The 130,000-nt window shown below is 44.6% G+C and overlaps 4 protein-coding genes and 1 long non-coding RNA gene across 9 annotated transcripts in view; 3 read left to right on the top strand and 2 right to left on the bottom strand.

Moving 5' to 3' along the window:
* Nucleotides 1–4,639, bottom strand: part of LOC124005474 (RNA polymerase II-associated factor 1 homolog) — a 5,101-nt gene extending 462 nt beyond the window's left edge. Inside the window, exons 1-14 of the mRNA XM_046314775.1 lie at nucleotides 4,319–4,639; nucleotides 4,052–4,081; nucleotides 3,703–3,795; nucleotides 3,421–3,542; nucleotides 3,235–3,301; nucleotides 3,027–3,128; nucleotides 2,808–2,913; nucleotides 2,265–2,333; nucleotides 1,955–2,058; nucleotides 1,724–1,840; nucleotides 1,363–1,491; nucleotides 1,044–1,149; nucleotides 769–850; nucleotides 1–655 (exon numbers count right to left, since the gene is read on the bottom strand). The exon at nucleotides 1–655 is cut by the window's left edge and continues 462 nt beyond it. Coding sequence (XP_046170731.1) covers nucleotides 252–655; nucleotides 769–850; nucleotides 1,044–1,149; nucleotides 1,363–1,491; nucleotides 1,724–1,840; nucleotides 1,955–2,058; nucleotides 2,265–2,333; nucleotides 2,808–2,913; nucleotides 3,027–3,128; nucleotides 3,235–3,301; nucleotides 3,421–3,542; nucleotides 3,703–3,795; nucleotides 4,052–4,081; nucleotides 4,319–4,368 — 1,581 coding nt within the window. The 5' untranslated portion in view covers nucleotides 4,369–4,639 and the 3' untranslated portion in view covers nucleotides 1–251. The remainder of the gene's footprint in view (nucleotides 656–768; nucleotides 851–1,043; nucleotides 1,150–1,362; nucleotides 1,492–1,723; nucleotides 1,841–1,954; nucleotides 2,059–2,264; nucleotides 2,334–2,807; nucleotides 2,914–3,026; nucleotides 3,129–3,234; nucleotides 3,302–3,420; nucleotides 3,543–3,702; nucleotides 3,796–4,051; nucleotides 4,082–4,318) is intronic.
* A 5,389-nt stretch (nucleotides 4,640–10,028) lies between these two features.
* Nucleotides 10,029–42,895, bottom strand: LOC124004823 (serine/threonine-protein kinase TAO1-like). The gene is made up of 20 exons (XM_046313635.1): nucleotides 42,346–42,895; nucleotides 28,937–29,193; nucleotides 28,763–28,834; nucleotides 27,568–27,669; nucleotides 27,419–27,464; nucleotides 27,223–27,319; nucleotides 26,978–27,091; nucleotides 26,732–26,823; nucleotides 24,788–24,881; nucleotides 24,583–24,664; nucleotides 24,230–24,400; nucleotides 23,546–23,746; nucleotides 23,238–23,378; nucleotides 21,467–21,703; nucleotides 21,189–21,317; nucleotides 20,148–20,351; nucleotides 19,632–19,871; nucleotides 17,691–17,903; nucleotides 16,674–16,856; nucleotides 10,029–15,700 (listed from the first exon to the last, which is right to left on the bottom strand). The coding sequence occupies exons 2-20, from the start codon at nucleotides 29,066–29,068 to the stop codon at nucleotides 15,170–15,172; spliced, it is 3,081 nt and encodes a 1,026-aa protein (XP_046169591.1). The 5' UTR covers nucleotides 29,069–29,193; nucleotides 42,346–42,895; the 3' UTR covers nucleotides 10,029–15,169.
* Nucleotides 42,896–44,892: 1,997 nt separating this feature from the next.
* Nucleotides 44,893–75,331, top strand: LOC124006294 (pre-rRNA-processing protein TSR1 homolog). Its single transcript, XM_046316223.1, is given in 16 exon segments — nucleotides 44,893–45,076; nucleotides 48,531–48,634; nucleotides 48,931–49,159; nucleotides 49,578–49,712; nucleotides 60,664–61,115; nucleotides 63,074–63,218; nucleotides 63,413–63,594; nucleotides 69,504–69,715; nucleotides 70,521–70,560; nucleotides 70,562–70,681; nucleotides 70,768–70,878; nucleotides 73,963–74,095; nucleotides 74,258–74,374; nucleotides 74,522–74,662; nucleotides 74,841–74,915; nucleotides 75,033–75,331. Coding segments are annotated over 16 exon segments (2,493 nt in total). The 5' UTR covers nucleotides 44,893–44,958; the 3' UTR covers nucleotides 75,212–75,331.
* A 13,350-nt stretch (nucleotides 75,332–88,681) lies between these two features.
* LOC124005002 (hypermethylated in cancer 1 protein-like) lies at nucleotides 88,682–100,569 on the top strand. 4 transcript variants are annotated; one of them, XM_046313819.1, is made up of 2 exons: nucleotides 88,682–88,872; nucleotides 97,147–100,569. In XM_046313819.1, exons 1-2 carry the CDS (start codon nucleotides 88,813–88,815, stop codon nucleotides 99,370–99,372), a joined length of 2,286 nt encoding a protein of 761 aa, XP_046169775.1. In that variant the 5' UTR covers nucleotides 88,682–88,812; the 3' UTR covers nucleotides 99,373–100,569. The 4 variants fall into 4 exon arrangements, with proteins under 4 accessions (XP_046169775.1, XP_046169777.1, XP_046169776.1 ...); XM_046313821.1 differs by having other exon boundaries at nucleotides 88,738–88,872; nucleotides 97,163–100,569; XM_046313820.1 differs by lacking the exon at nucleotides 88,682–88,872 and adding an exon at nucleotides 91,143–91,430 and having other exon boundaries at nucleotides 97,163–100,569.
* Nucleotides 100,570–105,524: 4,955 nt separating this feature from the next.
* Nucleotides 105,525–107,822, top strand: LOC124005001. 2 transcript variants are annotated; one of them, XR_006833548.1, is made up of 3 exons: nucleotides 105,525–107,351; nucleotides 107,470–107,694; nucleotides 107,785–107,822. It is a non-coding gene; the product is annotated as an uncharacterized LOC124005001 (long non-coding RNA). The 2 variants fall into 2 exon arrangements; XR_006833547.1 differs by having other exon boundaries at nucleotides 105,526–107,396.
* The last annotated feature ends 22,178 nt before the right edge of the window (nucleotides 107,823–130,000 follow it).

Below are 130,000 nucleotides of genomic sequence, written 5' to 3'. Positions count from 1 at the left end.
CAGCTATATCTATGAACAAAGGTCTGACAGATTTGAGTGACATTTACAGGTACCCAAAAGCCTTGTAGAAGTCCCTTAGAGGTTGTCTCTCCTAAAAAAGTAGCAAACTAACATTCAACAGGAATGAGTTGCTAGCCTGGGAGTCAGTCTGTAAAAACAAGGCTGTTCTGAGGGTGGGTCTTGTCAGCGTGGGCTGGCTGGAGCTCGAGGGTGAGGCATGGTGTGCTGGCGTTGTCACAGTAAGAAGGCTCTTATTCACTGTCACTGCCGTCGCTGGAGTCGGAGGCCTGCTCACTGCCACTCCCACTCTGGGCACGGCCACCCTCTGAGTGGTCACTACCGCTACTGTGGGCCGGAGACACGCTCCTACTCCTCTCCCTATGGCTCCCACTGCCCTCCTCCCCACTGCTCCGGGCTGCTCCATCCTTGGGCTCGTTGTCATCGTCATCACTGTCGTCGTCGCTACCGAAGATCTCCACCTCATCCGCCAGCTTGACCTCCTCCTCGCCACTCTCACTGCCGCTACCACTGGCCTTCCTCCTCCGCTTCACTCCCTCTTCATCATCCTCAGCTCCACTCCGCTTTCCATCCACATCCTCCCTGTCAGAGTCACTGTCAGAGTTGTCTCCCTCGCTCTCGCTGCCCTTCTCATCACCTGTGAGTGGAAATAAACAGATAATTCATTCATATGGACCTAAGAAGCAGTGATAAACAAAGAGCCTCAGACACAGTGGTGAACATTGGGGAGGACAGAGGGGAGAGACTGACCAGAGTCCTGCAGTTTACCCAAGTCCATGTCCTCTTCTTCGTCCTCTGGTTCATGGTTCTCCAGCTGAGCCTTACGCGCATCCTAATGGACAAAGACGGATGTCATGATTACTCTGATTATTTAGATGTCTGCAAATGTATACTTCTCTACTTATGTCCAGCACTATCTGCTCATCTCTATCAGTGTTGAGGTTCACTTATTAAGTAAACACAGTAGTTTCCACAGATTGAAAGTAATGCTCAGTGTAGAAAATAGGCCTAATTAGCAGTCTCACCTGGGCTTCCAGCTCCTTGTCATTCATGTCTCTGTGCTTACACACCAGCACAGCGTTTGTAGTAGACTGGGCTCCAGCCTTAGCTCTCCTCTTACTCAGCCGTACTCTGCAATCCAGGACAACACAGTCAGGCCAATAACCTTCTTCACTGGTGGTGTCCTCAGGCCAAAACAAACTAACTGAACCCACCCTAGCAAATACAAATCTACCAGAATAATGTGACTCTCTCTTCAAAGAGAATCCCATGTCTTCTACTGCCAATGTAAACCCAAAAGACCACACTATGAGATCCCCCCCCCCCATGCAGGCCAGTGGTTACCTGGTCTCCAGCTCGTTGTAGTAGACTCCATCTCCATCTCTGAAGATAAAGAAGTAGTTCTCCTCGTAGCCCTTGCTGGCTTTGTTCTTCACATTCCAGTTGTACTCCCTGGCTATCTTATAGTCATACCTAGAACACACACACACCATCACACCTTGTTCAATGCTACAGTAAGTGTGCTTCAGAGATTCCAAAATCCTAATGGTTCGGTCCTTGGACAAGGTGAACCAAGTAAGTATGAGGAAGTAGACAATGGCAATGTGAAACCTGAATATTATTGATAGGGATAGTTAACATATCAGTAGAATGGTTGGTGTCCTGTCTACTCAAGGTTAGTGTAAATACTTGTTGGATTACTCACAGATCATCAGGCATGTAGTCCAGCTCCTCATCCACGTCTCTCTTGCGCTTGCGAATCGTTTCCTCATTGGGCAGGAAGTAGGCCACAAACTGGTTTCCTTCCTCATCCATCATACCTCTGCAGGGCACAACAAACAATTCAAAACACAAATGGAAAATTGTCATAGTGCCGGACAGTCACAAAAAAATAAAAATCAGACACACACACAATGTGGCATTGTTTTGTCCTCACCTAATCATGGCCTGTGACATCATCTCCACACCTTGGGGTGCTGACATGTCTTTAGGAGCAGGATCAGAGTCGAAGATTACCTGAGCACACGGGTTGATCCACATCTGGGGAGCAGAGGACAGAACACACAAATTCTTACTCTTTACCAAAACACAATAGGGCTAGACAACAACGGCTAAACGCATCCAGATTAGAACAGATAAAGGAACCAATGACTGCCCAGAAACAAAGACCATGAGAATAATTCAGATAGGAAGCCAAGACCAATACAATGGTACTGTATGTCCTGTTGAGCGTCATGGGTGCTCACCTTGAAGTCAGGGAACACAGGCATCACCTCCACAGGAGTGACTCTGGGTTTACTGTAGTGCTGGGCAATCTGGGGGAAGAGGATAAACACCACGTGTGACATACAGATGTAGGATATTAATTTGATCACTTTTGTTGCTGAGAACTTTCCTTCACCGCAGGAAATTCTGATGAGCTTCGCAATTGACTTAAATCCACTGAAAAACCACACTAACATAGTTATATTAACAGTATCCCACTTTTCATGTCACCTCATTCTGACCAGCTAATAGCCTAACCATCGATCAAGAAACATTATGGACTAAGCATCTAAATTATGTTGCTGCAGGATTATTTTGCCTGCGACAATATAGGTACAGTTAAGATCCAACATCTGTCCAATAACTGATGGAATAAAGAGGATATTGCAATCGTCATATAAGAAGGAGCATACAATGAACTGTGTGATCTCTGTGTAGCTGGACATTGACGGGTTACTGTAAGATCTATTTGGACTGAATAAAGCACAGTAAATTGTGCATAGCCAAAAAAGGGGCACTCTCACCGGTTTCTGTGCATCCTCAAAAGTCTTTTCAATAGCAGCAATCTGGCTGTCCCTATCCTTGTATATCTCCTCCTCTGTGAACTGCTGTTTGACAGACACACCGATCCTAAGGACAGAACACATAGGTCATAGAAGGGGTGGGACAAACAGAAAACACTACAAGATGGGAAGTGTGTACGCTGAATGTGGTGGTTAGCTAGCCTGTTAGGTCACACTCACTTGACTTCCACTTTCTCATTGGAGACACCATATCTGTTGAACTCTGTAGAGATGTACTCAGTCTTTCTCATCCACGGGACCACCTTGGCGTGCTGCTGAGATCTACAGGAAGACAAACACAAGGCTCATAGCACAGACCCCAAGTCATTAAGATTTTCATTGAATTTTGTCAAGACACTATTGACTGGTACACAGTCTGTATCCAAACCTTTTCGAGCTGGATGGAGCTGTGATGTCTTCCTCCAATAACTTCTCATCAGCTGGATCAAGAAGAACTAGAGAAATAAGGACGGGACGATTCTAAATCAATACTACACAAGCTTCAAGTAACTACCACAAAAATATATTGACTGTTTGGTATAACATTGTGTGTTTGTGTCATTCATAAACATACTGCTGGGGTCGACACGGTAGGTGTCTGGGTTAATGAGGTCGATGGTGACGCCAAGATCAGGCTCAGTAAGCAGTTCGTGTTTGTGTTGCTTCTCTAACGACGTAGCCTTGTACTGCACAAACCTGTCAACACCAGACAGGGCAGCGTCAGAGTCAGCTACAGTGGCAGTACAGTATTTATGGGAGAAAATAAAAGCTGCACACTGTGGTTACAACAACTATACATTTAATATACATAACATCTTGACTGACCTTTATGGCAGAAGGAACAAGGGTTTTTTACCTGTGCTGGTCAAATGGATATGTGATGAATTTGGGATCAAATGGGATGTCAGGCAGGCTGTTGCAGTACTTTACCCGACAGACCACTCCAGACCTGGGAGATTGGTTGGGACAAACACGGAGTCACACATTTCAAAAGTGTACAAAGAACAAGTAGCCATCAAAAGCATGTTCTATCAAGCATTGATGCCTCAGAACCCAAACTGATAACTACCTAATGGTCATATGGGTTTTGATCTGGCCATGATATCGCCAGCCCTGCACACCCTTTGTATTTAAAACACACAATAGCTTGAGCTGTAACTGAATCACTATTTTGTGTTAACATGGAAAACAAACTGCATGCATACCTCTCTGGAACAGTTCTGTGTGATGAACTCCTAGTCAAGTAGAGAGAAAAACAAGTGTTGTTAGCTACACACTCAGCTGATAGATTGAAGAAAGAGAAAAATAGCACAGCCCACCGCCCCCCTCTATTTTGACTTATGTTAACTTATCACGGGACAATCAAAACCTATGTAAATGATGATGACTGCTAACCATCCATGTCGTCATTAGCTAGGTTAGCTAACGTTATCTAGTTGCGGCAAAGAAAATATATAGGAGAGGATATTTACCTGTGACCGTCTGAGTCTCGCTGTGCTTGTGTCTGGATAGTTGGAGCCATGATATTAAAAGAATGACCACGATTGGAAGAACAGTTTCTTAGAAATTCAGACAACCGTTCAAGTCACTCCTTACTAAAACACTTTACCCGAAAGAAATATAAACTCCGTTGATTACCTAGCTAGCTACTTACTCCAAAGTACTCAGAGCTTTCGCTTTTTTTGCTTTTCTGTCCTGGCTGGATGCTCCTTACAACTAGCAGGACCCCTGATATTGTCATGGGTTGCTTCCGAGATGCCTGAATATAATTACGTCGCAGATATACGGGCAGGGCAGTCTTTGCTATATCTCTTGTGTGGATTTGTGGCCGGCAGTGGAACCACAGATAGAACAAAGAGACAGACATTTCACCAGATATATAAATGTGAAGCATCCGGTTAGCTGCAAAATGTATGACCATATTAGAGACACATATTTCCTTCAGATTACACAGACCCACAAAGAATTTGAAAACAAATCCAATTTTGATAAACTCCCATATCTATTGGGTGAAATACCACAGTGTGAAATCACAACAGCAACATTTGTGACCTGTTGCCACAAGGACAACCAGTGAAGAACAAACACTGTTGTAAATATAACCTTGTGTTTATTTATTTTTGTACATCAAATATTTGCACATCGTTACAGCATTTAAATGTCTTTATTATTTTGGAACTTTTGTAAGTGTAATGTTTACAGTCTTTTTTTATTGATTGTTTATTATCTCTTTCACTTGCTTTGGCAATGTAAACATATGTTTCCCATGCCAATACAGCCCTTAAATTGAAATTGGAAGACCAGTGGCCGGTAGTTGGAGATGGAACAAGATGGATTTTGGCCGACATTTACTCATCAGTGAAACATTTGATCTCAATACAGTTTTTTGTTACAAACAGAGTGAACTAAGTTTGGTAGACTTCACCCTTTGACAAAGTTTTTAAAAAAGGCCTTGTTTAGCAGGGGTGCAAAGGCGAATTGTTTGTGCACACGCGCACTTCAGAGTAGACGTTCCCCAAAGAAATATGCAAATGTTTGCTAGAATGCGCCAATAGGATCTCGCTAACTCGTTTTGGCTCTGCCCACCTCATTGCTTTTTCTGCCCACTATGGCTCATCTGTTCTCATTTGAAACAACGGGCTGTGGTCTATCTTGGTTAACTCATAAAAATCTTTGGTAGTACCATGAACTGCCCCGTATCAATTTATACGATTATACGTTGGAAAGCAAGATACTAAAATAGCATATCACTACCCTCTACTGTATTGGAATATAACATTGAGAAATTATATACCGACATCAATCTGCAGCAAATCTGAAACTGTTTGAAATAGTAGTACAACAAGCTTGGAAAATGTCTTCAGATGCAAACAAATAAAACCAAATGTACCATTGGTGTCACTGCCCAGTTTAACCCAACATGCCACTTTCCTAAACAAGAAAAAATCAACATTACAAAGACAAGACTTGTGTTATGACTATGACTATGGTTATGGCTATGACTGACATTACAGAAGGATGATCTTCAATGAAGACAAATTAAAAGTTATTAACAGGTACAAGTCAAAATGTGGAATTCATCTAAATGTAAGGTTTGTAATAATTTTCCACATTTGCTATGAGAAGCATTCATGACATTATTAGTGTGGTGTGAGCTTTACATCAGCAACAAAAAAAAACAGAAAAGCTACAAAAAAGCTACATTCAACATTTTAGTTTGAGCGCAAATGACAAAATACTGATGAGTGCATTTTATATTATCGTCATGTTGGAAGATTTCCAAGAGTAAAGTTTTTAATTGAATATGTGTATCATGTCAATAATGTTGTTAGTGTTTTACATTGCAAAACAATCCAGTGACACTGTCATGTAAGTGCCCAGACTGAAGCAGATTATATATAGACACAGATGTGAAAACAAATAAACTAACTAAAATGTGTACAACCATGATAATGTGCAAGTCTACCAAAATGCACAAAAATGACATAGACTATGGACTAAACATCATGTAAAAATATGTTTTCAAAGCATCTGCCAAGTGTTTTGCCACAATGTTTAACCTATATCACATATTAACACAGACAATGGAAATCGAACATGGATGGTTCATGCTTTGGTGGGGAACACTTAGCTGCCACACTATGCATCTATTCCACAGTTACGGCAGGATCCCCTCCCTGGTTCTTCTTGCCAAGCTGGGTGTCTCTGCCCATATCCAACAACAATCCAACTGCATTCAATGCAGTTTCTTCATGTTGACAATGACCATGCGGTAAATCTAGGAGGGAACCAGGAGCAGGGAGGTAGAAAAAGACTACTGATTCTCATTATTTTATAGGAGCGTCTCAAACATACAGCTCCCATCCTTTTATATCTGGAGAGAACAATCCATTATGTGCTGTTCCTCATATGCTTTCGCTGTCTCAGGTCTGCATCTGTCCAGAGGGATCCACTCTGTGGAAAGGGGACAATGGAGACTTCATTCATGAAAGTGTCAAGAACTCAACCTGATCATGCCCATTCTCTTTGTCAGTATCGGTAAACATATTCTTGCAACGTGCTACATGTTAATAACTATTAATAACAGTATAGTTTTCCATTTCAGATACAAGTTATAGTACTGCATTTCATCTGATCACACCCATGAACAGACAGAAATCAATATTAGGATTCACCTGCTCAACATGTATAGCATTTGGCCGGGGTCATCTGCAAATACCCTGTAGTAACAAAATGAGAAAGGAAGGTCTGTTTGATACTTCATCTGGATATTTGTAAGACGATTAAGAATCAGCAAGTTGCTTGTGTGTAAAATATGATTAGGTACGCATACCCATCTCCCCAGTGATAAAATGCCTGGTCCTGGTAGAAGATGCATAGGAACAGCCACACGCTTATGGTTTCCACCCAGAAGATTACGAAAATGAACCATAGTGAGGAGACTAGCAGCTCACACACCATCCTGGGGCTTCTACAATGAGAAATAACAGAGAGAGGGGAGTTAAACCATAGGGGAACATAACACTACAGTCCTCTACGGACCAATAGAGAAGGTATTGGTAGGAGCAACATGACTACAGCTAGTTCTAAAGAAAGATAACAATATTAAACAAAATACATTTTAGATATTTATTGCAAACAGGGTTTGGTTTTGGTTGAAAGCAAGGGCATTTCAGGGATTATCAACACTAGTATTCAAGCCCAAACCAAACAAGCAGAATGTTGGTCTTTGCTAACTAACAGATGCCCGAGCTAAGTATGGATGAAAGTTGATCAGCCGTGTTCAGTGAGGGAGTAACTAGCTGATCGCTAACTCTCAATCTGGTGACATGTATCATTACCAGATAACAAGAAATATTGGAAATAAAGTATCTTACCTTTTAATCGTGATGGGAGCAGATTTAACGGTATCCAAGTCCGTGAATATCAGTGACATTCATGGAGGCAAGCTGTTTAGCTCAACTTGTTTGTTATAGCTAGCTAGCTATTCACAATGCCACAGCTAGTTAGCAATTAGCACCAGATGACTGGGAGTGTTTTGTATTGTTGGCTAGCTAGAACAGTTAGCTAGCTTGCTTAATAACTAATTTGAGATTTTAATATGGTTTCACTTGATCAAATATAACATGGTATAGCTATTTAGCCAGATAACATGCATGTTTTCGTTGTTCAAGGACAGTTTTGCCTGCATGCTCCAGCAAATGTTACCAGTGAGTTGAGTTTCCGGGAGTCAGAATCCGCAATTACTGCACAGAATTTGGGGAGCAAAGATTTGATCAACAAGCACTCGTCTGGGTACCAGTCTTAAACTATCATTCCACTCCTCGCCACTCTGTGTCATATGTGTGTAACGTTAGCGATTTCAGTGCCAATATAAATTTTATTTGAATTTGATAATTTTGTATTTGTATTAGGGTATTGCATTTTCATTTAATATTTTAGAATTTGTAATGCACAGATTGAATATTTGTAACTTGTATTTGAAAAAAAAGTCCCCAGCAAGGATAGCCTACTCATTAATAGAGCGTGGTTTTCGAACCACCTCAGTCACATTTCACACCCCTTTGAGCTCATATTCAGAGATTATGGCACCATTATAAAGTGGGTGGTTCGAGCCCTGAATGCTGAATGGCTGACAGCCGTGGTATATTAGACCGTATACCATGGGTATGACAAAACATTTATTTTTACTGCTCTGATTACGTTGATAACCAGTTTATACTAGCAATAAGGCACCTTGCGGGTTTGTGATATATGGCTAATTTACCACTGCTAAGGGCTGTGTCAGGCACTCTGCACTGCATCGGGCTTAAGAACAGCCCTTAGCCGTGGTATATTGGCCATATACCACACCCCTCATGCCTTATTGCTTACATATAACTGACTGGGTTTGAAATCAGGCCTACAACACAACAACAACCCTTTCTGTGGCAAACAGAAGCAGAAGGATCTGTGCACCCCATTTAATGAGAGTGCAACAGAGGTGGTTTGGAGATCTATGCATGTGATGAGCAACCTAGCCTGAGTTCTGGAAACATTATGTGTTAGTTTAACTCTGGTTTTAATGTATATGGTTTGACTGATGGGGTTCTAACCCAGATCTCCTCTGCACCAGACAATGCAACTTTTCAGGTCTCAGAGTTACTCATCACATGATCTTGGCTTTAGCTCAACAGGCTAACACAGTCTTAATCCAGTCAGTCACATGTTAACCTTATAATGAATACCCTTGCTGAAAGACCTGAAACTAACAACATCTAACAAACTAACACGTCAAACTAACATGTCTTCAGGTCTCAGCACAAGGCAAGGTTCTCATCCGATAAGCATGGATCACCAAACTACACTCTTTTGATGAGTAACTTTGCTGGATCTTGAAGACTTGTATTAGTGTAGCAGATGGTGATCTGTGAAACTCACTCCTCAGCCTGAAGTGTAACCCCTTGCACAATTGAAGGCCTTTTTGAATAGCACAATGGGTTGAAATGCCTCAAAAGGGCAGTCACGTGTTTATGAGGCAAAGGTCCCGAGTTCGAGTCTCCATACGAGCTGAATCAGGGGGAAACGCTACTCGTTAAGCAAGCAGTGTGTCATCCTTTACATTAACTTATCTCTATAGGCTTTAGCTAAGTGGGCTAACACAGTCTTGTGCCATGCAGGAGACCTGGTTTGAACCCAGTTAGCCACAAGAGCAAGATTAAATAGGGAGTGGAAAGGCTGTCCATAGAAGGGCTATGACAGCCAGGGCTATTCAACTATATTCTTATCGGGGCCAAAGTTACACTCCTAACACACCTGTGATCATCATAGAGGGGAACATTCATGTTCCAGAGTTGTAGCTTTCAGGAATGGGGTTATACCAGGGTTCAAATGCTAGAGACAAATTCATAGAGGGGAACATTCATGTTCCAGAGTTGTAGCTTTCAGGAATGGGGTTATACCAGGGTTCAAATGCTAGAGACACATTCATAGAGGGGAACATTCATGTTCCAGAGTTGTAGCTTTCAGGAATTGGGTTATACCAGGGTTCAAATGCTAGAGACAAATTCATAGGAAGAATAGAAATTCAAGATGCCACATTGGCTTCAAAAACCACCAGAAGCTTCTGATTCTGTAAAAACTACATTTAAAAAAATATATATATATATATTTATTATGCTCTAAATTCAAACAGGACACAAGTTATATACTAAAATTACTTTATTACAGCTGATTTCTGTTCAATATTCCTCTGCCAGCACAATAGTAATTATAATACAAACAAAATAGTACATTTGATCCTAGTTTTTATTCTTCTGTTTTATGAATCTTTTTACACATTTCCACTCACTTTTTTGTATTTTTTGTTGGTGAAAATGTATGTATAATCTTCATAATCTTTCAGACATTCAATAACAGGTTTCACAATCTATACATTTTAATACAGGTTATATAAGAGTTGTAGTGGTAATGTTGTGCCAAGGAAGAATACTGACATCCTCATAGAAATGGACCCTCTGTTTTCATAAGTAGCCTGTCACCATCTTTTCAAGCCTCTTCATTGGCCATCTGACCAGAACGGCTCATATCATGCAATTTCTAAACATTTCATGCCATCAGCCCAAGCCAAGGGTAATGTTAGGTAACTCTTGAGATGAAACAATGCAGTGGTGTTTGGGCTTGGCAGCTCTGGTATGGCACAGTGTTTGACCAGAGGGAGGACCTCCATTTTTCTTTAGCTTGTTTCTCACTCAGTATCCCATACTTTCAGTCAGTAGGACAAAAGTTGACAACATCAATGTTAAATGATAATTGAAAACATTATTCAGGTTGGTGGAGAAGCCTTGTAAATTATTAAAACAATTATGAATACAAGTATCTAAGTAGTCTCACAATTTATTATTATTTACCATTAACAAAATGGTGTGACGGGTTGGCAATCAATCTCGTATGAGATGAAGTTTCATTGGCGTTTAGTGCTTTCCCGGGATCCTTGGGACGTCCCTACCCAAACATTCACCATTTTAAAATATCAACTTCAATGGGGTAGGAACGTCCCAAGGATCACAAATAGCAAGGACCTTTCATTGGCCTGACATGAACCATTGGCCCGAAAAAGCTGTTGACCTGAACAAGGGCTAGGTCCCAATAATCAGAAATACCGCTCCTTTTTCTCCCCTGGCCACTATTCATAAAAGACTTGTTGGGTATAAGCATTATACTGGTAAATTAACCTATTGAGGCTTTTGACCTCTGTGGTTACAAATGAAAGGAAACAAGAGGTGGAAGGTTTTGGAGAGTATTGGGACACACTCACAGCCCTATGTACTGTAACATAATGAGACCCATGCTTGCTTTTTGGAAAGGACAGTTGGATATGATCCAGAGGCAGATATGGGAGAATTGTAATGGGGAATTAGAGTCTGCAACCATTTAAAACAAACTTCTCCTACGTCTCAAAAAATAAACAAAACTTCCCAGCATCTTTGTGACCCTGAAATCAAACATGTTTTTGCTGCACAATTGCAGGATCACATTCAACAAGAACAAACAGAATAGTTAATAATCTGGTGGATGTGAATGTAGAAAGGGTGGTATAGGAGAAAACATACCAGAGGTATCAAGACTCACTGCAATGAAAGGCTTCATGAAGGGTGCAATGACTAACAAAGTGTGTGACAGTAAAGGAAAATGACAGTGTAGGCTATGCATGCACAGGAAGCAGTAAGAGTCAGCGTACACACCACCAAGCTCACTTTTCATCAGTTACTTTTACAGACCCTCATACCAATCTCAACGTTGTTTAATATTTGGTTAGTGTCTGTCAAGTTAAATAATGTTAGTCTTACAGATTATTTGTTATTTTCTTTTTCACAATGCAAGTTTAGTTTTAAAATGTTTAATCTCTTAAATTGTATATATACACACACAATATGAACATTTCACCCCACTTAAATGAAAAGACAAATGAAGATACATTTCCTAAGATATCTGCATCTCTAGGACTTTTTAAGCCTCGTGGCCTTTTCAATATATATACGTTTTGAAAGTGTTTTAGATTTCCAGATGGAGATAGTTACCCTCATAATAAATGCAGACTTGGTGTGTGAGGGAATGCAGGTTGAGAAAAAAGGGGAACCAAAATGGCATAAACTCACCCCTGAAAAAAAGCAGTTAGGAGAAAATACCAAAAAGTGGAGAACATGTTCATGGATAGAACCCACTGTAGGTGTCCAAGTAAATAACTACATAAGTGCTTTGCCACCTTTAAAGATGGAATCTGCATTAGGGGAAACTGTGCCACTGCCCATCCCAGCACCTTTGTTATTGTTTTGTGGACAAAACTAATGAGAGGTGTGTTGAGCAGTGTGGCAAAAAAATAATTGCACGTGCAATGATGTCTGGGGGTTCGTTTTTTTGCAGTAACTTCTTTCTTGTTGTAATATCCCAAATGGACATGGCAGTGTCACCATTAAGGTTTCCAGCTTTAACCACTTTTTAACCACTCACCAACATAAGTGTAAAATGATCATTTAGTGTGAGTGTTATATTTACATGATGAACACCAGTAACAAGTATATGAGCTTCATTCACCTGCCATTGTTACTTTTAGGGTGGTGAGATGAGCTCTTTTTTCCTGATTGCGGAGTTCTTAGTTTTACTCAAGTTGTGGACCATTATCATTTTAAACACTTTGACTGCCTTACATTAACCAACTCCCACAAACATGTACTCCTTGCCAAGCCTGCTGTTATGGTCAAAAAGAGCCTTCACATAGAGATTAGATCGTTCCTTTTCAAACACATTCTGAAACCATGTTACTTTCTTTTCTACTTATGGAAGCTCTGCTCTACTGTTGCCCACTGCTTTCATGTTAAACCTGGCCTGGAAATGTTGTGCAAAATGTGTTTTTCAACCAAGCATACAATAGAAGTCCTTTAACTAACCCCGTCACCATACTCTATAATCTGTTTTGTTCTTGTCTAACATGAATCCTCCAGAGCCATAGAAATGTGTCTACATACTGGTAACTCACTTGTAATTAACCCCAGGCATTCAAATCCTGACTCTGTATCGGACTTTAAGGCCAACTATTAGCTAGACTTTTCAACTTCCTCACTTCAACCACATAATACCAACACACTATATGCATCCCTCGGGTTGCTGTGCTTAAAATAAAGTCAAACTACCATCTGTTTTACTGTATACATTTATACTGTATAAAGTGCTTTGACAAGGCAGCAGTATTTAAAGGCACTAAAATAAAATCAACTGATAAATGTCAGGGTTCTTAAAGGCATTACAGAGTCCTTGCTCTTGTATCTGACAATCATGTAGCCCAGCATGAATTATACTGATCCTCCTTCTCGGTCATTCAGCCAACTAAAGGTGAAATTCACAATCTGTCATCCTCCGCACAGCAGAGACACCCAGAACCAGCCCTCAAATACCTGTATGCATGATATTATCACCTTCAGAACTTCTGTTCAACTGATCACTTCACAAACCTCATGATATCGACATCCTTTTCATAGGTACACGAGGACAGATGTACCTCAGGATGAGAGGATCCCAACATTTTCATTGAACGATGCCAACATCTGTGCAAACTAAATGGAAACTAGTTTGAAGTGTAATAATTAAATCAATCTGAGCTGAACTAAAACATGCAGGTTTTACACTGAGAATGAATGATCAGTATCAGGGCATAGAAAGGCACCATTTTACTGAGCATTAACAAACATATACACTTTTAGCTGTTAGCTAAGCCTTTTGTTTATTATGGCTCTGCCATGTCCCTCTGGTTTTGGCTGATGTAGTAATGCTATGAGACACCCACCCACTTGGAAACCCTAAACAGTGAAGATTTGGATCTACTGTAGGTGGGCTATTATGGCCTAAGGAACGGTTGACAATAAGTGAAGACTGCAGCCTAGTGGCCGGCATCACACAGTACAGTAGTACAGAACTGAGTTGAATATGGCCATAGTTGAAGCTATGGTCAGCCTGGCCCCTAACGTTACATCCAAAACAGACAAATAAAACATTCATATTCTGCTTTAGTGTTCTTATTGGCAAATGGATGGATTAGCAGCTTAAACTCCCACAGGGAGGTGTAAAATAAAATGCAGATCACTAAATGCTGGCAAAATGCTCATTGATATAAAAAGGTTCACTGTCTGTTACTGCTTCTCCAATATATTAAATGTAAACACTGAGCTTTCAAATGGCAAGTGTAACTGAATTTCACAACAAAAATCCTACCTCAATGATATAACCTCTGCTAAAAAAACATATTTTGCTCTTACCAGCTGCAATTCCCCCCAAAATATTTTCTTTCTTAATATAAAAAATAGACAAATAAGAAAAGTTCAACATAATTTGACTAATTCTACAAAACCCTTAGATCCTTATATGTGAAAACTTAATCCTATCCACAAAATGTCACCACATTCCTGCAACAGGGGTTGATAGTAACTAAGTTGTGAGATGTTTAATAAGAACTGCCTGGTTAAAATAGGTTTGGCTACAACAACAAAAGCTAGTTTCATGGAAGCTGACCATAATACAAGCCAACAACATTGTGTCCCAGTGTCCCTCACATCCTCAAACCTAAATGATCATTTCAAACCAACCTAAATGATCATTTCAAACCAACTTGAATTTGTTTCAGGTATTGTCAAGCTCTATACGGTATCTGTGCAGTTCCTTAAATCTCTCCCTGTTCAAATCTTTTAGAATGTTTCTCTTTCCAAATCAGAAGAATGATTTGCAATCTCAGCTATTTAAAATAACCATAAAAACAGGCTGGCATAAGGAGAATAAAACATATTTAAAAATCAAGTAACTGGATAGATGGGCCAATGTATTATCAAATTTGGAGCAGGGGAATTTCATGGGCTGTCTTAGCTTGCTGTGATTAATAGACACTACATATATATATTTTTTTTCAAAGCAGTTAGCAGATGTCAAAAGGCTTTTTGACAGTGGTCTCAGTGGTGGAAGGGGGGCAGTGGCACATATATGTACATGAAAATGATTTCTAAGTGAGAGAACTGTAAAATAAAGAACGGAGGAAGTATTAAGTGTTGACACTGAATGGTTTCAATAGAAACAGAAGAACTGATCTGTATGTGTGCTAATAAACTGCTGTGTAGAGGGGGTGTGCCTCTTTCAGCCCTTTTGACCTGAGCAACATTTATTTCCACACGCATCCACATCTGTACACAGGACAGGAGAGGAACGAGGGATAGGAGAGAGGGGAGGTGGAGGTGTAGCAGAGCTCAGCCAATGCTGTCCCACTCTGCAGCGTCCTACTCTGACTCTGGTGCTGGGCTGGGAGTCTATGTGTAGGACAGGTGAGACCCATTGGATATCTGAGAGTTGACACTGGTGCTCCTGCTCATAGCCTGCTCACTGCGCCCCCCTGAGGCTGTCCTGCTCAGTGCCTGGGGGCTGTTCTGCACTCCTCCACTGCCTCTGGCCCCCAGGGGCCCTGCCGAGGGGTGGCCCCACGGCTGAGGACACCCGCCTCCCTGCATGCCTTGGCCCCAGGCTTGCTGCATGGGGGACCCTCCCTGACCAGAGTGGTAGTGGTGATGGCTGCCTTGGTGCCCTGACCCTCCACTGCCCCAGTGTAGCCCTTGAGAGGAGCCCCCAGAGTGGTGCTGTGTCTGGGGGTGGGCCCAGCTGCCTGGGGCCCCGGGGAAGCTGTGGCTAAAGGCCTCTGGGGAGAGGTTGGACAGCACCATGTTGTTGAAGCCTAGACGCATGCTCTCCGAGTCGAACGCTTCGATCTCCCTGGCCTGGCGCTCCAGCAGGCTACGGATCCTCTCCGAACGCTCATTCTGAAGAGCCAGCATCTCCTCCTCAATCTGAAGATACACACAGCTGCTCAGTACTATAATATGTTCATTTCAAAATAGCGCTGGTTTATCAATAATAACAGCCTACTCTGGAGCTTGAAACTAAATAAAGCCCAAATGTCAATTGAGACTTTTTGCCACTGCATCCCAAATGGCACCCTACATCCCAAATGGCACACTGCATCCCAAATGGCACACTGCATCCCAAATGGCACACTGCATCCCAAATGGCACACTGCATCCCAAATGGCACCCTGCATCCCAAATGGCACCCTGCATCCCAAATGGCACCCTGCATCCCAAATGGCACCCTACATCCCAAATGGCACCCTACATCCCAAATGGCACCCTACATCCCAAATGGCACCCTACATCCCAAATGGCACACTGCATCCCAAATGGCACACTGCATCCCAAATGGCACACTGCATCCCAAATGGCACCCTGCATCCCAAATGGCACACTGCATCCCAAATGGCACACTGCATCCCAAATGGCACACTGCATCCCAAATGGCACCCTGCATCCCAAATGGCACACTGCATCCCAAATGGCACACTGCATCCCAAATGGCACACTGCATCCCAAATGGCACACTGCATCCCAAATGGCACACTGCATCCCAAATGGCACACTGCATCCCAAATGGCACACTGCATCCCAAATGGCACACTGCATCCCAAATGGCAACCCTGCATCCCAAATGGCACACTGCATCCCAAATGGCACACTGCATCCCAAATGGCAACCTACATCCCAAATGGCACACTGCATCCCAAATGGCAACCCTGCATCCCAAATGGCACACTGCATCCCAAATGGCACACTGCATCCCAAATGGCACACTGCATCCCAAATGGCACCCTATCCACTTAAAAGTGCCCTACATTTGACCACAGTGCACTATACAGTGAATAGGGTGCAAATTGAGACGCAACTCATGTTAAAAATATATATATATTCCCAGTATTGAAGATCAGACCTTCTGCTCCAGTAGGGCCCTCCGGAGGGACACTCTCTGCTCCAGGTCCTTCCGCTCACGGTCGTGCTGGGCGTCCGTCTGCATCTTGATCTTGCTCTGGTAGGCGTTGAGTAGCTCCAACTCCTGCTGCAGCTGCATCCTCAGCACCTGGCACTGAGCCTCCTGAGCCTCATCCAAACGCAGCTAGAGACGAGAGGGGAGCCAGACAGGGGGGTCAGTACAATGTTAAGGGATTTTGGCAATAAGGCCCTTTATCTACTTCAACAAAAAAAGGAGATCCGCAAACTAGGAGCTCAGATGAAATAATTGAATAACCAATGTTTGGACAGACAAGCGGTCTTCCTCAGGGTATAATGAAAAACTGCAGGTCACTAGTTTATATAGTGTCAAAGGACAGATACAGGTGTCTAATCATGGTCGGGTATGGCTTGATATCATTGGTTCATTTACAGATATAAATAGAACATATAAAAAACAAATGATAGTATACGATCATAGACAATTTGGCTACATAAGCCAACAAACATTTACAATGAACAGCAAAATCACAAGAATGTCTTCAGATCCTAGTATACGCTGAGACCGAAGGGACCAAGGGTCTTTAAATTAAAGATTCAGGCAGCTTCTTGTTTTAACAATAAATCGTCGAGGTCACCCCCTCTCCTAGGGAGGGTGATGTGTTCAATGCCGATTTAACGTAGGGACAAAATCGAGTGGTTCGCTTCCAAAAAGTGGGCCACAACTGGGTAGGTTGAGTTTTTGCAGGTGCTGACCTAACATAATCGTTTTGTGTGCTTTCGTCGTAAAGCCTTTTTGAAATCGGACACTGTGGCTGGATTTACAACAAGATTATCTTTAAAATGATGTAAAATACTAGTATGTTTGAGGAATTTTAATTAGGAGATTTCTGTTGTTTTGAATTTGGCACCCTGCAATTTCAAAAATATCATCAGTAGTCAGCTTTTTAGAAAAGCATCCCCTCTCCTGCAGTGTTTTTAAAACCCCTATGTGACTCACAGCCTGTGTGGAGAGCATCTCGTTGATAGAGTGGTCGTACTGCTCAGCCAGGATGGCCAGCTTGCGGGTCTGCTCCTCCTTTAGACGCTTCAGGACAGCCTTGTGGTCAGACTTTGGTGTGCTCTCCAGTAGGTGGTTTCTCAAGGCCTTGAACTGTCTGGTCTGGATCTTACATGTGTCTTGGAACTGTTTCTTAATCTGGAGCTCTTTGGACTGGGACAGAGGGAGGAGGAAGAGAGGACAAAGAACAGTGAGGGGTCAGGTCTGGAGCTCTTTGGACTGGGACAGAGGAGAGAGGACAACAGAACAGTGAGGGGTCAGGTCTGGAGCTCTTTGGACTGGGACAGAGGAGAGAGGACAACAGAACAGTGAGGGGTCAGGTCTGGAGCTCTTTGGACTGGGATAGAGGAGAGAGGACAACAGAACAGTGAGGGGTCAGGTCTGGAGCTCTTTGGACTGGGATAGAGGAGAGAGGACAACAGAACAGTGAGGGGTCAGGTCTGGAGCTCTTTGGACTGGGATAGAGAAGGGAGGAAGAGAGGACAACAGAACAGTGAGGGGTCAGGTCTGGAGCTCTTTGGACTGGGATAGAGAAGGGAGGAAGAGAGGACAACAGAACAGTGAGGGGTCAGGTCTGGAGCTCTTTGGACTGGGATAGAGAAGGGAGGAAGAGAGGACAACAGAACAGTGAGGGGTCAGGTCTGGAGCTCTTTGGACTGGGATAGAGGAGAGAGGACAACAGAACAGTGAGGGGTCAGGTCTGGAGCTCTTTGGACTGGGATAGAGAAGGGAGGAAGAGAGGACAAACAGAACAGTGAGGGGTCAGGTCTGGAGCTCTTTGGACTGGGATAGAGAAGGGAGGAAGAGAGGACAACAGAACAGTGAGGGGTCAGGTCTGGAGCTCTTTGGACTGGGATAGAGAAGGGAGGAAGAGAGGACAAACAGAACAGTGAGGGGTCAGGTCTGGAGCTCTTTGGACTGGGATAGAGAAGGGAGGAAGAGAGGACAACAGAACAGTGAGGGGTCAGGTCTGGAGCTCTTTGGACTGGGATAGAGGAGAGAGGACAACAGATCAGTGAGGGGTCAGGTCTGGAGCTCTTTGGACTGGGATAGAGAAGGGAGGAAGAGAGGACAACAGAACAGTGAGGGGTCAGGTCTGGAGCTCTTTGGACTGGGATAGAGAAGGGAGGAAGAGAGGACAACAGAACAGTGAGGGGTCAGGTCTGGAGCTCTTTGGACTGGGATAGAGGAGAGAGGACAACAGATCAGTGAGGGGTCAGGTCTGGAGCTCTTTGGACTGGGATAGAGAAGGGAGGAAGAGAGGACAACAGAACAGTGAGGGGTCAGGTCTGGAGCTCTTTGGACTGGGATAGAGAAGGGAGGAAGAGAGGACAACAGAACAGTGAGGGGTCAGGTCTGGAGCTCTTTGGACTGGGATAGAGAAGGGAGGAAGAGAGGACAACAGAACAGTGAGGGGTCAGGTCTGGAGTTCTTTGGACTGGGATAGAGGAGAGAGGACAACAGAACAGTGAGGGGTCAGGTCTGGAGCTCTTTGGACTGGGATAGAGAAGGGAGGACAACAGAACAGTGAGGGGTCAGGTCTGGAGCTCTTTGGACTGGGATAGAGGAGAGAGGACAACAGAACAGTGAGGGGTCAGGTCTGGAGCTCTTTGGACTGGGATAGAGGGAGGAGGAAGAGAGGACAACAGAACAGTGAGGGGTCAGGTTTGGAGCTCTTTGGACTGGGATAGAGGAGAGAGGAAGAGAGGACAACAGAACAGTGAGGGGTCAGGTCTGGAGCTCTTTGGACTGGGACAGAGGGAGGAGGAAGAGAGGACAACAGAACAGTGAGGGGTCAGGTCCCTACATTAAGGCCATTAACGGTAACACAAAACAACAACGGTTTATGGGAATTGTGTGTGTTGGTATGTGTGTGTTCACCTTGAGGCTCTTGGGCTGCTGTCGGACCTCCATGACGTGTTTGCGCCGGAGCTCTCTCTCCCTTCTCTTGTTGTACTCCTGCTGGTTGGTGAGTTCTGTCTGGTGCTGCAGGCGGATCAGCTCAGCCCTCATCTTCTGGATGGTGTTGACCTGGCGGAACTCCAGCTCCTGCATGGACTCATGGTGCCGCAGCAGCATGGCATGCTCCAGGTCCTTCTGCGTCTGACGCTTATTCAGCTCCTACACACAGACGGACAGGCAGGGAGGAACAACCATACAGGTTAGGAGAAAACTGCATTCTTTAAGAGAAAGGGCAGTATGACAACCAGAAAATGAGGTCACACAGGGTAAAGGTATGGTTACAAAACACATGGAAGTAGGAAAATGAGCAGAACCCACGGCTGAGCCATGGTTACAAAATGAAGCCCGAGAACAGGAAAGGGGGCCCTGTTTGAGGAGAGTGAGAGAGAAACAAGAGACTGTATGAACGAGGAGAGCTGAGTGATTACGGCTGACCTCTCTCACTAGGTCCTGCTCCACGTTATGGCGAGCGATGAGGATCCTCCTCTTGAAGCGTCGACACTCCAGCTCCAGGTAGTGTCTCTGTCTCCTCAGCAGGTTGGCCTCCTCCTCAGCCTGGAAGTGCTGGAAGTTCTCCTTCTGCTTGGACAGCCACTCCTGCTTCTCCTTCTTAGGGGTCGACTGGTTCTCATTCAACTCCTGGGTGAAGAACAAGGACAGAGATTAAAAGGGGGAAATCTGCAGTTACTACATCCATTTTTAGACTTCTAAATGAATGATATAAACCCATTCATTCTCGAACATTATAACTTATAAAAGCCTCATGAGCTTAGTTCAACTGTTGTACCCCATCAAAAGCCAAACTATAAGCTTTTTACCAATGTTTGTAAACAAAGTAAATGTAATAACCTCAAAACTGTATAACCTCAAAACATGCTTAAAATTATAATTTTGATATCATGGATGCTCACTCCTTGCATCCATAGCTCTGTCTATGAATTTGAGTGTGGTTACACTTTCTCCAGCCCCGTCCCTCAACCTTTAACCAGATCAGTGGCGGGTAGTATGCTTACGACAGCTTCTCGTAAGTTGACTCCGCGGTTCATTGGTCCGTTCCGTGTCTCCCAGGTCGTCAATCCTGTCGCTGTGCGGCGACTGCTTCTTCCGCGACATCTTCGTCGCGTCCATCCTGTCTTCCATGTCTCCTGTGTTGTTATCGTTTCAATGCTATTCGTTTCCCTCTGCTGGTCCTGTTTGGTTCTTTCCCTCCTTCTATCCCTCTCTCTCTCCCCTCCCTCTCTCACTGCAGATTGGCACTTTAAGAAATTGTAAATAGGAGCTTGCTGTCCATATTTGCACATTTTCTGTAAAGGTTTGTCTTTCTGTGAGTCTGTCTGACATGCTGAGAGGATCATGTTGGCAAACATTTGTGCGTGTCATGTGTTTTTTCTTCAAATGATATAGCAATGTTTGATGCCTTGTATACTGTGTATAAAATGTGACCGTTCATCTGTATGACCGCGTGTGATTCTCTACCTCTTTGAGCTGCTCCTTGCGGAGTTTGTACTCTCGTTTCTGGGACTCTAGGAAGCTGTTGAGCTCTTTCTTCTGCTGGCTCTGGATGTGCTGCTGGAACTTCTTCTCATCATTAGTAAAGGTCTTTGCCTGCAGACACACAAAATCAACATTTGAAAACACCCCCAAAACTTAATTTAAAACAATAACTTTTAACAGTGACATAGGGAACAGCAGTAGAATCTAGACAGAGCATGAATGATGGAGTAAGTATGGAGTACGTGAGAAAACGACTGTACATCTTTCTCCATGGCGGCCTGGTGCTTCTTAATGAGTTTCTCCATCTCCTGGGCAAAGCTGTTCCTCTGGTTCTCCAGCTCTTTGTCCAGACGGAGCCGGTGTTCGTCCATCTCAGCCTTCACCTTGTTCTCCAGGGCCATCAGCTGCTTCTGGTGCTGCCTCCTCATCCTCTTATAGCCTGACATCTGCTCTCTCAGCTCACTGTCCTGCTCGTGCTCCTTCATCTGACGGGTCACCTGGGGGAAACATAAGGCTTATCACAGAACTCTGGACTCTGCTTATATTCTCCTACAGGAGCAGACACTTAAAGGACCAATGCAACTGTTTTTTTCTCAATATCAAATCATTTCTGGGTAACAATTAAGTACCTGTTTTAAATTCAAATGCTCAAAAAGAAACCAAAACCTTTTTAGCAAAGAGCAATTTATCAAGCAAAATGTAGCTAGGACTGTCTGGGTCTTCTCTTTTTGTTATTTCACCTTTATTTAACCAGGGAGGCCAGTTGAGAACAAGTTCTCATTTACAACTGCTCCCTTGCCAAGATAAAACAAAGCAGGTCGACAAAAACAACAACACAGTTGTGGGATAAACAAACGTACAGTCAATAACACAATAGAATCTATATACAGTGTGTGCAAATGTAGTAAAATTAGGCAGGTAAGGCAATAAAAAGGCCATAGTGGTGAAATAATTACAATTTAGCATTAACACTGGAGTGATAGATGTGCAGATGATGATGCGCAAGTAGAGATACTGGAATACAAAAAGAAAAAAAATAACAATATGGGGATGGTGTAGTTGGGTGGGCTATTTACAGATGGGCTGTGTACAAGTGCAGTGATCAGTAATCTGCTCTGACAGCTGACGCTTAAAGTTAGTGAGGGAGATATAAGACTTCAGCTTCAGTGATTCTGGCAATTCGTTCCGGTCATTGGCTGCAGGGAACTGGAATGAAAGGCGGCCAAAGGGGGTGTTGGCTTTGGGGATGACCAGTGACATATACCTGCTGGAGCGTGTGCTACGGGTGGGTGTTGCTATGGTGACCAGTGAGCTGAGATAAGGCGGGGCTTTACCTAGCAAAGACTTATAGATGACTTGGAGCCAGTAGGTCTGGCGACTAATATGTAGCGAGGACCAGCCAATGAGAGCATACAGGTCGCAGTGGTGGGTAGTATATAGGGCTTTGGTTACAAAACGGATGGCACTGTGATAGACTACATCCAATTTGCTGAGTAGAGTGTTGGAGGCTATTTTGTAAATGACATCGCCAAAGTCAAGGATCGGTAGGATAGTCAGTTTTACGAGGTTATGTTTGGCAGCATGAGTGAAGGAGGCTTTGTTGCGAAATAGGAAGCCGATTCTAGATTTCATTTTGAATTTGAGATACTTGTGAATCTGGAAGGAGTGTTCACAGTCTCACCAAACACCTAGGTATTTATAATTTTCCACATATTCAAAGTCAGAACCGTCCAGAATAGTGATGCTAGTCGGGCGGATGCATCACTATTGGTCCATTAACTAATTTACCGCCTGGTTATGTCACCAGGCAGGCCAAAACTCCATCCCACCAAAACAGGCTGACATTTCTGGCAGTCTTTTCATACAACTAAAAGGGCATTATAATCCCAATTTCACAGTATTATTCCAACCTCAGTTTGGAAATGTATATAAAACACTGAAAAATCATGTTTTTGACTGCACTTTAAGGGTCCATTTTAAATCATGTTAACTACAGTACCATTGTATTTCTATGGCTCGATGTGCTCTTACCAGGGAGGCTGTGCGTATTGTGGCAAAGTGCTCGCGGTTGCGGTGGTGTTTTGGCCGTGGAGTGTGTGCAGGGGGAGACTGGGGCTCAGTGAGCGGCCGGCTGTTAGGTTCCGACTCTTCACGATAAGTCGTCTCCTTCTCCTGAGGAAACAAATACAACGCAGTACTTCAACAGCAGAAAAAAATGCTTCAAAATCATCTGTAAAAGGCACTAGGAAACACTATAATCACTATGTTGTGTATTTCAATATAATTAAGGCAGTGTACAGTTATTCTGCAGGTCCAGCTCCAAGATCATCTCTACCCACCGGTTTGAGGTGAATGACGGAGCTGTTGGACATGACTGTGTGGTCTCCTTCCATCATGTCCAGTTCGCTCTTGTCATCTCCGGCGTCGGTCAGGCTGTTGACAGAGCTGCTCTGGGAGCTGGCGCTGATCGACATACTGGGGATAGACTGGTTACTGCCAACGCTGCTCACTGTGCCTGTCCTGCCACTCTGCTCCGGTTCCTGGGGACAACGCCATAACAACAGCAAGACACAAGTGAGTGAAATACCTTTTTGAATCACAGTGTGTCAACTATAGCAGGTTATGAGCAGAGGATAAACAGGAACAACTGAATGTTGAGAGAAACAGGCCTCCCCACCAGGCCTCCCTTAACCTAATTATAGTGCATTTAGAGAAACTACTATTAAACTCTTTCCTTGTTTAAAACACAACTAAATCTGCTTCAAGTCTATATGTTGTATTAGTAGGTAATGATTTAATGTGTTGTGGTCCGTTTTTTAAAACTTCTTGCTGAATGTTGTTTGTGTGCTGTTTTCTACCTCATGTACATTGAGTGTGGGAAATGCGCATTTACAAATGAAATATTATCATTATTATTTCTAGCCTACTTATGGTGTTTTCAAAGACGACAATGGTTCTGGTATAAACCATGCTAATCTCAAACTAAGATCCACAGGAGAGCAGAGCCGCATTGGGCGACTGACCTCCTCGTCTCCGTCCTGTGCCTCGGCTGCAGGGCCGTTGTGAGCCTCCTGGAAGAGGATCTTCTTCATCTTGCGGTACTGCAGGTTGTCCAGCTCCCGCACTGCAACCTTGGTCCTCAGGATCAGGTCCATCAGGACAGAGTCGGGCCGCTCCCGCTGCACAAACGCATGCTGAGAAAGAGAGGGAGGCAGAGGGGCCAATCATTTTCTTTTCAGTTGAGGGTGGGTATGATTCACGTTCATTTATTTATTTAACATTCACTCAAAATCAAGTCAACAGAGCCAGCTAGATATGTATCTATACATTTTGGCACTGGTAGATCATCATATATAAGATATCTGAGAGATCTTACCTTTAACAGTACCTCCGAGTTGGGCCTGTCTTGGGGGAATTTCTGAAGGCAAGAATCTACAAAGTTTCGGAAGTAATCCGTCCTGAATTGAGAGACGGGGACAAGAAGGAAGAGTTAGTTTCGTTCCCACCATGACACACTTTAAAAGTGGACAAATGCCTTCTCCTAAATAATAAGTCAACTCTGATGAAGCTACATGACGTACCATTCACTTGACTGCAGTGTGGGGCTTTCATTCTGCGCTATGTGATATAAGGCACTCATCGCATTCATATTGAACAGTGGAGGTTTTCTCTCAGCTAGAAACAAAGAGATTAGAGAAAACAATAGCTTACCAAGATCCACTAACAGTAAAACATAACAAGGAGGAATACAGATAGATGTCATATTAAAGTAATAGGAAGACAGACAAAAGATTTACAGTGTCTTCGGAAAGTATTCAGACCCATTGCCAATTTCAAAATTTTGTTAAGTTACAGCCTTATTCTAAAATGTATTCAATTGTTTTTCCCCTCCTCCTCAATCTACACACAATACCCCATAATGACAAAGCAAAAACAGGTTTTTAGAAATGTTTGCTAACTTATAAAAATAAAAATAAACTGAAATATAACATTTACATAAGTATTCAGACCCTTTACTCAGTACTTCGTTGAAGCACCTTTGGCAGCGATTACAGCATCAAGTCTTCTTGGGTATGACGCTACAAGCTTGGCACACCTGTATTGTGCGGCAGGGTAGCCTAGTGGTTAGAGCATTGGACTAGTAACCGAAAGGTTGCAAGTTTGAATCCCCGAGCTGACAAGGTACAAATCTGTCGTTCTGCCCCTGAACAGGCAGTTAACCCACTGTTCCTAGGCCATCATTGAAAATAAGAATTTGTTCTTAACTGACTTGACTAGTAAAATAAAGGTAAAAATAAAATAAAAAAGTTTCTTGCATACTTCTCTGCAGATCCTCTCAAGCTCTGTCAGGTTGGATGGGGAGCGTTGCTACACTCTCTCCAGAGATGTTCGATCGGGTTAAAGTCAAGGATATTCAGACTTGTCCTGAAGCCACTCTTGCGTTGTATTGGCTGTGTGCTTAGGGTTGTTGTCCTGTTGGAAGGTGAACCGTTGCCCCAGCCTGAGGTCCTGGAGCAGGTTTTCTGTACTTTGCTCCATTCATCTTTCCCTCGATCCTGACTAGTCTCCCAGTACCTACCACTAAAAAACATCCCCACAGCATGATACTGCCAAGTTTCCTCCAGGCGTGACGCTTGGCATTCAGGCCAAAAAGTTCAATATGTGTTTCATCAGAGAGTTTTTAGGTGCCTTTTGGCAAACTCCAAGCGGGCTATCATGTGCCTTTTACTGAGGAATGCCTTCCTTCTGGCCACTCTACCATAAAGGCCTGATTGGTGGAATGCTTCAGAGATGGTTGTCCTTCAAGAAGTTTCTCCCATCTCCACAGAGGAACTCTAGAGCTCTATCAGAGTGACCATTGGGTTCTTGGTCACCTCCTGACCAAGGCCCTTCTCCCCTGATTGCTCAGTTTTGGCTGGATGGCCAGCTCTAGAAAGAGTCTTGGTGGTTCCAAACTTCTTCCATTTAAGAATGACTTAAGCCACAGTGTTCTTGGGGACCTTCAATGCTGCAGAAATGTTTTGATACTCTTTCCCAGATCTGCTCCTCGACAGATCTCTACGGACAATTCCTGGCTTGGTTTTTGCTCTGACATGCACTGTGAACTGTGGGACCTTATATAGACAGGTGTGTGCCTTTCAAAATCATGTCCAATCAATTGAATTTACCACGGGTAGACTCCAATCAAGTGATAAATGGAAACAGGATGCTCCTGAGCCCAATTGAGTCTCATAGCAAAGGGTCTGAATAATTATGTAAATAAGGTACGTTTTATTTTTAATACATTTGAAAACATTTCTAATAACCGGTTTTCACTTTTTTAAATCCATTTTAGAATAAGGCTGTAACGAAACAAAATGTGGAAAAAGTCAAGGGGTCTGAATACTTTCTGAAGGCTCTGTATTATTCAAACCAGTATGAAGAAGAAAACCAGATATTGGTTTAAGATATGGAATGAATGAAGGAGAGCATTAAAACAACAGGAGAGCTAGTCTAGAGTTGAGTACATGGACGAGAGAGTTTACCTAATTCAATGCAGGTTATTCCCAGAGACCAGATGTCGATCTTCCCATCGTACTGACCTTCGTCCATAGCCAGGATTACCTCTGGGGCCATCCTGAGGAAACATCCCAATTATAATGACCGGTAAACTGCTTTTGATTTGATGGAAAATATTGAATGAGACTGTAGATGGTGCCCCATTTCTAAATTCTTCCCCATATTTCAAACACCATCTATTTTTTCTCGTACATTGGGATTTTGAAACTCACCAATATGGCGTCCCCACAAAAGAGTTGGCTGGCGAGACAATGGAGGCAGAACCAAAATCTGCAAGTTTCACCTGGCCAGGCTCTGTCAGCAAGACGTTCCCTGCCTTGATATCTCTGTCAGACAGACAGAGGAAAGAGATTATGTCCTTACAGCTTTGTTCCACTGGCACAGGCACACTCCCTCCCTTAGGGCACAAAGAAGTCAGTCTAGCACGTCCACACATACAGGTATGAGGAGGACTCACCGGTGAATCATGTTGTGGGAATGAAGGTAAGCCAGCCCCTGTAGAGCACCGTGGGTAATCGCTGCTATTTCCATTTCTTGTAAGGGTTTCTTATGAACTACAGAGGATGTAGAGAGAGAGAGAATGAAAGTGATGCAAATCATGGGGAAAACCACAAAGAAGAACTCGTCTTATAATCTCAAAACTACCATCTTACCTTCCAGGACATCTGAGGCAGAGCCTAGACAGTACTCCATCACCAGCTACAGAAAGAGAGAGTGTTTTATACTGGGCTAAATAATGTACAGTTTCAGAGTATTCACCCTGTTATCATAGCATTATTTTCCATTCAGATAACACTCTTACCCAGGCAGTGTGCTCTCGCAGATAGCATCCTTTATACTCTATGCTGTTTGGGTGCTGTATTCTCTGCAGAAACTTCACCTCCTTGATTATGTCTTGCCATTTCTGTAAGGTAAAAGAGTGGAACAATTACATCATTTTTGCATAACAAGCTTTAAAAGGACCAATCTCCCAGCATGTTGTTTTGGTAAAAAGCTGAGGGATGAGCCTGGAGAAATGTAACCACTCAAATTTATAGACTGACCATCCATGATATCACAATTATAGTTTTAAGCGTGTTGAGGCTATACAGTGTTTGCTTACATTTACAATGTTTACATATACTGGAGTAAAACAAGCTTATATTTTGGGTTCTGATGGGAACTAAGCTCAGATGGCATTTATTTATTTTTGATGTATTTATTATAAGTTATATTGGTTATATACTTCAAGAATCAAGTATATCATTCATGAATAAGTCCAAAAATGGATATAGCAACTGCAGATTGCTAGGGACAGAGATGCAGGCTGGAACTATGTGTTCTACATGGAACTTTAGTTACTTCCCTTTGAGTGCCACTCTACTTCTTTGGGTTAATGAATTACCCGATCCAGTCATTTTGCCAGATTCAAATCTGATTATCAACTGTTTTTAGACTGAACCCTAGGGAATAGGCCACTGATTGGCAGTTCCACTACTTTAAGCAAATAAGCTTATCTCCAGCAAGATGTTTTAATTCAAAACTGCTGAGTAACACAACAAATCCCTTTGGAGACCAAACCTTACAAAAACTGTAGGTCTAATGCTCCGAACCCACTGAGGACAGGATCTTGAAGGATTAGGCCTTGTTAGAATACATGCTAATGAGCCTTTTCACAGTAAACCAATATTGAGACAGCAAACAACTTCAGCAACAGGCCTCTACTGTGTCAACTCACTGAAGTTGGGTAACCTTTATAACATGAAGCAATTGTTTCCTGGAGAACACATGTTTCATCACACCACTGATTAAATAAATTATCATGGGATCAATAGATAATATTGTTTGTCCACTGTGCTGACATTGTCACACAATTATCTGATTTACATATTTTTGAGCTTTTCAGAAGAAAAAAATTATATTTGCAATTGAGTGAGAGATGCTTACTACCAAAACTAGAATTATGAAAGGTAATTGGTGTAACATCAATGGCATTTGATGCACAATCTGTCTCTTACCTCGTTGGATTGTTTTCCACTGTATGACATCTTTTTGATGGCCACCACCTCAGTGGTCCGCACATCTCGTGCCTGAAGAAAAATACAGTCAACACCTTGCCCTATATCTTAAACAGTTCTGAATGGAAGTCCAGCTCTGTTACTGAGCACAGAGTGGCGAGTCCAAGTACTCACAAAGTAGACTGCACCGAAGCTGCCATGTCCAATCTCTCGCAGGTCTGAGAACAGTTTCTCGGGGTCCTCCTTGAAGAAGAGCTCAGCAACGTCGGGGTCCTTCAGGCTCCCCGCCCGACTGGTGTTGGGCATGCTGAGGGGGGGACGTGCCAGTGCTGCCACCGCCGCGGCCAGGGATTATCTGGATATGCGACAGCGACGCGACAGCCCCCACCGACAGCTCATCTGCAGGACAGCGGCCTCATATGTGTACACACCTTGGGGATGGAGAGGAGAGAGAGTGAGAACTAGCACAATAGCACATGAATAATATATATATATATATATATATATTTTTTTTTTACATCTTAGTCATTTAGCAGACGCACTTATTTCGAGCGATTTCCAGTAGTGAGTGCTTACATTTGTCATACTTTTTTTGTACTGCTGACCCGTAGGAATCAAACCCACAACCCTGGCATTGCAAGCGCCATGCTCTACCAAATGAGCCACATGGGACCCAAAATTAATCAAGTTCTGATATTGAGGGGTGAATGGTGAAATTGATTCTCTGGGACATAGAAGAAACAACAGCCTGGACAGGGAGAGTGACCAGGACTTCTAATGTGATTATCAAACGGTGAAAAGTCTACATGGGGGATGGGGCATCAATGAACTCGGAATACGCCTCCAAATGTATCTTTCTGGGCATATAAAGGGAGGTCCAACCTAAAATTTGGTACACGGTGCAATGGTGGGTGAGTGACTTGGCATTTATAATAAAGCACAAAGATGCATGATAAACAGAGTCCGGTCTCTGTAAGACAGAGGAGGATGCATGATAAACAGAGTCCAGTCTCTGTAAGACAGAGGAGGATGCATGATGAACAGAGTCCAGTCTCTGTAAGACAGAGGAGGATGCATGATAAACAGAGTCCAGTCTGTAAGACAGAGGAGGATGCATGATAAACAGAGTCTAGTCTCTGTAAGACAGAGGAGGCTGCATGATAAACAGAGTCCAGTCTCTGTAAGACAGAGGAGGATGCATGATAAACAGAGTCCGGTCTCTGTAAGACAGAGGAGGATGCATGATAAACAGAGTCTAGTCTCTGTAAGACAGAGGAGGATGCATGATAAACAGAGTCTAGTCTCTGTAAGACAGAGGAGGATGCATGATAAACAGAGTCTAGTCTCTGTAAGACAGAGGAGGATGCATGATAAACAGAGTCTAGTCTCTGTAAGACAGAGGAGGATGCATGATAAACAGAGTCTGGTCTCTGTAAGACAGAGGAGGATGCATGATAAACAGAGTCCGGTCTCTGTAAGACAGAGGAGGATGCATGATAAACAGAGTCTAGTCTCTGTAAGACAGAGGAGGATGCATGATAAACAGAGTCTAGTCTCTGTAAGACAGAGGAGGATGCATGATAAACAGAGTCCGGTCTCTGTAAGACAGAGGAGGATGCATGATAAACAGAGTCTAGTCTCTGTAAGACAGAGGAGGATGCATGATAAACAGAGTCTAGTCTCTGTAAGACAGAGGAGGATGCATGATAAACAGAGTCTGGTCTCTGTAAGACAGAGGAGGCTGCATGATAAACAGAGTCCAGTCTCTGTAAGACAGAGGAGGCTGCATGATAAACAGAGTCCAGTCTCTCTGTAAGACAGAGGAGGATGCATGATAAACAGAGTCTCTGTAAGACAGAGGAGGCTGCATGATAAACAGAGTCCGGTCTCTGTAAGACAGAGGAGGATGCATGATAAACAGAGTCCAGTCTCTGTAAGACAGAGGAGGATGCATGATAAACAGAGTCCAGTCTCTGTAAGACAGAGGAGGCTGCATGATAAACAGAGTCTAGTCTCTGTAAGACAGAGGAGGATGCATGATAAACAGTCCAGTCTCTGTCCAGTCGGTCTCTGTAAGACAGAGGAGGCTGCATGATAAACAGAGTCCAGTCTCTGTAAGACAGAGGAGGATGCATGATAAACAGAGTCTGGTCTCTGTAAGACAGAGGAGGATGCATGATAAACAGAGTCCGGTCTCTGTAAGACAGAGGAGGATGCATGATAAACAGAGTCTGGTCTCTGTAAGACAGAGGAGGATGCATGATAAACAGAGTCTGGTCTCTGTAAGACAGAGGAGGCTGCATGATAAACAGAGTCTAGTCTCTCTGTAAGACAGAGGAGGATGCATGATAAACAGAGTCCAGTGTCTCTGTAAGACAGAGGAGGCTGCATGATAAACAGAGTCTAGTCTCTGTAAGACAGAGGAGGCTGCATGATAAACAGAGTCTGGTCTCTGTAAGACAGAGGAGGCTGCATGATAAACAGAGTCTGGTCTCTGTAAGACAGAGGAGGCTGCATGCAAAAACAACAAGTCACCATAATCAATTGCAGAGAGAAAAGTGGCCTGAACAAGCTTCTTTCTAGCCATAAGCTGGAAGCAAGCCTTATTACAAAAATAAAACCCAATTTCAATTTAAGCTTTGTCACAAGATTATCCACATGAACTTTAAAGAACAACTTGTCATCCAACCAAATACCTAGGTATTTGTATGATGACACTTTTTCAATGGATAAGCCACCAGATGTGGCCATGTTAACCTTCTCTGTCCGAGTTCTAGCTCTGGTAAAGGTCATGAATTTAGTTTTTTGTACATTCAAGACCAGTTTGAGACCATAAAGGGAGGCCTGCGTTGATTGAAAAGCATCTGGAGCTCTTGAACAGCCTGAACCATGACTGTAACTGAATATATGACTATCATCTGCATCCCATTTCCCAAATCATTAATAAAAATGAATGAGAACAACACTGGACCTAAAATGGAACCCTGGGGCACACCTTTATTAATCTCAAGAAAGCTATACTTGTGATTGTCAGTATATACACGTTGTCTTCTGTCAGAATGATAATTCCTAAACCAATTTACTGCCCCTTCACTGAGACCAATGTTTCTGAGTCTAGCTAGCAACAATTCATGGTCAACTGAATCAAAGGCCTTTGATGAATCCACAAACAGAGCAGCACAATGTTGCTTTTTATCAAGTGCATTAATGATGTAGTTTGCCACGGCCATAGCTGCAGCTGTGGTGCTGTGCCCCGATCTAAAGCCAGACTGAACCTCACTCAGTATGTTACTTTCAATTAACATGTTTTTTTTACTGAGTTCACTAGGGATTCATAGACTTTGGCTAGGATAGGCAGTTTGGAGGACGATAGTTATTAGCATCTGAGGGATCTCCACCCTTTAGCAGTGGGAGGACATGAGCTGATTTCCAAATGATGGGTATGGAATTAGTCAAGAGTCTCAAATTGAAAATGTGAGCCACAGGTTCAGTAATAATACCAGCTGCTATCTTTAAGAGGTAGGAGTCCAGGTTGTCTGGATGTGCAGACTTTTTAGTGTCTATTGCCTTTCGTGCTTTATAGACCTCAGTATAAGAAACAGGCTCAAAGTTAAAATGGTTCACATGAGAGCCTATATCATAGTTGACTGTAACCGAGCTGACATTAGAGGCATGGGCACCACCGTTTTTAAAAACCCCTACAATATCGGCTTGTTCTTTCATTTCATTAGAATGGTCAGGAAGGTCAGAAGATACATTAGAACCTGACCCTGATTTGATTGGCTTCCAGAACTTGGTAGGGTTGTTTAGATTCTCTGTGACTGCATTTAAATAGTCATCTGATTGGCTTCCAGAACTTGGTAGGGTTGTTTAGATTCTCTGTGACTGCATTTAAATAGTCATCTGATCCAGAACTGACTGCATTTAAATAGTCATCTGATTGGCTTCCAGAACTTGGTAGGGTTGTTTAGATTCTCTGTGACTGCATTTAAATAGTCATCTGATTGGCTTCCAGAACTTGGTAGGGTTGTTTAGATTCTCTGTGACTGCATTTAAATAGTCATCTGATTGGCTTCCAGAACTTGGTAGGGTTGTTTAGGTTCTCTGTGACTGCATTTAAATAGTCATCTGATTGGCTTCCAGAACTTGGTAGGGTTGTTTAGATTCTCTGTGACTGCATTTAAATAGTCATCTGATTGGCTTCCAGAACTTGGTAGGGTTGTTTTGGTTCTCTGTGACTGCATTTAAATAGTCATCTGATTGGCTTCCAGAACTTGGTAGGGTTGTTTAGATTCTCTGTGACTGCATTTAAATAGTCATCTGATTGGCTTCCAGAACTTGGTAGGGTTGTTTAGATTCTCTGTGACTGCATTTAAATAGTCATCTGATTGGCTTCCAGAACTTGGTAGGGTTGTTTAGATTCTCTGTGACTGCATTTAAATAGTCATCTGATTGGCTTCCAGAACTTGGTAGGGTTGTTTAGGTTCTCTGTGACTGCATTTAAATAGTCATCTGATTTGGACTTCCTGATCAATCCTGTACATTTGTTTCTTTGTGCTCTGAAGGAGACCCAGTCAACAGGAGCATTTGTATGTCTAGCTTGAACCCAAGAGATATTTCTCTTTCTAATTAATTCTGCCAAGTTATCTGAAAACCAGGGAGTGTCCCTTCTACTGATTCTACATTTCTTCACAGGAGCATGCTTTTCACAAATGGACACAAATTTCATATTAAAATATTTCCAGGCAGTGTCAACATCAGGAATCAGACTTACTCTGTCAATATTATGGTACAGATCACGTAAGAGCGCTTGCTCATCAAACTGTCTAAAATGTCTTTTAAAAATATAACGGGGTTTGGCTTTGGTCATTTTTGCACTTCTAACACAAGCAATTGCACAGTGACCACTGACATTGAAAATAGGCCGTCATTGAAAATAATAATTTGTTCTTAACTGACTTGCCTAGTTAAATAATGGTTAAAAACTACAACAAAAAGTAGGGCGAGTCCACATGTTTTTCTACTTGCACACACACACACACAGATATCCTAACCATGGACAGCCACATCATATCTAGCTTACGTTGATTGGACTAAATAGTTTTTTGGTATCTTTTAATTGTCACTGTATTAGACGAAGCATAGGTGATTTGATGATGTTGAAATGTTGAAGTTGAAATAGTTCTGGAATAGTGTTTTCTTTGCGACTTGCGGCAACTCTTAGTGGTCCAAAAATGTTGGAAACATTAACTTCCTTGACAATGCTGTAGGTCATGTAACTGTTTGTTACTGTACATGCAATATGCATTGTGGACTTCACAAGACAGAGGTTACCATCCGGTTTTGTGAAAAAACAAAGGTGTGGTTGAATTTACTCTGCCACTGGTTATAGAGCAAACAACTCAATTATCACAACACATAGGATGTAATATGACTTTTTTTTTTGGGGGGGGGGGGGGGGGGCTTGGCTTCCCCGGTGATTTTACACAAGCACTGTTAAGATCTGTAGCCTAATAAACTGCATGCTTTCCCGAGTCGTAGTGGGAGGCCCACACACCATATCATCGAGTGACTCCAAGTTTACTTGGATATGATGGTTAATATATCAATATTTGCGCATTAAAAAGGCGTTTCCACCGCCATTTCTCGCATAATCAATTTTACCAACACAGACAGATCCCACCATGTCGAAAGAACAAATTATCCGTCTGCATATGTAAAATTGTACTGAAACTTCCAGTTTCCATGACAGCTATCGTAAAAAAAACAAATGTATACAGTATGACTTTACTCGCATAAAAACTGTGATGGAAACGTGGTAATGTCATTCTTTTTCTCCTTACTTTGTTCCCACCAGAACAGCAAGGTATCATGCTGAGTATGAGGTAGAGGAAGTGCAGAGTGGCAGACCACACCCAAAGTAGAGTAGAACCAAGACACGCGGAAACAAGAGTTGTGTGCAGTGTGTCTCAAGGGTTTCATCATGTGTAAGAATTCAGTTGTGTCGTTAATGGATTGAAGAAGAAAAAACACCAGTGCTGTGCTGTCCACTTTTTCACTCAGTCCAGTGCTCTCTCCCTCGGATATGATGCACGCCACGGACTAGAGGTCAACTGATTAGGATTTTTCAAGCCGATACCGATTATTGGAGGACCAAAAAAGCCAAGAAAGACGATTGTTTTATTTATTTGTAATAATGACAATTACAACAATACTGAATTAACACTTATTTTAACTTCATATAATACATCAATAAAATCAATTTAGCCTCAAATAAATCATGAAACATGTTCAATTTTGTTTAAATAATGCAAAAACAAAGTGTTGGAGAAGGAAGTAAAAGTGCAATATGTGCCATGTAAAAAAGCTTGCTCAGAACATGAGAACATATGTTAAAAGGAACCACCAGCTTTCATGAGTCTTCAATATTCCCAGGTAAGAAGTTTTAGGTTGTAGTTATTATAGGACTATTTCTCTCTATATGATTTGTATTTCATATACCTTGACCATTGGATGTTCTTATAGGCACTTTAGTATTGCCAGTGTAACAGTATAGCTTTCGTCCCTCTCCTCGCTCTTACCTGGGCTCGAACCAGGAACACATCGACAACAGCCACCCTCGAAGCAGCGTTACCCATCGCTCCACAAAAGCTGCGGCCGTTGCAGAGCAAGGGGAATAACTACTCCAAGTCTCAGAGCGAGTGACGTCACCGATGTAACCGCTATTAATGCGCACCCCGCTAACTAGCTAGCCTTTTCACATCGGTTACACGAGCCTAATCTCAGGAGTTGATAGGCTTGAAGTCATAAACAGCGCAATGCTTGAAGCATTGCGAAGAGCTGCTGGTAAACACACAAAAGTGCTGTTTGAATGAATGCTTACGAGCCTGCTGGTGCCTACCACTGCTCAGTCAGACTGCTCTATCAAATCATAGACTTAATTATAACATAATAACACACAAAAATACGAGCCTTCGGTCATTAAAATGGTCGAATCCTGAAACAAAACGTTTATTCTTTCAGTGAAATACGGAACTGTTACGTATTTTATCTAACGGATGGCATCCCTAAGTCTAAATATTGCTGTTACATTGTACAACCTTCAATGATATGTCATAATTACGTAATATTCTGGCAAATTAATTACGGCCTTTGTTAGGAATAAATAGGTCACAAGGTTCGCAATGAGCCAGGCGGCCCAAACTGCTGCATATACCCTGACTGCTGCATATACCCTGACTGCTGCATATACCCTGACTGCTGCATATAGCCAAACTGCTGCATATACCCTGACTGCTGCATATACCCTGACTGCTGCATATACCCTGACTGCTGCATATACCCTGACTGCTGCATATACCCTGACTGCTGCATATACCCTGACTGCTGCATATACCCTGACTGCTGCATATACCCTGACTGCTGCATATACCCTGACTGCTGCATATACCCTGACTGCTGCATATACCCTGACTGCTGCATATACCCTGACTGCTGCATATACCCTGACTGCTGCATATAGCCAAACTGCTGCATATACCCTGACTGCTGCATATACCCTGCCTGCTGCATATACCCTGACTGCTGCATATACCCTGACTGCTGCATATAGCCAAACTGCTGCATATACCCTGACTGCTGCATATACCCTGACTGCTGCATATGCCCTGCATACTGCCTGCTGCATATACCGACTGCTGCATATAGCCAAACTGCTGCATATACCCTGACCTGACCCTGCCTGCTGCATATACCCTGCATATACCCTGACTGCTGCATATACCCTGACTGCTGACTGCTGCATATGCCTGACTGCTGCATATACCCTGACTGCTGCATATACCCTGACTGCTGCATATACCCTGACTGCTACCCTGACTGCTGCATATACCCTGACTGCTGCATATACCCTGACTGCTGCATATAGCCAAACTGCTGCATATACCCTGACTGCTGCATATACCCTGACTGCTGCATATACCCTGCCTGCTGCATATACCCTGCCTGCTGCATATACCGACTGCTGCATATAGCCAAACTGCTGCATATACCCTGACTGCTGTATATACCCTGCCTGCTGCATGTACCCTGACTGCTGCATATACCCTGACTGCTGCATATAGCCAAACTGCTGCCCTGACTGCTGCATATGACTGCTGCATATACCCTGACTGCTGCATATACCCTGACTGCTGCATATACCCTGACTGCTGCATATACCCTGACTGCTGCATATAGCCAAACTGCTGCATATACCCTGACTGCTGCATATACCCTGACTGCTGCATATACCCTGACTGCTGCATATACCCTGACTGCTGCATATACCCTGACTGCTGCATATACCCTGACTGCTGCATATACCCTGACTGCTGCATATACCCTGACTGCTGCATATAGCCAAACTGCTGCATATACCCTGACTGCTGCATATACCCTGCCTGCTGCATATACCCTGCCTGCTGCATATACCGACTGCTGCATATAGCCAAAATGCTGCATATACCCTGACTGCTGTATATACCCTGCCTGCTGCATGTACCCTGACTGCTGCATATACCCTGACTGCTGCATATACCCTGACTGCTGCATATACCCTGACTGCTGCATATACCCTGACTGCTGCATATACCCTGACTGCTGCATATACCCTGACTGCTGCATATACCCTGACTGCTGCATATGACCCTGACTGCTGCATATACCCTGACTGCTGCATATACCCTGACTGCTGCATATACCCTGACTGCTGCATATACCGACTGCCATATGCCAAAATGCTGCATATACCCTGACTGCTGTATATACCCTGCCTGCTGCATGTACCCTGACTGCTGCATATACCCTGACTGCTGCATATACCCTGACTGCTGCATATAGCCAAACTGCTGCATATAGCCTGACTGCTGCATATAGCCAAACTGCTGCATATACCCTGACTGCTGCATATACCCTGACTGCTGCATATACCCTGACTGCTGCATATACCCTGACTGCTGCATATACCCTGACTGCTGCATATAGCCTGACTGCTGCATATACCCTGACTGCTGCATATACCCTGACTGCTGCATATACCCTGACTGCTGCATATACCCTGACTGCTGCATATACCCTGACTGCTGCATATACCCTGACTGCTGCATATAGCCAAACTGCTGCATATACCCTGACTGCTGCATATACCCTGCCTGCTGCATATACCCTGCCTGCTGCATATACCGACTGCTGCATATAGCCAAACTGCTGCATATACCCTGACTGCTGTATATACCCTGCCTGCTGCATGTACCCTGACTGCTGCATATACCCTGACTGCTGCATATACCCTGACTGCTGCATATAGCCAAACTGCTGCATATAGCCTGCCTGCTGCATATACCCTGACTGCTGCATATACCCTGCCTGCTGCATATACCCTGACTGCTGCATATACCCTGACTGCTGCATATACCCTGACTGCTGCATATACCCTGACTGCTGCATATACCCTGACTGCTGCATATACCCTGCTGCTGCCAAACTGCTGCATATACCCTGACTGCTGCATATACCCTGACTGCTGCATATACCCTGACTGCTGCATAGACCCTGACTGCTGCATAGACCCTGACTGCTGCATATACCCTGACTGCTGCATATACCCTGACTGCTGCATATACCCTGACTGCTGCATATACCCTGACTGCTGCATATACCCTGACTGCTGCATATACCCTGACTGCTTGCACGGAACGCAAGAGAAGTGACACAATTTCCCTAGTTATAAGAAAGTAATGTTAGCAGGCAATATTAACTAGATATGATTTTAAAGAAAGGCATTGATGTTTATGTTTAGGTACATTAGTGCAACGACAGTGCATTTTTTTGTAAATGTGCTTGTTAAATCATCACCTGTTTGTCTAAGTAGGCTGTGATTCAATGAGAAATTAACAGGCACCACATCGATTATATGCGACGCAGGACACGCTAGATAAACGAGTAATATCATCAACCATGTGTAGTTAACTAGTGATTATGTTAAGATTGATTGTTTTTTGTAAGATAAGTTTAATGTTCGCTAGCAACTTACCTTGGAAACTTGCTGCCCTCGCGTAACAGGTAGTCAGCCTGCCACGCAGGCTCCTCGTGGAGTGCCATGTAAGGCCGGTGGTTAGAGCATTGGACTAGTAACCAGAAGGTTGCAAAAACAAATCCCCGAGCTGACAAGGTAAAAATCTGTGGGTTCTGCCCCTGAACAAGGCAGTTAACCCACCGTTCCTAGGCCGTCATTGAAAATAAGAATGTGTTCTTAACTGACTTGCCTAGTTCAATAAAGGTGTAAAATATATACAGTGGGGCAAAAAAGTATTTAGTCAGCCACCAATTGTACAAGTTCTCCCACTTAAAAAGATGAGAGAGGCCTGTAATTTTCATCATAGGTACACTTCAACTATGACAGACAGAATTAGAAGAAAGAAATCTAGAAAATCACTTTGTAGGATTTTTTATGAATTTATTTGCAAAAAAAAATCTGCAAATCGGTGTCCAAAAATACAGATTACTGATTGTTATGAAAACTTGAAATCGGCCCAAATTAATCGGCCATTCCGATTAATCGGTCGACCTCTACCATGGACTGCTTTAGGCAGACAATTAGAAAGAAATTACTCTAGGATCACGGCCCTCTGAGCGACCCTGGATGTCACAGAAGAGCCTAATAATAGGAGCAAGGGATGGGCACACTGGCCAGTGATGTAAGGTTGAGCTCTGGAGAGTGGCCAGTTATAGCTCTCGGTCCATTCTGGCGAACGAAGTCGGAAGAGATCACAGTCTCCTGTTTCCATAGAAACAGCAACTACTGTAAGAAAGCCAGTGTGCTGTGTCCAGGCTGATAGACAGTGACTCTCCGCCTCTCCCCCAACACCGTCTTGCTCCACTATTTTGGTATGCACACAGACAAAGAAAATAGCACTGCAGCTGATAACCTCACACAAAGAAAACCCAACATTACAACACAGTAGATAACTAAGAAAAAGATGATGCACCATTACCATCCATACCATAAAACTAGCTAGTTGTTAGACCTGTACAGGTCAGTACAGACACACTTCCTCAGTCAATAGACTCAAATACATATTTAAGAGGTATTTTCAATTCTCAAATAAAAAAGCTGAACTGTTTTTTACTAGGCCTAATCTAACATTGCCTGAGGAAGACCAACATGTGGAAGTAACATAGCCACTCCTCGACAACATCAGAAAATTGACTAGTGCCTAATTATTTCTTTTGGGGGGGTAATACCAAATATTTTTTACCAGTAACCCAACATGTCACTGTCTGTATGCCTCAATAAACATGTCATTTATTGCTGGCTGTCAAACATGATGTAATTATTGATAGCTAGCTAGTTATCTGAAGAAAGTTGACAGTGCCCTGCCAGCTCAGATGATCAGCTGCACAGACACACTGAGCAACACTCTCCCTCTCTGACGCCAGAGTCACAAGACTGTTCCTCTCCCTCTCGGCCTGGGAGGAACAGCACAGCCAGACCCCAGTCTCTCAGGTTCAGCAGGCAGACATCTTTTGTCCCGCAACACTGGACGACTCACTCACTACCCTGCTGCACAGACGCAGCCACAGTCCTGAAATAAAGTCTCATTAACGGCATGCGACTGTGGCTCTTTATTGCCATTGTTGTTTATGAATGAGCCTTGTTGTTGTAGCCTCTCTCTCATGATGGTGACGTTTTGAACAGCAGGAGGCACGTGAGAGTAGTGACAGCGATGGTAACGGATACCTTTAATGAAACACTTCGGCGTGCTACTGACACCCCCCCCCCCCCACACACACACACACACACACACACACACACACACACACACACACACACACACACACACACACACACACACACACACACACACACACACACACACACACACACACACACACACACACACACACACACACAGAGGCAGCAAGAATGCAGCCGGACAGGACAACAAAGCTGGAGGGATGGAATTCCCTCTCTCTGCATGCTGTCACTGCACTGCATTTCCTGTTTCCTCAGCTATAGGCACTGCTGGGACTTTTTCGGGCATTAAGACTCTTCTATCATAGCTTATACAGGCCTAGCAACGGTTTTGCTTTGGAGCTCTTATAGGCGAAAACAACTGTATTGTATTATCTGTGTAAGTGTAATGTAGTCTGTGATAGGCTAATCAATCATCTCAGGTATTGACAATGCAAAGGTGTGGATAAAAACATAGGCCATCCTTATTGTCCATCCATGGGGCCTATGTGCATCTCTCTCTGCATTACGCATTATACCATTTTTCAAGTGAATTGAAATGCAATTCATGAATTTATAAATCGTCACAGTAGAAAACCATTACCAATATTCAATTTACTTCCTGAATTGAAAACTAAATTGACCTGACCCCTTTGTTTGAATGATTATGTAATAGACACCCATAAACAAATGAAATGAGTATGAACACATAGCCTACTCGTTTCAGTTCACAAGGTGAAGTAGCACCCATTTTATTTCATTTTCATTCGTTTAATTTTCATTGACCAAAACACACACACACAGCTGAAACAGCAAAATTACAATTATGAATCAATATGCCAGGAGGACATCTCATTTATCTTGCCTTCCATCATTTATGGAACACTTTTATGCCAACGTTAATGGCTTGGGGCATATGAATGTCACATAGCTAACAAATATAATCATAGTCTAAACTACCGTAATAGCAGCTGGATGGTAATGTAAGCTGTTGCCAAATGGTGTCTTATTCTTAAAAATAATCAATTGTAGACTTATTCAAATGCATTTAGAAGTGTTCTGTTCATATGAATGATGAATAACGACTGGAACACCCCGCATTTGTAAACAAACCCCGTGTGGATCAAAGAAAGAGATAACATAAAAACAAAACATCTGTTTTGTTTACCATCTGATCTTTGAAACAGATGCGACATACACCTCATATGTACCCTAGTTAATGTGATAGTACAGTAGCAAGAGTGTCACGTGACGAATCACGTTCAAGCCAAACTCATCATCGTGAAATGTCCCTTGACTCCATAACCATATCGTTTGCTCGCTGGCAAGCCAAGGCTAGTAGTGGCATAGCTAACACATAACAGTACCTAGCTAGCTATAGCCAGGACATCGCTCAAAGATCTTGACTCCCCAAAATAAAATCGATAAAACATTTACTACTGTACTAGACAAGGCAGTCAACTTGAGCTAGATAGCCAGCTAGTTAGTTGGTTAATTTACTAATGTCAACAAATTGGAAGTTACCGGTAGCTAGTTACCTACACCCCGTTGGAGTAGTGTGGTCGATGTGAAATCATGCTACGGCTCGCTCAGCAGCCGAGAACTTGATGTTACTAGCTAGCCATGGAAGCCAACTTAGTATCTTATGTGGTGTGCAAGCAATCTATGGTGATATGACAAGTGTTGTAGGTATTAGTACATTTTTGGGCTTCGTTACAAACATTGTTTAACATCGTACCATTTACATTTTAAGGCGTTAAAACATATGAGGCTATCTATTATTAGTTATTCCTAGCCAGTTTAAACTCACCCTTCCGACAGGCCTGGATGGTTTGAGCGGAGCAGATAATGTCGTGTGGTTCAACCAATTTTGGACAGGAAGAGTACTGGATTTGTTTTTTCCTGTATTATATTTTCCTTGCACTGATTTCTGGTGTTTTTCGAAGTTGTCAACCGAGTTGTAGCTTTAGATTGGCTGTGTAGAGTTGTCTAAAATCTAAAATCACCCTTGGAGTAACTGGGGCCCAGATTGTCGATTCCCGTACTACAGGCAGATCCCAAAGATGGCGGCTGTGCGTTCCACCACCTCCCTCCGTGACAAATACGGCGGGGAAATGTGAGGGAAGCTCAGGGAACACCACGAAAACACCCAAACTGAAAGCGACCGCACCCTTGATACCGTCGGAAGAGTGGAGAGGCCTTTTCTTTGAGTGAGAGTAGAAGTATGTTCAATATTTCTCTGTGTTTATGTTGGGATTCTCTCCCGTCCTCTTCCAATTCAGCCAGTTCCGCCCTATCGCTGTAAACTCCCTCTGACCTACTCATATACAGTCATTGCTTTGATCGAAACGCATAGAGCAGCAAACCTACCAAAAGCTCAAGGGGCGGTGACAATACAGTTACTGATCTGCAGGCTAAATATTTTATTATGGACAAAATAAAATGGCATGACCATAGCACAACAACGAATTGTATCTATCATTCAGATACAGATACATTATTGTAATATATAACAAATTATGCATATGGTAATAACTAGGCTATTATAGATTATTATTTGTGAGTTATACTGTTTTATGTTAACACCCTGAAGAAAAGGACAACAGCCGCCTCCCAAGTCGAACAGCGTTCTAAGGCACTGCATAGCAGTGCTTGAGGCGTCACTACAGACCCGGGTTGGATCCCAGGCCGTATCACGGCTGTCCGTGACCGGGAAACCCATGAGGTGACACAATTGGCCCAGGTTTATCCAAGTTATGGAGGGGTTGGCCGGTTGGGATTTCCTTGTCCCGTCATGCTCTAATGACTCCTGCAAGCTTACTTCGGTTGCCAGTTGGACTTGGTCTCCTCCGACACATTGGTGCGGTTGGCTTCCGGGTTAAGCGAGCAGTGTGTCAAGAAGCAGTGCGGCTTGGCAGGGTCATGTTCAGGAGGATGCATGGCTTTCGACCTTCGCCTCTCCCGAGTCTGTAGTGGAGTTTCAACGATGGGACAAGACTGTAAGTACCAATTGAATATCACAAAATTGGGGAGAAAAGGGGGTAAAAGTACAAAAATATATATATAAACAAAAACGAAAACTGCCAACTTATTGTATCAGTGATATTAGCAGGACTAGTATGCTCAGATGACAACAGATCTAGGGTTGTCATCTAGACTTTTTATTGGTTTGCTGCTCATGTGTAGGGCATATCATGTCTATTTGTCTGCAACAACTTATAATGAGTTATGATCATATGGCCATATTATAAGCCATTATTTCATCCTTGTACATCAGCCTTCACAAATTAGGTTTGTGAAATCAATGTCTGTACCATTTCACACAAAAACACCCTAGTGGAGTATTAGAGACTTGTGTAATAACACTGTAATCACACTAGATATTACATAGTAAATTAGTATGTAATTGCTTTGTAATTGCATTACAGGCTAATCCAGTTGATCCTACATTAAGAAACCTGTTGTCTTAGACTAATTCATGGTTATTGTGACTGTGAAGCAGTGAAAAAAAGCTGCCCGACAACTTTCTCTTCTAAACTACAGTGAACCAATTGGTGCTCCAGATAAGCAGCTTGTGCCCTTGTTTGGCTCACAACCAGATGGCCAGCCCGACCAATAAGACTCTTTATCCAAGTGAACAGGAAGCCTTTCAATCCATGTCATGCATGGGAGATACAACAGTGCTGCACTGCTACAGCAGGTTTTAAGTCTGATGCTACATTTAAAAAAGGTGATCATGAAGAATACAGTGCTGTATATCAAAGGTGCATCCAGATTAACACAGAGGATTTTGAAAGATAATTCTATTAAATATACCCTTTTACAAAAGGATATAATTTAGAATAGAGGCTGGGTGACAGGGCGCTAGATGTAGCCTATCCAAAGCTTTTCAAGTGTTCGCTAAGAAGAAGAAAAACTGTGACATAAAAAATAAAAAAACTCAGTAGTACTTTCCTGCCAAGAATTTCCTTCAAATCATATCTCTGCCCCTGCCATATAAGGAGGATGGGGAATGTGAACTCATGAGATATTTTGCACAGCATTCCATAGGTAACCTGATAATGATGTTGTGACATAGCTAGAGAATGTGAAATGTTTCATCATTCTAACATCCACACTGATATCTATCCAAAATGTACATATCAGAACTATTGATCAAATAATCCTAAAGTGTTAGACAAAATATATTCGCCCTTCGAGGTTATTGGTAAAATGAAAGGACAATTTATCAAGAGATAGATAAAGCAGGACCTGAATCCACATTTACTTCATTAATGACAACAGGCATTTTTTGAGAAAAACAGTAGATGGCACCAGCACCCCTATTTGACCAAAGCACATCGACACTGCGCAAGAAGAAGTTCAAATGCGGAAGTAGACTACGTCATCAAAGTTGGCAGGCTGTCGCACGCTCGTGGCGAAAATGGTGTCTGGTGCAGAACAACAACAGGGCCATCGAGCTGGGGTTTATAAACAAAAAAACAAAGGACATAAACATGGAAAGCATCGGACTAAAGGAGAAATCGAACGGGAGAACAAGGGTAAGTTTGTGACGGAGGAATGTGTGCCTATCTGTCGCTGGTTTTAACCATTGACATGCTGCTTCTGTGCTGCCGAACACGTGCTTTCAAGTTATGTTTCAGAATAATCTTTATCTGTGGAAACTATACTTTCATGTCATATTTTAAAATACCCGTGTAATGTCACTCATGTAACAGTTTAGCCTTCAAGCCTTGACACATGGTAACTGATGAAATCAAACGACCATCGTCATTAGTTTGCGATATGAAAGTATCGCACATCACGTTACAATTCAGTAGGTAGAGACGCATTTCTGTGTCAAGACGAGTCATTTAACAGTTCCTGGTAGTGTTGTCTAATCAAATCAACAGGTCTGATGACCATTCTCAAAACTCTCCCCTTACATTAGTGGATTAAACTCCACTCGATGGTGAAGGACATTTCTGATCGAGTGGAACCAGGCTTTTATGGGATCGAGCTCCGAATTCATCGATTCATCCAATGTCAAAAAAGTAACATTACCTAACGCCAACCCTAACCCTACATTACCTAACCCTAACCCTACATTACCTAACCCTAACCCTACATTACCTAACCCTACATTACCTAACCCTAACGCCAACCCTAACCCTACATTACCTAACCCTAACCCTACATTACCTAACCCTACATTACCTAACCCTGACCCTACATTACCTAACCCTACATTACCTAACCCTAACGCCAACCCTAACCCTACATTACCCAACCCTAACCCTACATTACCTAACCCTACATTACCTAACCCTACATTACCTAACCCTAACCCTACATTACCTAACCCTAACCCTACATTACCTAACCCTAACCCTACATTACCTAACGCCAACCCTAACCCTACATTACCTAACCCTAACCCTACATTACCTAACCCTAACCCTACATTACCTAACGCCAACCCTAACCCTACATTACCTAACCCCAACCTAACCCTACATTACCTAACGCCAACCCTAACCCTACATTACCTAACCCTAACCCTACATTACCTAACCCCAACCCTAACCCTACATTACCTAACCCTACATTACCTAACCCTAACCCTACATTACCTAACCCTAACCCTAACATTACATAACCTAACCCTAACCCTACATTACCTAACCCCAACCATAAACCCTAACCCTACATTACCTAACCCTAACCCTAACCCTAACCCTACATTACCTAACCCTAACCCTACATTACCTAACCCTAACCCTACATTACATAACCCTAACGCCAACCCTAATCCTAACCCTACATTACCCAACCCTAACCCTAACCCTACATTACCTAACCCTAACCCTACATTACCTAACCTAACCCTAACGCCAACCCTAACCCCATTACCTAACCCTACATTACCTAACCCCCTACATTACCTAACCCAACCCTAACCCTAACCCTAACCTAACATTACCTAACCCTACATTACCTAACCTACCTAACCCTACATACGCCAACCCTAACCCTAACCCTACATTACCTAACCCTAAACCAACCCTAACCCTACATTACCTACCCTAACCCTACATTACCTAACCCTAACCCTATTACCTAACCCACATTACCTACCTAACCCTAACGCCAACCCTAACCCTACATTACCCCTAACCCTACATTTAACCCTAACATTACCTAACCCTACAACCTAACCTAACCCTACATTACCTAACGCTAACCCTAAATTACCTAACCCTAACCCTACATTACCTAACCCTACAACCTAACGCTAACCCAACCTAACCCTAACCCTACATTAACCTAACCTAAACCCTAACCCTACATTTACCTAATTACCAACCCTAACCCTACATTACCTAACCCTAACCCTACCTAACCTAACCCAACCCTAACCCTACATTACCTAACCCTACATTACCTAACCTAACGCCAACCCTAACCCTACATTACCTAACCCTAACCCTACATTTACCTAACGCCAACCCTAACCCTACATTACCTAACCCTAACCCTACATTACCTAACCCTAACGCCAACCCTAACCCTACATTACCTAACCCTAACCCTACATTACCTAACCCTAACCCTACATTACCTAACCCTAACCCTACATTACCTAACCCTAACGCCAACCCTAACCCTACATTACCCAACCCTAACCCTACATTACCCAACCCTAACCCTACATTACCTAACCCTAACGCCAACCCTACATTACCTAACCCTAACCCTACATTACCTAACCCTACATTACCTAACCCTAACGCCAACCCTAACCCTACATTACCTAACCCTAACCCTACATTACCTAACCCTAACGCCAACCCTAACCCTACATTACCTAACCCTAACCCTACATTACCTAACCCTAACGCCAACCCTAAACATTACCTAACCCTACATTACCTAACCCTAACGCTAACCCTAACCCTACATTACCTAACCCTACATTACCTAACCCTAACCCTACATTACCTAACGCCAACCCTAACCCTACATTACCTAACCCTAACCCTACATTACCTAACGCCAACCCTAACCCTACATTACCTAACGCCAACCATAACCCTAACGCTAACCATAACCCTACATTACCTAACCCTACATTACCTAACCCTAACCCTACATTACCTAACGCCAACCCTAACCCTACATTACCTAACCCTAATCCTACATTACCTAACACCAACCCTAACCCTAACCCTACATTACCTAACGCCAACCATAACCCTAACCCTACATTACCTAACGCCAACCCTAACCCTAACCCTATATTACCTAACGCCAACCCTAACCCTAACCCTACATTACCTAACGCCAACCCTAACCCTACATTACCTAACACCAACCCTAACCCTACATTACCTAACACCAACCCTAACCCTACATTACCTAACCCTAACCCTACATTACCTAACCCTAACCCTACATTACCTAACCCTACATTTACCTAACCCTACATTACCTAACCCTAACCCTACATTACCTAACTACATTACCTAACCCTAACCCTACATTACCTAACCCTAACCCTACATTACCTAACGCCAACCCATGTTTGTCCTCTACTTACAGTCTTTTTTTATTTGCTGAAATCCATACTTTTTCAATAAACGTTAATCAAATACTGTTTCCTTGTTGCCATCTTAGGGCAACAGCAATAAGCAAACAGTGGTTGAATTAGATTATTATTGAAAATGTATAGATTTCAGCAAACAAAGACACAACTACAGAGGACAAACGTGGGTATGCGGTAAGCAGTAAATAATTGACGTTTTTTGAAGTATTGACATTGTTTCGCCCAATGTAGTCAGAGCTAGATTCCACAAAGCCTGGTCTCTGGTGGTCATCAGATTCTTCCTTAACCGTGGAGTTTAGTCCCTTACATCAACTGTAATTCTCTGTTAGTGCACATGTTGGTAGCCGAGCCCTTTCATTTATTTCCACCCGGATCTGTCCTTCACCTTTAAACGATGTCATCCCCAACAGGGAGAGTGTCGGTGACAGCTCTTACCAAGAAACAGAGGAAAGAGGCGAGAAAGATGGACAAAAGGCACAAAGCCAACCAGCTGCGGCGAAATAAGAAGGACCTGGTAAGATACTCTTGCATTTGACACAATGTCACCACAATGATATGAATCGGACAAGGTAAAGGTAGACTCAGTGTTATGAAATTCCAATGCGCAGCACCGCAGATATCCAGATGAATGTGACGCAAGACTTTGCATTCATGCAAAGTATCTGCTACAACGTGGTAGCTACGGGACCAAAACAGAGAAGTTTAAAATAGATGCGCTCTTAGTTGTTGTGGAAACGGCCCGATTTTGCTATTACTTCATGCATCGCTGAGTCTACCTTTAATGCTACGTGTCACTTCTGTCCTGTCCAGGTCCTGACAGAGAAGCGTCGTCTGGGCAGCAGGGATGGTCCACCCCATCTGGTGGCTGTGGTCGCCCTCCATGCAGGTGTGGATGCTGAGGCTGTGACCAGGTTGCTGCGGTGTGAGGGGGCTGGCGGGCTGGTGCGTGAGGAGAACAGTGTGTGTGGGGTCAGTGACAGCTTTGGCCTGGTCATGCCCCGCTTCAAACAGAGGTTCACCTTCCTCCGCCCAGACACAGGTAACTCACCGACTTGAATACTACAATGTGTTTGTGTTGTCAACACTAAAGTTCCATAGATAACAAATCGGTACTGATTTATAGTTAATGTAAATGCTAGTTTAATCCATATCTGACTGTACCAAACATTTATAAGGGGCATTCTGAGTAATTAACTTACATTTACATTGTAATAACTTAGCAGACACTTTTAACCCTAATTGCGCCTGTAAGTTGCTTTGCATAAGTGCCTTACTCAAGGGCACATTGACATATTTTTCACCTAGTTGACTTGGGGATTGAAACCAGCGACCTTTCAGTTACTGGCCTATCACTCTTAACACCGAGGCTACCTGCCACCATTCGATGCTGACACTAATACTTATCCAATAGCATTACCCCTGACTCTGTCCTCCCTCCCTCTCCCTTCTCTCTCTAGCTGACATGCACTCTCTACTGGACGTGGTGAAGGTAGCAGACAGTCTGGTGTTTGTGCTGGACTCTACAGAAGGCTGGGACAGCTATGGAGACCACTGCCTCTCCTGTATCTTTTCACAGGGGCTACCAGCCCATGGTGAGCTTCCATACAAGCTATCCACAGTGCACTGGATTTTGTTCAACTTAACCTCTCCCCTTGCTGATTACATAAATGTTTAGCAGATTACTTACTGTAGATATTATACTGATTATTTTACACTTTTTGCATCCACTTTCATCTCTGTCCTATATAACCTCCACTTCTCCTGTCATCTCTGTCCTATATAACCTCCACTTCTCCTGTCATCTCTGTCCTATATAACCTCCACTTCTCCTGTCATCTCTGTCCTATATAACCTCCACTTCTCCTGTCATGTCTGTCCTATATAACCTCCACTTCTCCTGTCATCTCTGTCCTATATAACCTCCACTTCTCCTGTCATCTCTGTCCTATATACCTCCACTTCTCCTGTCATCTCTGTCCTATATAACCTCCACTTCTCCTCCTGTCATCTCTGTCCTATATAACCTCCACTTCTCCTGTCATCTCTGTCCTATATAACCTCCACTTCTCCTGTCATCTCTGTCCTATATAACCTCCACTTCTCCTGTCATCTCTGTCCTATATAAACCTCCATCTCTGTCCTTCTCCTGTCATCTCTGTCCTATATAACCTCCACTTCTCCTGTCATCTCTGTCCTATATAACCTCCACTTCTCCTGTCATCTCTGTCCTATATAACCTCCACTTCTCCTGTCATCTCTGTCCTATATAACCTCCACTTCTCCTGTCATCTCTGTCCTATATAACCTCCACTTCTCCTGTCATCTCTGTCCTATATAACCTCCACTTCTCCTGTCATCTCTGTCCTATATAACCTCCACTTCTCCTGTCATCTCTGTCCTATATAACCTCCACTTCTCCTGTCATCTCTGTCCTATATAACCTCCACTTCTCCTGTCATCTCTGTCCTATATAACCTCCACTTCTCCTGTCATCTCTGTCCTATATAACCTCCACTTCTCCTGTCATCTCTGTCCTATATAACCTCCACTTCTCCTGTCATCTCTGTCCTATATAACCTCCACTTCTCCTGTCATCTCTGTCCTATATAACCTCCACTTCTCCTGTCATCTCTGTCCTATATAACCTCCACTTCTCCTGTCATCTCTGTCCTATATAACCTCCACTTCTCCTGTCATCTCTGTCCTATATAACCTCCACTTCTCCTGTCATCTCTGTCCTATATAACCTCCACTTCTCCTGTCATCTCTGTCCTATATACTTCTCCTGTCATCTCTGTCCTCCACTTCTCCTGTCATCTCTGTCCTATATACTTCTCCTGTCATCTCTGTCCTATATAACCTCCACTTCTCCTGTCATCTCTGTCCTATATAACCTCCACTTCTCCTGTCATCTCTGTCCTATATAACCTCCACTTCTCCTGTCATCTCTGTCCTATATAACCTCCACTTCTCCTTCATCCTGTCATCTCTGTCCTATATAACCTCCACTTCTCCTGTCATCTCTGTCCTAATATAACCTCCACTTCTCCTGTCATCTCTGTCCTATATAACCTCCACTTCTCCTTCTCCTGTCATCTCTGTCCTATTCTCCTGTCATCTCTGTCCTATATAACCTCCACTTCTCCTGTCATCTCTGTCCTATACTTCTCCTGTCATCTCTGTAACCTCCACTTCTCCTGTCATCTCTGTCCTATACAACCTCCACTTCTCCTGTCATCTCTGTCCTATATAACCTCCACTTCTCCTGTCATCTCTGTCCTATATAACCTCCACTTCTCTCCTGTCATCTCTGTCCTATATAACCTCCACTTCTCCTGTCATCTCTGTCCTATACAACCTCCACTTCTCCTGTCATCTCTGTCCTCATATAACCTCCACTTCTCCTGTCATCTCTGTCCTATACAACCTCCACTTCTCCTGTCATCTCTGTCCTATACAACCTCCACTTCTCCTGTCATCTCTGTCCTATATAACCTCCACTTCTCCTGTCTCCTGTCATCTCTGTCCTATATAACCTCCACTGTCATCTCTGTCCTATATAACCTCCACTTCTCCTGTCATCTCTGTCCTCATATAACCTCCACTGTCATCTCTGTCCTATACAACCTCCACTTTCTCCTGTCATCTCTGTCATCTCTGTCCTATATAACCTCCACTTCTCTCTGCTGTCATCTCTGTCCTATATAACCTCCACTTCTCTCTGCTGTCATCCTGTCCTATATAACTTTCTCCTGTCATCTCTGTCCTATATAACCTCCACCTCCACTTCTCCTGTCATCTCCTGTCATCTCTGTCCTATATAACCTCCACTTCTCTCTGTTGTCATCTCTGTCCAATATAACCTCCACTTCTATCTGTTGTCATCTCTGTCCAATATAACCTCCACTTCTCCTGTTGTCATCTCTGTCCTATATAACCTCCACTTCTCTCTGTTGTCATCTCTGTCCTATATAACCTCCACTTCTCTCTGCTGTCATCTCTGTCCTATACAACCTCCACTTCTCCTGTCATCTCTGTCCTATATAACCTCCACTTCTCCTGTCATCTCTGTCCTATATAACCTCCACTTCTCCTGTCATCTCTGTCCTATACAACCTCCACTTCTCCTGTCATCTCTGTCCTATATAACCTCCACTTCTCCTGTCATCTCTGTCCTATACAACCTCCACTTTCTCTGCTGTCATCTCTGTCCTATACAACCTCCACTTCTCCCTCCTGTCATCTCTGTCCTATACAACCTCCACTTCTCCCTCCTGTCATCTCTGTCCTATACAACCTCCACTTCTCCCTCCTGTCATCTCTGTCCTATATAACCTCCACTTCTCTCTGCTGTCTTCTCTGTCCTATATAACCTCCACTTCTCCCTCCTGTCATCTCTGTCCTATATAACCTCCACTTCTCTCTGCTGTCATCTCTGTCCTATATAACCTCCACTTCTCTCTGTTGTCATCTCTGTCCTATATAACCTCCACTTCTCCTGTCATCTCTGTCCTATATAACCTCCTTCTCCTGTCATCTCTGTCCTATATAACCTCCACTTCTCTCTGTTGTCATCTCTGTCCTATATAACCTCCACTTCTCTCTGTTGTCATCTCTGTCCTATATAACCTCCACTTCTCTCTGCTGTCATCTCTGTCCTATACAACCTCCACTTCTCCTGTCATCTCTGTCCTATATAACCTCCACTTCTCCTGTCATCTCTGTCCTATATAACCTCCACTTCTCCTGTCATCTCTGTCCTATACAATCTCCACTTCTCCTGTCATCTCTGTCCTATATAACCTCCACTTCTCCTGTCATCTCTGTCCTATACAACCTCCACTTCTCTCTGCTGTCATCTCTGTCCTATACAACCTCCACTTCTCCCTCCTGTCATCTCTGTCCTATACAACCTCCACTTCTCCTCCTGTCATCTCTGTCCTATACAACCTCCACTTCTCCCTCCTGTCATCTCTGTCCTATATAACCTCCACTTCTCTCTGCTGTCTTCTCTGTCCTATATAACCTCCACTTCTCCCTCCTGTCATCTCTGTCCTATATAACCTCCACTTCTCTCTGCTGTCATCTCTGTCCTATATAACCTCCACTTCTCTCTGTTGTCATCTCTGTCCTATATAACCTCCACTTCTCCTGTCATCTCTGTCCTATATAACCTCCTTCTCCTGTCATCTCTGTCCTATATAACCTCCACTTCTCTCTGTTGTCATCTCTGTCCTATATAACCTCCACTTCTCTCTGCTGTCATCTCTGTCCTATATAACCTCCACTTCTCCTCCTGTCATCTCTGTCCTATATAACCTCCACTTCTCTCTGTTGTCATCTCTGTCCAATATAACCTCCACTTCTCTCTGTTGTCATCTCTGTCCAATATAACCTCCACTTCTCTCTGTTGTCATCTCTGTCCTATATAACCTCCACTTCTCTCTGTTGTCATCTCTGTCCTATATAACCTCCACTTCTCTCTGCTGTCATCTCTGTCCTATACAACCTCCACTTCTCCTGTCATCTCTGTCCTATATAACCTCCACTTCTCCTGTCATCTCTGTCCTATATAACCTCCACTTCTCCTGTCATCTCTGTCCTATATAACCTCCACTTCTCCTGTCATCTCTGTCCTATATAACCTCCACTTCTCCTGTCATCTCTGTCCTATATAACCTCCACTTCTCCTGTCATCTCTGTCCTATATAGCCTCCACTTCTCCTGTCATCTCTGTCCTATATAGCCTCCACTTCTCCTGTCATCTCTGTCCTATATAGCCTCCACTTCTCCTGTCATCTCTGTCCTATATAACCTCCACTTCTCCTGTCATCTCTGTCCTATATAACCTCCACTTCTCCTGTCATCTCTGTCCTATATAACCTCCACTTCTCCTGTCATCTCTGTCCTATATAACCTCCACTTCTCCTGTCATCTCTGTCCTATATAACCTCCACTTCTCCTGTCATCTCTGTCCTATATAACCTCCACTTCTCCTGTCATCTCTGTCCTATATAACCTCCACTTCTCCTGTCATCTCTGTCTATATAACCTCCACTTCTCCTGTCATCTCTGTCCTATATAACCTCCACTTCTCCTGTCATCTCTGTCCTATATAACCTCCACTTCTCCTGTCATCTCTGTCCTATATAACCTCCACTTCTCCTGTCATCTCTGTCCTATATAACCTCCACTTCTCCTGTCATCTCTGTCCTATATAACCTCCACTTCTCCTGTCATCTCTGTCCTATACAACCTCCACTTCTCCTGTCATCTCTGTCCTATACAACCTCCACTTCTCCTGTCATCTCTGTCCTATACAACCTCCACTTCTCCTGCCATCTCTGTCCTATACAACCTCCACTTCTCCTGCCATCTCTGTCCTATACAACCTCCACTTCTCCTGTCATCTCTGTCCTATACAACCTCCACTTCTCCTGTCATCTCTGTCCTATACAACCTCCACTTCTCCTGTCATCTCTGTCCTATACAACCTCCACTTCTCCTGTCATCTCTGTCCTATACAACCTCCACTTCTCCTGTCATCTCTGTCCTATACAACCTCCACTTCTCCTGTCATCTCTGTCCTATACAACCTCCACTTCTCCTGTCATCTCTGTCCTATACAACCTCCACTTCTCCTGTCATCTCTGTCCTATACAACCTCCACTTCTCCTGTCATCTCTGTCCTATACAACCTCCACTTCTCCTGTCATCTCTGTCCTATACAACCTCCACTTCTCCTGTCATCTCTGTCCTATACAACCTCCACTTCTCTCTGCTGTCATCTCTGTCCTATACAACCTCCACTTCTCTCTGCTGTCATCTCTGTCCTATACAACCTCCACTTCTCTCTGCTGTCATCTCTGTCCTATATAACCTCCACTTCTCTCTGTTGTCATCTCTGTCCTATATAACCTCCACTTCTCTCTGCTGTCATCTCTGTCCTATATAACCTCCACTTCTCTCTGCTGTCATCTCTGTCCTATATAACCTCCTTCTCCTGTCATCTCTGTCCTATATAACCTCCACTTCTCTCTGTTGTCATCTCTGTCCTATATAACCTCCACTTCTCTCTGCTGTCATCTCTGTCCTATATAACCTCCACTTCTCCCTCCTGTCATCTCTGTCCTATATAACCTCCACTTCTCTCTGTTGTCATCTCTGTCCAATATAACCTCCACTTCTATCTGTTGTCATCTCTGTCCAATATAACCTCCACTTCTCTCTGTTGTCATCTCTGTCCTATATAACCTCCACTTCTCTCTGTTGTCATCTCTGTCCTATATAACCTCCACTTCTCTCTGCTGTCATCTCTGTCCTATACAACCTCCACTTCTCCTGTCATCTCTGTCCTATATAACCTCCACTTCTCCTGTCATCTCTGTCCTATATAACCTCCACTTCTCCTGTCATCTCTGTCCTATACAATCTCCACTTCTCCTGTCATCTCTGTCCTATATAACCTCCACTTCTCCTGTCATCTCTGTCCTATACAACCTCCACTTCTCTCTGCTGTCATATCTGTCCTATACAACCTCCACTTCTCCCTCCTGTCATCTCTGTCCTATACAACCTCCACTTCTCCCTCCTGTCATCTCTGTCCTATACAACCTCCACTTCTCCCTCCTGTCATCTCTGTCCTATACAACCTCCACTTCTCCCTCCTGTCATCTCTGTCCTATATAACCTCCACTTCTCTCTGCTGTCTTCTCTGTCCTATATAACCTCCACTTCTCCCTCCTGTCATCTCTGTCCTATATAACCTCCACTTCTCTCTGCTGTCATCTCTGTCCTATATAACCTCCACTTCTCTCTGTTGTCATCTCTGTCCTATATAACCTCCACTTCTCCTGTCATCTCTGTCCTATATAACCTCCTTCTCCTGTCATCTCTGTCCTATATAACCTCCACTTCTCTCTGTTGTCATCTCTGTCCTATATAACCTCCACTTCTCTCTGTTGTCATCTCTGTCCTATATAAACTTCTCTCTGCTGTCATCTCTGTCCTATACAACCTCCACTTCTCCTGTCATCTCTGTCCTATATAACCTCCACTTCTCCTGTCATCTCTGTCCTATATAACCTCCACTTCTCCTGTCATCTCTGTCCTATACAATCTCCACTTCTCCTGTCATCTCTGTCCTATATAACCTCCACTTCTCCTGTCATCTCTGTCCTATACAACCTCCACTTCTCTCTGCTGTCATCTCTGTCCTATACAACCTCCACTTCTCCCTCCTGTCATCTCTGTCCTATACAACCTCCACTTCTCCCTCCTGTCATCTCTGTCCTATACAACCTCCACTTCTCCCTCCTGTCATCTCTGTCCTATATAACCTCCACTTCTCTCTGCTGTCATCTCTGTCCTATATAACCTCCACTTCTCTCTGTTGTCATCTCTGTCCTATATAACCTCCACTTCTCCTGTCATCTCTGTCCTATATAACCTCCTTCTCCTGTCATCTCTGTCCTATATAACCTCCACTTCTCTCTGTTGTCATCTCTGTCCTATATAACCTCCACTTCTCTCTGCTGTCATCTCTGTCCTATATAACCTCCACTTCTCCCTCCTGTCATCTCTGTCCTATATAACCTCCACTTCTCTCTGTTGTCATCTCTGTCCAATATAACCTCCACTTCTCTCTGTTGTCATCTCTGTCCAATATAACCTCCACTTCTCTCTGTTGTCATCTCTGTCCTATACAACCTCCACTTCTCCTGTCATCTCTGTCCTATACAACCTCCACTTCTCCTGTCATCTCTGTCCTATACAACCTCCACTTCTCTCTGCTGTCATCTCTGTCCTATACAACCTCCACTTCTCTCTGCTGTCATCTCTGTCCTATACAACCTCCACTTCTCTCTGCTGTCATCTCTGTCCTATATAACCTCCACTTCTCTCTGTTGTCATCTCTGTCCTATATAACCTCCACTTCTCTCTGCTGTCATCTCTGTCCTATATAACCTCCACTTCTCTCTGCTGTCATCTCTGTCCTATATAACCTCCTTCTCCTGTCATCTCTGTCCTATATAACCTCCACTTCTCTCTGTTGTCATCTCTGTCCTATATAACCTCCACTTCTCTCTGCTGTCATCTCTGTCCTATATAACCTCCACTTCTCCCTCCTGTCATCTCTGTCCTATATAACCTCCACTTCTCTCTGTTGTCATCTCTGTCCAATATAACCTCCACTTCTATCTGTTGTCATCTCTGTCCAATATAACCTCCACTTCTCTCTGTTGTCATCTCTGTCCTATATAACCTCCACTTCTCTCTGTTGTCATCTCTGTCCTATATAACCTCCACTTCTCTCTGCTGTCATCTCTGTCCTATACAACCTCCACTTCTCCTGTCATCTCTGTCCTATATAACCTCCACTTCTCCTGTCATCTCTGTCCTATATAACCTCCACTTCTCCTGTCATCTCTGTCCTATACAATCTCCACTTCTCCTGTCATCTCTGTCCTATATAACCTCCACTTCTCCTGTCATCTCTGTCCTATACAACCTCCACTTCTCTCTGCTGTCATATCTGTCCTATACAACCTCCACTTCTCCCTCCTGTCATCTCTGTCCTATACAACCTCCACTTCTCCCTCCTGTCATCTCTGTCCTATACAACCTCCACTTCTCCCTCCTGTCATCTCTGTCCTATACAACCTCCACTTCTCCCTCCTGTCATCTCTGTCCTATATAACCTCCACTTCTCTCTGCTGTCTTCTCTGTCCTATATAACCTCCACTTCTCCCTCCTGTCATCTCTGTCCTATATAACCTCCACTTCTCTCTGCTGTCATCTCTGTCCTATATAACCTCCACTTCTCTCTGTTGTCATCTCTGTCCTATATAACCTCCACTTCTCCTGTCATCTCTGTCCTATATAACCTCCTTCTCCTGTCATCTCTGTCCTATATAACCTCCACTTCTCTCTGTTGTCATCTCTGTCCTATATAACCTCCACTTCTCTCTGTTGTCATCTCTGTCCTATATAACCTCCACTTCTCTCTGCTGTCATCTCTGTCCTATACAACCTCCACTTCTCCTGTCATCTCTGTCCTATATAACCTCCACTTCTCCTGTCATCTCTGTCCTATATAACCTCCACTTCTCCTGTCATCTCTGTCCTATACAATCTCCACTTCTCCTGTCATCTCTGTCCTATATAACCTCCACTTCTCCTGTCATCTCTGTCCTATACAACCTCCACTTCTCTCTGCTGTCATCTCTGTCCTATACAACCTCCACTTCTCCCTCCTGTCATCTCTGTCCTATACAACCTCCACTTCTCCCTCCTGTCATCTCTGTCCTATACAACCTCCACTTCTCCCTCCTGTCATCTCTGTCCTATATAACCTCCACTTCTCTCTGCTGTCTTCTCTGTCCTATATAACCTCCACTTCTCCCTCCTGTCATCTCTGTCCTATATAACCTCCACTTCTCTCTGCTGTCATCTCTGTCCTATATAACCTCCACTTCTCTCTGTTGTCATCTCTGTCCTATATAACCTCCACTTCTCCTGTCATCTCTGTCCTATATAACCTCCTTCTCCTGTCATCTCTGTCCTATATAACCTCCACTTCTCTCTGTTGTCATCTCTGTCCTATATAACCTCCACTTCTCTCTGCTGTCATCTCTGTCCTATATAACCTCCACTTCTCCCTCCTGTCATCTCTGTCCTATATAACCTCCACTTCTCTCTGTTGTCATCTCTGTCCAATATAACCTCCACTTCTCTCTGTTGTCATCTCTGTCCAATATAACCTCCACTTCTCTCTGTTGTCATCTCTGTCCTATATAACCTCCACTTCTCTCTGTTGTCATCTCTGTCCTATATAACCTCCACTTCTCTCTGCTGTCATCTCTGTCCTATACAACCTCCACTTCTCCTGTCATCTCTGTCCTATATAACCTCCACTTCTCCTGTCATCTCTGTCCTATATAACCTCCACTTCTCCTGTCATCTCTGTCCTATACAATCTCCACTTCTCCTGTCATCTCTGTCCTATATAACCTCCACTTCTCCTGTCATCTCTGTCCTATACAACCTCCACTTCTCTCTGCTGTCATCTCTGTCCTATACAACCTCCACTTCTCCCTCCTGTCATCTCTGTCCTATACAACCTCCACTTCTCCCTCCTGTCATCTCTGTCCTATACAACCTCCACTTCTCCCTCCTGTCATCTCTGTCCTATATAACCTCCACTTCTCTCTGCTGTCTTCTCTGTCCTATATAACCTCCACTTCTCCCTCCTGTCATCTCTGTCCTATATAACCTCCACTTCTCTCTGCTGTCATCTCTGTCCTATATAACCTCCACTTCTCTCTGTTGTCATCTCTGTCCTATATAACCTCCACTTCTCCTGTCATCTCTGTCCTATATAACCTCCTCCTCTCTGTTGTCATCTCTGTCCTATACAACCTCCACTTCTCTCTGCTGTCATCTCTGTCCTATACAACCTCCACTTCTCTCTGCTGTCATCTCTGTCCTATACAACCTCCTCCTCTCTGTTGTCATCTCTGTCCTATATAACCTCAACTTCTCTCTGCTGTCATCTCTGTCCTATACAACCTCCACTTCTCCTGTCATCTCTGTCCTATATAACCTCCTCCTCTCTGTTGTCATCTCTGTCCTATATAACCTCCACTCTCTGCTGTCATCTCTGTCCTATATAACCTCCACTTCTCTGCTGTCATCTCTGTCCTATATAACCTCCACTTCTCTGCTGTCATCTCTGTCCTATATAACCTCCACTTCTCTGCTGTCATCTCTGTCCTATATAACCTCCACTTCTCTGCTGTCATCTCTGTCCTATATAACCTCCACTTCTCTGCTGTCATCTCTGTCCTATAATCCACTTCTCTGCTGTCATCTCTGTCCTATATAACCTCCTCCTCTCTGCTGTCATCTCTGTCCTATATAACCTCCTCCTCTCTGCTGTCATCTCTGTCCTATATAACCTCCTCCTCTCTGCTGTCATCTCTGTCCTATATAACCTCCTCCTCTCTGCTGTCATCTCTGTCCTATATAACCTCCTCCTCTCTGTTGTCATCTCTGTCCTATATAACCTCCACTTCTCTCTGCTGTCATCTCTGTCCTATATAACCTCCACTTCTCTCTGTTGTCATCTCTGTCCTATATAACCTCCACTTCTCTCTGTTGTCATCTCTGTCCTATATAACCTCCTCCTCTCTGTTGTCATCTCTGTCCTATATAACCTCCACTTCTCTCTGCTGTCATCTCTGTCCTATATAACCTCCACTTCTCTCTGTTGTCATCTCTGTCCTATATAACCTCCACTTCTCTCTGCTGTCATCTCTGTCCTATATAACCTCCACTTCTCTCTGTTGTCATCTCTGTCCTATATAACCTCCACTTCTCTCTGTTGTCATCTCTGTCCTATATAACCTCCACTTCTCTCTGCTGTCATCTCTGTCCTATATAACCTCCACTTCTCACTGTTGTCATCTCTGTCCTATATAACCTCCACTTCTCTCTGCTGTCATCTCTGTCCTATATAACCTCCACTTCTTTCTCCCCCAGCTCTTGTGTGTCAGGGTGTTTCAGATCTGGCAGTGAAGAAGCGCGTGGACTCACGGCGGGCACTGGCCAAGATATCTGAAATCCGCTTCCCTGGGGCGCGCCTCTTCCCCCTGGACTCAGACCAGGACGCCACACTGATGCTAAGACACCTGGGAGCACAGAGGCAGAGGAGGCTGGGCTTCCGCTCCCGTCGGCCTCACCTCCTGGCCCAGCAGGTCTCCTACACCCCCAACAGCTCTGAGGGGAGTGGGGGAGCCCCCACGGGCCTAGGGACCCTGCGTGTGTCTGGGTATGTCCGAGGCTGCCCTCTGCAGGTGGACAGGCTGGTACACATCTCTGGATTTGGAGACTTCCTGCTCAGTCAGATCGATGCTCCCATAGACCCCCTTCCCCTCAACTCTATGACCCCTCGCCCTGCCAAGCCAGGGAAGGAAGGAGATGTAGACATGCAGGTGGGTCTCACAAAATCAAGTCACATTTATTTATAAAGTTATTTTTACATCGGAAGATAACGCAAAGTGCTTATACAGAAACCCAGCCTAAAACCTCAAACAGCAAGCAATGCAGATGTAGAAGCACAATGGCTAGGAAAAACTCCTTAGAAAGGCAGGAACCTAGAGAGGAACTAGGCTCTGAGGGGTGTCCAGTCCTCTTCTGGCTGTACTGGGTAGAGAGGAACCAGGCTCTGAGGGGTGGCCAGTCCTCTTCTGGCTGTACTGTGTAGAGAGGAACCAGGCTCTGAGGGATGGCCAGTCCTCTTCTGGCTGTACTGTGTAGAGAGGAACCAGGCTCTGAGGTGTGGCCAGTCCTCTTCTGGCTGTACTGGGTAGAGAGGAACCAGGCTCTGAGGGGTGGCCAGTCCTCTTCTGGCTGTACTGGGTAGAGAGGAACCAGGCTCTGAGGGATGGCCAGTCCTCTTCTGGCTGTACTGGGTAGAGAGGAACCAGGCTCTGAGGGGTAGCCAGTCCTCTTCTGGCTGTACTGGGTAGAGAGGAACCAGGCTCTGAGGGGTGGCCAGTTCTCTTCTGGCTGTACTGGGTAGAGAAGAACCAGGCTCTGATGGGTGGCCAGTTCTCTTCTGGCTGTACTGGGTAGAGAAGAACCAGGCTTTGATGGGTGGCCAGTTCTCTTCTGGCTGTACTGGGTAGAGAGGAACCAGGCTCTGAGGGGTGGCCAGTCCTCTTCTGGCTGTACTGGGTAGAGAGGAACCAGGCTCTGAGGTGTGGCCAGTTCTCTTCTGGCTGTACTGGGTAGAGAAGAACCAGGCTCTGATGGGTGGCCAGTTCTCTTCTGGCTGTACTGGGTAGAGAAGAACCAGGCTCTGATGGGTGGCCAGTTCTCTTCTGGCTGTACTGGGTAGAGAGGAACCAGGCTCTGAGGTGTGGCCTGTCCTCTTCTGGCTGTACTGGGTAGAGAAGAACCAGGCTCTGATGGGTGGCCAGTCCTCTTCTGGCTGTGCCTGATGGAGATTATAATAGTACATGGCTATTAAGGTTAGATTGTTCTTCAAGATGTTCAAACGTTCATAGATGACCAGCAGGGTCAAATAATAATCACGGTGGTTATAGATGGTGCAACAGGTCAGTACCTCAGAAGTAAATGTCAGTTGACTTTTCATAGCCAAGCATTCAGAGGTCGAGGCTGCAGGTGTGGTAGAAAGAGAGTGGTAAAACAGCAGATCCTGGACAACGTAGCACATCCGGTGAACAGGTCAGGGTTCCAAAGGCAGAAGAGTTTAAACTGGAGCAGCAGCACCTGGGGGACAGGGACAGCCAGGAGTCATCAGGGCAGGTAGGCCTGAGGCATTGTCCTAGGGCTCCGGTCCTCCAGGACGGGGGAGAGAGTTATAGGGAGCACACTTAAATCCACACGGTATACCAGATATAACAGACTGGCTCTAGCCCCCCGGCACATAGACTATTACTGCATAGATAATGGAGGCTGAGGCGTGGATTCTTTGCACACTGTGGCCCTGTCCGTAGGTATGTACAGCAGTACCAAATTGGAGAGAGGTAGGAGCAAGCCCATGTAATGCTTTGTTCGCAGTAAACCCTTGAAATCAGCCCTAGCCTTAACAGGAAGCCAGTGTAGAGAGGCTATAGTACTGGAGTAATATGATCAAATGTTTTGGTTCTAGTCAAGATTGTAGCAGCCGTGTTTAGCACTAACTGAAGTTTATTTGGTTCTTTGTCCAGGTAGATGGAGAGTAGAGCATTGTGGTGGTCTAATCTACAAGTGGCAAAAACATGGATGATCTTTTCTACGTCATTATTGGAAGATGGTCACTAGCTGATATCATTACATTGAAAATGGACAGTGATTTAATGAATCATTTACAAACTATAGTTGAGACATTAATCAGCGCTGCTTCTGCTCGTTGACAGTAGGTGCTAACTGCTCTGTGTTTCAGGATGGTGGTGTTGAGGTGGCGTCAGTGCGGCTGCTGATGAAGGCAGACCCAGCTCGCAGGGAGAGTCTGCAGGCCGAGGCAGAGGTAGACCCCATGGATGGAGAGCAGACCTGGCCCACTGATACTGAACTGCTGGAGGCTGAAGGTAAAGGGAGAGAGAGGGCGGAGTTATAGAGGGTCGTTACGTTGAGTTACATGATAGATTTATGGTCGCAGTGCTGTTGTTGGCATCCACTGTATGGGTACTTTGAACCGGTTCATGTCAACACGTTGAGTTTATTATTGTCTCTGGGTTTACAATGTAATAAACCGCTCTAATAAATGTTCTCTTTCCCTCAGAGGCCAGAAAGAGCAAGCGTGTAATGAAGGTGCCCAAAGGGACATCAGACTACCAGGCCACGTGGATTGTGGATGAGGAGGATGAGAATGGCGAGGAGGATGAAGAGAGTACTGATGATGAGGAGGATGAGGATTTGATGATGGAGGAGTCCATAGATGGAGAGGACCTTGACTCTCAGGTGGTGAGTAGTGAGTCCACCCCACATCCTGGGACACTGACACGGCTGCACAGAAGAAACTTCTGTATGTTTTTCTGGCCGGTGTAGCATTAGTTTCACGTTGTCACTTGCACAAGTACATTGAGATGCTTTTTTTGCAAGTTCTAAACCCAGAAATGCAGTAATCCACAAATGTAATACTAAAAATAACACGGTAGAACAAATACACATGAGAAATAGAAATAAGAACACAAGAAAGAAAGAAGCTATATACAAGGTCAGTTCCAATACCATATTCAGAATGTGCAGGGATACTGGGGTGATAGAGGAAGATATGTACAGGGGTAAGATGACTAGGCGTCAGGATGTTTGTGTGTGTGTCGAGTCTGTATGAATGTGTGCATGTTGTGTAGAGTCTTGTGAGTGTTCATAGAAACGGTGCAAAAATAAATACAAGGTTCAACTCAGTCCGTGTAACCTTTAATACAAGAGAAAGAGCGACAACTGTTGTGCTGACAGCCTGTCCCAAGGCATTGGGTGCACTGCTAAAGTGTTTGATTACCCTCTGCCTGTTGCCGTGGCGATAGTGAAACCATTAAGGGAGACGTGTAAGGGAGACGTGTAAGGGAGACGTGTAAGGGAGACGTGTAAGGGAGACGTGTAAGGGAGACGTGTAAGGGAGACGTGTAAGGGAGACGTGTAAGGGAGACGTGTAAGGGAGACGTGTAAGGGAGACGTGTAAGGGAGACGTGTAAGGGAGACGTGTAAGGGAGACGTGTAAGGGAGACGTGTAAGGGAGACGAGGGTGATCCGTTGGTAGTCTGAGTTGATTGTTGAGACGTCTGAACTGATGTGGGGTGATGCGGAAGACGTCAGGGGGAAGCAGCTCGGACAGGACAGTGATTGGTGGCTGGGGGGGGGAGTGTTGAACAGTTGGGTTGGGGGTGGAACAGTGTATACGTGACCCGTGGTTAGTGCACAGTGTGGCGCACCACCACTGTTTGTTTTCACAATGTCTGCCTCTGGGCTGTAGTGCCAGGCTGCTCACCGTGGCAACAATAGTGTTTTGGAGCAGGGGTCCCGAGAGAAGCCTCCTGACTTCCTTCTTATCGGACACAACTTCCTGTCTGGACCAGGAGATGGGGACGGCCATTTATTTATAACAGCGCTGCTTGAAAGAAGGGGGTAAATTCTGCTATGGTCAAACGTTCCGCTAAATCTATTTTCTTGAATATTTATTAGCATGTGTTTGATGTCGGGGTTAGACGGGATATACCATCCTAGATGTTAACAATGGAGGAAATGGTGCTGGGGTTGATCAGGATTATTATTGCAGCTGGGATTGTTCTGAAGGTTGTGAATCAGCCCCATGCAGAGTGGACCCCCCTCTCATGTATCTCTTGCTTACTGTAATGCCACTTCCAGTAGAGCCACTTGTACACTTTTTCTAACTTCATTACTGGATATGAGGCTGATAAATACTTGGCCTCGTTGTTCACATTACATATGATGTAGAGGTATATAGCTCTGCAGTAGAAACTTGTGATGGTCCTCCCAATACTGCTTTCCCTATTCCCGAACATCCCACTATAGGATAGGTTTTTAAAAAACACCTCTGGAAGTCAAGATGGAAGGAGGATTGTCTCTCCCAAATATAATATTTGACTATTGGGCTGCTAACCTCCGTGCTGTTACGTTTTGGCTGGGTGACACACCTCCGTCATCTAGCCAAAACGTAACAGCACGTGAGGAGTGTCACCCCTTCTCTATTGGCGCTGTGATTTTGTCACCTATCAATTTGAAGATGTCACTTTATAGTAACAGTCCTATTATACACAGCACATTCCGAATCTGGAAACAAATGAAGGGCCATTTTGACCTCAGACCCATCTCATTCATGCTCCCTGTTGCCAGGAATCCCTCCTTTTCCCCCCCGCACCCTAGAGCTAGGGATCAGTACCATAGGGGATCTATTTATAGAAGGGCCTTTGCCTCCTTTGATTTGCTGAGGGAAACCTGTAATCTTTTTCAGATACCTACAGATTAGAGACTGTTGAAATAAAGTTTGTCACATGCGCCAAATACAACGGTTGTAGACCGTACATTGAAATGCTTACTTACAAGCCCTGAACCAACAATGCAGTTAACACTTTTTTAAGTAGAAAATATAGATATAAATTATTAAAGAGCAGCAGTGAAATAACAGTAGCATGGCTATATACAGGGGGTACCAGAACAGAGTCTATGTGTGGAGGCACCGGTTAGTTGAGGTAATAGCTTCTTGACTTGGCACTCCGGTACCGCTTGCCGTGCGGTAGAAGATGGAACATTCTATGACTAGGGTGGCTGGAGTCTCTGACAATTTTTAGGGCCTTCCTCTGATACCGCCTGGTATAGAGGTCCTGGATGGCAGGACGCTTGGCCCCAGTGATGTACTAGGCCGTTCGCACTACCTTCTGTAGCGCCTTGCGGTCGGAGGCCGAGCAGTTTCCATACCAGGCAGTGACGCAACGAGTCAGAATGCTCTCGATGGTGCAGCTGTAGAACCTTTTGAGGATCTGAGGACCCATGCCAAATATTTTCCGTTTCCTGAGGGGGAATAGGCTTTGTGTCCTCTGACTGTCTTGGTGTGTTTGGACCATGTTATTTTGTTGGCAAGAAACTTGAAGCTCTCAACCTGCTCCACTACAGCCCTGTCGATGAGATTCCTCCGATGTCATTGATGAGTACACCACATCAGACACTGGCTTCATCAATAAGTGCATCGATGACGTCGTCCCCACAGTGACCATACGTACATACCCCAACCAGAAGCCATGGATTACAGGCAGCACTACTTATATGCTCGTTTCGATGCAAAAAACACTGAAACATGCATGAAGACTGTGATCATGCTCTCCGCAGCAGATGTGAGTAAGACCTTTTAAAAGGGTCAACATTCACAAGGCTGCAGGGCCAGACAGATTACCAGGACGTATACTGCGAGCATGCACTGACCAACTGGCAAGTGTCTGCACTGACATCTTAAACCTCTCCCTGTCTGTGTCTGTAATACCAAGATGTTTTAAGCAGACCACAATAGTCCCTGTGCCCAAGAACACCAAGGTAACCTGCCTAAATTATCACCTACCCGTAGCACTCACGTCTGTATCCATGAAGTGCTTTGAAAGGCTGGTAATGGCTCACAACACCATTATCCCAGAAACCCTAGACCCTCTCCACTTTGCATACCGCCCCAACACATCCACAGATGCCCACTCCACACTGCCCTTTCCCACCTGGACAAAAGGAACACTTATGTGAGAATGCTATTCATTGACTACAGCTCAGCGTTCAACACCATAGTGCCCTTAAAGCTCAACATTAAGCTAAGGTCCCTGGGACTAAACACCCCCCCCCCCCCCCCCCCCCCTGCAACTGGGCCGGCCCGCCACACTGAGACTCAACATAGGAGCCCCTCAGGGGTGCGTGCTCAGTCTCCTCCTGTACTCCCTGTTCACTCATGACTGCACAGCCAGGCACGACTCCAACACCAAGTTTGCTGCTGTGGTAGGCCTGATCACGACAACGACGAGACAACCTATAGGGAGGAGGTTCAGAGACCTGGCCATGTGGTGCCAGGACAGCAACCTCTCCCTCAACGGGATCAAGACAAAGGAGATGACTGAACTACAGGAAAAAGAAGACTGAGCATGCCTCCATTCTCATTGACAGGGCTGCAGTGGAGCCGGCTGAGAGCTTCAAGTTCCTTGGTGTCCACATCACCAACAAACTAACATGGCTCAAGCACACCAAGACAGTCATGACGAGTGCACAACAAAACCTATTCCCACTCAGGAGACTGAAAATATTTGGCATGGGTCCTCAGATCCTCAAAGGTTCTACAGTTGCACCATCGAGAGCATCCTGACTAGAGGTTGACCGATTAATCGGAATGGCCGGTTAATTAGGGCCGATTTCAAATTTTCATAACAATCGGAAATCTGTATTTTTGGACACCGATTTGCAGATTTAAAAAGGAGAAAAATGTACACCTTTATTTAATCTTTATTTAACTAGGCAAGTCAGTTAACACATTCTAATTTTCAATGACGACCTAGGAACGGTGGTTTAACTGCCTCGTTCAGGGGCAGAAAGACAGGTTTTCACCTTGTCGGCTCGGGGGATCCAATCGTGCAACCTTACAGTTAACTAGTACAACGCAATAAGACCTGCCTCTCTCTCGTTGCACTCCACAAGGAGACTGCCTGTTACGCAAATGCAGTAAGCCAAGTTAAGTTGCTAGCTAGCATTAAACTTATCTTATAAAAAACAATCAATCATAATCACGAGTTAACTACACATAGTTGATGATATTACTAGATATTATCTAGCGTGTCCTGTGTTGCATAAAATCTGACTGAGCAGTGGTAGGCAGAAGCAGGCGCGTAAACATTCATTTAAACAGCACTTTCGTGCGTTTTGCCAGCAGCTCTTCGTTGTGCGTCAAGCATTGCGCTGTTTATGACTTCAAACCTATCAACTCCCGAGATGAGGCTGGTGTAACCGAAGTGAAACATCTGGCTAGTTAGCACGCGCTAATAGCGTTTCAAACTTCACTCGCTCTGAGCCTTGGGGTGGTTGTTTCCCTTGCTCTGCATGGGTAACGCTGCTTCGATGTGGTCGTTGTGTTCCTGGTTCGAGCCCAGGGAGGAGCGAGGAGAGAGACGGAAGCTATACTGTTACACTGGCAATACTAAAGTGCCTATAAGAACATCCAATAGTCAAAGGTATATGAAATACAAATGGTAGAAGGAAATAGTCCTATAATAACTACAACCTAAAACTTCTTACCTGGGAATATTGAAGACTCATGTTAAAAGGAACCACCAGCTTTCTCATGTTCTGAGCAAGGAACTGAAATGTTAGCTTTCTTACATAGCACATATTGCACTTTTACGTTCTTCTCCAACACTATCTACCTGAGGCTAAATTGATTTTATTGATGTATTATAGTAAGTTAAAATAAGTGTTAATTCAGTATTGTCGATACCGATTTAATCGGCCAATTAAAAAAAACTATATATATATTGTTTGTTTTTTTAATCGGCCGATTTAAATCGGTATAGACTTTTCTGATCCTCTAATAATCGGTATCGGCGTTAAAAATCATAATCGGTCGACCTCTAACTGGTTGCATCACTGCCTGGTATGGCAACTGCTCGGCCTCTAACCTCAAGGTATTACAGAGGGTAGTGCATATGACCCAGTACATCACTGGGGCCAAGCTTCTTGCCATCCAGGAGCTCTATAACCAGGCGGTGTCAGAGGAAGGCCCTAAAAATTGTCAGACTCCAGCCACCCTAGTCAGACTGTTCTCTTTTACCGCACGGCAACCAGTACCGGAACACCAGTCTAGGTCCAAGAGGCTTCTAAACAGCGTCTATCCCAAGCCATTAGACTCCTGAACATCTAATCAAATGGCTACCCAGACTATTTGCATTGCCTCCCTCTTCCCCTCTTTACACCAGTGCTATTCTGTTGTCATCTATGCATAGTCACTTTAATAACTTTACCTACATGTACATACTACCTCAACTAACCGGTGCCCCCTCACAAAATCACAATATTATTTTTGTGTTAGTTGGCTGTACCTGCACTAAAACTCCAGTACCCCCCCCCTTCGTAGCTTGTTCTCCATCTTTTTTTAAAGGAGACAATTTTCCAGCACTTTTATTTCTATGAATGATCAACTCATTTTCTCATTGCTCTCTTGTCCCTCTACAGCAGACATATGGTGGGCGATGTGTTTGGAACATCGAATTGCAATAAAGTCACTCGATCCGCAATACATATCGTATCGGCGCCTTAGTATCGTGATAATATCGTATTGTGAGATGCCTGGCAATTGCCAGCTCAAGTAGAAACTTCCTGTCTTTTACTGTTTTGTTTAGGATGCTGCCTCAGGTGGTGGCTCTGATGAGGAGGAGGAGGAGGAGGAGGAGCTGAATTCCACATCGGACAAGGGTGGAGCAGACCAGCGCTATGATGAGCACATGGACGAGGCGGAGGAAGGGGAGGGGTTAAAACGATACCGGGAGGCTCGGGCCAATGAAATGTTCCCAGATGAAGTGGACACCCCTCTAGACCAATCGGCTAAGAACAGGTAAGGGCATGACTGTCATATCGTCTACTACCAAACACAGTGGTCCCTTACTTCTCTTTCAGTACTGTAGAGGACCCTCTGCTTTCAGTGTGGGCTACAACGCTGTCTAAGCAAAAACATTCAACCGATCCCTGAAAAAAACATCAACCCATGGCTCACACACAGGTAACTGCCAAAAAAGGAAACGCCAACAGAAAGTGTCTCAAAAGGGCGTTCGGCCGCCAGAGCGGCTTCAGTGCACCTTGTCATATCTGTATGGAGGTATGCGACGCCATTCTTCCACAAAATAATTCAGTCATTTGGTGTTTTGTTGATGGTGGAAAACGCTGTCTTAGGCACTGCTCCAGGATCTCCCGGAAGTGATCAATTAGGTTGAGACCTGGTGACCGAGACACCCACACACACTTTAAACCCCCCTATACTCATTTGAGACCCCTCTTTCAAAGTCAGAGATCTCTTATTCTAGCCATGGTAGCCAAAATAATGGGCAGTTTTATACATGACCCATGATGGGATGTTAATTGATTATTTAACTCAGGAACCAGACCTGTGTAGAAGCACCTCCTTTATTTTTGCAGTTACCTGTACATTGAGTTGATATGTTACATTTGGAAGAACAGTCAAGCAGAATGTGGGTAACAGCCAGTGACTTGATCCTGGCTGTTACCCACATTCTGGGGGGGGGGGGGGGGGGGTCTATTATATATGACAATCCCGTTAACGCCCAAACTTTACTTTCCAAGATGATTGGCCCAGCGTAATTACTTAGCTATATTCTGACATTGCTAATTTCCTGTGTGCTCAGGTTCCAGCGTTACAGGGGCCTGAAGAGTTTCCGCTCCTCCCCCCTGGGACCCCTTGGAGAACCTGCCTGCAGACTACTCCCGCATCTTCCAGTTTCAGAGCTTTGAGCGCACACGCCGCCGCGTACTAGCTGAGGCTGCGCAGGAGGAAGAGGGGGCCATGGTAAGGGTCTGCCATGTGTGTGTGTGACATCCTGTTTCAACCCTGTCCCCTCTCGGTGCCCCCAATCTATTTACTCTGCTCTCTAGGTGGGCTGGTATGTGACCCTCCATGTAGTGGATGTTCCCCCCACGGTGATGGAGAGTGTCCAGGCAGGCAGGCCTCTGGTGCTGGTCTCCCTACTTCCACATGAACAGAAGGTATACAGTTTTGGGATACTCCTGAATTATTGTGTACTTAGTGTCTTAAGTAATAATAATAATAATAATAATATATGCCATTTAGCAGACGCTTTTATCCAAAGCGACTTACAGTTATGTGTGCATACATTCTACGTATGGGTGGTCCCGGGGATCGAACCCACTACCCTGGCGTTACAAGCGCCATGCTCTACCAACTGAGCTACACAGGACCACCGTTAAGTCTAAAAGTTAAGAATTGTAACCCATTTCTGCTGTTAAATATGTTGATAAAGTGTAGACAAACTACATAGGGGGGAAAAATGTATACATTTATATACACATACACACAGTTGAGGTCGAAAGTTTACATACGCTTAGGTTGGAGTCATTAACTCGTTTTTCAACCACTCCACACATTTCTTATTAACAAACTATAGTTTTGGCAAGTCGGTTAGAACATCTACTTTGTGGATGACACAAGTCATTTTTCCAACAATTGTTTACAGGCAGATTATTTCACTATATCACAATTCCAGTGGGTCAGAAGATTACATACACTAAGTTGACTGTGCCTTTTAAACAGCTTAGAAAAGTCCATAAAATGATGTCATGGCTTTAGAAACTTCTGTTAGGCTAATTGACATCATTTGAGTCATTTGGAGGTGTACCTGTGGATGTATTTCAAGGTCTACCTTCAAACTCGTGCGTCTTTGCTTGACATCATGGGAAAATCAAAAGAAATCAATTGTAGACCTTCACAAGTCTGGTTCATCCTTGGGAGAAATTTCCTAACACCTGAAGGTACCACGTTCATCTGTACAAACAATAGTACGCAAGTATAAACGCCATATCGCTCAGGAAGGAGACGTGTTCTGTCTCCTAGAGATGAGCGTACTTTAGTGCAAAAAGTACAAATCAATCCCAGAACCACAGCAAAGGACCTTGTGAAGATGCTGGAGAAAACAGATTCAGAAGTATCGTTATCCACAGTAAAATGAGTCCTATATCAACATAACCTGAAAGGCCGCTCAGCAAGGAAGACGCCACTGCTCCAAAACCGCCATAAAAAAGCCAGGCTACGGTTTGCAACTGCACATGGGGACAAAGATCACACTTTTTGGAGAAATGTCCTCTGGTCTGATGAAACAAAAACAGAACTGTTTGGCCATAATGACCATTGTTTTGTTTGGAGGAAAAGGGGGAGGCTTACAAGTCGAAGAACACCATCCCAACCGTGAAGCACGGGGGTGGCAGCATCATGTTGTGGGGGTGCTTTGCTGCAGGAGGGATTGGTGCATTTCACAAAATAGATGGCATCATGAGGGAGGAATATGATATGGATATATTGAAGCAACATCAAGACATCATTCAGGCAGGTAAGCTTGGTCGCAAATGGGTCTATCAAATGGACAATGACCCCAAGCATACTTCCAAAGTTGTGGCAAAATGGCTTAAGGACAACAAAGTCAAGGTATTGGAGTGGCCATCACAAAGCCCTGACCTCATCCTATAGAACAGTTGTGGGCAGAACTGAAAAAGCGTGCACGAGCAAGGAGGCCTACAAACCTGACTCAGTTACACCAGCTCTGTCAGGAGGAATGGGCCAAAATTCACTCAACTTATTGTGGGTAGCTGGTGGAAGGCTATCTGTAACATTTGACCCAAGTTAAACAATGCAATGCTACCAAATACTAATTGAGTGAACGTCTGACCCACTTGAAAGAAATAAAAATTGAAATAAAAAATATAAAAAAATTCTCTATTATTCTGACATTTCACATTCATAAAATAATGTGATGATCCTAACTGACCTAGTAGAACTGGCAGCAATGGGTGTAGCTGAAATAGCCGGATCCACTCATTTGAAGGGGTGTCCACATACGTTTGGATGTAGTATGTCTATATTCAGTGCCTTCGTAACAGATTCAGACCCTTTGACTTTTTCCACATTTTATGTTATAGCCTTATTCTAAAATTGATTCAATATTTTATTATGTTTGCTAATTTATAAAAAATAAAAACTGATTACATTTACATAAGTATTCAGACCCTTTACTCTGTACTTTGTTGAAGCACCTTTGGCAGCAATTACAGCATCGAGTCCTTTTGGGTATGACACTACAAGCTTGGCACACCTGTATTTGGGGAGTTTCTCCCATTCTTCTCTGCAGATCCTCTCAAGCTCAGTCAGGTTGGAAAGGGAGCGTCGCTGCACAGCTATTTTCCGTCTCCAGAGATGTTAGATCGGGTTAAAGTCCAGTCTCGGGCTGAGCAACTCAAGGACTCATACATTGTCTTGGCTGTGTGCTTAGGATTGTTGTCCTGTTGGAAGGTGAACCTTCACCCCAGTCTGAGGTCCTGAGCGCTCTGGTGCAGGTTTATCAAGGATCTGTCTGTACTTTGCCTCAATCCTGACTAGTCTCCCAGTCCCTGCTGCTGAAAAACATCCCCACAGCATGATGTTGCAATCACATACTTCATCGTAGGGATGGTGCCAGGTTTCCTCCAGATGTGTCGCTTGGCAATTCAGGTCAGAGATTTCAATCTTGGTTTCGTCAGACCAGAGAATCTTGCCACTCAGAAATGTTTTGGTACCCTTGCCCAGATCACAATCCTGTCTCAGAGCTCTAGGGACAATTCCTTTGACCTCGTAGCTTGGTTTTGGCTCTTACATGCACTGTCAACTGTGGGACCTTTAGCTAGACGGGTGTACCTTTCCAAATCATGTCCAATCAATTGAATTGTAGAAACATCAAGGATGATCAATGGACACAAGATACACCTGAGCTCAATTTAGAGTCTCATAGCAAAGGGTCTGAAAATATATGTAAATATATATTATTTTTTATACATTTGCAAAAAAAAATCTAACTTTTCCCTGTCATTATGGGGTATTGTGTGCCGAATACTGAAAGTATGATATTTAAGCCATTTTAGAATAAGGCTAACGTAACAAAATGTGGAAAACGTATAGGGCTCTGAATACTTCCCGCATGTATAAATCAATTGTAACAACTCTAGCTAATGGTTTTAACACTATAGTTCATTAGAAATTATTCTTCCAGCTTCTTACCATTTGGTTATCTTCCATCCTCTGATCAGATGTCCGTGATGCACATGCTGGTGAGGAGACACCCCAGCAACACAGACCCTATCAAGTCTAAAGAGGAGCTGGTGTTCCACTGTGGATTCAGGAGGTTCAGGGCCTGCCCCATCTTCTCCCAGCACACGTCAGGTAGGGGACCTGGAAACAGTACAACTTTAACAAAATTGAAGAAAATGTATGGCAAATATGCTGACATTCTGTGGGGACTGGAGTATTGTTTTGGCTTGTTATACAACCATTTTATTTGTCTGCTCGGTGTTGTATCTAACCTGTGATTGGCTCTCTCTCCAGCCGACAAGCACAAGCTGGAGCGTTTCCTTCGTGCTGACGCCCCCACGGTGGTTTCTGTGTACGCCCCCATCACATTCCCCACCGCTGGGGTACTGCTCTTCAAACAGAGGGAGGATGGTAAGGGCCTGGATAGTGATGTTTGGCTGACTTAGTATTTCTCTACCTGTTTAAGGATGGGGGAAGGACAGAGGAACACACTGTCTCTACCTGTATCTCTCCTGTTCTGTCTGTATTTGAGCCAGTATCTCTTGTTCTCTCCCTCAGGCATGCAGGACCTGGTGGGTACAGGAAGTCTGCTGAGCTGTGACCCCCAGCGTGTGGTGCTGAAGAGGATCGTGTTGAGTGGCCACCCCTTCAAGATCAACCGCCGGTCCGCTGTCTGCAGATACATGTTCTTCAACAGGGGTGAGGGGACATAACTTCTGTCTGACTAGGGCCCACAGGGTGCACTATATAGAGAATAGGTGCCTTTTGGCCCACAACTACTGTCGTAATGTGGAAAGGAAATAGCTCTGACTTACCTGTGGTTTTCATGATTTATTTTAATGTTAACTGACCTCTGTGCTTTTTTTCTCTCTGATAGACGACATCCTGTGGTTTAAGCCTGTTGAGCTGAGAACCAAGTGGGGCCGGAGAGGACACATCAAGGAGGCCCTAGGTACAGAGAGAACCTAAACCTTGTCAATACTGTTTAGTGACATGAAACAATGTGTTGCCTTCATTGGACAATTGTGTGACTACCTGACCTTAACCTGTGTGTGGGTATGCTTTTCAGGTACTCATGGACACATGAAGTGTGTATTTGACAGCCAAATGCGGTCTCAGGATACTGTCATGATGAACCTGTATAAGAGGGTCTATCCTCGCTGGACATATGACCCCTATGTGCCTTTGCCCCTGCCCTGGGTCAAGGGGGAAGGGACTCAGGTGCCGGATGATTTTGACATGGAGTAGGTGGTGGTCTGTTGCAAGCGGTGTGTTGGAGTCTGTAGAGAGTTGCATGGACTGTGGTGATTACATTTTCACTCCAATAGATGGATTGTAATGTGTATTAAATAAAAACCAATGAGACAATCACTTGTTTCTTTATTTCTTTGGAAAATGTCCTTGTGGTCCAGTTAGTTTGTTTCCTGGCCATTAGATGGCAGCAGTGTATAAGAGGAAACAGGCTCTTTGTTGAACTGAACTCACTGATTATATGAGAGCCATGCACTGTTATGGCCCTGTACTCAAACACTAACTTGATCAAACATGAAGACAATGTTGAGGCATAATCAGAGAGAGCATGTTCAGATCAATAATACTGTTGTACAGATTCCATTCTCAATTTCAACATGTTTGGCACAAATGACACAAATGTAAAATCTGAACAACAATGATCACAACTTTGGATGAACAAGCTTGCCTTTCCCATTTTGGTCCATTGCTCACTCTGTTCTAGGAAGTCTTCTCCAGCTCTTTCCACTACCATTCCTTTAGGTCTTTGCATTTTATTCTGATATTGTATTTATTATTTTTGCAGATAGTGTGCATGACTACTTCAAAGAAAAATGTCCACAATTTGTGCCTCTTAAATTCCTTTTTGGTGCACAGCTTATCCTCCACACTAGTTATAGTCTCAGACCTCTACATAGTGTGCCCCCCTTCCACTCCCTGGTGGTCTCTCCCTGAGCTGAACACCCTTCTTCCCCACCAGTCAGTCTCAAGCAGAGAACGCGAGAACCCATGTTCTCGCTCTGGATCTACGACGCGCAACAGTTTTACATTCCTCCCTATCCCATGCTTTGTGCTCCACGGAGAAACTGATTTATGAATTGTAATATTTATCATAAAACTATGCTCTTGCATGCTCACAGCTCCATTATTCATCTGGGGTCTCTGTTGGGACTGCACCAAAGAGGCATGCCAATATGTCTGGGAAACTAGAAGGTGAAGACTTGGGGTTGGAGAGGTGGAACATGATCCAAGAAATGGAGGGGATCAAAAGTTCAACATTTTTCATACTGCGAATTTGATTACAGTGTGGAAAAAGTTGAAAAATAAAGCGAAAACAATCGCACAAGAGTAATGCCTACTGCATTGGGGTGCACGCCGGGAGCACTGGACAGTTTTGCTGAAACACCATTTATCTGCTTCATTTGTTTTTACTCGTATGGGTGAAGGCAAGGGCACTGAATGGTGCTGTGTTGAACACATCTTGTTTAAAGCTGAAGACTGGTGTGGTGTGGTGTGCCTGTTCTAGCTAGCTGTTCATGATTGTGGGGGGACTCATCTTCAAAAAATATTTTTGCAGCAATCTCCTTGCGAAGGATTTTGCTGAAAAATGGAACTCTGCCGGGCAATATCCCCACACGCCATGGAGAATGTTTTTACAGTAACATGTGGGACTGTCTATAGACCGTATACACTATTTCCCTCCAACACTATCAATTTTAAACCGATTTATCTTTAACTAGGCTAGTCAGTTAAGAACAAATACTTATTTACAATTGAAGCCTACCGGGGAACAGTGGGTTAACTGCCTTGTTCAGGGGCAGAATGACACATTTTTACCTTGTCAGCTCGGATTCAATCCAGCAACCTTTCAGTTACTGGCCCAACGCTCTAACCACTAGGCTACCTGCCGCCCCAAATGCAGTTGTTTAGGGACCAACGAAGTGTTCAAACTGAATAAAACCAGAGCTGGAGAGAATGTAAATGAGATCTATGGAGTTGGGAAATGAGAATAAGAGCTGTAGAGGAAGAAATGCTGGAGTGTGAGAGAGACGTTGAGTTAGGCAGTGTGGGCGAGGGAGAAGGAAAGAGTGGCTGGCGTTTATGGATAGCAGATGTGGGGTTTTGGCAAGGGCCGAGCACGCCTGAGTCCCGCACCGGCTGGGTGGCACCGGGGTGAGAGGGAGGTCACTGCACCACACAGCCCATAAAACACAGAGAAGGAAGACTGCCTGGGTCTCACACACCAGCCTGGGACTCCAAGGCTGTGATGGTGAGCAAATCACACTCGAACACTATGTATTCTTAGGTTGAGAAAAAAAAACATTTAGACCAGGGGTTTTAAAACTGGCCTGAGATACTGCAGGGAGTCTGCCATTGTTTGTTTTGGTGAAAAATATTTGGGGGGTGGATTTTTTTAATGTGAACAATTATTATTTAATGAATATCACTAGCTGCAACAGAATACATACCATTCTGGATACCATTAGGTCTCTGTGTCCAATATGAAGGAAGTTAAGAAGTAGTTTCATGAGCCAATGCTAACTAGCGGTAACACAATGTCAAAGTCTCCAGGAAAAGTTAGCATGCTAGCTGTTCAAGTTCATCCGACTCGGGTAGTAGATAAAGGGCTTCCTTGACAAAATCTCGAACTATCCCTTTAGTATGGAGGAAATTACAGCCATTTGAACTAAGTACAGGGCTTTTCTGGATAGACAATTCTTAGGCTGTTGAAGTGGTAATTTATGTGTCAACTTAAAGGACCCAAACCCAAAAATATGTTTTTTTGTTTTACTAATACCATCTTTGAGAACTAACAATCGAAATAAAAGCTTGACAGTCAGGGAGATAAAAAAAAGGCATTCAGTGCACATGCCCATTGATTGTGTTATGTTTGAGCAGATGAACAGCCTTAGCCATGGCAAAATGCAGAGAGTTTGCAGGAAATTAGCTTTAGAACTGCTGAATTCTCTCTCGGCTCCATGCCAAACTGTAGAATTGTTTTTCAACAGCAAAATGTTCTCTACGCTGCCAAGATACCTTTCCAGTAAATAGAAGGTTAGAGTGAACTCTGGGGAGGTCAAAATAATTTAACTGTCTACCAAATTGAAAGATTTTTTAAAATATTGATTACTTCTACTTGCCATTATCATTCACCTGATAAGACAATTACACTGAACAAAAATATTAAAATGCAACATTGCAATGTGTTGGTCCCGTGTTTGAGCTGAAATAAGAAAATATCCCAGAAATGTTCCTGACGCACAAAGCTTATTTCTTTCAAATGTTGTTCACAAATTTGTTTATGTCCCTGTTTGTGAGCATTTCTCCTTTGCCAAGATATGCCACACCTGTCAGGTGAATGAATGATCAAATAGCTGATTAAACCACATGACCATTACACAGATGCACCTTGGGCTGGGGACAGTAAAGGCCACTGCATGTGTGTCGTACAACACATTGTCACAGATGTCCCAAGTTGAGGAAGCATGCAATTGGCATGCTGACTGCCGGAATGTCCACTAGAGTTGTTGCCAGATAAAATTATATTCATTTCTCTACCATAAGCCATCTTTTTAGAGAATTTGGCAGTATGTCCAACCGACCTCACAACCTCAGACCACGTGTAACCACGCCAGAAAATAAACAGGACCTCCACATCTGGCTTCTTCACCTGCGGGATCGTCTGAGACCAGCCACACGGGCAGCTGATTAAACTGTGGGTTTGCACAACCAAAGAATCTCTGCACAAACTGTCAGAAACCATCTCAGGGAAGCTCATCTGCGTGCCTGTCGTCATCACCAGGTTCTTGACCAGACTGCAGTTTGACGTTGTAACCGACTTCAGTGGGCAAATGCTCACCTTCGATGGCCACTGGTGGCACACTGGAGAAGTGTGCTCTATGAATACTGGTTTCAACTGTACCGGGCAGATGGCAGACTGGGTGTATGGGAGTGTTCAGCCACACCATAGCTCTGTAATGAACTCATGGCAGGATCCAGCGATGCTAGGAAGTTGGCCAAACACATGTAGTCTGACCCATTCTTACACGATCCATTTTCTTATTATCAATCCATCCTTAACACTTTGAACATATCAGACCAGGGCTCATATAGGATCACACTGGCAGTGGTGGTTCTAGCTTGTATGGCTCCCTGGGCGAACCCCCCCCCCCCTTCAGTGAGCCCCCGCCAAATAAAATAAAGAATTTAAAAAAACCTTCTGCACTAATTTTTATTCAGACATTTGTAACAACACAAATAATCATAACATTTAAGACTATATAAAAATATATACAAAAATATCAAAAAGTAACAAAGACAAATAGAAACAAATTTGTGTTGATTTGGCACTTGAGCATCAATACAATACCCTTCCCCCAACACTGTTGACCAAGAGTCAAGACTACATTACCCATCCCCCAACACTGTTGACCAAGAGTCACGACTACATTACCCATCCCACAACACTGTTGACCAAGAGTCAAGACTACATTACCCATCCCCCAACACTGTTGACCAAGAGTCAAGACTAAACCAATTCACCTTGGTGGTGTGTGGACTGGTTTTATATTATTCTTAACAATTTCTCACCAACCAGAAAACAATGCAATAATATGTCTATGAAACTATATATTCACAGTATTATGAATGAATTGTGATTTATTCGGTAGCATTTCGTAGTGTGAATTTAATAATTGCATTAGGACTGTACAAAGTCAGAGGTGCGCTATTTGATAGATTCCACCACTCCACCTACCTCGGGCTTCCAGTGGGGAGGTCAACCTACTCCCCCTCCCCATATCGTACTTCTAAGTGGGAGACCTTCCCAGGCAGTAGCCTACCTAGCTCATAAACTAGAATCATGGCGCCCAATTGACCCACAGTCCCACACGGTGACATGATATCATTGACGTGACTTGCAAATGAGCACTAGAAAACCTATCGCGCAAATGTCACCATTCCAAATATTTTGGTGCAGGCGCCCCGTGCCGCCCTGGGTGGCTGCCCATCTCACCTATACCTAAATCCACCACTGCACACCAGACACACCTACCTCACACTACCACTCTCCCAATTCAGTCTTCTGATCACAAACCCTGTATTTCTCCTGATTGAATATACTCACCCAAACTTCTCTATCACCTCAAGTTGTTTCCTCTATGATATCCCTCGCGCTTGTTCCCCTTTCTCTCCCCCTTAGCCTGGTCCTGACGCCCTGGTTCCTGGCCAAGGCGTGTGTCCCTGGAGGAGCCAGCAAGGAGATGGAGAGAGGGGGCAGCAAGGGGGCGCAGAGACAGGCTCCAAAACCACATCTCTCTCTCTCTCTCCTCTTTCCCTTCACTTTGTAAGGAACTGGCCTGGCACACTCCCCAGCTCTGCCATTAATCAGGGAGTGAGGGGTAGTTCAGTGTGTGTGTGTGTGTGTGTGTGTGTGTACATGCTCACATGTGGCTGAATGTGTGTGTTTATGTGTGTGTGTGTGCTGATAGAGAGCTGGATGGAATGGGGGTGATGGTATGGAGACCAGGACCTCCCAACAAAGCGGAAGAGTTCACCCAGCGAGCGAAAGGGAGGGAGGCTGACAGACAAAAAGCCTGGTGCACAGATAGTGACTGCCAGTGAGAGACATAGAGGATGAGAGATGATCTAGGGAGGTTTTAGGCACACAGAGAGGTAGAAATGACTGAAATTCTTCAGGTGGAAAAGTGACGGGACTGTCTTATCCCCAGAATGACTCTTCTGCCCAAGACCAACATAAAATTTGAAATACCTTTTGCTTACACTTTGAGAATGTTCATGTGTGTGCAGGAGAGTGCAAATCAGGGACAAGACGCAAGTGTGTACGACAGGTAAGTACAGACATCATTATACAGGGACAGTTCCCTGAAGGAATGCAGTTCATACAAACTCCATGAGACCCCCCGCCTTATCTTCTCCCATCCTCCTCCAGTCCATGAGACCCCCCGCCTTATCTTCTCCCCTCCTCCTCCAGTCCATGAGACCCCCCGCCTTATCTTCTCCCCTCCTCCTCCAGTCCATGAGACCCCCCGCCTTATCTTCTCCCCTCCTCCTCCAGTCCATGAGACCCCCCACCTTATCTTCTCCCCTCCTCCTCCAGTCCATGAGACCCCCACCTTATCTTCTCCCCTCCTCCTCCAGTCCATGAGACCCCCGCCTTATCTTCTCCCATCCTCCTCCAGTCCATGAGACCCCCCGCCTTATCTTCTCCCCTCCTCCTCCAGTCCATGAGACCCCCGCCTTATCTTCTCCCCTCCTCCTCCAGTCCATGAGACCCCCGCCTTATCTTCTCCCCTCCTCCTCCAGTCCATGAGACCCCCACCTTATCTTCTCCCCTCCTCCTCCAGTCCATGAGACCCCCCACCTTATCTTCTCCCCTCCTCCTCCAGTCCATGAGACCCCCGCCTTATCTTCTCCCCTCCTCCTCCAGTCCATGAGACCCCCCACCTTATCTTCTCCCCTCCTCCTCCAGTCCATGAGACCCCCCACCTTATCTTCTCCCCTCCTCCTCCAGTCCATGAGACCCCCGCCTTATCTTCTCCCCTCCTCCTCCAGTCCATGAGACCCCCGCCTTAACTTCTCCCCTCCTCCTCCAGTCCATGAGAACCCCCGCCTTATCTTCTCCCCTCCTCCTCCAGTCCATGAGACCCCCCCGCCTTATCTTCTCCCCTCCTCCTCCAGTCCATAAGACCCCCGCCTTATCTTCTCCCCTCCTCCTCCAGTCCATGAGACCCCCGCCTTATCTTCTCCCCTCCTCCTCCAGTCCATGAGACCCCCCGCCTTATCTTCTCCCCTCCTCCTCCAGTCCATGAGAACCCCCGCCTTATCTTCTCCCCTCCTCCTCCAGTCCATGAGACCCCCACCTTCTCTTCTCCCCTCCTCCTCCAGTCCATGAGACCCCCCGCCCTCTCTTCTCCCCTCCTCCTCCAGTCCATGAGAACCCCCACGTTCTCTTCTCCCCTCCTCATCCAGTCCATGAGAACCCCCGCCTTCTCTTCTCCCCTCCTCCTCCAGTCCATGAGAACCCCCACCTTCTCTTCTCCCCTCCTCATCCAGTCCATGAGAACCCCCACCTTCTCTTCTCCCCTGCTCCTCCAGTCCATGAGAACCCCCACCTTATCTTCTCCCCTCCTCATCCAGTCCATGAGACCCCCGCCTTCCCTTCTCCCCTCCAGTCCATGAGACCCCACGCCCTCTCCTCCTCCTTCAGTCCATGAGAACCCCCACCTTCTCTTCTCCCCTCCTCATCCAGTCCATGAGACCCCCCGCCTTCCCTTCTCCCCTCCTCATCCAGTCCATGAGAACCCCCACCTTCTCTTCTCCCCTCCTCATCCAGTCCATGAGAACCCCCACCTTCTCTTCTCCCCGCCTCCTCCAGTCCATGAGAACCCCCACCTTCTCTTCTCCCCTCCTCATCCAGTCCATGAGAACCCCCACCTTCTCTTCTCCCCTGCTCCTCCAGTCCATGAGAACCCCCACCTTCTCTTCTCCCCTCCTCATCCAGTCCATGAGTCCCCCCGCCTTCCCTTCTCCCCTCCTCCTCCAGTCCATGAGATCCCCCGCCCTCTCTTCTCCCCTCCTCCTCCAGTCCATGAGAACCCCCACCTTCTCTTCTCCCCTCCTCATCCAGTCCATGAGACCCCCGCCTTCCCTTCTCCCCTCCAGTCCATGAGACCCCACGCCCTCTCCTCCTCCTTCAGTCCATGAGACCCCCGCCTTCCCTTCTCCCCTCCTCCAGTCCATGAGACCCCCGCCCTCTCTTCTCCCCTCCTCCTCCAGTCCATGAGACCCCCGCCCTCTCTTCTCCCCTCCTCCTCCAGTCCATGAGACCCCCCCGCCTTCTCTTCTCCCCTCCTCCAGTCCATGCCCCTCCTCCTCCAGTTCATGAGACCCCCGCCCTCTCTTCTCTCCTCCTCATCCAATCCATGAGACCCCCCGCCTTCTCTTCTCCCCTCCAGTCCATGAGACCCCACGCCCTCTCCCCCTCCTCCAGTCCATGAGACCCCCCGCCTTCCCTTCTCCCCTCCTCCAGTCCATGAGACCCCCGCCCTCTCTTCTCCCCTCCTCCTCCAGTCCATGAGCCCCCTGCCCTCTCTTCTCCCCTCCTCCTCCAGTCCACGAGACCCCCACCTTCTCTTCTCCCCTCCTCCAGTCCATGCCCCTCCTCATCCAGTCCATGAGACCCCCGCCCTCTCTTCTCTCCTCCTCATCCAGTCCATGAGACCCCCGCCTTCCCTTCTCCCCTCCTCATCCAATCCATGAGACCCCCGCCTTCTCTTCTCCCCTCCAGTCCATGAGACCCCACGCCCTCTCCCCCTCCTCCAGTCCATGAGACCCCCGCCTTCCCTTCTCCCCTCCTCCAGTCCATGAGACCCCCGCCCTCTCTTCTCCCCTCCTCCTCCAGTCCATGAGCCCCCCTGCCCTCTCTTCTCCCCTCCTCCTCCAGTCCACGAGACCCCCACCTTCTCTTCTCCCCTCCTCCAGTCCATGCCCCTCCTCATCCAGTCCATGAGACCCCCGCCCTCTCTTCTCTCCTCCTCATCCAGTCCATGAGACCCCCGCCTTCCCTTCTCCCCTCCTCATCCAGTCCATGAGAACCCCCACCTTCTCTTCTCCCCTCCTCATCCAGTCCATGAGAACCCCCACCTTCTCTTCTCCCCGCCTCCTCCAGTCCATGAGAACCCCCACCTTCTCTTCTCCCCTCCTCATCCAGTCCATGAGAACCCCCACCTTCTCTTCTCCCCTGCTCCTCCAGTCCATGAGAACCCCCACCTTATCTTCTCCCCTCCTCATCCAGTCCATGAGACCCCCGCCTTCCCTTCTCCCCTCCAGTCCATGAGACCCCACGCCCTCTCCTCCTCCTTCAGTCCATGAGAACCCCCACCTTCTCTTCTCCCCTCCTCATCCAGTCCATGAGACCCCCGCCTTCCCTTCTCCCCTCCTCATCCAGTCCATGAGAACCCCCACCTTCTCTTCTCCCCTCCTCATCCAGTCCATGAGAACCCCCACCTTCTCTTCTCCCCGCCTCCTCCAGTCCATGAGAACCCCCACCTTCTCTTCTCCCCTCCTCATCCAGTCCATGAGAACCCCCACCTTCTCTTCTCCCCTGCTCCTCCAGTCCATGAGAACCCCCACCTTCTCTTCTCCCCTCCTCATCCAGTCCATGAGTCCCCCCGCCTTCCCTTCTCCCCTCCTCCTCCAGTCCATGAGATCCCCCGCCCTCTCTTCTCCCCTCCTCCTCCAGTCCATGAGAACCCCCACCTTCTCTTCTCCCCTCCTCATCCAGTCCATGAGACCCCCGCCTTCCCTTCTCCCCTCCAGTCCATGAGACCCCACGCCCTCTCCTCCTCCTTCAGTCCATGAGACCCCCGCCTTCCCTTCTCCCCTCCTCCAGTCCATGAGACCCCGCCCTCTCTTCTCCCCTCCTCCTCCAGTCCATGAGACCCCCGCCCTCTCTTCTCCCCTCCTCCTCCAGTCCATGAGACCCCCCGCCTTCTCTTCTCCCCTCCTCCAGTCCATGCCCCTCCTCCTCCAGTTCATGAGACCCCCGCCCTCTCTTCTCTCCTCCTCATCCAATCCATGAGACCCCCCGCCTTCTCTTCTCCCCTCCAGTCCATGAGACCCCACGCCCTCTCCCCCTCCTCCAGTCCATGAGACCCCCCGCCTTCCCTTCTCCCCTCCTCCAGTCCATGAGACCCCCGCCCTCTCTTCTCCCCTCCTCCTCCAGTCCATGAGCCCCCTGCCCTCTCTTCTCCCCTCCTCCTCCAGTCCACGAGACCCCCCACCTTCTCTTCTCCCCTCCTCCAGTCCATGCCCCTCCTCATCCAGTCCATGAGACCCCCGCCCTCTCTTCTCTCCTCCTCCTCCAGTCCATGAGACCCCCGCCTTCCCTTCTTGCCTCCTCCTCCAGTCCATGAGACCCCCGCTTCCCTTCTACCCTCCTCCTCCAGTCCATGCCCCTCTTCGTCCAGTCCATGCCCCTCCTCCTCCAGTCCATGAGACCCCTGCCCTCTCTTCTCTCCTCCTCCTCCAGTCCATGACCCTCCTCCTCCAGTCCATGAGACCCCTGCCCTCTCTTCTCTCCTCCTCCTCCAGTCCATGAGACCCCCCGCTTCCCTTCTCCCCTCCTCCTCCAGTCCATGCCCCTCCGCCCTCTCTTCCCTGATTATCCAGGTGGGAGTGAAATGTGAAAAAAACCAAACCACTTCCAACCTGCTCCCCCTCACCCCCCAATGGGCCTCCCAGAATGCCTGTCTGCTGACATCACTGAGCAGAGACCTGGCAAGCCAATCTCTCCCCTGCTCTGCTCTGCTCTCCCCTTCCCTCTCTCTGCTTCCTGCCCTCATGATGTCACACACCATATGGTTTTCAGCGAGTATCAAGCCGGAAAAGAGATTTAGTCGGTCAAGAGGAGAGAAAAGGAGGGGCGGAGCGGGTGTGTTGTGTGTGTAGGATACAGAAAACAAAGGTTGTTCTTCCCCAATGTGTGCTCTGTGAGTGGAAGGTAAAAGGAGAGAAGAAAAGGGAGAGGGGTGAGAAGGGAAGGGCTGAGCTGTGTGAGGCTAATGAGGAGAGACCAGGGAGCAGAGACCACTCAACGGACAGCCATGTGCACCACAGACGCCCAGCAGGCTGGCCTGCTCACTCACACATATTGGGTCTACCAATATACTTTCCTTGCATGATGGTCCACAGGAACCAACAAACTGTAGGTGCTGGGGAAGTCCTGAGGGACAAGACTGGCAGCTGCACACCTCTGGAGCTACCCCAACCAACGCCAACTTGAGTGATAAACGTATCAAACGTATACGTTATGATACATACATTTTCACACATCTGCAGTATGACTTTCAGAGACATTTCAATGCCACCAATTTACTCTCACCATAGCCATTTATTTGAGTTGGGAATGCCATACTATCCCTGTATTATCATAAATCATCCATGAGTATTTCTAATTTGGATTTAATATGGCAAGATAATTGCTCACAGAATGAGGGTGGATTGGAATAGCGACCAAACAATACAACAGCTCAGAGAATTCAAATGACATGCCTTGCACACCTATCCACTAAAACTGTCCCAAAGCTGCTCATTACATTTAATTAAGAGATGGGTGTGATTCAATGTTGAGCCTACCGCTCAATCTCTGGTGAAGGGTTGGCTCTGAGGGGGAAGTGCATCTGGTAAGGACCGTGGCCATGTCTGCAGGGAGGGTAGGAGAAAGAGATGAGCCTGAGAGAGAGAGAGAGAGAGAGGTGCAGACTGCCCTGAGAAAGAGAAAGTGGGAGAGAGAGATGCTTGGAAGGTTGGAATGGGAGCAGAGTGATGATATGCTCATCTGGTGTAGGGTGGCAGGGCGCTAATCGCTAAGACGGCTGCAGGTGAACCATTCTATCCCACGGTCCCTCTGCCTCTCTGCTCTGTACTGTCTTGACTGCAGCAGGCCACCTGCCAGACAATAATGGAGCAATAAAAACTTGATTGGGATGTTATTGGTCACTCTGAGTGCAAATTGAAACGAGGCGCTCTGAGCATGAGGGCTGGGGCCCTCATATCTCCTAACAACTGTCGGGGAAAAAACCCTTTCCCTTTATTATTACTAACTCACGTTGGGTCTACATCAAGTTCAACATCCAAGTTGATTCAACCCTGCTCTAAAAACACAAACATATGCAGCCCTGACATTTGTAAATACACTGAATCTACAAAACGTTAGGAACACCTGCTCTTTCCATGACAGACTGACCAGGTGAATCCAGGTGAAAGCTATGATCCCTTATTGATGTCACTTGTTTAATCCACTTCAAATCAATGTAGATGAAGGGGAGGAGATGGGTTGAACAAGGATTTCTAAGCCTTGATGCAAGGATTGTGTACGTGTGCCATTCAGAGGGTGAAGGGGCAAGAAAAATATATTTGAACGGGGTATGGTAGAAGGTGCCAGGCGCACCGGTTTGAGTATGTCGAGGACTGCAAAGCTGTTGTGTTTTTCACATTCAACAGCTTCCTCTATGTATGAAGAATGGTTCACCACCCAAAGGACATCTAGCCAACTTGACAACCCTGTGGAACGCTTTTGATACCTTGTAGAGTCCAATACCCCGACAAATTGAGGCTGGTCGGGGTAAAATGGGGAGCAACTCAATATTAGGAAGGTGTTCATCATGTTTTGTCCAGTCAGTGTAAGTTTGGAGGTGTGTGATTTAGGTGACAGCAGACCTTTTGGTGCCTGGAGCTTTTTAGCTGCTGCAGCTCAGCTTCTCAATGTCTGGTTCCCAAGTGTGGTTCTGGAGGAAGGGGCTCGCTCACTCACACAATATCAATGAATAAAATGCTGTATTCCCAAGTTAAATTATTGTATGAAAATGTATTGAAACTAATAGATCCTTAGATGGCCCATATCCTTGTCTGGTTCCATTCTGCCCACCTCTGTGACCAAGGTTATCAACAGTTCATCATGGGAACCTGGAAGTGAGCGAGACAATACCTCCTCTCCTCCAGGCCGGGTGACTTTGACCACTCTAATGAAACAGCAGCCAGCAGCATCTTGAACTTGGATAATACCAAAGAGGAAGACCCTCGATCAGAAGATTGTCAGCTGCTATTGTGATTGAAATACTACAACACACGTAGGCTGAGACATGAATAGGCTTCTGCCCGGTAAGTGTCCTACTAAATCAACATCTTTTGTCTAAAGAGCAGCAACAAGATAATGACGGTGAAATAATCAGGGATCCGTCCAGTGGTGTTCATAAACACCTGTAGCAGCTCTTATCATATTGACAGGGTGTTGGTCAGACAATGGGAGGATTGGGTGTTGGAGGGAGCCATCACAATCCACAGCAAGGCCTATGAAATCATCTATAGGGAATGGTTGAGTCATTATGATCATTAAAGGTATGACTATTTTGGTCAGTCGGTGACTTTCAATCAACTAAATTGACTTTATCAAATGTCTTATGGAAACCTTGTTGATTTCTGTCATGCAAATAGGTATTTTTTAAAAGACACCTGCTACATATTTGGTAGTTTGAGCTGTGTAAAACATTGTAAGCAGGTACATTTTCACATCAAATAAGAAGTTCAGACAAATTGGCATATAATTTCCTGTTCAAAATAACATTGTCTAAAATAGAAGGGAAATGTTAATATGAACACAATATTAACATCAATGTATCTGCTTTCAATAATGAATCAAATTTATTAAAAGAAGGTCATGTTTTTGGTACAGTTTTAGATATTTTCCTAATTATGGCTGATATAGAGAGTTATGTACTGTGCCCGTCTTTACCAATGCTTGTGCCATTGAGGGAAAAAATATCACATCAGAAGTTCTTTACTGACGGGGGTGATGTATTCTATGAGCCATCCATTACACTGGTATGTCTGGTAATACAGTGAATCTGACAGAAGAAGTTCACATACAACTTGGAGTATGGAGAAAATATATACACTGAAATGGCAAAGCAAGTGTAATATCGATTTTAAAAAATTCCAAATAGAATATAAGCACAGTGCAAAGTAACGGGTTTAGCAGTGAGTGACGGTAACTTTAAGCACAAAGGCTGCTGCGCACATTTACAACCTAGAAGGCCAACCATTGGGTGTCGCTGTGGGCGCATCCACCAGGCCATCAGCCCTGGTCTGATCGGACCTCGACCAAATCTGAAGAGGTGTCGATATAGTACTATTGCACGTGAGAAATAAAAGAGCGTGCGGGGCAGAGAGAAAGGACGAACTGTGATAGAGAGTATGAGAAAACAACGAAGAGGTTGGTAATAGCACGGAATTTTAGGCGAGTAAGCTTGGAAGTCTGGATGGGGGAATCCCGAGGAGAAGATTTCACAACCGGCCACGACACCAGACATGAGTCCGAGGTGGGTAAATGACAGTTGGGAGAGAGCGCGCGATGGCCTCCGCTAGCCTCATGAATATTTACATAGCGTCTGCATACTTACCGCGACTTCAGGTGTATTCCGTCAGTGAAGCCAATACGAGCTCTCCTACTTATGTATATATTTATTGACTTTTTGAACAGTTGTCTGTCAGCTGGCAAGTATAGACTTAACATACCAGCACCTGACGCCTAAATTATATCGCATTTTAAAAGCTTTAAATTATCCTGAGGTTGGTTAGGGGTAAATGTAAAACAAAACCTCCCGAGAATGTCTCTCAATCTAAATTTACTTACTTTTCTTTGAAGGATTCGAGAGAGGAAACGTTCCTTACTAATTCAAAACAAACGTTTATAACTTAAGATGTTTGTGATAACGGCAAAAGGACCATTTGCAGTGACAACGGTTTACAATTAGTAGCCAAAGATTGATATACCTACAGTTAATTGGTAGAATAAATATATAATTTGACACATGCTCAGCTTCTAAAAGTTTTAGAACTGATGTAAATTAGAAAAGTTGATTGAGATGATTTTCAGAATGTCAGCCAACACTGCAACTAGGCCCATTGCTGTGTATTAAAAATAGCAAAGGCTACATACAGTAAGTTGTTATTGTACATGATCAAATTCAGAACTGTGTACTGTGTGTGGAACACGGAAATCACTGTAGGCCTGAAGACAAACAAAACTTCATAGAATACCTAAACATCAAAAACAGCTGTCATGATGAATATATATTTAACAAAATTATGAAAATGCAACATGTAAAGTCTTGGTCCCATGTTTCATCAGCTAAAAACAAAATATCCCCCAGAAATTGTCCATATGCACAAAAAGCTTATTTCTCAAATGTTGTGCACAAATTTGTTTAGATCCCTGATAGTGAGTGCTAAAATAATCCATCCAACTGACAGGTGTGGCATATCAAGAACCTGATTAAACAGAATGAAGAGTATCCGTCTGTAATAAAGTTCATTTGTGGGGGAAACTTATCCTGGCCTATACCCTCGCACGGTTGCACCCTTGCCCAGTCATGTGAAATCCATAGTTTAAGGCCTAATGAAATTTTCGATTGACTGATTTCCTTGAATGAAGTTTCACTCAGTACAATCTTTGAAATTGTTGCATTTTTTTGTTCAGTATATTGTAATTATTTTGGGGATAATTTACAGTACAATGTAGGTACACTTAATCATATTTTACTGCGTGTATATGTAGCTTACCCCAAACGTAGAGGTAGGTACCTTTTCCGCTTTCAAATAGGCCCACGTTTTACGCATGAAAACAAATAAGGTCAATGACTGCACTACTAGGCTACTATATAGTGTATGGTTGCAGGATTACCTTATAAAGATATTTGATGGATAAATATCAGGGGACAGAGTTCTGCTCTTCCCCTCCAACCTCTGTCAGTGCTCAGAGTGTCGCAGGATATGGGTCCGTGGCAGTCTACTGTCAACTCTTGTCTGCTTGTCTTTACCTGAGCAGGTGAGACTCATTAGACATTATGCTACAATCAGTAGACACCAAACTCTAAAGATGAAGTGACTCTAAGTTAGCCAATGGGGGTTGGACTGTAGAATGTCACTTCAGTATAGGCTATCAACGGTTTACCCACTAGGACTAGTACACAATATCAACAGCACATTTGGAACTATCCAGTGGAGGCTGCTGGGGGGAGGATGGCTCATAATAATGGCTGGAATAGAGTCAATGGAATGGCATTAAAAACATCAAAGACATGGTCTCCATGTGGTTGATTCCACTCCATTGACTTCATTTTAGCCATTATTATGAGCTGTACTCCCCTCAGCATCCTCCACTGAGACGCTAAAAGGGTGTGTGTTACAGATCAGTTTCAGTCAAATGGTATATGAATGAATACACCATCCATCATCTGTCAGTGTGTAGGCTTTTTCCCCATCGTCTAATTGTTGACAATAAGCATTTTTTATACGAGTATCATATGTCTCCAAACTTCAGTTCAGTGCGAAACTGTTGTGGGATATACAATAAAGGCCTGTCTCTTTAAGACGAAGTCGCGATGTGTTGTGAAGTTCAAGTTGGGGTCAGTTGAATGAAGTTCCTGCCCTCGATTTTAACATAGAGTTTTATTATAGACTGACATCACACGGGGTGCTAAAACACTTACGGCGCATAGAGGCTCCATTATTGCGCGTTATAGCCTCGACACAAAAAATAGCCGAGAAAATTACTAAAATAAAACAGGAGGAAACTGATGCTGGACTAAGCACGTATTTTTTTAAGGAGGGGGTGAGAAAGAGAGGGGAGGGGCAGATAGAGCGAGGGAAGGAGGACACAGAGAGAAAGAGAGAGAGAGGGAGGGAGGACGGAGAGAGTAACAAGAAATTCATAGCAATTAATAATAAAAAGTTTTGGCAGTCGTGCTTGGAAAACTGGCATGGTTTTTGGAGGCTGGCAGTTCAAAGTTGAAACGTCAGAAATTACTCCAAAAGACTGCTGAGATGATCATTAAGGGAGACTTAGATCGGATGGCAGAAGAGATCGGGCATCCAGGTAACGTTTCAATACCAGCTTTTTAAAGACCACTACAGTTACAGAACAGGCAAAATTATTGAGACCAAATATTGACAATATTTCACCTTTTAGCGATTTTAATGTGAACATAGGGGGTTTATCGTGGGTTCAGTGTTTGGTTAATGTTTGTGTATTTTGAATGCAAATGAGGAACTTTTAAAATCACTGTCATGTTTTCCTAATTTTGCGATGGAACCCATTATATAATAGATTTTTATTTGTAACAAGACATGGTTGCTTATGTGAGCAGCCTTTTGTTTGATTCAAGAATTCTCAGCCCCAACAAACTACGAATAGCCTACACAATTGTATCATGTTAAATGGATCACTGGACTAAATTCTATATAAACTATAACAAGGTAATATTTATATTGGATTATTTGCTGTTAAGTAGGCCGAACCTATATGTCACCTATTGTCATCAGATGGTGTAGTTCAGTCTCTGGGTGTTCAGCATGATGCCTCATCCTCAGTCAGTCAGTGGTAGTAAATTGATGCGTTCACCCCCCTCCACCACAGTGCAGCTATAGGTCACAGCTCGCCTAACATCGGACTAATGAAGGGTTCATGGTGCTTCACATGGAGTTGATTCGATTTTAGCCAGAGCGATGACGGCTTAATCTGTTCCTGTTCTGTTCCTCTCCCAACCCTTCTGCACTTTGCTATGTCAACATTTAAGTGATGTCGTTTATCAAAACATCAATCACAAAAATATTGACAACACATTACGCACGTATAGGCAGATGTCATAGGCTATCACTAATTTACAGCCATTTCAATGAAGTGTAGGGCTGCTTGAATTTCCGTTTGTACAATATTTGCGGAGATGATTTAATGTAGACTAATGGTTATCAGACTGAGATAACGACGGGTGACGCACTATAGAAGTCAGGGATGGTTTTATGCGCGTTGAAGTCTCGTGATTTGTCTAATGCGAGATGTAAGATACCTAAATCATGTCGTTTTGTTGTTGTATCCTATCTTTAAAGAAAATAGCCTATAAGCCTGAATAACAAATTACTTCTCAAATTGTCCATTTCTTGATAAACGATGTATTTAATAAGATTTTTGTATTTTATCTATAGCCTAATGAACGCATTGAGTAGGAATATAATTACATTTACTGAAGAAGTTAACAGGACTCAGAAGTAGTCGAGTCTATTTTGTTAAAAGGGCAACTTTGAGTTTGTAGGCCTACTTCCAATCTCGGTGTGTATTCAATAAAATCTATTGATTTAATTAAGACATGGTTGCACAAAACTAGACTTATCTTTTACAACTTTACAAACTTTACTGCAGGCAAAATACCTTTTAAAAAAGGAGGCACATTTTTAAAAATAAGATTTGTTGGCCTATCTCATGCAAGCTAGTGGTGACAAGGAAACTAACAGCCAGAACATATTTTAAAACAAATAAAAAATGTAAAACCTATAGCCTGTGAGTTATTTTTTAGGAGGCCCCTTTAATAAAGGAGATCGTGTGCACTTGTTTCCCGTCGGGATTATGAATGGAAGTCTGGGGGTCTCTATTCTCAAGAGATGAGGCGCGCAGATCACGAGTTTCAGCATTTGAAATGTCCCTGATAAGAAAGTCAACGACATAGCGTATCAAAACCATAACAAAGGTAAAGGCAAGGTTGTGTTGATAAGGTGGCAGCCTCTTTTTTGACGGCTGTCTAAAACTACTCACTTTTCTATCCTTCTGACTATAGAGGAAGTGTAAAAAGCAAATGTCTCTGGCCTTATCTAAAATTCAAGACGTCTCCCTGCACTGCTTAGGCGAAGCGCAGGAGACCCACTCAGTTTAGGAGACCCACTCCTTAGGCTACTTTCAAAGCCTCAATTGTAGTTTTCATTAAATAAGGTTTCATGCTCTACTGCTTTTATACATTTCATTCACAAAAAGTTCGTGCCACGTAAGGCTTTAGAGCTCAGTGTCTCACTGTTTTTTCCTTGTGGTTTGACAGCAATGTGAACAGCAATGATATATACTATTTCACAGCATGAAAACAAACAGTTGAACTCTTTCTCCAAATATTTGTTGTTAGTCGAAACCTCTAAATACATTAATTTAGAATAGACTAAATAAAGCATAAATAAAACAAAATTAACATTTAATTTGCTATCAATAAGTATGTTTTCTTTGCAACGTTCATGAATTATTAAGTGCCTTAAATAGAACATTCTCAAACGAAAAAATACTCATACTAACATGTAAACCTATATGCATACAAAGTCGTTCTCTGAAAACCAGGCAGGCAGAATGTGTGGATGGGAAGTGTGGAGGGTGTTCTTAACTCAGAGCAGAACCCCTCAGCCTAAACTCAGCCTCAACCCCAAACCAGAGCAGTGACAACACAGACACAACACAGGTATCATGGATACCAAACTGTCCCAAAGGTGACTCAAGTGCGGTTTTCAAAGAAGTCACCCTTATACCAAATATAGCATTCACCTCCAACCACCTTTGTGATGATAAATGGTTCACATTATTGTAAAACATGTTTACTAATTGAGCAGAGAGAGAGAGAGAGAGAGAGAGAGAGAGAGAGAGAGAGAGAGAGAGAGAGAGAGAGAGAGAGAGAGAGAGAGAGAGAGAGAGAGAGAGAGAGAGAGAGAGAGAGAGAGAGAGAGAGAGAGAGAGAGAGAGAGAGAGAGAGAGAGAGAGAGAGAGAGAGAGAGAGAGAGAGAGAGAGAGAGAGAGAGAGAGAGAGAGAGAGAGAGAGAGAGAGAGAGAGAGAGACCTATTTTGAGCACGTGAATGATACAGTCACTCTTAATGCATGACTAAGGTTTTTAATAGGCCTACATTATTTATTTTGGTCACTACTTTCTTATCTTTTACTCGACGTCTTGAGAGAAAAAAACAATGTGCATATTCTACAAATTCTACAGATATGACAGACAGTTCATTCGTTCATTCTAACTGGATGATCATGCTAATAATTTGAATTCGTTTTATTTTCACTGAACGCGTTAAATGTGTTAATATTATTTTTGTAATTCATATATCCAAACGACGCTAAAAATGGCAAACCCGCCGTTACAGGCTACAAGCGCTCGTGTGTGTGCACGTGCGTGTTCCTGTGTATACTTGTGTGACATGATAACGATAGCAATCAAACAAACGGAAACGAGCCCAAACAAAGTATAGCATCATTGTGCCATACACGCAAGCCCACTCTCTTGCTGCTCGTTAGACAGATGAGATGCGCAAGTAAATGTGATAGTTTTTCCAGAATCTAAAAAATGAAATCATAACTTATAATATATTTATCCCTCTACCATTGAAACATTTAAGTAAAACCCTCTTTATAATTGAAGGCTGGCGTCCCATAAGGTGGTGGCATGTTTCTCGACGCGCATAAAGGGGACAGTGTAGCATAGAGCTCTGTTTCATGCCGCCTTTCTATTATCTCAGGCCGTGTATAGCGTGTTGTGACAGAACAAAAGTGGATGGTGCACTCCCATTCACCCTGGGGAAACATCCGCGCCTGTCCAAACCTCATGCGTAAAAGCCTATGAGGGCTGCGCCTTGCGCACAACGCACCAATCGAGTAGCACAGTGCCTAGATATATAACTGAAATCCTTCACGATGTTAATGTATAACTTACCCATCGCATTGAATATCAATTCTCATCTGAGGCATATTGAATTACCTGTTCCTTTTTCTGGATTTGCTCCTCATATCGTGGAATTTCTAGTAAAATGACACCATTTTAAAAATTGCTACATACCTTTTGGTTAATTCTAAACATATCACCTCAACAACACCGCAAACTCATTAAGACTGAGGTGTGTCTTTAAACAATAGGAATGGAAGGCTATGGGACAGCCAGGATATACAACATACCACATACCCTGCATACCCTGCTTTTCTTTAGATCGATCCCTTGGTGTGTTTATGTGTGGTGTGCAGTGGGCTTGCAGGGCCTCCATGTGGGCAGAATAGTGTCTTAAGGAGGCCTCAGTCGGTAATTAAATGTCCACGTTCAATCTCATGCATCAGTCCCTCTGACTGGGGGCTTATAGTCAATGAAATAAACAATAAGAGGATGAACTTATGTCAAGAAGACCACGGTCAGACATATTTATTCAGTTGCTTGTTTCCCCTCAGTGAGACCAAGCCCTTAGGGACAGTTCCAAACTGTTTCATCTCATCAGTAAAGTATCCTCAGACTCCAATGTTTGAACAATACATCCTGCTAAATTTGTTCAGTTAATAATGTTTACTTAAGAATTAGTACAACAATACACAACTTTGTGTGTGTGAAGCATTTGTGTCCATTACAATTCCAGAGTTAATCTCAAGTTAAAGCATTGGAGCTTTAAAATATCTTGATTTACATCCTGTGTGATCAGAGTTCCTTATATGACTGGGCCGAATGGGAGCTCAAAGACACATCTTTTTTTGGACTCGTCCTCTGCCTCCACAGGGTTACAGTATACCTGCTGTTCATCATACTTGCAAAATGTTCACTCCGCTTTGTTTAAAACACTGCACACACCACCTCTGGAACATTTCTTATGGAAGCCGGCAACACGAAAACATATCCATATCTGTATCTTTATTTTTCTCACTCTCATCATTTCAGTTTAGGAAGTGAATGTGTACATCTCAGTTTAGGAAGTGAATGTGTACACTTCAGTTTAAGAAGTGAATGTGTACATCTCAGTTTAGGAAGTGAATGTGTACATCTCAGTTTAGGAAGTGAATGTGTACACTTCAGTTTAAGAAGTGAATGTGTACACTTCAGTTTAGGAAGTGAATGTGTACACTTCAGTTTAGGAAGTGAATGTGTACATCTCAGTTTAGGAAGTGAATGTGTACATCTCAGTTTAGGAAGTGAATGTGTACACTTCAGTTTAAGAAGTGAATGTGTACACTTCAGTTTAGGAAGTGAATGTGTACACTTCAGTTTAGGAAGTGAATGTGTACACTTCAGTTTAGGAAGTGAATGTGTACATTTCAGTTTAGGAAGTGAATGTGTACATTTCAGTTTAGGAAGTGAATGTGTACATTTCAGTTTAGGAAGTGAATGTGAATGTGTACAGTTTAGGAAGTGAATGTGTACACTTCAGTTTCTGATAATAACAAAACCACATCAACTGCTGTTCACTTACAGCAATAGCTCACTTTTATAGAGTAACTCCTATGTGTCCTGCCTTTACTGTAAATCTGGAGCCTATCTGTTCATTTGGGCTTACATGGAATCATTACGATTCATCAAAACCAAGTTAAGTAATGGGATACAGTGGCAGAGTTCAGCTAATAGCAGGGTTGGGGTCAATTCAAATTGAAGGCGGTCAAATTTGGAAGTGATTTTAATTTTAAAATTCAAAAATGTATTAAAAAATAAATAGTTTATGCTCCTCAGTTTATTGGGAAGTTATTGAAAATGGATCCTGTTTTTTTTTTCAAATTTCAAATTGTTTTTTAAAGTTTACTTCCTGAATTGATTGCTTTAAATTCGATTTGAAGATGTAGATTTGAGTTCACTTGATTTATTTCTAGTATACGGATGCCAAATCAGACCCTTGTCAGCAATGTGCTTCGTTTTTAAATGTCTCACTTAAAGAGATAAAAATAAGACAAAAAGTAATTGGGGAATGTGCCACAATATCATGCAAGCATATTAGGAAATATAGGAACTATATACAGTAGATTTTGACTGGCACTGCATGACGTTTACAGATATCTGCTGTTTTAGGTGGCGGTCTGACGACGATGCTCCATGCCATGGAAGTCCCAAGTCATGCTAGACACCTCCTCCTGCAACTCAACACCCAGCGCACCAAGGGCTTCCTGTGTGATGTCATCATCGTGGTGCAGAACGCGTTGTTCCGAGCCCATAAGAATATTCTGGCCGCCAGCAGCCTCTACCTGAAGTCCCTGGTCGTCCATGACAACCTCATCAACCTAGACCACGAGATGGTGAGTCCCGGGGTGTTCCGGGTCATTCTAGACTACATCTACACGGGCCGTCTGACGGAGGGAGACCCCAGCTCCCCAACAGAGCCCAACCTGGGGGCCGTGCTGGCTGCAGCTAGCTATCTGCAGCTGCTGGACTTAGTGGCACTGTGTAAGAAGAAGATGAGGAGAAATGGGAAGTACCCTCTCCGCCCCACTCCTGCCTTTCTGCCCTATGGGAAGATGGGCCCCAATAGTTTGGGTTTAGGGGGAGGGGGCAGGTATCGGGTGTCCACCCCTGTTATTCAGTCCTGCTACCCAGGGGGAGTTGTGAACACCCACACGCCCCGCGCCACACCACTAGAGGAGCTGCCACCCCACCCCCATGCCACCCATGCAGGGGAGTTGTATGCCCCCACCTCCTCTCAGGGCCCTCAGGTGTTCCCCTCCACACCCTCAGCCCTGCCTGCCCAGCCCAGCCTGCGCCCAGCTCACTCTGACAGGAACTGCTCCCCCATCTATGGCCTGGACCTCTCCAAGAAGAGCCCCAACTCCCAGTCCCAGAACACTCCCTCCCACCCCCACCTGGCCCACGCCCTGCCCCACCACGATGAGGAGCGGGAGGGGGGGCTGAGCGGCCGCACCAGCCCAATGCCGGGGAACAATGGCGGGGCCTACCCCACAGAGAAGATGGAGACAGCTGATCAGGCTGGGTCTCTCCCACCTCATTCTTACCCCCACCTTAATAAGCCCCTGGGGCCCCACCTCCACCGCTCCAGCTCCCAAGGTCCAGACCACTACCCCTGCCCCCTCAGCCCCGACACCCCCACAGAGGCTGGAGAGCCCAGCAGGGAGATGGGCAACATCTACCGCTGGGTGAAGCATGAGCCACTGTCATACACAGCTGAGGATGAAGAGGATGACGAGGATGAGGAGGAACGGGGTGGAAACGGAGACCAAAACCACCAGCATCACAACCACCATCACAAGGCAGGGGAGGAGAGCGATGATCGCTACCGTAGGGTGGGCTGTGATGGGGAGGAGGAGAAGAGTGGTTCAGGCAGTGAGGGGACAGGCAGTAGTGAGGGTCGACCATCACCCACAGGGGCCATGGGGAGGTTCCACCTACCCTACGAGCCTGAGAGCTTTGGGGACAACCTGTATGTGTGCATCCCCTGTGACAAGGGCTTCCCCAGCTCTGAGCAGCTCAACGCCCACGTGGAGACCCACACAGAGGAGGAGCTGTACTCTGGAGGGGAGATGGGCAGCAGCAACCCCAAAAACAACAGTAGCAACAGCAATGGTAATGTCAGCCTGAACAGCCTGGAGGGGAAGTCCAGCCAGAGCCTGACGCCTGGGGTCCTGGGGGAGATCATCAGACCCTATCGCTGTAACTCCTGTGAGAAGTCCTACAAGGACCCGGCCACGCTGCGCCAGCACGAGAAGACCCACTGGCTCACACGGCCCTACCCCTGCAGCATCTGTGGCAAGAAGTTCACCCAGCGCGGCACCATGACCCGCCACATGCGCAGCCACCTGGGACTCAAGCCCTTTGCATGCGACCACTGCGGCATGCGCTTCACCCGCCAGTACCGCCTCACAGAGCACATGCGCATCCACTCCGGGGAGAAGCCCTATGAGTGTCAGGTGTGCGGGGGCAAGTTCGCCCAGCAGCGCAACCTCATCAGCCACATGAAGATGCACAGCAGTGGGGGGGGCGGAGGGGCTCTGACGGCCGACGGAAAGCTGAAGCTGGACTTTTCGGAGGGGATCTACCCCCTGAGTAAATACGCAGCAGAGCACCTGGGGCTGAAGCAGGAGAAGGCCTCTGAGCTGCTGGCAGAGCATGCCATGGAGAGCCTGTTCCCGTTGTCCAAACTGGCAGCCGAACACCTGCGCCTCAGCCACCATGACAAGATGGATGTCCTGGGGGTCCAGGCCCTTCCCCCTCCCCCAGGGTCCCTCTCTGACTTTCACTCTCGTACCATTGAACGCTACTCCCCCAGCTAAAACCCTCTGACCAGTCACCCCCAGCAAGGCCTTGGCTACCACACAATCCTGTGGGCACACAACTTAACTTACAGTATTCTAATGTCATTCACCTCAACTCCATCAGGATCTGCACCTCAGACTAAGGCCAATACTTGGCCTAAAGAATGCCCACAAACTGTGTAGACTCTTATAAGTGCCTTTCTTTCCTAAGTTTGCATTATATGCATTTTAAAGACCTTCCTAGAATGAGAAACGTGCTATTTCTATTATATTTTGACCAAGGAATACCCACTCAAAACAGTGTAGTATTTATGTATACGCAAACCACCGATCCAAAAACAAATTGAGAACCAAAGATCAATTTTTCTTTGTTTTTTGTACATAATGAAAAACCAAAGAAACTGTTGCCAGAAAGTGTTGTAATCTGACCCTACACCTGTGTACTAAATGTACTTTTGTACTACTACTATTGTAATTGTACATAAAATGGGAAAAAGCACATATGGACAAGATTCAGGGCTCCTGTCCAGAACTGAAAGGACTGTTGGACAAAAGAAAAAGCCAAAGCTTTGGGATTTGCAATTGATTGGAACACTTTTTCTTAATTTTGTTTTTTGGGGTACTGGATTTTTCTCTCTATCTCCCTATCCAGTTTTACGCCATGCTCCAGCTGTTCTAGTCACGAGGGAGGGACTAACTGAAAACAGCATTCGCTCCACCATTTAGGTAAAGTTATCTGTGCTTTGTTTTTCTACCGTTGTTATGTACTCTGATCATGATGTTGTGTACAGAGAGACTGATATTAAGTGACAGTAATAGTAGCTTAATGACTTGTACACTCAGTGCCATAACCCTTTGAACCCATAACCTCTCTGTATTCGTATTTTTCCAATCATATTTTGACTTGCTTCCAGGTGCATTCAAATTGTTATTGAGAAAGTAGCGAGTAGCACAGCCCTGTGATCTCACAACTGGGACGCATCATGGTGCATACCCAACTGATGACACGCCAATCCTTCTCCATGGCTTCATCATCCAGTGGTGTGGAGTGTAGACTAAGAATGGGTGTTGCCTGTGACGTTGTGTAATATACTGAACAAAGATATAAACGCAACATGCACCAATTTTGAAAGATTTTACTGAGTTGTAGTTCATACAAGGAAATCAGTTACTTGAAATAAATTCATTAGACCCTAATCGATGGATTTCACATGACTGGGCAGGGGTGCAGCGATGGGTGGTCCTTGGAGGGCATAGGCCCACCCACTGGGGAGCTAGGCCCAGCCAATCAGAATGAGTTTTTCCCCACAAAAGGGCATACCCCCTCAGATGATTCCGCAGGTGAAGAAGCCGGATGTTGAGGTCCTGGGCTGATGTGGTTATACGTGGTCTGCGGTTGTAAGGCTAGTTGGACTTACTGCCAAATTCTCTAAAACAACATTGGCGGCAGTTTGGTAGAGAAATTAACATTACGGCAGCTATGTTGGGCATTCCTGCAGTCAGCCTGCCAATTTCACGCTCCCTCAACTTGAGACATCTGTGGCTTTGTGTTGTGTGACAAAACTACACATTTTGAAGTGGCCTTTTATTGTCCACAACACAAGGTGCACCTGTGTAATGATCATTCTGTTTAATCAGCTTCTTGATATGCCACCCGTCAGCTGGATGGATTACCTTGTCAAACTGACAGGGATGTAAACACATTTGTGCACAACATTTGTGCGAAATGAACTTTTTGTGCTTATGGAAAATATCTTAGGATTTTGCATTTTGCGTTTCTATTTTTGTTCAGTGAATTTACAATGGTGGGTACAGCTATTCATCTCACCAGAGGAGAGCACAGAGAGGCCATCCAAGTCAGTGCTGAGAGGCTTGAGTCAATTACTCCTAATCAGTCTCTATCAATAGCAGCAATTGCTCTAACACAGATGATTCATCAGCACTGACAATTGTCCCATTCTGAGCATAAATAGTACTAACCACGTTGAATCCTTTTGACCCGTAGTAGTCTCAGTTCTGACAGAGGGCTGTGCTATCATTGACAGGCCAAAGTGACTGCTCCGCTGCTGCCTTAACACACACACACACACACACACACACACACACACACACACACACACACACACACACACACACACACACACACACACACACACACACACACACACACACACACACACACACACACACACACACACACACACACACACACACACACACACACACACACACACACACACACACACACACACACACACACACACAGGGACTGGGAGCTGCTAATGTGACGACGTTGTGAACACGAGAGCTGGGCGCTAGCTGCCTCTGACAGGGCTCTGCTCGTGGTGCGGCAGCAGGCCGGGCCGTCGGTGTGGGTGAACAGCACAGCCCAGCTGCTGGCCTCCCAGTCTTCCAGTAATCCCTGTGAAATCTCACATTCTCCCTGACAATTCACACTGTCTGTCGGCCTGACGGCCCATTTCATGCCTGCCATCCAGCCCCTCTGATCCACACCATAACAAGACACCCAAGCACTGCCGAGCCGAGTCCTACATCTGCCCTTCCCTGTCTCCCTGCTTAGGGGGCTATCAAACATGGCACAGTACAGTACAGTGGCACGTCTCTATCAACTGATGAGCACTTATGGGTTTGGGGTTGAAGGCACTTATTGTTTTGTTGTTAAATGTTTTAGAATGTTAATTCCAAAGAGCATGCTGGCTTATTATTTGTCTATGTTGTCGGACCTTATGTCCGATTGGAGTTTGTTGACCACTATAGTGCCAATGCCAACCTCAGTAGGTGAATGTGAAGACTAAAGCCATGAATGCACTGTGATAGACTTAGTGAATCTTAAAACCTTAGCTTGGAGACTGAGACAATAATCCCTACTATTGTGGGATTGTATTAATGTACAACATTAATTGAAGGGTTTTATTCTGTAACATAATGAGCATATCAAGGTGTTGTTTTTCTGTCACATATTTTCTTTCTTGATTTTGAACCAAAGCAAAGTGAAACTGGTGCTTACCTCAGGACTGAACCCAGCATGGGGACGCGACGCTTTAGCTACACAGCAACCAAACAACACACACGTACACACTTGCGTACATGCAGACAGAGACACACAGACATTTACATACATTTTCATTTTTTATTTTGAGGGGACAATAGTCCTGTGTTAAACCTGTGGTTATTTCATTGTTATGAGATGTTTTACTTGTCTTACAATGTTGTTGATAACATGTGATATTAACATTTTCCTCTTATTTTAATATGCTGTGTACATGTTCCTTTTTACTGTCCTAATAGAGGGTTTGTAGGGGTTTGACCAATGACATTATCTTCATAAGGAAAAGTCAAGCTGGTGATTTTGTCTTACCTTTGGAAACAAAAGTGTTAACTTTAATTCAACAGAATATACAAATGTAAATGTTGATAGGGCTTGTAAGGTAAGACGTAAGGCAATACCTCTGGTTCCAAAGAAACGTGTATATATACTGTCTATGTGAATTAGGTCTTTTATTTTTCACCCGAAGCCGCAATGTTTAGTGACGTGTTTGGTTGCACACCAGGAGTGATGTATTTCTCAGTATTTCCCTAAACAGATAAACAGTGGCTGGGCTCTGAGTGGATGAAAGCTATAGCCTCAAGATGTTTGACCCATTTCTCTGGAGGAGGCTTTGTGAGCTGACGATGAATAAGGCTGTGTGTATTTATACACAAACACACTTTAAGCCAGCTTGTTTTGGACTGCAGGACATGCTGCGGTTCCCAGCAACCTACGTGAAACACACAAATCCACACTTGGCTCCAAAGTTAATTTAGAAAAATAGTCTACATGGAAACTGTATGGGCACAGCTGTTTTGTTATAACATAAGAAACTAGTTTAAATGACATGTGACTTGACAGGGGCAGTGGGCAATATCAATCTTCGATTTATCATGGCAGTATGAGGTTGGACCACAGACATGTGAAGGCCCATAGACGAGAGGGAACAGCCCATTTGAAGTTGATGTCAATGGTGGGAATATAAATCTCTCCTGCTCGTTCTGTCTCTCATTCATTAGTTCACTCTCACTGAACGTTTATCTCCCGTTTCCTTTTCTCGCACCGTTAAAACAAGAAAGAAATAGTTTCCACTGAAACTCCAAATCTGTACAGGAAGTGAGAGGCAGATAATGTCCAGCGTTACTGTTCTGAAATTACATTTGGGGGGCAGAGTGTGTGTGTGTGTGTGTGTGTTTGTGTGTGTGTGCGTGAGTTTAAAGGGGGAAGTGTTGGTTTGTCTGTTTGTGTCCACATGCTATTTGAGTATATGAATGGCTGTTAATGTATGCTCTGGGAATAGTTCTGGTGTGAAGGAGAGCAGAGGAGTGAAGGAGCAGGAAGTGAACTGTTGGCTGGGCCTTAGCGTTGAGCAGGATGTGCAGTGTGTATCTGCTCGCAGACCGATAGAGACACAGATGGAGATTGGGAGGGAGTAGGTAGGGAGAGGAGCATGGAGAGCTCAGCAGGGTGGACATAAGCCCATTGTTTAAATATGAAAGACTGATCTTAGTTCTAAACCTCGCCATTCAGAAAACATTAAGAGCCTCCCTATCTTTTTCCCTTCTTCCTTCCTTTTATTTATTTTTAATTTTTTTAAGAGTAAACCCCTGTCCACTCTTATATTGTAAAATGCATAGTGTGCTCTACTTTCAGAAAACTCTTAACAAATGAAATGTCTAATGAAGCTATTTTTATTTAAATATTACATCCTTTCTGGGTATTAATTAAGTACCTTACTTTGATTGTTTCAATCTAAATTATCCCAAAAAATAGCTTCTTAGCAAAGACCAATTTCTCAAGCAAGTCTGTCTGGGAGTGATCTGAGTGGGGAGGGGAAAATGGAAAACTAGCTGTTATTGGCAGAGAGGTTTGGAATTCTCTTTCTTATTGGTCTATTAACAACAACAGAAAAAGTTTGAGCATGGCCTTATTTCTATTGCAGCTTTTTGGATCACTGTCATTCAGATTCCATTCACCCAGTTCAATGTAATGTGATAGGTTTAGGCTACTACATGATAATCAAATGTTCCCTACATCCATCAGGAGGTTGCTACAACCCAGCCTATGAATGAAAGTTTACAATGTAGGTGCACACAGGTCGAGAGAAACATTTGAGGTGACACTTGCATGTATCTAGCTGATCTAGGATGTAATCATTAGTCCAACAGTTGCAAACGAGAGTTTCTATTGGACAAATTCATGTATGTTTATCCTCGTTTCGTTTTTTTCAACAGAATCGGCAGAATGAATACACCCCTGATCACGCGTAAACACAGTTCACTTTGATAGCAGCCATATTGTATTCCTTCTGTCATCTATGCACTCTCCTCCTCTCACTTTCTCCCTTCACTTGTGGACTTCAATGCACAACACATCAGCTGTCTGTGACCAGGCGAAGAAACCTTTCCAAACCATATCAGAACCGCTACCCACGGTCCACACTGTTGTCACCACATTAGCTAAAGTAACGTCCTAGTCAACATAGCTAATAGAACTAATTTGTTAGTAAACCTGCTACAATCAAACAGTACGTTTACAATGTACAGTCAGTAAGCAGTTTAGCACTTACACCGATGGGCCCCGGTGGCAATAAATTAGTCAAACCAAAAGCTTACCTTGAATGGGAAGAGTTCCAGTGTTGTGTTGGATAGTCATAGCCAGCTAGCCAACATAGCATCCCTCTGTTTGAGCAGGTTATTTGAATAGGCTAAACTAGCTAGCTGCATTTGCTAGCTAAGTAAGTGAGCCTGAAAAACATTACAAACTCTCTATCTCACCACATTTTATGCACTGCCGTGTTAGCTAGCTGTAGCTTATACTTTCAGTACTAGATTAATTATCTGATGCTTTAATTGGGTGGACAACATGTCTGTTCATGCTGCAAGAGCTCTGATAGGTTGGAGGACATCCTCTGGAAGGTGTCATAATTACTGTAAGTCTATGGAAGGGGGGAGCACCATGAGCCTCCTAGGTTTTGTATTGAAGTCAATGTACCCAGAGGAGGACAGAAGCTAGCTGTCCTCTGGCTACACCATGGTGCTACCCTACAGAGTGCTGTTGAGGCTACTGTAGACCTTCATTGCAAAAAAAGTGTTTGAATCAATTATTTGGTGACGTGAATATATTTTGTATAGTTTTATCTAAAAAGAATAACTTTTGAAATGTTTTACCATTTTTATTTTTATGAAATTCACTGAGGAGGATGGTCTTCCCCTTCGTTCCCACTGGTTCCCACAGTGGACCGGGTTGAATTATAAGGGAAGGAGAGACTTGACACTTTCATTGGCCTTTATTACAAGCAGCTGCTTTCCTCCATTTATTCCCCCAAACTGCACTTTTCTGGAAAATTCATTGAATTATAATTTTATTACCCTCGTGACCCCCTAAAACCCTCCTCAATCGCCTTTCCTCTCGCATGTTGCTTCCTCCTTGTCCTCCTTTTCCCCTCTCCCCGATCCAACCACTGATCTCCCACTTTTTCTTCCTTCGTTACCTCAAAGCACTGCTCTCACCTCCGTCTGTCTCCCGCTCTCTTCTTGACACTCAGCACAAACCACTAGCCCACGCCGCCAGCCCTCCTCCTCTACTCCTCCTTCCCTACACCTCCTCTCTCCCACGATCAAGTCGCTTCCAGTTGTTTTTCCTGCTGAAGAAGACAGTTGTCCAAATGTTTATGCGAACAACTACTTTATTTTCCTTAACACCCTGATCAAGTTCCAAAATGAACTGCAACATTTGACGACGTTATTATGTGCTTGCTTTTCAAGTCCAGAAGTATTTTTCAAAGGAATATAAGAGATGGAGAGCATCATTATTGAGGAAACGCAGGATAAGACGAGAAATGTTCAGAGGGAAATATGCTAAGAAAGATGCCAGTAAAGTAAACATGAGTGGATGAAATTGCACAATTGAGCCGGACCACAGCTCCACCAGCCAAGTCATCTGCTGAGATGGAGAGGGGGAGAAAGAATGAGAGAGTTGAAGTACCAGTCATAGCTTAAGTAAACAACCATAGAAAAAACTGAGTGTCGGTGAACTGCTGCATCGTCAGGTTTTCATGTTGGCGTCTCAGTCTGGGTGCCCTCAGCATTGGTGTCTTCTTACCAGGCCTTCAAATCATCACCCAGTCTCCACATGACAGAGACAGACAGTCTTTGTTGAAGCAGAGGAGGGAGTTGTGGCTGGTGGCTGCCCCATGTCTTCTTCAGTGTGTTTCGCTTGGAGCGTTCTGTCTCCACCAGGCAGTGAAATAGTCAGACCGCAGACCTGATCAACAGACAAGACAGACTACGAAGACACCGTTTAATCTAGAATATCATATTGCCGTTTCTCAAGGCTTGACTCTATTAATATGATTCATTTACGGTACTTCTCCTAAAGTGAATTGACTGAAACAACAAACAACTTAACAGGAAAACACAACTATTTTGGTTGAAAATAGCAGTTCAGCTTCGGATCTAATCTGGGGTCTAATAGTCATGTATGAGTACACAGATACACACAGACACAAACAAAATGCAGACACACGAACAAACACACAGCTGGATGGCAGACTGCCCTGACACTGTTTGTGACTGGCTGTTCCAGATTAGATCAGATTTAATTAGGCTTCCCTGCTCCATTTGGAGTGTCAGTTCTTGTAGAAAAAGTCATTACTAAAGCAAAGGCAATGTTACTGACGGCCTGAACTGAACACACACTGAGCCTCCTGCCAGAATGTCACAAAGCCGAGGGTCCACACACTCCTAAACACACTGCCCATTTACATTAAACTCACACACACAACCAATTTGATCCCATATAGAAATGGTGGATTTGGTCCATCATCTGATAAAGATTACTGGGGTGATTGAGGTGGAAGTAGAATTTGAATTTGTGGTTGCAGAGTAGGAAAGTTCAGCAGGTATATAGACTGAATAGGGATAGACAGAGTAGGAAAGTTCAGCAGGTATGTAGACTGAATAGGGATAGACAGAGTAGGAAAGTTCAGCAGGTATGTAGACTGAATAGGGATAGACAGCAGGTATGTAGACTGAATAGGGATAGACAGAAGGAAAGTTCAGCAGGTATGTAGACTGAATAGGGATAGACAGAGTAGGAAAGTTCAGCAGGTATGTAGACTGAATAGGGATAGACAGAGTAGGAAAGTTCAGCAGGTATGTAGACTGAATAGGGATAGACAGAGTAGGAAAGTTCAGCAGGTATGTAGACTGAATAGGGATAGACAGAGTAGGAAAGTTCAGCAGGTATGTAGACTGAATAGGGATAGACAGAGTAGGAAAGTTCAGCAGGTATGAATAGGGATAGACTCAGCAGGAATAGACAGAGTAGGAAAGTTCAGCAGGATAGACAGGGATAGACAGAGTAGGAAAGTTCAGCAGGTATGTAGACTGAATAGGGATAGACAGAGTAGGAAAGTTCAGCAGGAAACTGAATAGGGATAGACAGAGTAGGAAAGTTCAGCAGGTATGTAGACTGAATAGGGATAGACAGAGTAGGAAAGTTCAGCAGGTATGTAGACTGAATAGGGATAGACAGAGAAAGGGGAAGACAGAAGCACTGAACTTACAGTAAAACAACCAATTGACATCAGATATGATTCTGTCTCCAGGGAGATAATGGAACTTTATTTACCAAACAAGCACACCTGTATTTTTTTATTTTATTAATTTCAAATAAAAACATTTTTTCAAGCGCTTTCTTGAAAATATAAACCAAGGTTTTGAATAGAAAGAAATACACAAAAAAACTAACAGTATTTTTCTACTTTACATGGTCAATATTGTTCTTATTTTGCTTTAGTGAAATGAATGTATTTATTGCATGTCTAAATGTTTCATAGGTCATTGTTTTGTGTACATTACAATTGTGTCTTAATAAATCATGTTTGATAAGGCTTTTATTTGTTTTAAGCCATTGTGAGAATTGTATGTTTTTTGTTTGTTTCTATACTCAAAATCAACTTGGCAATAAAAATGAATTGCATAATGGTTTCACAAAGCGGCTGTCTTCTCATTTTATTTTTCTAGTCACTTTTAAGGAATGAATCCATTCAAATCAATAAGATTGTCTTTCAGCACCAGGGCTCAATTCAATCCGTAGCGCAGAATATCTGCATTCTAGCACAGTTCACATTTAAAGGTCATTTCTGATTGAGCCGACATATGCAGCATTTACCGTGAATGCGTCTCCGCCACCACGGGAGCATTGCCTTTAATTGTCAATCTTGCTATAAAGCTGATTTTCAGCCCTACGTATTGAATAGAGCCCCTAGTGTTGTGTTGAAGAGCTTCACCGCATTGTGCCAAACAGTGGCAGCTCACACAATGCAGTCTGTGGTGGTCCTTCTGTAGCTCAGTTGGTAGAGCATGGCGCTTGTAACGCCAAGGTAGTGGGTTCGATCCCCGGGACCACCCATACGTAGAATGTATGTACACATGACTGTAAGTCGCTTTGGATAAAAGTGTCTGCTAAATGGCATTTATTATTATTATTCGGCTTCCATCAAATACCTGAGAGATGATAGCTATTTTACCTTCCGAGAGACTAATCAAAAAGTGCAGCTTTTATCACTTGTGCTGGAAATATTTCATTGAGGTGTCACTGAATGTCAATGGTGATTACCTTGTCTTTTTTTGCATTCGGAAATAAAGACCAATGGAACAGAGACACGAACCTCATGTGAAAGTAAGAATTTCACCGGAATCTCATGCATCACAGTAGGTCCATATGCAACACTGAACAGGTCAATTACCCTGTCAGCAAGAGCTAGAGCAGCCAGACGCACACATGCACGTTTCCTGATAGGCTATTCACAGCACATGTGAAATCATTGTATAATTCCCATACATATCGGATAAGGATCTATAGCCAGCACCTTGCTTTGACTTGCTTCTTGACATGGAAGAAAAAGAGAGAGAATGCATTATGACACAGAACATTGACACGATCAGTGCCACAAAATAAAATCTATCTTCAAATACATAAATTCACTATATACTGTAAATGCAAACTTCTCTTTGGTAATGAGCCAGCTCTGTTCTGTGATTTTATTGAGAAGCTCATATACCAACATGATATACAGTGTTCCCATAGTGAGTTCCCCAGAGTGCCCCAGATAGCTGTATTCCTGTCCTGAGCCTTGGCGGGCAGGGGTAGCGGGGCCAAGGCAGAGATGCCTATGCCAGGGCAGATTCTGATGGAGGTGGTCTGAAAAAGGCAGGGCTTCACTGGCAGTGTGCCATACCTCACTCTGCCCCCCTGCAACGCGTCAAATCAAATGGCAAAGGTCTGAGGTGTCTGGTATCGGGCAATGGTGCCCTGACCCAGAATGATAATGTCAGGGGGCACAGACGGTGGGTGCTATAGCTATGCAACAACCCCATACCCCACCACCATCCCCCCAGCCTGTCACACAAGCACTCTTATGGACATTCCTTGCAAGGCACAGACTCATGGGCATATACTTAATCACTGACATACACACAGTATTCAATCTACATCATTTAAACTCATTTTGGTTACATTGAGAACATGTTCATGCTTTTAGGGCATTGCCAAGGTGTGCCCTGCTGGCCGTACAGGGGAGCTGGCTAATGGCAGATAGAGGCCGCTGAAGCAAAGTTCATAGCCCAAATCAGAATCACTTTTATTTGCCAAGTACATGTACAGTTGGAACTCAAGATAGTCAGAAGTTTACATACACCTTAGCCAAATACATTTAAACTCAGTTTTTCACAATTCCTGACATTTAATCCTAGTAAAAATTCCCTGTCTTGGGTCAGTTAGGATCATCACTTTATTTTAAGAATGTAAAATGTCAGAGTAATAGTAGAGAGAATGATTTATTTCAGATTGTATTTCTTTCATTGCATTCCCAGTGGGTCAGAAGTTTGCATACACTCAATTAGTTGGTAGCATTGCCTTTCAATTGTTTAACTTGGGTCAAACTCTTCGGGTAGCCTTCCACAACCTTCCCACAATAAGTTGGGTGAATTTTGGCCCATTCCTCCTGACAAAACTGGTGTAACTGAGTCAGGTTTGTAGGCCTCCTTGCTCGCACACACTTTTTCAGTTCTGCCCGCAACTTTTCTATAGGATTGAGGTCAGGGCGTTGTGATGGCCACTCCAATACCTTGACTTTGTTGTCCTTAAGCTGTTTTGCCACAACTTTGGAAGTATGTTTGGGATCATGGTCCATTTGGAAGACCCATTTGCGACCAATCTTTAACTTCCTAACTGATGTCTTGAGATGTTGCTTCAATATATCCACATAATTTCCTCCCTCATGATGCCGTCTATTTTGTGAAGTGCACCAGTCCCTCCTGCAGCAAAGCACCCCCACAACATGATGCTGCCACCCCCGTGCATCACGGTTGGGACGGTGTTCTTCTGCTTGCAAGCAAAACGATGATCATTATGGCCAAACAGTTCTGTTTTTGTTTCATCAGACCAGAGGACATTTCTTCAAAAAGGTATGATCTTTGTCCCCATGTGCAGTTGCAAACCGTGGTCTGGCTTTTTTTATGGCAGTTTTTGAGCAGTGGCTTCTTCCTTGCTGAGCGGTCTTTCAGGTTATGTCAATATAGGACTCATTTTACTGTGGATAATGATACCCTCTACCTGTTTCCTCCAGGATCTTCACAAGGTCCTTTGCTGTTATTCTGGGATTGATTGCACTTTTCGCACCAAGGTACGTTCATCTCTAGGAGCCAGAACGCGTCTGGCGTCTCCTTCCTGAGCGGTGTGACGGCTGCGTGGTCCCATGGTGTTTATACATGCGTACTATTGTTTGTACAGATGAACGCGGTACCTTCAGGCGTTAGGAAATTGCTCCCAAGGATGAACCAGACTTGTGGAGGTCTACAATTTTTTCTGAGGTCTTGGCTGATTTCTTTTGATTTTCCTATGACGTCAAGCAAAGAGACACTGAGTTTGAAGGTAGGCCTTGAAATACATCCACAGGTACACCTCCAATTGACTCAAATGATGTCAATTAGCCTATCAGAAGCATCTAAAGCCCTGACATCATTTTCAGGAATTTTCCAAGCTGTTGAAAGGCACAGTCAACTTAGTGTATGTAAACTTCCGACCCACTGAAATTGTGATACAGTGAATTATAAGTGAAATAATCTGTCTGAAAAACAATTGTTGGAAATATTACTTGTTCATGCTCAAAGTAGATGTCCTAACCGACTTGCCAAAACTATAGTTTGTTAACAAGAAATTTGTGGAGTCGTTGAAAAAAAGGTTTTAATGACTCCAACCTAACTGTATGTAAACTTCCCACTTCAACTGTATATGTACCAAGAATTTGACCAGGTGGAACTAAATAGGCCAAATATCAGCGAAAGGTAACTCTCCATTTCAGATGGTCATACCAACAAGGCCCCTAGGTACTGAGTGTACCACCATTCTGCATAGACATCCCAGTAGTCTTCTAGGAAAACAACATCTAGGGATGGGAGTGGCCGTGTGTGTGTGTGGACAGTATGCAGGCCTGGCTGTGTGTGGCGTCTGGAATGCAGTGTTGAACCCTGGAGAAGTAGGGGAGGAAGGTGGGGGACCGAGGTGAGGGGAGGAAGGTGGGGGACCGAGGTGAGGGGTGGAAGGCGGGGGACTGAGGCAGGGGTGGAAAAAGTACTAAATTGTCATACTCGAGTAAAAGTAAAGATACCTTAATAGAAAATTACTCAAGTAAAAGTGAAAGTCACCAAGTAAAATACTACTTGAGTAAAATTCTAAAAGTACTTAGTTTGAAATGTACTTAAGAATCAAGAGTAAATTAAACTGCTAAAATGTACTTAAGTATCAAAAGTAAAAGTATAAACCATTTCAAATTCTGTATATTAAGTAAACCAGACAATACAATTTTCTTGTTTTTTAAAAATGACGGATAGCCAGGGGCACACTCCAACACTCAGACATAATTTACAAACGAAGCATTTGTGTTTAGTGAGTCCGCCAGATCAGAGGCAGTAGGGATGGCGAGGGATGTTCTCTTGATAAGTGTGTGAATTGGACCATTTTACTTATTGAGTACTTTAGGATGCCAGGGAAAATTTATGGAGTAAAAAGTACATTATTTTCTTCAGGAATGTAGCGAAGTAAAAGTAGGCAAAAATGTAAATAGTAAAGTACAGATACCCCCACAATGACTTAAGTAGTACTTTAAACAATTTTTACTTAAGTACTTTACACCACTGGACAGTTGAGAGGGGAGGAAGGCGGGGGACCGAGGTGAGGCGAGGATGCGGGCAACTGTCACGCTCTGACCATCGTTCGTATGTGTTTTCCTTGTTTTAGTGTTGGTCAGGACGTGAGCTGGGTGAGCATTCTATGTTGTGTGTCTGGTTTGTCTATTTCTAAGTTTGGCCTGATATGGTTCTCAATCAGAGGCAGGTGTTAGTCATTGTCTCTGATTGGGAACCATATTTAGGTAGCCTGTTTTGTGTTGGGTTTTGTGGGTGATTGTTCCTGTCTCTGTGTTTGCACCAGATAGGGCTGTTTAGGTTTTCGCACGTTTATTGTTTTTGTTAGTTTATTCATGTATAGTGTCTTTATAAATGAAACATGAATAACCACCACGCTGCATTTTGGCCCGCCTCTCTTTCACCAGAAGAAAACCGTTACAGAATCACCCACCACAACAGGACCAAGAGGCGTGGTGATGAGCAGCAGCAAAAGCAACAGCAGGAGAGGCAACAGAGGCAGCAGCAGCAGCAGGAACAGCAGTAGCAGTGGGAGAGGCTGCACTACTTGGAGAAATGGACTTGGGAGGAGATTCTAGACGGGAAAGGACCCTGGGCAGAGCCAGGGGAATATTTCCGCCCCAAAGCCGAGCTGGAGGCAGCAAAAGCAGAGAGGCGGCATTATGAGGAGCTAGCACGGCAGAGCGGATGGAAGCCTGAGAGTCAGCCCCAAAAAATTATTGGGGGGCGGCACAGGGAGAGTGTAGCAGAGTCAGGAGTCAGACCTGAGCCAACTCCCCCTGTTTATCGTAAGGAGCCAAGGAGGAAACCAGAACCAGAGCCAGTGTTGGAGGTGAGCGAAGCAGAGACGGTGAAGGAGTTAATGGGGAGATTGGAGGAGAGAGATATGAGGGAGTTGCTGTGTTGGTGCATGAGACACGGAATTCGCCCGACGGAGCGTGTTGAGGATTTGATGACACCTGGGTCAGCTCTCCATACTCGTCCTGAGGTGCGTGCTAGTTGTCTGGTGAAGACTGTGCCAGCCTCACGCACCAGGCCTCCTGTGCATCTCCCTAGCCTTGCACGTCCTGTGCCATCTCAGCACTACAGTGCTCTTAGCAGTGCTAACCGTGGCGAGCGTGGTGCTGGTCAGGCACTGTGTTATGCGGTGGTTCGCACTGTGTCCCCTGTATGCGTGCTTAGCCCGGTGCGCTACATCCCAGCTTCCCACATCTGCCGGGCTAGGGTGAAGATCCAGCCAGGGCGGTTAGTGCCAGCCCTGCTCTCAAGATCTCCAGTACGCCTTCACGGTCCGGTCCATCCAGTGCCACCTCCACACACCAGCCCTCCGGTGGCAGCTCCCCGCACCAGGCTTCCTGTGCGTGTCCTCAGCCCAGTACCACCAGTGCCAGCACCACCCATCAGGCCTACAGTGCGTCCCGCCTCTCCAGCGCAGCCAGAGTCTCCCGCCTGTCCGGCGCTGTCAGAGCTCCCGCCCCTCATGCCAGAGGCGCCAGATCCCCTCATTCCAGAGGTGCCAGTGCTCCTCAGTCCAGCGCTGCCAGAGCCTTCTTCTCCAGCGTTGCCGGAGCTACCCGTCTGCCCAGCGCCGTCTGAGCTACCCGTCTGCCCAGCGCCGCCAGTCTGCCCAGCGCCGCCAGTGCCGCCAGTCTGCCCAGCGCCGCCAGTGCCGCCAGTCTGCCCAGCACCGCCAGTGCCGCCAGTCTGCCCAGCGCCGCCAGTGCCACCAGTCAGCCAGGAGCCGCCAGTGCCGCCAGTCAGCCAGGATCCGCCAGTCTGCCAGGATCAGTTAGATCCGCCAGTCAGCCAGGATCCGCCAGTCAGCCAGGATCCTCCAATCAGCCAGGATCCGCCAGAACTGCCAGTCAGCCAGGATCCGCCATTCAGCCAGGATCCGCCATTCAGCCAGGATCTGCCAGTCAGCCAGGATCTGCCAGATCCACCAGTCAGGCAGGATCTGCCAGTCAGCCAGGATCTGCCTGTCAGCCAGGATATGCCAGAACCACCAGCCAGCCAGGATCTGCTAGATCCATCAACCTGCCTGAGCTTCCTCTGTCCTGAGCTTCCTCTCAGTCCTGAGCTTCCTCTCAGGACCAAGCTTCCTCTCAGTCCCGAGCTTCCCTCAGTCCCGAGCTTCCTCTCAGTCCCGAGCTTCCCCTCAGTCCCGAGCTACCTCAGTCCGGAGCTGCCCCTCAGTCCAGTGGGGCCCGTTGTTAGGTTTCTTAGGCCAAGGTTAGCGGCAAGGGTCGCCACTCAAGGGACGCTAAGGAGGTGGACTAAGACAATTATGGAGTGGGGTTTACGTCCAGCGCCAGAGCTGCCACCGCGGACAGATGCCCACTCAGACCCTCCCCTATAGGTTTAGGTTGTGCGTTCGGAGTCCGCACCTTGGGGGGGGGGGGGGTTCTGTCACGTTCTGACCATCGTTCGTATGTGTTTTCCTTGTTTTAGTGTTGGTCAGGACGTGAGCTGGGTGGGCATTCTATGTTGTGTGTCTGGTTTGTCTATTTCTATGTTTGGTAGTGTTAGGCAGGTGTTAGTCATTGTCTCTGATTGGGAACCATATTTAGGTAGCCTGTTTTGTGTTGGGTTTTGTGGATGATTGTTCCTGTCTCTGTGTTTGCACCAGATAGGGCTGTTTAGGTTTTCGCACGTTTATTGTTTTTGTTAGTTTATTCATGTAGAGTGTCTTTATAAATTAAACATGAATAACCACCACGCTGAATTTTGGTCCGCCTCTCTTTCACCAGAAGAAAACCGTTACAGCAACCGAGGTGAGGAAGGTGGGGGACTGAGGTGAGGTAGGCAGGGTTGAGCGGGGACTGGATGAGAAGGGCAATCTGGTGGCCTCCCGGGCGGTGCAGTGTTTAAGGGCGCTGTACTGCAGCGCCAGCTGTGCCATCAGAGTCCCTGGGTTCGCGCCCAGGCTCTGTCGTAACCGGCCCCGACCGGGAGGTCCATGAGGCGACGCACAATTGGCCTAGCGTCGTACGGGTTAGGGAGGGCTTTGGTCGGTAGGGATGTCCTTGTCTCATCGCGCACCAGCGAGTCCTGTGGCGGGCCGGGCGCAGTGAGCACTAACCAAGGTTGCCAGGTGCGCGGTGTACCCTCCGACACATTGGTGCGGCTGGCTTCCGGGTTGGATGCGCGCTGTGTTAAGAAGCAGTACGGCTGGTTGGGTTGTGTATCGGAGGACGCATGACTTTCAACCTTCGTCTCTCCCAAGCCCGTACGGGAGTTGTAGCGATTAGACAAGATAGTAGCTACAATTGGATACCATGAAATTGGGGAGAAAAACAGGGGTAAAATTTTAAATAAAAAAAATGTAAAAAGAGAAGGGCAATCTGACTGTTGTTTCATCCTCAGGGTCCTTGCCAGAGTCAGGACATACACAAGCTGTCTGTCTGCTCAGCATTTAGCCCCCTCACCCCCCAAACAAACACACAATCACACACCACTTTAGCCTATAAAGGGAGCTAGCATATGTATGTAAGTGTCTGTTGAGGGGCAGAGCTGTTAAGAGGGTATTGATCTTCTGATCTCTCCTCTACCCAGACCTCTAACTCGGTCGTATGTCATACCCAACCCTCATGTTCTTCACCACACAAGTCTCTCTCTGTGTCTCTCTTCCTCTCTTCCTCTCCCTGTCCACCCTTCCACTCTCTCCCTCTATTCCTTCTCCCACTCCCTCTCTCACTCCTTGGACTCCCACAGAATGGAAAACAGCTGGGTCTGGGACTGCCCAGAGCACATTATGCCCAGCTATCCAATGATCCCCCACCTCTCCTCCTCCTCTCCTCTCCTCTCCTCCACCCTGTCCAGTACTCTCTCTTACTCCCTCTCCTCATTTAAGGTGTGGTTGTGCAGCTGAACAAAAGAAAAACATCTTGTATGAGAACATGGTTCTCCTCTCTCCCTCTCTGTTTCTGTGAATTAATTCCCCAACCCAACTCCCTGCTGATCCTCTGCTGTTACGACTGCTCCTGCTTTTGACAAGTAGAAAAATATATAGTGCATCCGAGCTCTCCGGCTATGTATGTGTACCCCTAACTTGAGTAACGTGTAAAATAAATGAATATCCCCCCATTGTTATGCAGGTGAATGAGGACCCAAAAGCGACTTTACAGAAACAGAGTTTATTCCAAGTCAAACCAGGAATACAGAAACCCTCTAGACAGTAGAGGGGAACAACTGAAGATGCGACCACAGACTGCAGGTCGCTTCGGGAAGGCGCAGGCCGTAGCTGATCAAGACACCTGCTCACACGCAGCATCTGAAGAAGGCAAAAAACATGACAGGACGGAACGAGGACAAGAACAGCGAACATCAAACGAGGATCCGACAAGGACAGAAGCGGAAAACAGAGGGAGAAATAGGAACTCTAATCAGAGGGCAAAATAGGGGACAGGTGTGAAAAGAGTAAATGAGGTAGTTAGGAGAATGAGGAACAGCTGGGAGCAGGAACGGAACGATAGAGAGAGAGAGCGAGAGAGGGAGAGAGGGAGGAGGAGAGAGGGATAGAAAGAGGGAAAGAACCTAATAAGACCAGCAGAGGGAAACGAATAGAAGGGAAGCACAGAGACAAGACATGATAACCAATGACAAAACATGACACCCATCCTCACCCAGTTCACCTGCTGTGGAAAGTAGAGGGGTTGCAGATTGCAGAGTGGTACAACAACAGCAGCTGCAGGTGTCGAGTAACAGAGAGAACAATGGAACATTGGTTGGACATGAGAGACTTTTCTATTGAACGACGATTGATTAAACATAAAGCAGCATGTTGGTAAAATGGCTACTGGTCAGACATGTAGGGGAGACCATACACAGGAAACCATACACAAAATGAGTCATGTGACCAAATATTTAGGAAGAGATAATCATTTCATGGAATCTGTGAAGAGAAACCGTGTGGGAAAAGTGGTAACTTACTTGCAAAAAATGGACTTTCAAAAGGTAATATTTTAAGGTTTTATGATGCTTGTATCTAAACCACAATTTTATAATAATAATAATAATTTTAAGACTGTTTTAAACATCAGGCTAATATAGTCAAAATGTTTGCCTTAAATTGAGCCAATGGCCATGGGTTAAGTTGATCAAATGACCACTATTGGGCTCCCGAGTGGTGCAACGGTCTAACGCACTGCATCTCAGTGCAAGAGGCGTCACTATAGTCCCTGATTCGAATCCAGGCTGAATCACATCCGACCGTGATTGGGAGTCCCGTAGGGCGACGCACAATTTACCCAGCGTTGTCTGGGTTTGGCTGGGTTAGGCTGTCATTGTAAATAAGAATTTGGTCTTAACTGACTTGCCTAGTTAAATATTGGTTAAATAAAAAAATAACACATATAAATGATGATTACATTTGGTCAGTTTTATGCATAATATGCATAATATCTTTTAAATGTGTCATGCATATGAACTCAAGATAGGCATTTTCTATTGTTACATAGCAGATATCATTATGCCTCATGTATACACTCTTAGAGAAAAGGTTTCCAAGGGGTTGTTCGCCTGTCCCCATAGGAGAACCCATTTTGGTTCCAGGTAGAACCCTTTTGGGTTCCATGTAGAACCCAATGTGGAAAGGGTTTTACCTGGAACCAAAAAGGGTTCTTCAAAGGGTTCTCCTATGGGGACAGCCAAAGAACCCTTGTAGGTTCTAGATATCACTTTTTTTTTGAGTGTACAAATATAAAACAAGCAGGGGTCTGGCCCCCTTGAGGTTCTTGAGAGAGCAGCCAAGGAAGTGAGAGAGGGAAAGAAGCCCATTTGAGCAGCAGCAAGGGATGGAAATAATTGATTGAATGACACTGAAGGGGTGCATTGACAAAAATGAAAACAAACATGTACCTGTGTGAAGAGAGGCTATGACAGAGTAGAAGATGCACACAAGGTCTTATCTGATGACACGGAGTCTGAGATTGCTAAACATAAATCAAATCAAATGTTATTTGTCACATACACATGGTTAGCAGATGTTAATGCGAGTGTAGCGAAATGCTTGTGCTTCTAGTTCCGACAATGCAGTAATAACCAACAAGTAATCTAGCTAACAATTCCAAAACTACTACCTTATAGACAAGTGTAAGGGGATAAAGAATATGTACATAAATATATATGAATGAGTGATGGTACAGAGTGGCATAGGCAAGATACAGTAGATGGTATTGAGTGCAGTATATACATATGAGATGAGTATGTAAACAAAGTGGCATAGTTAAAGTGGCTAGTGATACATGTATTACATAAAGATGCAGTAGATGATATAGAGTACAGTATATACATATACATATGAGATGAATAATGTAGGGTATGTAAACATTATATTAGGTAGCATTGTTTAAAGTGGCTCGTGATATATTTTACATAATTTCCCATCATCCCATCAATTCCCATTATTAAAGTGGCTGGAGTTGAGTCAGTGTGTTGGCAGCAGCCACTCAATGTTAGTGGTGGCTGTTTAACAGTCTGATGGCCTTGAGATAGAAGCTGTTTTTCAGTCTCTCGGTCCCAGCTTGGCTGCACCTGTACTGACCTCGTCTTCTGGATGATAGCGGGGTGAATAGGCAGTGGCTCGGGTGGTTGTTGTCCTTGATGATCTTTATGGCCTTCCTGTGACATCGGGTGGTGTAGGTGTCCTTATGTGGCTATATTGAAGCAACATCTCAAGACATCAGTCAGGAAGTTAAAGCTTGGTCGCAAATGGGTCTTCCAAATGGACAATGACCCCAAGCATACTTCCAAAGATGTGGCAAAACGGCTTAAGGACAACAAAGTCAAGGTATTGGAGTGGCCATCACAAAGATCTGACCTCAATCCTATAGAAATGGGAAGGTTGTGGAAGGCTACCCGAAACATTTGACCCAAGTTAAACAATTGAAAGGCAATGCTACCAAATACTAATTGAGTGTATGTACACTTCTGACCCACTGGGAATGTGATGAAAGGAATAAAATCTGAAATAAATAATTCTCTCTACTATTATTCTGACATTTCACATTCTTAAAATAAAGTGGTGATCCTAACTGACCTAAGACAGGGAATTTTTACCAGGTTTAAATGTCAGGAATGATGAAAAACTGAGTTTAAATGTATTTGGCTAAAGTGTAAGTAATCTTCCGACTTCAAATGTATGACCTTTTATGTGTTGCATAAACAAAACCAGTCACAATGTTTTTGTCACGGTTCATGAATCCACTGCCTCCCTCTCTCTTTCTCTTTCTCTCTCTCTCTCTCTCTCTCTCTCTCTCTCTCTCTCTCTCTCTCTCTCTCTCTCTCTCTCTCTCTCTCTCTCTCTCTCTCTCTCTCTCTCTCTCTCTCTCTCTCTCTCTCTCTCTCTCTCTCTCTCTCTCTCTCTCTCTCTCTCTCTCTCTCTCTCTCTCTCTCTCTCTCTCTCTCTCTCTCTCTCTCTCTCTCTCTCTCTCTCTCTCTCTCTCTCCCGTGTTCTTGTTGTCAGATCGTTGTTACTTCCCTGAGGTTGTGTTGTTACTTCCCTGAGGTTGTGTTGTTACTTCCCTGAGGTTGTGTTGTTACTTCCCTGAGGTTGTGTCGTGTGTCCGTGCTCATTTCTCGCCGCCCTTGTGTGGATTATCTGCTGTGCTCCTTCCTACCCATCCGGACACACTCCCCTGGATTTCTCAGCACGCTATCATCGGAAGATGCGCCCTAGTCCCTGGGTCGGATTCCGTCTGAGTACAGTCTGTCTGTCCTGTTGCTGCTGTAAACTGTATTCATTAAACCATCGTTGCTTGCATCTTGCATCCGCCTCTGTATCGTCACAGTTTTAATCTGATTAGGCTGCTTCAAAAATATCTTGAAGGCTACCTGTGCACATTCGTGGGATCTGTGGCATCTGTGGCACACAGAAAACGGTGCTATCTAGAACCTTTAAGGGTTCTTCGGCTGTCCCCATAGGAGATCCCTTTGCATAACCATTTTGGGTTCCATGCAGAACTCTTTCTACAGAGGGTTCTACACGGAACCCCAAAGGGTTATACCTGGAACCAAAAAGGGTTCTCCTATGAGGACAGCTGAAGAACCATTCAGGAACCCTTTTTTCTAAGAGTGTAGTAGTGTCATAGTGATGACCTCTAGAGAGGAACTCAACAGATACAGGATCAGGTAGATAGAGTACATAGAGACAAACGAGGTCACAGGGACAAAGAGGAAACATGACACTTCTGCAAAAAGGGGCCAGGGTGAGATCATGGGTGTGTTGTTGTTGGCAGTGCGTGTGTGTGTGTGCGTGTGTGTGTGCGTGTGTGTGTGTGTGTGTGTGTGTGTGTGTGTGTGTGTGTGTGTGTGTGTGTGTGTGTGTGTGTGTGTGTGTGTGTGTGTGTGTGTGTGTGTGTGTGTGTGTGTGTGTGTGTGTGTGTGTGTGTGTGTGTGTGTGTGTGTGTGTGTGTGTGTGTGTGTGCCATTGCCATTTCCTGCCCTATGATTGACTCAAATGTGGGCACCTGCCTTGACAGAACCACCCATCCTGTTCCTCTCAGCTTGCTGTAAGCACACACATACACACATGAACACACACAAACATGAGCACACACACATGCCCAAAATACATAAACACAAAGAGATAAAGACGCACACAAATATGACCACAAGGCCTCTTGTCCATAACACCTACCACCCCTTACCCACACAGAACAACACACTCACAACCACCACCCAATACAATCTACAACTTCATCAAATATGAAAATATGTTCTGTAATAACAAAGCATGTATACACGTGTACCAGCCTCCATGGAACTGCTAGTTGTACTACATTCTAAGCAGCTCAGGATAATGAATAAGTAATGTATGGATGCTGGAAGCTGTGGGGAAGCACATGGTAAACAGGGACTTTTACAGTCAGAATGTGCACATCCAGCACAGCGGAGGCCCGACAAGTCCAGACGGAGCCCCCCGTGGCCAGGGGGGGAGTGGGGGGAAGATTGCCTGGCTGACTGGCTGGCTGATTCACTGACTGGCTGGCTGACTGGGTGGTAGGCTTGGTTGCTGACTGGTTAGCTGGCTGGTTGGCTGGCTAGGTGAGCCTGAGCCAGCTCTGGAGCTCAGAACAGAACAGAGACATGGCAGCCAGAGAGGCAGGGCCAGAACTAACACATTCATTTACATGGGGATAATAAGATGTCTACGTTAGAGAGAGAGAGAGAGAGAGAGAGAGGTAGAATAGACGAGAGAGAGACTTTACATGCCTACAGGGGGACAGGAGGATCTGCAAGCTAATGAGCTGACATGCAAACACAATTACAGTGCAGACGGAGAAGTGGTGTGTGTGTTTTACACCATATGTCTAGGTATGTGTGAGTGATGTGTTAGTGATGTGTGAGTGCTGTGTTAGTGATGTTTGAGTGATGTGTGAGTGATGTGTTAGTGATGTGTTAGTGATGTTTGAGTGATGTGTTAGTGATGTGTGAGTGCTGTGTTAGTGATGTTTGAGTGATGTGTGAGTGATGTGTTAGTGATGTGTTAGTGATGTTTGAGTGATGTGTGATTGATGTTTGAGTGATGTGTGAGTGATGTGTGAGTGCTGTGTTAGTGATGTTTGAGTGATGTGTGAGTGATGTGTTAGTGATGTTTGAGTGATGTGTGAGTGATGTGTGAGTGCTGTGTTAGTGATGTTTGAGTGATGTGTGAGTGATGTGTGAGTGTGTGAGTGATGTGTGAGTGTGTGAGTGATGTTTGAGTGATGTTGGAGTGCTGTTTGAGTGATGTGTGAGTGATGTTTAAGTGATGTGTGAGTGATGTGTGAGCGTGTGAGTGATGTGTGAGTGATGTTGGAGTGCTGTTTGAGTGATGTGTGATTGATGTTTGAGTGATGTGTGAGTGATGTGTGAGTGTGTGAGTGATGCGTGAGTGATGTTGGAGTGATGTTTGAGTGATGTGTGAGTGATGTTTAAGTGATGTGTGAGTGTGTGAGTGATGTGTGAGTGATGTTGGAGTGCTTTTTGAGTGATGTGTTAGTGATGTGTTAGTGATGTTGGAGTGCTGTTTGAGTGATGTGTGAGTGATGTGTTAGTGATGTGTGAGTGATGTGTGAGTGATGTGTGAGTGATGTGTGAGTGATGTGTGAGTGATGTGTGAGTGATGTGTTAGTGATGTGTGAGTGATGTGTTAGTGATGTGTTAGTGATGTGTGAGTGCTGTTTGAGTGATGTGTGAGTGATGTGTGAGTGATGTATGAGTGATGTGTTAGTGATGTGTGAGTGATGTGTTAGTGATGTGTTAGTGATGTGTTAGTGATGTGTTAGTGATGTGTGAGTGCTGTTTGAGTGATGTGTGAGTGATGTGTGAGTGATGTGTTAGTGATGTGTTAGTGATGTGTGAGTGATGTGTGAGTGATGTGTGAGTGATGTTTGAGTGATGTGTTAGTGATGTGCAGTGGTTGATGCAGTGGTTGATGCTTTGATGCTGTTGTTTGATGTGTGAGTGATGTGTGAGTGATGTGTGAGTGCTGTTTGAGTGATGTGTTAGTGATGTGCAGTGGTTGATGCAGTGGTTGATGCTTTGATGCTGTTGTTTGATGTGTGAGTGATGTGTGAGTGATGTGTGAGTGAACGTATCAGTTGGAGCAGTGGTTGATGCTTTGATGCTGTTGTTTGATGCGGTGATGTCAGGCGTGGGTTGGGTCTGGACTGGACAGGCACCTGTGTAAGTGTGTGTGCATACGTGTGTGTGTATGTGCTAGTGTGTGTTTGTGTGTGTTTGTGCAAGTGTGTGTGAGTGTATGCCTCTATGTGTTTGAGGCGTGCATGCGTTTGTGTGAGTGTATTGGAAAGGGTTGGTGGTTGGTGGACTGAGTACAAAAAGGCAATGAGGCATTGAGAGCTGGGTGTCAGTTACCTCTGCAGAATATGAAGTTACATCCTTAAAAGCAGTCCCTTAGTATTCTGTACATGTTGACAGGGGCAATAAATTACTCTCACTTTCATTCTGCTGGACTGGGTTTTAGCAATGGCTGCTGAAGTTGTAGTGAGAAGAAAACCAAGGGTGTTGTTTCTTGTTTCTCTCTTTCTGTATGTATGTGTGTGTGTGTGTGTGTGTGTGTGTGTGTGTGTGTGTGTGTGTGTGTGTGTGTGTGTGTGTGTGTGTGTGTGTGTGTGTGTGTGTGTGTGTGTGTGTGTGTGTGTGTGTGTGTGTGTGTGTGTGTGTGTGTGTGTGTGTGTGTGTGTGTGTGTGTGTGTGTGTGTGTGTGTGTGTGTGTGTGTGTGTTTATGCGTGTGGGTAAGATCGGGTGGTGTAGTCATAGTGTCCTCAGTCTCCTCAAAGTTTGAGACACAAGATTTTTGTTATTGAGAAACATTTATTATAAACTGGGTGGTTCGACACCTGAATGCTGATTGGCTGACAGCCTTGGTATAGCAGACATTTACTCCTGAAGTACTGACCTGTTGCACCCTCTACAACCACTGTTATTATTATTTGACCCTGCTGGTCATCTATGAACGTTAGAACATCTTGAAGAACAATCTGGCCTTATAATGGCCATGTACTGTTATAATCTCCACCCAGCACAGCCAGAAGAGGACTGGCCAAACCTCATAGCCTGGTTCCTCTCTAGGTTTCTTCCTAGGTTCCAGCCTCACTGGGGAGTTTTTTCTAGCCAACATGCTTCTACATCTGTATTGCTTGCTGTTTGGGGTTTTAGGCTGGGTTCCTGTATAGCACTTTGTGACATCTGCTGATGTAAAAAGGGGTTTATAAATACATTTGATTGAAATAAATTTGATATATCACAGGTAAGACAAAACATTTATTTTTACTGCTCTAATTAGGTTGATACCGAGTTTATAATCGAAATAAGGCACCTCGGGGGTTTGTGATATATGGCCAATTTACATGGTATATTGGCCATATACCACACCTCCTCGGGCCTTATTGCTTAATTATCCCATGTTCTGTATGGGAATGCTCCTGTGGATGGGTGAGTGTGAGTGTGTTGTACTTGAGCATGTGCTAGTGATAGGAAAGTTCAGAAGACTAAGTGTGTGTCATGCAGCCGTAGATTAGTACCCCCGTTAGCATCAGTGGCTGGCCTGTGTTTGGACTGGCTATAAACACAGCCAGGGTGATTGTCCCAAGTCCACTCTGTATCCGACCCAGCCAGGTCACCGGTAAGGCAAGTCAGAATGCAACGTTCATCCATGTCTGAGGATGCTGGGAGATGATGTGGTAACTGGTCACCAGGGGCAACAGTGAGCGCTGTTACATTCAAGTAGGTTTCAATTTTGCTAGGACATTGTGGACTGGGATGCCGGATGGGTGCAAGCATCTGCCTCTGGTACCAAAAGGTACATGTTTGAATCCAGCAATAGAAAGTTGTTTTTGAGATTTTGGTTTTAAACATACCTCAAACCTTAACCCTTACGTTAACCATTGGGAGTTAATGCCTAACATTAAGATTTCTGAGTTAATGCTGCTTAAACGTAACCCCAACAGTAATCATTCTGAGTTAATGCTGCTTAAACGTAACCCCAACAGTAAACATTCTGAGTTAATGGTGCTTAAACGTAACCCCAACAGTAAACATTCTGAGTTAATGCTGCTTAAATGTAACCCTAACAGTAAACATTCTGAGTTAATGCTGCTTAAACGTAACCCTAACAGTAATCATTCTGAGTTAATGCTGCTTAAACGTAACCCCAACAGTAAACATTCTGAGTTAATGCTGCTTAAACGTAACCCCAACAGTAATCATTCTGAGTTAATGCTGCTTAAACGTAACCCCAACAGTAAACATTCTGAGTTAATGCTGCTTAAACGTAACCCCAACTGTAAACATTCTGAGTTAATGCTGTTTAAACTTAACCCCAACAGTAAACATTCTGAGTTAATGCTGCTTAAACGTAACCCCAACAGTAAACATTCTGAGTTAATGCTGCTTAAATGTAACCCCAACAGTAAACATTCTGAGTTAATGCTGCTTAAACGTAACCCCAACAGTAAACATTCTGAGTTAATGCTGCTTAAACGTAACCCCAACAGTAAACATTCTGAGTTAATGCTGCTTAAACGTAACCCTAACAGTAAACATTCTGAGTTAATGGTGCTTAAACGTAACCCCAACAGTAAACATTCTGAGTTAATGCTGCTTAAACGTAACCCTAACAGTAAACATTCTGAGTTAATGGTGCTTAAACGTAACCCCAACAGTAATCATTCTGAGTTAATGCTGCTTAAACGTAACCCCAACAGTAAACATTCTGAGTTAATGGTGCTTAAACGTAACCCCAACAGTAATCATTCTGAGTTAATGCTGCTTAAACGTAACCCCAACAGTAAACATTCTGAGTTAATGCTGCTTAAACGTAACCCCAACAGTAATCATTCTGAGTTAATGGTGCTTAAACGTAACCCCAACAGTAATCATTCTGAGTTAATGCTGCTTAAACGTAACCCCAACAGTAATCATTCTGAGTTAATGGTGCTTAAACGTAACCCCAACTGTAAACATTCTGAGTTAATGCTGCTTAAACGTAACCCCAACAGTAAACATTCTGAGTTAATGCTGCTTAAACGTAACCCCAACAGTAATCATTCTGAGTTAATGCTGCTTAAACGTAACCCCAACAGTAATCATTCTGAGTTAATGCTGCTTAAACGTAACCCCAACAGTAATCATTCTGAGTTAATGCTGCTTAAACGTAACCCCAACAGTAATCATTCTGAGTTAATGGTGCTTAAACGTAACCCCAACAGTAATCATTCTGAGTTAATGCTGCTTAAACGTAACCCCAACTGTAATCATTCTGAGTTAATGGTGCTTAAACGTAACCCCAACAGTAAACATTCTGAGTTAATGGTGCTTAAACGTAACCCCAACTGTAATCATTCTGAGTTAATGCTGCTTAAACGTAACCCCAACAGTAAACATTCTGAGTTAATGCTGCTTAAACGTAACCCCAACTGTAATCATTCTGAGTTAATGGTGCTTAAACGTAACCCCAACAGTAAACATTCTGAGTTAATGGTGCTTAAACGTAACCCCAACAGTAAACATTCTGAGTTAATGGTGCTTAAACGTAACCCCAACAGTAAACATTCTGAGTTAATGGTGCTTAAACGTAACCCCAACAGTAAACATTCTGAGTTAATGGTGCTTAAACGTAACCCCAACAGTAAACATTCTGAGTTAATGGTGCTTAAACGTAACCCCAACAGTAAACATTCTGAGTTAATGCTGCTTAAACGTAACCCCAACTGTAATCATTCTGAGTTAATGGTGCTTAAACGTAACCCCAACAGTAAACATTCTGAGTTAATGGTGCTTAAACGTAACCCCAACAGTAAACATTCTGAGTTAATGGTGCTTAAACGTAACCCCAACAGTAAACATTCTGAGTTAATGCTGCTTAAACGTAACCCCAACAGTAATCATTCTGAGTTAATGGTGCTTAAACGTAACCCCAACAGTAATCATTCTGAGTTAATGGTGTGCCCCAACTGTAATCATTCGTAACCCCAACAGTAATCATTCTGAGTTAATGGTGCTTAAACGTAACCCCAACAGTAAACATTCTGAGTTAATGGTGCTTAAACGTAACCCCAACTGTAATCATTCTGAGTTAATGGTGCTTAAACGTAACCCCAACAGTAAACATTCTGAGTTAATGGTGCTTAAACGTAACCCCAACAGTAATCATTCTGAGTTAATGGTGCTTAAACGTAACCCCAACAGTAATCATTCTGAGTTAATGGTGCTTAAACGTAACCCCAACAGTAAACATTCTGAGTTAATGGTGCTTAAACGTAACCCTAACAGTAAACATTCTGAGTTAATGGTGCTTAAACGTAACCCCAACAGTAAACATTCTGAGTTAATGGTGCTTAAACGTAACCCCAACAGTAAACATTCTGAGTTAATGCTGCTTAAACGTAACCCCAACAGTAAACATTCTGAGTTAATGCTGCTTAAACGTAACCCCAACAGTAAACATTCTGAGTTAATGGTGCTTAAACGTAACCCCAACAGTAAACATTCTGAGTTAATGCTGCTTAAACGTAACCCCAACAGTAAACATTCTGAGTTAATGGTGCTTAAACGTAACCCCAACTGTAAACATTCTGAGTTAATGCCTAAACTTAATCACTTCAAAACTTGACATTTGGAACATGTTTGAAATTTGAGGCTTGAGAAACATGGATGAACATCTAATTCTGACATGAGACTGTGAGAGCTTGTTGCTCCATCCACCACTACCCTCTGATAACACACACACAAAAACACACACTCGGGGGTGGTATGACTCCGTGAGTACATCTCCTTGGCCTGGCGATGCCCCTTCGTACTCCTCCTCTGTCATCCAGTGACATGTTTCTGTCTGTCTGGAAAGCTTGGCGTCTTCTAGGAGAACACTGGTTTAGTCCCAAATGGCAACCTTTTCCAGCGTTACTTTTGACTTTGACCACAGCCCTATAGGCCCTAGCGTGCCATTGGGGAATCATCCTGATGACCTGTCTCCCCAATGCCTTCTCATGCCCTCCACTGGCATCCTCACTCACTTCCTGTACCAGCTGTGGCTTGTCTCTCTTGCCCCACTCCCTCTCACTCCCCACTCTCTCATATATATATATATATATATATATATATATATATATATATATTGTCATTCCCTCTCCCTCTGGGCACACAGAGACTCTCTCGTTCCCAGGATCACATGGCCCAGTCTTGCTCAACAGAGTTTTCAAATGAACAACAGATCATCTCCAGCTACATCACATAGCCAGGTTATAACCAACATTCAGCTAAATACTATTCAGCTAGTACTAAATACCCAACATGTCCAGACTGTAATAATGATTGAAAAAGACTTTAGTTGGTATAATACATTAGAAAAACAGGTCAAATATTCAGGCAAACACAGAACGTGATGACGTCATCGTCCCTATAACTGCCTCATTTGACCGGCGGCCGTCTGTTTATACTCACAGTGAAGGCTACCAGGAAAGGTATGTGTTTGTAATAGCAAAATACTTTGTATGTAAACTTTAACAAAATAATAAATGTTTGGACTTAACCTGTGACTGTGTCTTTTTATTCTGTAACTGCGGTTAACAAGTAATGCAAGTAGGATGTAACAATGTTGACAAACTATGATGAACGGTGCTAGCGTGGTTCGTACAGCCCATGTAAAATGTTGCATTGCTACCACGAGCCAACAGAATGGAACTGGTTCCCCTAAGAGAAGGCGAGGAAAAGCACAGACATTTAGTAACAACAGGTAAGTATACAGGTGTTTAAGTCCAGGTTAAAGAATGGTGTGAACTAATTAATGATAGTGTTTGTGCGTGTAGGTGTTTTTTTAAAGGGAAATAGTCACCGAGTGATATCGACCCAGAGCCGCTTCGAGGCACATCAGAGACGACCCATTATCATCACGTGGAGAAACGTAATACTATGGAGATTACTGTATAATCACTGAATAATTTTGGATGGTAAGCCTTATAACATCTTATATAATGTTACAACCCAAATAGTGAGCTCATAGGAAATTTGTGACCCCTGATGTGAAAGGAAATTTGCAGGGAACAGAGATAAAGTGTACTAGGCATTGGTGTGAACCGCAGTTCCTTGTGTATTTAGGGGAGTGTGTGTGTGTGTGTGTGTGCATCCCCTCTCCAGCCTCCTGCCACAGTTTGCTGGCAGCAACCCCACTGTCTGTGCTAAAAGTCACGTCGTGATGAGAGAGAGAGAGAGAGAGAGAGAGAGAGAGAGAGAGAGAGAGAGAGAGAGAGAGAGAGAGAGAGAGAGAGAGAGAGAGAGAGAGAGAGATGGAGAGAGAGAGAGAGAGAGAGAGAGGGAGGGAGAGAGAGAGAGAGAGAGAGAGAGAGAGAGAGAGAGAGAGAGAGAGAGAGAGAGAGAGAGAGAGAGAGAGAGAGACAGAGGAACAGGGGAGAAGGAGGAGGGTGTAGGGGGCACAAGGAACAGGACACAGGAAGTGGAGGAAGATGAAGAGCAGGGAGACAATGAGATGTACAAGGGGTTCTGAACTGGAGAGGAGGGAGAGGAGGAATGTGGGAAGAGAAGGAGTGGGCCTAGAGAGAGAGAGAGAGGAGAGAGAGAGAGGGTGTGTGCATCTGGCACTAGGAGGCACGGAGAGATAGCGTGGGCCAGGCTGGCCGGACGTGTGTGTTTGTGTTTGACTGAAGAGGGATGTGAGACGCAGAGACCCCTCACTGGCCCAGCTCTAACACTGGAACCCTGCCATACAGTTAGACACAGACACACACAGACACACAAACTCTGGACACAGAAACACACACACACTGGGTTCAGATACAGACATGGACACACACACACTCTACAACACACACAAAAACTCTCGCTCTATGCTCTCAAATGCAAATACCTTTATATCATGTACTCAGA

This window comes from Oncorhynchus gorbuscha, linkage group LG19 (genome assembly GCF_021184085.1).
Source record: "Oncorhynchus gorbuscha isolate QuinsamMale2020 ecotype Even-year linkage group LG19, OgorEven_v1.0, whole genome shotgun sequence".
In the NCBI taxonomy this organism is placed as follows: domain Eukaryota; kingdom Metazoa; phylum Chordata; class Actinopteri; order Salmoniformes; family Salmonidae; genus Oncorhynchus; species Oncorhynchus gorbuscha.
Note: the sequence above shows the minus strand (reverse complement) of the source record. Positions and strands in the feature narration are given on the sequence as shown.

Bases quoted from the DNA above. Each gene is read 5' to 3' on its own strand.
- LOC124004823 (XM_046313635.1), bottom strand. From the start codon at position 29,068: ATGCCCAACACCAGTCGGGCGGGGAGCCTGAAGGACCCCGACGTTGCT. The intron at 28,835-28,936 runs GTGAGTACTTGG...ATTTTTCTTCAG, and splicing joins GCTTCGGTGCAGTCTACTTT to GCACGAGATGTGCGGACCAC. The intron at 20,352-21,188 runs GTAGAGAATCAC...TTCTTCACCCAG, and splicing joins GCAAGGAGCAGCTCAAAGAG to GAGTTGAATGAGAACCAGTC.
- LOC124005002 (XM_046313819.1), top strand. From the start codon at position 88,813: ATGGGGGAATCCCGAGGAGAAGATTTCACAACCGGCCACGACACCAGA. The intron at 88,873-97,146 runs GTGGGTAAATGA...TGACGTTTACAG, and splicing joins ACACCAGACATGAGTCCGAG to ATATCTGCTGTTTTAGGTGG.